Source organism: Tiliqua scincoides, chromosome 4 (assembly GCF_035046505.1).
Source record: "Tiliqua scincoides isolate rTilSci1 chromosome 4, rTilSci1.hap2, whole genome shotgun sequence".
NCBI lineage: Eukaryota > Metazoa > Chordata > Lepidosauria > Squamata > Scincidae > Tiliqua > Tiliqua scincoides.
Window position 1 is genome coordinate 152,942,744 of NC_089824.1, and position 115,989 is coordinate 153,058,732.

At 43.8% G+C, this 115,989-nt stretch overlaps 4 protein-coding genes and 1 long non-coding RNA gene across 7 annotated transcripts; 4 read left to right on the forward strand and 1 right to left on the reverse strand.

The window, feature by feature from the left end:
• The first annotated feature begins 13,367 nt into the window (after positions 1-13,367).
• Positions 13,368-16,378, forward strand: JUN (Jun proto-oncogene, AP-1 transcription factor subunit). Its single transcript, XM_066626360.1, has one exon. The coding sequence runs from the start codon at positions 14,115-14,117 to the stop codon at positions 15,057-15,059; it is 945 nt and encodes a 314-aa protein (XP_066482457.1). The 5' UTR covers positions 13,368-14,114; the 3' UTR covers positions 15,060-16,378.
• A 9,729-nt stretch (positions 16,379-26,107) lies between these two features.
• LOC136649665 (uncharacterized) lies at positions 26,108-56,369 on the reverse strand. Its single transcript, XR_010794419.1, has 3 exons — positions 56,178-56,369; positions 30,223-30,354; positions 26,108-26,279 (listed from the first exon to the last, which is right to left on the reverse strand). It is a non-coding gene; the product is annotated as an uncharacterized lncRNA (long non-coding RNA).
• A 520-nt stretch (positions 56,370-56,889) lies between these two features.
• Positions 56,890-59,157, forward strand: LOC136649711 (CARD- and ANK-domain containing inflammasome adapter protein-like). Its single transcript, XM_066626537.1, is given in 1 exon segment — positions 56,890-59,157. A coding segment is annotated over 1 exon segment (2,268 nt).
• A 4,755-nt stretch (positions 59,158-63,912) lies between these two features.
• MYSM1 (Myb like, SWIRM and MPN domains 1) lies at positions 63,913-90,285 on the forward strand. Of its 3 annotated transcripts, XM_066626243.1 has the most exons (20): positions 63,913-63,989; positions 65,950-66,025; positions 66,719-66,789; positions 68,053-68,130; positions 68,247-68,273; positions 68,680-68,758; positions 69,360-69,458; positions 70,906-71,633; positions 75,211-75,341; positions 75,825-75,928; positions 76,691-76,768; positions 77,987-78,075; positions 78,753-78,807; positions 78,888-78,938; positions 81,441-81,515; positions 82,012-82,200; positions 82,935-83,067; positions 86,734-86,839; positions 86,958-87,015; positions 87,962-90,285. In XM_066626243.1, the coding sequence occupies exons 1-20, from the start codon at positions 63,913-63,915 to the stop codon at positions 88,124-88,126; spliced, it is 2,469 nt and encodes an 822-aa protein (XP_066482340.1). In that variant the 3' UTR covers positions 88,127-90,285. The 3 variants fall into 3 exon arrangements, with proteins under 3 accessions (XP_066482340.1, XP_066482341.1, XP_066482342.1); XM_066626244.1 differs by lacking the exons at positions 66,719-66,789; positions 68,053-68,130 and having other exon boundaries at positions 63,920-63,989; XM_066626245.1 differs by lacking the exons at positions 66,719-66,789; positions 68,053-68,130 and having other exon boundaries at positions 63,929-63,989; positions 65,953-66,025.
• Positions 90,286-105,136: 14,851 nt separating this feature from the next.
• Positions 105,137-106,511, forward strand: TACSTD2 (tumor associated calcium signal transducer 2). Its single transcript, XM_066625643.1, has one exon. It carries the CDS (start codon positions 105,225-105,227, stop codon positions 106,149-106,151), a length of 927 nt encoding a protein of 308 aa, XP_066481740.1. The 5' UTR covers positions 105,137-105,224; the 3' UTR covers positions 106,152-106,511.
• The last annotated feature ends 9,478 nt before the right edge of the window (positions 106,512-115,989 follow it).

Below are 115,989 nucleotides of genomic sequence, written 5' to 3' on the forward strand. Positions count from 1 at the left end.
CTCTGTGATTTGAGGACAGGCAGGTGTTGGACAAGGATTTTTTCTGTGTGGATATTTACCCACCCTTGCCCCCCTGAAAGCACCACCTATGAACTACAGCAATCTTTACCACAGGAAAGTGGCACACAAGACAATTAAGTGCCATTGAGCGCATATTATTGAGGAATAGAAAGCAGGACATTTTTAAATCAAACGTATGTTATAGCCAATGTGAGTGTTGTTATATGTTACAGGTGCAGGAAATACAGAAAGCAGTAACCACTTTTAGGCTGCAATCTTGAACACACTTGGCTGGGAGGAACTCTCAAAGAACTTAGTGAGTCTTACTTCTGAGTAGATATTATTGGTTTGTGCTGTAGTTGTTGCTTGCAATGGATTGTAATTTAATGGATTTAATTTTGAATCCCAAAGCTTAAGAATACAGTGGACAGGAAAGCCCCAACATCCTAAAGGAAAAAGAGGATTTCGGTGAAGTTTGTTCTCTGAGGCATGTGAGGTTCTATACTTGCCATATCAACTATAGATGTGGAGAAATGTTCATACTACTGTCCATGTAACACTAATGTACCACCACAGCTCCCGAGGATTTTTGTATGCTGTACTACGTGCAGTGGCTCAGCTCAGCTGGGCTGTTGCAATCCTGTTGCAATCACTGCTGAGAGGAGAACAGGATGCTGCTGTTAACCCTGGCGTGTTCACTCCCACGTCCTTTTCTCAAGAGTGAGATGTTTTAACCTGTGGCATGCTACCAATACAAGGTGAAATGTTTCTGCTTTATTGACACAGCAATGGAATCTTGAGAAAGGCTTTTGTATGACTGACACTCAGACGGATTTGTGACTCTGCAGCTGTTAACCAAGGCACTGATGAAACCATTAATGGGTAGGGCGGCAGCGGGGAGGGAGAAACGACTGCATGACCTGCTGGATGACATGTTGCATGTCACAATAACTTGAAGGAAGCTGAATCCTCAGGTTGTGTGCAGTTATTTCAGTGGGTCAGTGAGAAAAACCTGCCCCTCACTGCTATAGTGGTACTAGTGGCATTGGTAGATTGCTAACTGTACATATGTAACACAGGAAACAAAAGAGAGTATGCATCATTGCTGCAGGGGGAACAGCCTGTTTGCTCTGTTTTTCCCTACCTTTGGCAGCTTTGCCCAATCACAGACTACTCCATTGACCAGTAGTGAAACTGACTAGACGAAAGCATTTCCCAAGCAGGTTTTCTTCAGTCAGTTTCCTGCCTAACCTTGCAAGGGTTTCCCTAGCTTTCTCCTTAATTAAAATCCAGCTGCATATATTAATAAATAACAGTAATTAAAAAGCACACATGAAAAACTGCATATTAAGGGGGAGTTGGGAGAAGCGTATTACCACTGATGGGAACCATCTCATCAGTGTGATAGTTGTCCCATTCCCCCCCCCTCCCCGCAACAGCAGCATTGCTCACTGGTCAGCCCATCTGAGGCCAATTTCAGATTTGCCATGGTAGAAGCTGAAGCACTACCAAAACCAGAAAAACTGGTTTCACTGGAGATCAGTTCTGTTTTTGGTTGAAACAATCTCACAGCCCCTAGTCAAGGCACAAGATCCTGCAAACTTGCAGCTCCTGACATTGACTTGGTGTAGCTGTTCCTCCCAGCCACAACAGTTCTGCAGCCTTCATCTGGGGGTGGGGTGTCCAGCGGCCTTACCTGTTGTTTCACCAATGCCACCTGTCCTGGCTACAACCATGACATACTCTTGTTCAGATGCTTCTTTGGAATAAGAATGGCAGCTCCAAACAGCCAGCAGTGGTCAAAAAAGTCATCCCCTCAAAGTTGAAACAAGTATGCCAGTTTTACCCTCCCAGCACTGAGGAAGGCCCTTTCAACTCAGGGCCCAATCCTCATGCCCCACTGCGGTGTTGGAACTTGTGTTCCACCTGCACGGGATGCTTTAATACTGTCACAAAAGGTGATATGCCATACAGTGCAGCCTGGCTGCCACTGCAACAGGTGAGTGAACAGGTCTGTGTACCAGTGACCGGCCAATGAGCCCCAGCACCAGTAAGCCAGCGGCGGGGGAGGGGGCAGAAAATGAATGAAACAGGGTGGGGAGAAGACTAGGGCAGGTATGGGGGTGGAACAAGGCCAGGATGGGGGGATTGGCAGCAGTGGCACCAACAATATGCTATCCCCCTTCCTACCTTGTTCCATTGACCCAGGTCCACTCAGACTTGCACCAGCAAAATATCTGCTGCAGGTCTTTGTAGACCCATTGGGACAGCAGAGGCTTGCCCCAGGACACCGGAACACATGTTCCCTTATTTCGAGGAGGCCTCCAGGACCAAAACTCCCTCACAGGATGCAGTGTGTGCCCTGTTGGCGCAATAGTATCTGTGCAAGGGAGTTACATAGGATTGAACTGTCAGCAGTGGTGGACTTACCCCTCCCCATTCCCAGGCAAAGGTCTGCAAAGCCGCCACCCCCCACAGGACACCACCCCCCTCCTACCTGTGAAGCATGATGGAGCCTCATGCGACCATAGGACTGACCAGGAAAGCCTTCTGAGTCTTCCCTGCGGTCTTAAACTGCACTTCCAAAAAACAGCAAGTGCAGTTTCCCACATCAGGAGCCTCAGTGAGGCCTCCTGCGCAGTTCTAGAGGTGCATGGACCCAGCACCCAGGACATTTGCGCTGTTTGCCCAGAGCTTGGTCCGCTGCTGACTGTCAGCCTTTATAAGGGATGATTTTTTTTTTTTTCCACAGGGGAGAAAATGTTCATGGAAATATTTCAGGTCAACATTACTTTAGCAACTGTACCATGAACTGCACCATTGGACTGACCCTGTGTGACTTTCTTTGCCATAGATACCTACTTGGAACACCTGGTAATAGATTGTAAACATCCACACCCTGAACACTTATGCTTGGTTTGCTGGCCAAACTCTTCCCCCTCCCCACCCTGTACTTCATGTTCAGCATTCAGCAAGGGGAAAACATCAACTGAACATGCTTCAAAAGAGAACAACAATACTCCCTGTGATTATCATTTTTCCCACCTATGCATTTACTCTTCTCTGTGGCTTAGCTGCAAATAGCTGCTTTGGGGGCAAACAGAAGCTTCAGGGACGTGATTTTCAGTAGAACAACAACACAAGGAGAAGGTGTTAACCCCCCCCCCTTCCCAACAACACAGCAATATATTTGTGTGAATGTGTGTGATACAAAAAGAAATCGTTGCAATATATTTTTCCTTGGAATAGACTGAATTGCACAAACTTTAGGAATGTTTACACAGAAAGCATAAAAAAAATCAACACAGTGACAAATAACCTAGTTTGGGGCAGTGGATTGTTCATACGCAGTCTCAAAACCCTTGCTGATTGGTTCATTCGAAAGAACTACAGCCCCTGATTCTACATTCATTATCCTTACCACTTTCCAAAATCCCCCACTTTTCCCAAAGTCTCTCCCACTTTACCTATAACTAGGGATTTTTGGGGGAGCGGGGGGAGGTGATTTTTTTCCAAAATTTCTTAATTAAAATAGCAAATTGTGGTGTTGTGTGTTTTTATTCCAAGGGCGCATTTTTATAAATTATAATAATACATTATTACTTTAAAAATGTACCAAGTAGGTGATACAGTGTTTGCAGCCACAGTATTATTTCTAACTGGAAAAATAATCTATTTTAATTTCTGGAAGGCATCTTAAATGTATTGTTTTGTGGTTTTATTTAGATATTTTAAGCATTTTTAACAACAAAAACCCTACCTATAACCCATCACTGAACATTTGGTGACAAAGAAAATCCTTTTCATAATTTTTTTGCCACCTTGAACGAATGACAGGCTCCTTAATAGTTTTAAGACATAGCTATAATCCAGTAATCTTGAATTATATGCCCTGAGAACGTACGCTCCTTCTTGTGCCCGCTTAATGCAGTGAAGATGTAATCATGGGGTATTTTCTGCTGATCAAGATCAGCTCCTGCAGTCTGTGATTATAGCATTGACGATGAGCAAGCCACCTGTTAGTACCACTGATCAATCAAACCACTCTCTGCAGGACCCCCTTCTGCACTTCCAGCTGCACTAAACAATGCCTTTTAAACTATAATCCAGATCTGAATCAGTGCACTAGATGCGAAAAGTTCACAACAGGAATGCTATGAGGAATCCCTCAAGCTGCAAACTACAATGCGCTCTCTGATCTCACCGAGATTCACTTCCTTTCCTGTTTTGGCAGCACACATTTCTTCCTTCCTGGTTGTTAAGAATCCTATTGCTCTGACAGATGCCGCAGCAGTATGAGGTGTCAACTTGGACAGGATGCCAAATCCTGTTCATCTTTTTTTCTTTTTAAGCATTCTGATTTTTCTGGGTCCCTGGTTAACTAATTTGGAATTGAAAGAGTATCTCATTACGGGAGTTCTATTTATTAGTAAACCAAATAAGCCAGATAAATTTCAGCCATAAGAAGTAAAGAAAAAACCCAGTTTTCCATTACGAAGAAAACTTACTACATACATACTTTAAGGAACAGATTACAAAAAGCTTTTAATTTTAGTCCTGTACAGAGAAAGTATAATCAAGGAATGAATGCAATGAGCACTGGGCTGTACTGACCATAAAACAAAGCAAAGTAGACTCCAGGGAGGCAAGTCTGGCCTCAGAGATCAGGATCATCAGGTTGCCACTGAGGCCCCACTGGGAAAGGGGTGGTATACTGCACGCATCACAGGAGTGGGAAGTCTGGGTTTCTGCTCCTGGGATATACACAGGGACTGCCCCTTTCTCTCATGAATGATATGTGACTGTTGGTGAATATAATCAGTGGGCACATTGGCATCAGGGGAGCACCACAGCAAGTGTGACCTTCCTCTCCGTGTTTACTGGATGCAGAGAGGATGCTGTGAGAAGAGAACTAATATTACGACTAATATTCACACAAGACTAGAGATGGCTTCATGCTTCCATATGCTACCGACTCTTTGATTTGCCTAGCCTACTTATATTTGTATTTTGTTCTGTTGCTGCCCAAGGGAAATTCCTATTGAATTTGTGAATTTGTGTATTCATTTTTTTTTAGAGTAGATCTATTCACCTTTAAAGATCCCGAGGCAGGCTTTATCATAATGGAAATGCTGGTCCAAAGGAACTGCCAGATTTGCTCAGTCACTTGAATCAATGTTTTGAACTCTACCTCTTCCACTTGTCCCTGATCTGGCACCCTTTCCTCCATTCCATTTGCTGTTTGGCTCCTTGGTTCTCGACCCCATGTTTCTCTGGACCCTTTCCCAACAATAACACATAGCTTGTGAGCCATGGCTCCCTGGGGAGGTGCAGAAACTAGCCAGGGGAGCCACGGAATTCTTGCAAAATCCCTGCTGCCAAATACAATGTATAGGATTGTAGTCCTAATGGGAAGCTGGTGCCAATGGTCCAGTAGGTCAAGGGAGCTGTCAGTCAAACCACAACTCGAGATCCAGAAGTAAGTGGCAGTAACGTCATCACATCACTGCAATTACTTCCAGGTTCAGGCACTTCGGGGGGGGGGGGGAGTGACATTGAGTGTCACAGCCTCGGGTGCCAGAGGGGCCAGCTATGCCAGAGATCTATCAGCACAAGAGAAAATCTTGCCACCTTCTAAGAGGACAAGCACAGAGACTTGTCTGCATGGTTGAGGAGGCTGAAAAAGTGCCCATCACGAAAGCTTGTGAATACACCATCACTTCCAAAAGTATATTTACCTCACTGCCCATGCAATAATGTGCAATGGTACAATGTATATGGGGGGGGAGGGGGGAACATTACAGCCATTTAATTATTCAAACGTTCTGATGGCCTCAGCTAGGCCTATATTGATTGGTTAGAGAAGTCTGTAAATCAAACTCTCCATTACCATTGGTAGAAAGGATCAGTGAATGCCATCTACAGAAGTATACAGAACTGCCTACCCATAGGCTTACCCAGACATGTAAACACATACTGTCAGCAAAAAGCTGAGTTAATGTTCCATTTCAATAAAAATAATATTTACTTTAGGAGATCAGCAGAAAGAGACCTAAAGTAATAGCTGATTAATAATTTAGATTTTTATGATGCTCTCTAAAACTCTCTAAAATTGAGTTCCATGGCAGTAGGCCATAAGTTCTCTCTCTTTATAACTGCAAGAGCTACTTGCAATGTGCATATTTTTTTCATGGTATCCAGGTGATCAGCTGTGGGTAAAGCTGAAATTTCTAATTCAGGTGGGTCTTCTTTATCCGTAGGTTCAGGACCCAGGAATTTGATCCACCACAGGTTCTGAACCTACAGGGCAGGACCCACAGAACCTCTCAGATGCAACCAGAACCTTGTTCCAGACATGTCTTGGAGCTTTCTGAGACCTGCAAAGGTTGCAAACATCCTCTTCAGGTCTCAGAAAGCCCACCTGGAGCTGTTTAAAGGCCTTTAAACAATTCCAGGAAGGAGCTTAAAGAAAGTGGACTTTAAACAGCTCCAGGGGGGTTTCTGAGGTTGATGGAGGCCATACACGACCCTCTATGGGCCTCAGAACAGCCTGGACGTGACTGGAACAAGATTCAAGTCATTTCTGGAACCCTATGGACTGCAACTCACAGATTTCATTATTTGCGGGTTTCAGTATCCGCAGGGGGGAGGGGGGTCTGAGAACGGATCCCCTGCGAATACCGTGGTTCCACCTGTACTCTCCATAGTGCCGAATGAAGGGAATAGCCTGCTTTATCACTGAATGTTATATAAAAGGCAGGAGCTGCACTGACATATGTGGACATACGCTGGCACATCTTGAGGATAGGATTAGCCCTTGAATCATCTCCAAATGAATATCAATTAGGAAAATAATTAATAGGTGAATTTGTGAATTTGTGAATTTGTGAGGTGAATTTCCTGATTGCTATAGCTAAAGGTCTACATCTTGTCCCCTGAAGAACCTGAATGACCTAGTATGACACACTCATTCCTGTACTTTCACACTGGAGAAAGAAAGGGCATTTAGGCTGATTCTCACTTTACCCAAGAGGCTACAAAAGGAAAAAAGAAAAGAAAAGGTAAATAGTGGATGACACAAGCCAATAAAACCAACATATATCAGCATAACAGCAACATAACATAACATCATATAACAGCAGTTGTGTTCAGTGAGACACAAGAATCCACAATTTTTTTTTGCTGCATGCAAGTACAAGTAGCTGGCTGGATTCTTTAATGCTTTAAGTTTGTATACTGCTGACATTTAAATGTCATATGCTGACATAAGGTTAACTGTGAAGCTGTAAAACATAAAGATTGCAACAAGTTAATGGCAACAAATGTAAAGCTTGCATAAAAACATTATAGGTTGCACAATTATAAAGTACAGAACACACAGGTAGTTCGACGAGCTGAACTTAACCAAATATAGTAGTTCCTTGTTATATGAGCTTAACTTGTTCAGTGAAAATGGTTCACAGGGCAAAAAAACTCATACAGGAAAAACATTTTCCCTATATGTCCCATGTTGTAATTTCTGATTAGTTCCTGAGCCTAAAGATTCACCCCCAAAATACAAAATTAGAACCAACTAAAGCACAAAACAATGTCTATGGATGCCCTTTGGGGAGAAGAACGGGGTGAAAAATCAAAACAAACAAATATGAAAACAATACAATTCCTACTCAACTATTTATGTAATTACCCTAAAGTACTGTAGTTTAACAATGTAACTACTAGATAAACACTCACCAAAGAGTTGATACCTTGGTTGTCTATGAAGGCGTGACAGCCTTTATTGGTTTTCAGTGAGCACCAGATGCAGTGCAAGACTGATATATTGCTAAAGAGTACAGCATGTTTTCCTATGTGCTATGAAGGGAGCATAGGGGGAGCTCATGCTGGTGCCCAAGAAGACTGAGACATGTTTTTTGTGTCTTTTCAAGCACCAGCATGAGTTCCCAGCATGCTTCCCTTGTAGCATGCTGGAACTGCATGTTGTACTGTTTAGCACATGGAAAACTGTGCTTTACGAGATGAAATCTCATATAAGCAAAATTATGCTTATACAGTGAATCTGCAGGTTGGAATTTGTACATCTTGTTATAGCAAAACCTCGTGAAGCAATTGCTCGTATAACGCAGGATTACTGTATGCACCATTGTTAGAATAATTGGGCAATTGACCAAAAGGGCCTTTCCAGAGGCTCACTTTTTTTTTCCAGGTGGACTCCAGACATCATGAAAGTGCAGAAGTGGCATAAATCCAGTAATGGCCTTGATTCGATGTGCGTCTCCATTTCCCATCCTCCACACTGACAAATAAAGAGGCTGAAAAAGTGCAATTCTCACCCTGTCAAGCATGACTGCAGCATGTGCTTTTCTTCTGAGGGAGCAGCACTAGTGCTAAGGCCATCAACATCAACGGATGGTGCCATGACATTATTGTCTCATCCAGGTTAATCCACAATATTTTGAAATGCTTGTAAATCTGAAACGACTGTTCATAATGTTGCTTTTCCTTCAACAATGCTATGTGATTGGCTTCTCCATTAAAAAAAGAAGATTCATCCCATGCAGCAAGGCTAGCTCTCTATCTTCTTCAAGGTCATGATATAATGAAAAAGATTGGTGTGATGGCTGCAGATCAGTCAACTCTTTTGTTAAGTAAGATGACTTTACAGGTGGAGCCTGTTTATCCGCAAATATTATATCTGTGGATCTGGCCCTACGCAAGTCCCCCGGACCCGTATTGTGTCGGACTTAGCCCCACCTGAACCCTCCAAAGGCAACAGGAGCTGTGATGCGGTCTCAAGCATCAGCCAAAAAGGATCGAAAAAACTGGCTTCCCTGGCCCTTCCAATGCCTTATAAGGCATTAAAAACATCACTTCTGGTTTCCCTCCAGAAACTGGAAGTAGCTTTTTTTTTTTTGCCTTTTAGGTCATTCTGAAGCCTGCAGAGGCTGCTGATAGATGCAAGTGGCCTCTGTGGGATTCAGAAAGTCTTCCAGAGGTGACTGGAGAACAGCTCTGGTTACCTTCAGATGTTTTAAAGGGGCCAAAACTGCGAATTTCATTATTGGTATCTGCAGGGTGTCCAAGAACAGACCCCAAGCAGATACTGAGGCCCCACCTGTACACACTGGCATCACGAGGGTTCCCGTCACCCGGTGCAGGATACCAACACATCACACACACACACCCCCCATGCAGTGGGTAGGGCAACACCCCAGATGGTGGGTGTGGAGATGTACCATCACTCCACCCCCACTGGTTTTTTGGCTGTACCATTTGACAGAACAAAGATAGAACACATTCTGTGTGAAATTACGCATTGATTGATATATGATGGTATTATTCTTCCAAATTATGATTTTTGTGATTTTGGTCACTAGTGATGTCACACACACACCAGGGTGTCAACTTACTAACAACTTATTGCAGCAGTTCTAAAACTTTAAGCACTGGGACCCACTTTTTAGAATGACAATCTGTCCAAGACCCACCAGAAGTGATGTCATGGTGGAAGTGACATCATCAGGCAAATCAAAATAAATAAGTATAAATAATTAAAGTAAAACAAATAATTAAATAAGCAGAAGCCAGCCCTGTTCCACCAAGTGAATTTCCTCTGTAGCCTGCCTGCTACAAAAATCATAAGGTTTTCAGCCCTATCCAGTGCCCAGAGCTTCTGTTTAAACCAGATCACAGTCAGGATCTACCTGGCTTTGCAAGTCTCAAAAAGGTTCACCTTATCAGCTGAAGCCTCTGTTTTGATCCTTTTTAGTGGAGGGGGGGAGGCTGCCTTCTGGAGCACTTGTTTAGCTGCAGGTGCATAGGATCAGGACCATTCTGGTAGCCTTGCACTCTCCTTCACCTGATCTTCCAGACCAGCCAAGGCACATTTGCTTACTCACGAGTAAACTCGACTGTGAGGCTTAGTTTCACTTTCCATAGGGCTTAATACATTCATCTGCTTGAAGGGAGGGACTTTCTTCTCAGGTGTTTTTTGGGGCTGCATTCATTGGATCAGGACCATTCTGGTGTCATTGGATTCCACTCAGCCTGCCCTTTCCGACAGACTAATGCAAGTTCACCTACTCATGAGTAAATGCACGATATGGCTCACTTTCACTTTCCATAGGGATCCATGCATTTTTTTGTTCTTCAGTTTTTGGGCCATAACGTTTGATAGAAAGGAGATATTTCACTCTGGTTTTTTGCATTGCCTTCCACTTGAAATTCTGCATCCAATGGTATATAATATGATGGGGTTACTCTGAATCACTGCAATTTTAGCGCATCACCCCCTGGGTGCGTGTCACCCAGTGCGGCCCGTACCCCCCGCACCCTCCTAGTGACGCCACTGCCTGTACAAATGTTTCAATGGCTGGGAAGTATTCAGAGATAGCACTGGAGTGTTCAGGGCCAGCGCCAGTCTATTTTGTGCCTTAGGCAAGGCTAACTGAAATAGAAATTTTTATAAGGTATTTATCTTCAAATATCAAATATAAATTGCCAGTTGCATTTTTTACATGGGCTTAAAAAAAAACTAATCTGGATAAAACTGCCCCTTGAAGGTCAGGCCTGCACCCCTCCAATGTTTGCATCCTAGGCAGCTGCCCAGTTGGCCTAACGATAGCACCAGCCCTGAGTGTTCCAAATAGGGGATGCCACGAGAGCTTGGAAGGGATCACATACTACCAACAGTGAGTTGTGCTCATGGTCAAACAGCTCCTGCAACCCTCCTGTCTGCCACCAAGAAAGGTCTGTCTGAAAGAGAGGACCCTTTAGGACTTGTCTCATGGTTTCAGGAAAAGAAAGTTTTAAAATGTCTTTGTGGTTATGTTGCAAAAATTCAACTCTAAAATAAACCTTAAAGCACTGGTTCCTAACCTTTAGGGTCCCGCAGACCACTGAGGCAAAAATTGGAATCATCATGGACCACATGTGACTGTGGAGAGTGTGGGTGTGGTCTTGTGTGCTCCCTGAGGTACCTGGTGGGCCACTGTGAGGCGGACCTTTGGCCTGATCTAGCAGGGCTCTGCTTATGTTCCTAGTTCTGAGAAAGTAGAATTGTGCTCCCAAGGCCACGACTGGAATCACAGGCATATGTTTACTTGGAACTACTACTAGATCCCACCCTGTTCAACAGAACTTACTCTGTGTGTGTGTGTGTGTGTCTGGGGACTGCAGCCTTGATAGGGCAGAAATTCCAGAGAAATGAGCAGGACTTAACTCTTGAGTAAGAGCCCAATCCTAGCCATGACTACTCAGAAGTAAATCCCACTGTAGCCAATGGGGCATACTCCCAGGAAAGTGTGGCTAGGATTGCAACCTTGCAGCCCAATCCTCTCCACACTTTCTTGGGAGTAAGCCCCATTGCCTCTAATGGGACTTACTTCTGAGTAGGCATGCATAGGATTGGGTTGTAAGGGCAGCCAGGCTCGCGCGCAGACGGGATTGGAGGCGATGGGAGCGACTCGTTGAATTCCACGAGGATGGGATGAGACGCGAGCCTCCCGCCCGCCAGGCGCCTGTCGTCCTCGGAAGCCGGCCGGGCACTCAAAGCGTTAACGCGCTTGGCGGGAGCTGCCCAGGCCGTGACGATTTTCGAATGCAGGAGGAAAAACGCCACGAGCGAGAGCGGCAGCGCTCCCCGGGAAAGGCGCGTTAGAGCCAGTCGGCTGGGAAGGGAGCCTTCGGGGCTGCAGCCTCTTGGACAGCCCCGCTTCCCCCGTCCCCAGACCGGGCAAGTCCTACGGCACCAGCACGCCTACTCAGGATTAAGCCCCACTGTGATCAGTGGGACTTCCTCCCAGGAAAGTGTGCGCAGGATCACAGCCTAGCTGGTCTTGGGAAGTTCAACACCCCATCGCAAGCACTAAAAGCAGGTTGCTGGAGAAAGCAGAGAAGTGGGGACCGGGGCGCCCTCCGAGATCCCACGCAGCTCACGCCTATGCAGGGTGACACAAGAGGGAGACCGAGTGGGTTCAAGGAGCTCTAGAGCCCCAGCCTATGCTTGTCTACTCAGAAGCAAGTCTCACTGTGTCCAATGGGGCTTACTCCCAGGAAAGTGTAGTTAGGATTGTCGCCTGAGAGCCCAAGCCTAAGCATGCCTACTCAGAAGTAAGTCCCTTGACAATCAATGGGGCTTACTCCAGGAAAATAGGAGTGTAGCCTGAGAGCCCAGTCCCCAGAAGTAAGCTCCACTGCAGACAATGGGGCTTACTCCCAAGAAAGTGTATAGGAGTGTAGCCGGAGAGCCCAGGCATGCCTACTCAGAAGTAAGCCCCACTGCAGTCAGTGGGGCTTCCTCCTAGGAAAGTGTGGCTAGGAGTGTCGCCTGAGGCCAATCCTAGGCATGTCTACTCCAAAGTAAGCCCCACTGCGATCAGTGGGGCTTGCTCCCAGGTCAGGGTGGCTAGGATTGCAGCCCCAGTCTCCAGTGACTGTGCGGAGGACGGCAGCCCGTTTGTACACGTGTTTACCGGGAAGGAGGTCTCCGCACTGATTGCAACGGGGCTTACTTCTAAGTAAGCACCCAGAGGATCGGGCTGCCTGCCCCTACCAGCACCCGCGTCCGCCCCCGGAGCCCGCGACTTCACCCCTTTCCTGCCTGCCCAGCGCCAGAACTGCCTGGCGGAGGCGGAGAAGGAAGGAGCATCACGTGAGAGTCAGCCCCTCACCCCTCCTCTGGCTGGATCCATGTGCCATGATACAGCAGCGGCAAGCCCGGATTCCACCTTAAGGACTCCGTGCCAGGACCAGGGAGAGGTGGGAAGGGGAGGGGACTGCTCAGAAAGCCGCCTCCAGAACTGGAGCGCTGGGCAGCCCGATCTGCTGATGGATCAGGTGGCATCAGGCAGGGTCGGGCAGCCACGTCGCGCCCTTGCACCCCAAGGGGGGGCTCAAGCGAAGACCGGCTCCTTCCCATCACCCCTGGCATGAAGTGGCATTCAGCTGCGCCCCAGGCATGAAGCTGGCCCCCTTCATTCGGCACTTGGTACCTCCCATGCAGGACACCTCCTCCTCCTCCCCCCCCAGCCCGGTTCCTCCAACCCCACCAGCCCTCTTCAGCGGGTAACCCGATATTCAAAAACAATACGTCAGCCCACAATGCCCCGCAAGGAGCCCAGGCATTACCTCATCCCACAATGCCTCTCGCCCCCCTCCCAGAAAGGGGGCTGAGAAGCTTCTAGGGGTGGGGTGGCCATGGAGATGGACTGCTTTGCAACAGGCTGCCCGGGCCAGCCTCCTCCCCCTGCCTGAGCCGCGGCCGCAGCCAATGGGAAGGCGCGGGGGTGACATCATGGGCTATTTTGGGTGGCTGACTGTTCGCTGATAAGTGTTGGGCTCCACGCTGGGAAAGGGCTCAGAGTGAGCTTTGAGTTGGGCGGCGGAGGTTGGAGGCGAGCGCGCTGCGTGGGAACCGGGCGGGCGCACCAGGGCGCGCGGCGGCTGTGCGCTTCGCTGCCTTCTGTGCGCGCAGAGAGCGGTAGGCAGGCAGGCAGGCGAGAGTTGGGCGAACTTTCCCTGCGGCCACTCTTGACAGGAGGCAGAAGGCGGGCGAGGACTCCAACAAGTGGCTCTGAGGCTCGCCGCTGAAGCGCTCCGGCCACGCAGGGCACTCCCACGAGCAGGAGGAGGACCCCCTCCGAAGTTGCTGGGCTTCGGAGCTGCCCAATGGGGCGGCAGTAAGAACGCGTCTGCGGGACTTGGCCAACTTCTGCGTAGCTCCAAAGAGAAGGACACCGCTGGAGCCCAAGTCCCTGGCGCCGCTGATGCTGTTGTGGAGCCATCGGAGCCGAGAAGTCCCCGCCTGGCGAAGGGAGCCCTCCTCATCTCTAGCGGGAGGGCGGGGGAAGCCCGACCCATGCCTGGTGGCCCCAAAGGCAGACTCTGATTGATCCGCGCTGCTGCTTTCCCGGAGGCTTTTTCGGGGTCGGAAGTTGTGTGCGTGTTTGGAAGTGCGCCGTCTCACAATCGCAGTCGGCGGCCAACTTTCTTGAGACTGTGTTAGTTGCATCGAATAGCTTCCTTTCCTTGGTTCAGGTGGGGGGGGTCTCTTTTTTGCTTCCCCCTAATTTTTTTTCTTGGGTGTAGGAGAACAAACTTGGGGACTGTGTTCTATGACTGCAAAGATGGAACCTACATTCTACGATGATGCCATCAGCTCGACCTTTGTGCAGCCAGAGAGTGGTACTTACGGATATAATAATCCCAAAGTTCTCAAGCAGAACATGACTCTCAATCTGGCTGACCCTTCCAGTAACCTCAAGCCTCATTTGAGGAACAAGAATGCCGATATCTTGACCTCTCCCGATGTAGGCCTCCTCAAGCTGGCATCTCCTGAACTAGAAAGGCTGATTATCCAGTCGGGCAATGGACTGATCACCACCACTCCGACTCCCACCCAGTTCCTCTGCCCCAAAAATGTCACTGATGAGCAAGAAGGGTTTGCCGAAGGCTTTGTCCGGGCACTTGCTGAGCTCCACAACCAAAACACCATGCCAAGTGTTACCTCTGCTGCTCAACCTGTGAACACTGGCATGGCCCCTGTCTCCTCCATGGCTGGAAACAATGGCTTCAGCGCCAATTTGCACAGCGAGCCTCCAGTCTATGCCAACCTCAGCAATTTCAACCCCAGTGCACTAAGCGCTGCCCCAAACTACAATGCAAACAACCTGGGCTATCCTCCACAGCATCACCTGAACCCCCAGATGCCAGTTCAGCATCCACGCCTCCAAGCTCTGAAAGAAGAGCCTCAGACTGTCCCAGAAATGCCAGGGGAGACCCCTCCCTTGTCCCCTATTGACATGGAATCCCAGGAGAGGATCAAGGCTGAGAGGAAGCGCATGAGAAACCGGATTGCTGCCTCCAAATGCCGGAAAAGGAAGCTGGAACGGATTGCCAGGTTGGAAGAAAAAGTGAAAACTTTGAAAGCCCAGAACTCAGAACTGGCATCCACTGCCAACATGCTGCGTGAGCAGGTTGCACAGCTGAAGCAGAAGGTCATGAATCATGTCAACAGTGGGTGCCAGCTAATGCTTACACAGCAGTTGCAAACTTTTTGAAGAGACTGAAAAGTAACTGTGATAGAGAGGCATTTTGAGCAAAGGAGAGTGAGGTTGGGAGGAGGTGGCATGCTCAGTCAGGGGCGGGAAGCAAAGGCTGAAAAGCATTGATTCCAGAGAGTCCTCCCTCCCAAAAGCATGCGCGGAGAGACTGGCGTGCCTTTTGGTTTGAGGTGGTGGCAAGCCAGTCTACAGTACAGCTCTACAAAGTGCTGTTCATGCTGGGATGAGGCACAAGAGCTTTTTTCTTCTTCTTTTAACATTGACCAAGATCTGCATGGACCTAACACTCAGTATTAAAGGTTAAACTGCAGTAGACACTGTAGATTGCTTTCTCTAGTACTCCTTTAAAGAAAAAAATGGGGAGGGAGTTTGTGGGAGGCTAACAGAAGCTGAACTATACTGCCTGCCTTCGAGTCAAGTTGTGTATGTACATAATTTTTTTTATGAAAGCTGATTAATGTCAATAAAACTACTTCATGACTTTGTAAGTTATTTTTTATGTTCATTGGGTCCTGCCCGGTATTGTCTGTAAATAAGAGATTTTTTTTTTCTTTTAGGGCTCTTGAGTTTTACCATTTGTAATAAAGTAACTTTTTAAAATGTTTTTGTTCTGAACAAAATATGCAGAAAGGATTGATTTTTATTTAAGACAATATCAAAAAGTGCATCACCCACTTTCTCTTGAATAGTACCAAGTCAGGCATATACAGAATTGCGGTAAGATTAAACTAGTGCTGTGAAGGGGGTGGGTGGGCAAGCAGTGCAACAAAACTTCTCTGTAACAGTCAGAGGAGTAGCTATGTTACTATTACAGCAAGCGAACAAAACAAGAATCTTGGGATATCTTCAGAGGCATATGCCTCAAAACTTTTCTTTGTCTGCTATTCCTGGAATACAAAATGACTTATAAATGATCTCCTGTGGTAAAAAAAAAAAAAAAAAAGTAATAGCTTATGCCCTTTCTGGTCAATCTAACTTGTAACAGTCTGCTAGGAATTAGTGATACAGTTTGGGCAGAAGATAAAAGGGAGGCGGGAAAAGAAAGTTGAGGTTTTCTGTTTGTTGTTTTTTTTGCATACTTCCAGCCCCACCCCCTACTATGACTTATCCAGTACAACTGACCATTTCCTGTTCAGATGCTTCATATTTAAGCAAATATTCTTGATAATATGTATGAAGAGTTATCAAAAGGGAACCCACAAAGCGGACTCAGTCACCTTAATGTTCTTGTTTAACTTTTAGATAAAAGATGGTCTCTGTTCATGAGTATTTAACTATGCCTGTTGTCCAATAAAATAATTCTATTACTCTTTCAACAGATCTGAATTGTTTCCCCCTCTTTTGATCTTGTTTTGCTGTAAGCCTATTCCATAAGAAAGCGGGAAAGTGGCACTTAGCTGTGGCTGTGTTTTGAAACTTAGCATATGAAGTACAGGCATTTAGGAAAGACATGATAGTTGCTGTGAGAATACCAGTTTTTGCTAATCAAAAATCTTGCTGTTCTCAATAGCAGGAAAAAAAAAATCTGTACCCTTATCCTAAACTACTTGTAGGTTCTACGGAAATGAATGAAACTTGCTTCCAAGCGAGTGGGGCTAGGATGATAAACCAAGGCTGCAGTTCTATACACAGTTAAGAATAAACCTTGTACCACTCAGCGGGACTTATTTCTCTGTAAACATGCATAGGATTATACTGCACATCTAATTCATTTTCCTGAAAAATACAAATAGCATTCTGATTTTTATCCATGTTTATATGAAAGTCCACTAAAGATAGACCTATATACACTTGCTAAGGTGTCACAGCCTGGTCCCTGTGACACTCCCAATTAACCAGCACCATTTGGGGGCGGGGGGGGGGAGACTATTCCAGAGGCACTACTGCAACTTTTTGTTTGTCCCTACCTGCCTGGTGCATGATATCCCTAAGGAAATCTGAATTACCATTAACTCCTTTCTATGAACAAAGTTGTTTGGAGGAACAATATTACAGCAGAAATGAATAGGATTGTCCTTTGGGGTAACCATGGCCAAGGGGCCAGTCCTATCCAACTTTCCAGCACTGATGCAGCCATGCCAACAGGGCATGTGCTGCATCCTGTGGTGGTTGTGGTGGGCACTCACAAAGGCCTTCTCAAAAGAAGGGAACATTTGTTCCTTTACCTCAAGGCTGCATTGCGACTGTCAGCTTTAAAAAGTTGGATAAAATGGGCTATTAATTTCATTAGTTACCCCTTGCTAACTTTCATTTTGCTACTGCAGCAACACCATTGCTTTTTGCTAGGAGAGTAAATATGCTAGGGGGGAAATGGTCTTTATTTCAAACACCAGCAATGTGAATAAATGGCCCAAAGTGATCTATGTAAAGAAGAAGCATGGCACTGGTGTTTTAACCACAGTGAACTTACTAAAGTCTATACCCATTTATTTGGGAGTAAGTCCCACTGAAATCAATAGAAATCTTATTTCTGAAATCACTCTGAAATCTTATTTCAGAGTTGTGACTATGGAATACAAACATATGCACAAGACACGGTTGGATGCATGTGCTTGTGTTTATGGAACATGTGATGTGTGCTGTGTATTGTGACATGTACTGACAATTACATGTCAGTCAAATACAATTACATTTTCTTGGGGTTTATGTATAAACACCACACAAATTATCTGGAGTAACCAATTAACCCTCCAAACCAATATGTATTTCTTGCCTCCAAATTAGAGTTAAATACATACAGGGTCATAGTCTGATTCTAACCATATTTACTTGAAAATCCTATTGATTATAGTGGGGTATACTCCCAAGTAAGTGTACATAGGATTTTAGCTTTAAGATTGTCATCTTGGATGCAACAGTTCTGTAGAGGGCTAAGTCCTATTGAATCCAGCAGGGTTTAAACTCACAAAACATTGGGCTGAAAGTATATTTACTTGAGTTCTGGACTCTATGGGAGTATAGGGATGCAATCTTATGCCCACTTTTTTAAGAGTAAGCCCCACTGAATGCAGTGAAACTTTATTCTGAGTAAAAATATAGGAGTGTGCTGTAAAATGTGGTGTTGACAAATTACTTACTAATCAGTATTTATATTGCACTATTCAACTCCTCTTTCTACATATTAATGCACATAACTTGTAATTTAATATTCTAAACTTATTTTTGAACCTTATTAGCACTTTAATCCAAAGTAGTTTTTAAAAAGAAGATTTAAGATAGGACTGAGGTGTCAGTCCATTAAAGTAGAATTATGGTAGTATAAATGATTGGAATTTGAGAATACGTTATCCTAATATTTTTGGCTCCAAAGAAAGGAACTTGCCCGTACACCAACTTGTGGAATGGAAGTCAGTGGGCTTCTACTGGTATATTTTAGTGGCCACTGATTGCGGTTTCGTTTTTGAGGTGGGGCGTTTTGGCTAGAAGGATTCCTGAGTCCTTTCCTCATGATAAGCAGATGTTCAACAAGTTTCACTTTTCTTGGCAGTGATGTCAGTGGTTCAGTTTGTTGAATCACAGACACCCTTCCGCCTCCATCAAGTCCCCTGCCACTCACCTCACTGTGACCTTACCTGGTCCAGTGGCACGACAGGGTCTATCAGAGAAGTTGTGATGTTGCCGCCTGCTATAACAGCGTTCACAAAATGAGCACCGACGGAGCGCTATGTGCTCCACTGGCATCCATTTTAAGATAGTGAAAGTCTGCTGTCATAAAGCCCTTCATGTAACAGTCCAATCCTATAGGATTGGTCTGTTAGGCTTAGTTGCAGTAAGGTAGAAAAAGTAGGGGATAGCACCAAAACCTTCACAGAAGCAGGTTTTTTGACAAAAGTACAAAAAGGACATTCGTCAACTGATCAGGAAGTTAGTTTCAGGCATAAGGGACAGCAGGGGAGACAGAGCGGAGCAGAACTAGGGAGCCAGAGACCTGAGGGTGGTGGAGCCAGAGGGGCAAAGATCGTGAGAGCAGAGAGGTAACATGGGGTGAGTTCATGGAGGACACTGAAGATGACTAGGAGCTATCACTGGATTTGGGAGGAGACAGAAAGACCTTGCAGGGATTTAAGGAGGAATGTGACCTAGAAAGATTGACAAGAGAGGTCACGTTTTGGTGGCAAAATGCTGGCTGCAGCTGAGAGGGCTGAGATGAGACAACAGAAGACCGGGGAGAAGGTTGCAATCGTCAAGAGATGAGAGTGGGATGTGTTTTTGCAATATTGAAAAAGAAGTGACATGATTTGGTGACAGACTGGACATGTAGAATGAAGAAGAGAAAGAAATCAAAAAGCCAAAGCATTGAGCCTGAACAACAGGGTGGGTTGTGACACTAATGGAGACAAAGAAAATGCTCCACCCTGTCTGAGTACCTGAAGAAGCCGCATGGGAACCAGCAGGTGGAGGACTTTCAAAAAAGGAGAGGAAAGGGGTGCTCTGCCTCCAACACCTTCTTGTCCTCTCAGGCAAGATAGAGACGGAAAGGTAGGGATCAGAACAGGATCCCTCTACCTGCTGCTTTCCCCAGCATTTCCCCAAAGATTGCTTGTAGTAGTGGTGCTGGGGGAAGAGCAAATGAGAAGATGATTGTCAGCAAGTGAGAAGATGATTGGTCTGCAGGCTGAAGTGGCAGGCAGGCATGGGGGGACAGAACACCCTCTGTCAGTTCATTGCCTCCTCCTGCCCCCTGGAAGCCACTGCCTCAGTCTGCCTCATGGCCGAATAGGTCCTGCTGGAAAGGCAGGTGTCCAATCGCAGCAGAGCCTGGCCAGTTCACCTATTGGGGGGGGGGGAGTCCACTTCTGCACTCCATAGTCTGCTAGCGATGCTCTGAAGTGGAGGCTTGAGCAGAAGATTCCCCACCCTAGACAAAGCCCAGGTGGTGCTGGAAGGAGGTGGAGGAGGAGGTGGCATTGGTTAGGGTCGAATGTCATAAAGTGAAGGAAGTGCTCCCAAAAAGAAAAATTCAAAACAGTTTCCTCATTGAGCTACATCATAATCCACAAGGAAACACACAGTGAACCTAACAAATTACTTAGAAGGAAACTCTGCTGATCTCAATGGTTTTGGCATCAGGAATTATTGTTGGGGTGATTGCCCAAAAATTTTTTCTGGCAGGGCTTCTGTGCCATTAACAAGCAAAAATTTAGCAGAGGAAATGTTTTTTCTAGTTTCATGTATGTTTTACCTGCTGAATTTCTTTTATTCGGGGGGAGGGGAATTGCCACCCTTATTTACTGGTATCCAGACAATTTTTCTCTCAACTCCTTAGTCTGCAGTGTCCATGAGTGACACAAAGAAACTCCTTTAAGGAGGCTGGTATCCTGATCAGATTCCAGATCCAAGCAGCTTCATCTTCCTATAAAATATGTGGATTAAAAGTAGTTGCGAAGTGTTTTAACATTTGTCTCCACTCGTCACACAAGCCAGCAACTACCCTTCTGGGGGATGTATTATGTACTTTGTATTACTTCTGTCAGACGTATGCAGTTGTATCAATAGTTACCAAACAAAGAGCTACAAGCAATCTGCTGGGCGTACCTAGTGCTGATACAAGCAAGCCGGAAGGTGAGTTGGTTTTTGACCATATGTAGGAAACAGCCAGCAGGGGAGTAACACACACAACAGCTGGGTGTGGCTTTACCATGCTCAAACGTGTGTCAACTAGCAACCTAAGCAGGGCGAGGAGCAAAATAAGCAGGGTTATCTGGAAAAGTAAAGCCAGAACACTTGAGCATAGCTGTGTTGAGGCAGAGAGATTTTTGAAGTTCTAAAATGTTTGGGTCATGATGGAACAGACTGCTCTGACCTAATCACAATGTATAGACGTGCATTTCACCTTGCCAGGAATGAGGCATCCTCTGAGCATATACTGCTCCTACAGTGACTTTCAGCCTCTCAACATTTTTGCAATCAGTCAAGTGCTGTTTTCAATCGCATCACCTACATGCAAGCAAACTCCAAGAAGATTTCAGGATATGTTTTAGTGGAGGAATTCCTCAACATTCCAGGGAATGTCTCTGAGCCAAGAAAAATATTATCTGAATGTCCCAAAATGCAAGAAATAACAACCACCTGTGGAGCCACTCCCTGATCATGGCGTGCAAGGATGAACAGACCAAACTGGTCCTGCCACCTTTGTTTCGGAAGAGGCTCCTGTGGCTTGAACAGCTGTACGAGAGAAATTCAACGGATCAAGCTTTTCCCAGTAGGCAGATGCAGTAATTGCAAAACACTGTGGGCTGAATTTCTGGCTGTGTGGCTCCTGCCAGACTCCTGCCAGCAGCGGAAACTCAAGACCAAATGCAAAGTAGAACTGCCTCCCCCCTTTTAATGAGCAGAGGTTCTGTGGCTTTAACGGGTGCATAACAAATTGGATTGGAGGTGACGCTTTCTCCCTTAAGTACATTCCCTTAGAGGGAAAAGATTCACCTTTCTTTTTGCAGTTCTCAAATCCCTGCTCAGCGTTGAGGCTTCCTGGTTGACCTTGGACCAGTTACTATTGCTCAGCCTCACCTACCTCACAGGGTTGTCATGAGTACAAAAGGTGGGAAAGACCCATGTACACCACCCTGAGCTCCTTGCAGGAAGGCCAGTATAAAAATGTGATAAATAAACAAACATGCAGAGTTTCTGCCTATAGAAAGTGGCAAGCCTAAGGAAAGGAGGAAACAACTCTACATAGGCCCATGGTTCACAAAAATGTTATGTGGTTCGCAAATGAAAGTTAATGAAAAGTGTGGGGCGCCCGAATTGGTAAGATTAGAGGAAGACTTATACAACCCATACAGAATATACAAACTTCCAATGGGTATATATAGATTATGGCAGAGTTATCTGTAATGTAGTCTGAAAACATGAACCATGTGTGTTTCATTTGCTGAGACAGGGGCCTCAAACTCTGAGGACTGTTTCCTGAAGGGAGCTTCTTCGGTCATCTCCCACAGCAAAGGGAACCTTCTAGAAAGATTCTTTGTGCCCTGAGGGGAACTTCTATCAAAGAGAAATAAATCCTCTCATTTTAACACTACATTCCAGGAAACTGACTTCTCCCTGACGCACCAAGTCGCATGCACTTGAACAGGTAGGAAAGTATTCTGCAGTCCACACTGTTGCCTCCTCACATGTGATGTTCTGCAGGAGGGAAAGCACACCTACTCTTCTCTGGGATGCTTCCTACGTTTCCAGAATAGGCAGAGACCATAATTTAGGAGTGAGAAGCTTGCTTGTCATGTAAACGTTCCTAATGTTCAGGCTTTGACAGTTCAGCTGTAATTCCTTTCAGGTGGGAGGACCAGTTTTGTATCCAGTTCTTCCTTTGAGGTGCTCAGGCATCCCAAATCTCCTGTTTTATTCTCACAACTACCATTGAGGCACATTTGGTGAATGGACATCCATTGAGTTTGATTTGAACCCAGGACTCCCTGGCCTGGGTCCAAGAACACTACCCCGCACTGCCTGAGACAGCTGCTGCCAGTAAACGTGGGTAGAAAGAGCCCTGGGTTTGGTTCAGTATAAAACAACTCCTTATTTTGTTTTTAATTTTTATTTTAACTAGGAACGTAGGCAGCTGCCATCTGGACATGTGATGAAAGCCAACGCTGAAGCACATGGACTGTTTTTGGGTGTTATGTTTACACTCAGAGTGTATCAGTGGAAATTTTCCCTGGTGGCCCAGTTCCATCAGCCACTGAGACCTAATTAATTTTGTCAGGGCTTGTGATATTCTGGTGGTGGTACTGTGGGGATTTACTACCCAAAATCGGGGTGAGCTAGTGTAATGCAACTGCTGAGACTGAGTTGCAAAGCAGGATTTCTCTATTTCAAACCTTGCCCCTGCCATGAATTCAGTAGGTGATCTTAGGCAAGCCATTCCCTCTCAGCCTCAGCTGCAACATGCGGGATAACAATTACCTTTCTGAGTTGTGGAAAGGACAACATAAAGCTCATTACATTTCATTGCATTAATTCATTCCCTTTTTTAAAAAATGTGATACCTTCTTCTGCAATTCAGGGCAGTTTGCAAAGTAAAATCACAATCTGGAAAAAAAATGAGTATCATTAAAATGCAGCAACGCAACTGAAAACAAAAAATAATAACAGCAACCCCCCAATCCAAGCTAGGGATGGATAGATACATCTGGATGCCTTCTGCATACTGGTTACACCCTACTCCGACCCTGTCTTGATCTCTCTCAGGAGTTTCATGTTGAATAGCACAAGAGCAAAATAAAACCTTATGGGACCCCATAAGTTGTCAAGCAGGGTCAGGTTGTCAAGCAGGGGTCTTCAAGGGGGTCTTCAAGAACCCCATTTTGAGTCCAGCCCTCCAGGAATGATCAGAGCATAGCATTGTCCTATAAGTCCATCCCGGGCAGGTGGCCCAATAGGATGCCATAGTCAATGGTATAAAATGATGCAGAGAGATCCAGCGGAACCTACAAGGGTGCCCACCCCTTCTCAGTTCCCAGCTTCAGATGTAGGGTGTTTATCTCCCCAAAGTGGGCCAGAATCCAAACTGAATCCCTGCAGGAATCCAGGAATCCCTGCAGCTGGGACACCACTAGATGCTAGAGGAGGGGTGTCAAACTTGTTTCATACATAGGGCCAAACCTGCTGAGGGCCAGAAGTGATGTCATTAAGTGGATTGTGACCAGAAATTACAACTTTGTCTTACTTAGGAACATGGTTGCAAATGACAGAAGAGAAACTACGCAAATCTTGATCATATTTTTAAGATATGGAAGAGTTCAATTATTGTGTGGGCTGCCCTTTCAGCAGTGACAGCTCAGCATAGCTCAGCGGCTGAGAGCAGCTGATGGTGGTGTTGGGAGAGCCTGAGGGCTGGATCAAGAGCTTCATGGGGAGGCATCCAGCCCCCAGGTCTTAGGTTTGACACCCCTGTGCTAGAGCATCATGTGAAATGCTTTGCATACTCCACCAATGCTGTAAAGCTGTAAAGTACTATTATTAAGAACGGAAAGCAAAAGCATGAAACCGGTTTGAAAACAACAACAAAGGTGTATACCTGGACAGCTGGTGAAGCTCTTGGACATACTTTGCTAGGCTTAGCCACTGCCAGGGTGTTGTAGTAGGAGTGACGTGCCTATCCTCAGTAGTCTGCTTGTTGCCATACGTCTGATGTGACCCTGAAAATCTCCAGAAGGAGGTCATGGCTGCCTAGGCAAGGTTTTTGTGCCTCTTCCCATCATCGGCTTGTTTGTGTTCTACCTCACATCCTTTCTGTTTAGATTCAGTCACTCACATAATTAGATTAAACAATCAGACATCTGCAGAGGTAGTCAACAATCAACAGCGGGAAGTAGAATGAATAGGTCATGCATTTATTCAGTAAAATGTACGAATTTTATACCTGCCTGGTGCACTTAGCAATGCAGTATTACTGGGCACATCTCTGCCTTTTCCGAATGTTTTGGAAAGGAACTTCTTTTAGTTGTTGTTGTTTTAAGTAGTTGTTGCTCCAGCTGACCGCAAGGGAATGTTTTGCAAATAAGCACATTGTGTATATGTATTTTGGTTGGCTACAAGCGTAGTCAGCAGTTTCAGGAAGTGGAATCAGAAGAAAACAGGAGTTTGAACAGGTGACGCAGAATCGTCGGGGGGGGGGGGTGAGCATTACAGACGGCTCCAGGACTGCTTAGAGTTCTGGACCTAGCTTTGTGTTTAAGTGGGAGCAGTACAGCTACTCCAGCCCCTGTACTACCAGATGCCCAATTGTGGTTTCTGAATGAGCTAATGTTCATCCAGCCTGAGGTCTGATCTCTTCTTCAGCATGCGCAGTTGCCTAAGGAATGAATAACATTGCTGCTGATCAACTATTTGGCCGATAGAGAGATTTGCTGGAAAACAGTTGCTTACTGCCAGACAACAGTGGCAAAAGCAGTCATGTTCTCCCAGTGGCATAGCAAGTGAAGGACGGGGGGAGCAGTTCGCCTGGGTGCCAGGTCAGAAGATGGGTGTCATGAAGTGTGAGTTGTGGCAATGTCAGAAAGAAAAAAGCAAAGTGGTCACTCTGAGTGGAGGCTCACAAGTCAGAAGTAATTGGGGGTGACATGATGATTATTTCCATGTCTCTACACTCAGGTGACACCATGTGTCACCACCCAGGTAGAAGAAAAGGTAGAAACATTGCTGTATCATCCACACATGCATGCACGCACACTCCCATAAGGTATACATTATAACATCAGGCACAAGTTTAGTACAAACTTAGCACTTGGTTCTAGGGTGTGAGTTCGTCTCCCCCACAGACACACACATAAAGCAAAACACACTTACACCCTGGTTTCCTCATCTCTACTTGCATATTTTCCCGTCCACCATTACTCTTCCAGGTGGGCGGTGGGAATATCCCAATAGGCCGGTGGAAAGAAGAGGAAGGAGGAAGTGTAAGCATGAATTTTGCATGCATGCTTGCTTCCTCCTTCCTCTTTAGTCTGCCAGCCAACAGAGTCAGGATACTTTTCCTAAGCAGCAGCAGGACTACCGCATAGGAGAAACACCCCCACCCCACTGGCCAGCAAGAAAAGAGGAAGTGATTTTCTTTCCTCCTCCCTCTCTTCCCTGCCGGCCAATGGGATGGGGTGATGTTTTTTCCTGCCAGCAGCCCTGTTGTTGGCTAGGAAACATGTCTCCACTGACTGACAGGAAGGAGTAGTCTTTTCCTTCCACATCAGCCAGTCGGGTGGAGCTGCCTTGCAGTAAGGTCTTTCAGGATCATGGGTCCTTGTTAGGCCTGAAGCTGGTGCTCATCCTGATTGGGAGTAATAATAGTACAACAACATTTATATAATGCATTAGGGCAGGGGCATCAAACTCATTTCATGGTGCCTGCTGAGAGATGGAAGTGACATCATTAAGCAGAAAGTGACATCATTAAGCAGATGATGGCCAGAAATAAGCACTTTGTTTTCACACAGAAACTCTTTCCATTCCACTTTTAGCCAAAAGGCAACATAGTGGCTTACAACAAACAAAATACTTTTAAACATATCATATAAATACATTTTAAATGGAGAACCAAAGCAGCATCAATTGAAATACAAGAAAAACAAAGCTTACTTCATAAAGCCAAAAGCCTTTGGGATGAAATGTTCTTAACTTGTTTCCTAAAACTTGCTAAAGAGGGAGCGAGCCTCATCTTCCTTGGGAGGGAATTCCACACATAGGGCATCACCACCAGAAAGGTCCTGTCTCTGATACCTGCCAAGCAAATTTCAGTCAATGGCAGCACAGACAGCAGGTCCTAAGAGATAAATCTCAAGCCTGGGCAGGTGTATATAGGATCTTAAGGTAATCAGATTCCAGATCATTCAAAGCTTTAAGGATAAAACCAGTTACAACCAGTTAAAGCCATTCGGCATGGAATCAAATGGTAACCTGCGCAGCTGGGCTAAGAGAAGTGTCAAGTATTCTAGTCAGCCTACCCCCATGAGCACTCTGACAGGCACATTTTGTATCAATGAATGCTTCTAAACTGTCTTCAGGGGCAGTCCCCAAAAGAATGCATAACAGTAGTCTAGTCTGCTGTCACCACTGCAGGGGGCAGGTCTACATTCTCCAAATAAGGCCACAGTTTTCATACCAATTGAAATGGATAAAACACACTCCTGGCACAGCAATCATGTGGACATCCAGGGACCATGCTGGGTCAAACGGCACCCTGAAACTTATTCTCTCAGAGGGAGTAAAAACCCATCAAAGACAGGCAAGAGACTGGGATTGACTGAGCTATCCCATAGTTGCAAGGAGGGTGACTGCCCATTGTTCTGAGAACTGAAACAGAAAACGTTAATAAATAATTTGCCTATAGAATCAAATGTGTCACCACCCCAGGTATCCAATGTTTGGGAAACATGCTAAGTTTCTGGCACCCATGTGTTTTAATAGTGTCTCTCCTACACAAAGAATACAGTCATATCTCCATTCACATAGGGAATAAGGTCCCCAAAAGTTGAGTACTGTGCAAAGTGCTATAGGAGATATTGCTGTGCTGCTACCCAGAACACACTTTTACCACTGGTCACAATGGCTATCAATCACAGCCTGAATGAAGGGCAGTGTAATGAATCAGGACCAAAGGAAGCAGCATATTGTGGTAGAGAGACTAAATTTCAATGATGCAAGTTTGGGTGATAATCCTTTGGAACCAGCCTGTGGGTCTGATTCCTCCTTCCACATTCTGACCCATATCTTGGAGCTGTACTTCCAGTTCACTGTGAAGTCAGATTTCATTGCTGCAGCTCCCTCTGTTGGCTTAGCTAGCTTAACACCATGGAAGCCACAGTGTGGGGTCAAAACACAAAGTGCATGTTGCATTGCATGTAGACAGTCCCAGGCTTAATTCTAGGGGCATTTTCAGTTAAAGAATTACAGGTACCTGGGCTGGAGAGCCCTCTGCCTGTGGCATAGCTAAGGGATTTGGCACCCGGGTGCAGAAATGTTTTTAACACCCTCCTAGGGGCCAGATGCCCAGAACGCTCCTGGGAGCACCCAGGAGGTGGTCTGAAGAACGGAAAGGCCTCCCTGGGTCTTAGAAGGTCTGCTGGAGGCCTTAGAATGGCACTTCCAGTTTTTACTAAAACCGGAATTGCTTTTCTAAGGACTTCCAAGGCTTGGGAAGGCCATGTGCAGCCTCCCTAAGACTCATGCCTTCAAAAAACACCACCCTGACACTCTCCAAGTCATGGAACCTAGGGCATTTGACCCCCCCTTAGCTATGCTACTGCTTGAAACTCTGCAGAGCCACCACCCGTCTGACTAGACAGTATTGGGTAGCTAGACCAAGGGTCAGACAGTATAGGCTCTTTGCGTATGTGGGGGAACCCAAATGAAGTTCTGGATGAAAACACTCTTGCATTTAGCCTGAAGGATCTCTTTTGCAGTCTGCTTCTTGTATTCCTCAGGCCCTCTCTGGCTTTCAGCCTAGCCTCCTTATTGGCTGGAAGCTGCATATAAACTTTCCTCCCTTGCAGAAACACTCAGTTCCTTCTCTCTACCCACAAGTGGAATCTGAGGACTTCAAGTTCAGCACCTTAAAAGGTGGCATTGTTTTGAAGGCAGCTCAGCCACTATAATGAGGCTACATTAATGTTGCGGTTGACTTGAGGCACACCTTCATTTCAAAGCCACCTGTAAAAAAACAATGGCTGCTACCTATAAAAATAACCCAGCTGTTTTGGCACAGATGCCTGTTAAATATGTTTTTCAAAGTATGCTAGCACACCCTTAATTGCTCTCAAGAACTCTGTTTGGCACCTTTTGTTTTCGAGGGCCTTTTCATTCCTCCCTGTAGCAAGGCAAAGCTCTTAAGTTCAGACCACTCCCTCGACTCTTTGTGCTTTCTTGAATCTGATAAAATGTGTGCAAGAATCATTGCTAGACCCTAGATGACACTGATGTGCATGCAGGGATATTTCAATACAGCATGCATTTGACCTTACTTTAAAATGGCAATACAGTGAAACCACCTATGTACCTTCAAACAAAAGTCAAGTGAACTCTGCTCTCCTTTTCACTACCTTCATTTCTGTAACAACACACATGGACCAAATCTGAATTGCACTCCTATTTGCCATTCTCTCAATGTGGCAGGTAGACTGTCCACTTGGTTTTAAGGCAGTTTTTTTTTTCTTTTTCCTCTTCAAGTTCCTTATATATGTCTCTGTGACTAGTCAATTGATTGCAACTTTTAATTTGGAGCCCAATCCTATGCATGTCTACTAAGCCCCGTTGATTTCACTGGGGCTTATACACAGGGAAGTTTGTATAGGATTGCAGTTTAGGTCTTGGTTTTTTGTGTTTTTTTTAAACACGGTTTTATGCACTGTGTTGAGAGGGTGGAAGAAATTGGCTTTGTGGCTGACACAAGGATCATCAGCCAGTCCTTGCAAAGAAGTGCATAGCTTTTAGAAGTGCAAAGAAGTTACTCTAACTTACTCTTTCTGCTTATGAGTACAGAAGCAGATATACTCAAACTGTTCTCCAGCACCTCTCGGAAAACAGCTTTGAACTGTTGCTGGATATTCATGCTGCAATTTCACATCAAACTCCCGCTGGTGAGTTACCAGCTCTACAACGGTAAAAGCACGTCTAGCTAGAATTCAAGTAGTCAACTGTCGTGAATGACTCTAGTATTAACCTCTCAGGGCTTCTCAAAAGGAGCTTTTCAGGCCTCTCTTGGGCTGAGTATGTTGCTAGGAAAGGCTGCTGCTTGAATGCAACCCACTGTGGTGCCCAGTATATTCTGCATACTGGGCTGGGACTTACACAGCTTTTGGTTTCATGCATTATTATCATAGGTAGGCTGGAAGAATTCGCAGCTTGCATCTTTGGTGTCTGTGTGTGGAGGAGAGGGACTGAGCACCTCCTTCTACTCTCTGGATTGGAAGAGGAAGAGGGAAATTGGACAGAAGGGGAAGTGTGGGGGAGAAAAGAGTGGTGTACCTCAGATATCATAGTCCCAGTTGTGTAGTCAGAGGGGGTGGCCCCTCCCACTCGCTGTCAGAGCCATTGTGGCAGCTTCTGGTTCATGCCAGCAACAGGAAGGTCCTCCAGTTGAGACTCTCCAGCCTCTGGCCCGGCATCTGCAGATACCTAACTCTGCTAATGCTGATAAGGAGGGTTGACTTACACCACACAGTGTTGTGAACTGCCCCTTTAAGAGGCAAGCCTTTTATAGGGCCCTATTCAGGATTAAAAGGTCATATGAGAGAATTGGGTGTGTGTGTGAGTTATAGTCTTGGCTTGGGGGATCTATATGAACTCAGGAGCTGCAGTGGTCCTATACCAAGATTACTAGACAGTCTGCAAATAAGTTGTGCTTGGGTCTCTCCCCCGCCCCCCCATCTAAGTTTTACATCCTGTATCTTTTAAATGAGTTGATAGCAATAAACAGTTATTAAAAGAGGTCATCTGTATGCTGCTATTTACTAGAAAGCAGCAGGGTTCAGTGTAAAGGAAAATGCACACAGGTTCATAGGGTACTACTCCTGCCTGTGGACAAGTGAGAAACAGATAAACATTCCAGTTGTTCAACAAATCTTTCGGTTCCTGCATGCTGTTCATCATGCAGTAAGGAAGAAATGGGCACTGGGAAGCAATAACTGTCAGAGGTGATGACCTTCAGATGAGACATTAAACTGACCTCTCCTCTGTTGCCGATCCAGGTGGAGATTAAAAATTCCATTACACTGTTCAGGGAATAGCATCCTGTTCCAAATCTTCCCCTAATACAGGTTTGGATTTCAAAAGTCAAGTCTGGTCTCACAGGCCAGCCCTGGGAATGGGAACAGTGATACAGTGGTTGAAGAATTATTCTAAATAAACTATAACAGCTAATATTATAATGCTGTTGTACAAATCGATGGTAAGGCCACACCTGGAGTATTGTGTCCAGTTCTGGTTGCTGCCTCTCAAAAAGGATATAGTGGAAATGGAAAAGGTACAAAAGAGAGCGACTAAGATGATTACTGGGCTGGGGCACCTTCCTTATGAGGAAAGGCTACGGTGTTTGGCCTCTTCAGCTTAGAAAAGAGATGCCTGAGGGGGGACATGATTGAGACATACAAAATTATGCAGGGGATGGACAGAGTGGATAGGGAGATGCTCTTTACACTCTCACATAATACCAGAACCAGGGGACATCCACTAACATTGAGTGTTGGGAAGGTTAGGACAGGCAAAAGAAAATATTTCTTTACTCAGCGTGTGGTTGGTCTGGTTGGTGTGGTCCTCCTTGCCACAGGATGTGGTGACGGCATCTGGCCTGGATGCTTTTAAAAGGGGATTGGACAAATGCCTAGAGGAAAAATTCATTATGGGTTACAAGCCATGATGTGTATGTCAGATGCAAGGGAGATGTATGTCAGATGCAAGGTTGCATGATGTGCAACCTCCTGATTTTAGAAATGGGGTATGTCAGATACAAGGGAGGGCACCAGGATGCAGGTCTCTTGTTATCAGGTGTGCTCCTTGGGGGATTTTGTGGGGCCGCTGTGAGATACAGGAAGCTGGACTAGATGGGCCTATGGCCTGATCCAGTGGGGCTGTTCTTATGTTCTTATGTTCTTACTATTACAACCACAATTAACTCGTTTTAGATTTCCAGGATATGTAAAGGATGAGTGTAAGAGCAGATGGCCAGGCTGCCCCCATTGCTTTTAATGAGAATCTGCCCTGTCATGCTTCTTAACCTGGTAAGATTTCAGAGAGGCAGGAGTCCTCCATGGTAACAGAGGTGAAAACCTTTGTAGAGATACAGATGCTGCCACGTTGGCATCCTTTAATCTCTGAAGACTCTGGTATCGCGCTCTGAATGGTGGTTCTGGAACAGTGTCCTCTCCAGTGCGCGAAGCCTGGGTAAAGTAGGTATGGAGGATAGGCTGTTACCCATGCAGCAAATCCCCCCTCTCCACGTCACTGAAATGGTCCAATGGAAAGGCAGAAGCCAATACGGTTGGTTCCAGCGGCGTCGCAGGAGTTGCCAGAATGGGACTGTGTTCAGCCATGAACTGCCTCAGGGACTCCGGCTCCTGATTTTGCCTCGAGGTTGACTCCTGAAGCCTTTTCCTTAACTGGATGTAGCCAAAAGGCAGTGGAGGTTTGGGATCAGAGTTTTCCTTCTCTCAGATGAGCTGCCGGGGGTACAGATGCTACAGACTATGAAAAGGAATCCGTACTTATACTAAGAAATTTAAGTCTACCCCAGATCATTAGAATCCATAGCCAGATTTCTAAGCAGGAATTCAGATGATGTTTTTAAAGTCTTGAAAATGGCATGGCTCTCTGGATATAATGTGTAGTCTGCATTTAATGTCTCCCTGTGCCAATTTCATGACTGGCATACGACAATAACAATGGATTTCTAAGTTTTCATCATGGTAAGGGGCATACTTGTAAAAAGTCAGAAAATGTTTCATAGACTTTTTATATGGTGATGTAGACTCTTCCTGTATAAATAGTATTCTGCATTGTATGCCCCATTCATGATCCCAATCTATAGCCCCCTTCTTTCCATTTTTTTTGTCAGCTTCCTGTAATCATGCAAACACTACAGTCATGCTATGCTGTGTCTGTTTGTCACCTGTGAACCAGCAGTGCCAAAGACATGCAGAGTGCACACCATCACCGAGAACCTTTTCCCTGAAATGTTTTGATTCAGTTCAAAGCTCTTGGAAAGGTACGCAAAAGGAGAAAGTCAAAACGAGTCATCTGGTGGGGCAATAAGGCTTTGATAATGACCAGCTTTAAGAAAGGTTACAAGACTTGCGACCATACAATAGAAGGAACAACCTGCATCTATCTTTTCTGTAACGGGCTGCACAAACAAGATAATGCCACAGAAATGTTCAATGCTTGTCAGCTGCATGCCTTGTGCTAAACTAGAAGGCGGTTTCAGCTGAACATATGGCTTGCTATTACAGTTGTTTAACATGAAGGTTGAAACTGACTTCATCACAGGGGGGCCAACAGCAAATGCTCACTGCACATAGGATTTCAGCACAACCCCACGTATGCCCCATGGCAGCTTACTGAAAGGTCAGTGTCAGAGCTCTGTGCACATTTCTTGACCTTGTAAGTTTGCAGGCCCCAATGTCACATTGTACAGAACATGTTTTAGATGGTTAGGGAATAATAAATAAATATTATTTTCATTACACAGTGACAATCACAAGTGCGCCTCAGCATGTCAATATTTCACAGGTGCACTTCCAAGCACTACACAGCTTCATGTGCAGACTCTTTTTTGTCACTGCGCTGAACGCTTTGACAATTTCACCCCAACCCTAAACATCTGAAAAATGGCCAGGGCCTCATGTATTCCTAACCATATGGCGGTGATGTATATCTTACATTAAAATAAATGAATTCAGCCCATTTAGTTTAGCTTGACAGCTTCAAGTGAGTAGGACAACTGCCTAAGTGCCTGATTTGTGCCAGGTTTTTTTTTTTTTCTTAAAACAACTGTTCAAGTTTGGATCGGAAGCACAGGAAGCTTGTACAGGAAGGCCACTTCCTCTCTAATTTATGAAAGCTTTTGTTGGACAGAATGCCATGCTGGGCAAAAACATCACGTTGGCATCCATAATATAGGCAGCACTGAACGATGCATAAAGAATTCTTATTAAGCCTATTTCACAAACACATGCACACACAAAACGAGAGTTAAGGTCAGTGGGCAGGAGCCAAATTCAAACCAAGGGATACAATACTCTGAAAACAATAAGTTGTTATACATAATTTTGAACTAAACAAGTACAGAAAGCAGTGTATGTGGACCTGAATTAAGCATTATGAAGACAGTATCTATCAAACTTTCCTGGACAATAGTCCAGAGTCCCTGTCATTCTCGTGCTTGCACTGCAAAACCACAAGTTATTCCCACCTGAACAATATTGTAAAAGGCATTTTCCCCCTCCTCTTCCCAACATAAGAGGATAGATGACAAGTAGGATATATAAGCAAGAACCCACCCCTTCTTGAAATAAGCACAGGGGTGCTATTTCTTGAAATAAAGAAAAATAGTGCCTGGCAGAGAGAGCTGAGCTTCTGAATCAGTGGGAAAAAAACCAACAGCAAGTCTGGGGTAGAGGTGATGGGCAGAACCTACTAGTCTTGAATGGTTGGTAAGTGTACAACCTGGTGTGAAAGCTATTCATCTGTGGCTGTGCTACACAGTTACACATGTGCTTAACTACACAACTAGTCCCAACCAATGCCTGGATTTATTTATAAATAGAAAGTTAGGGAGCGCTGCAAAATGAGGCAAAACACTATGGGGAATGGGGGAATTGGTAGTATGCAATTGGGATTTTAAAAAATGGCAGGGCAAACTTTTCAAGCATCCCAACAACCCTGCTGTGGTTTTCACCCCCACTCTCTCTCTCTCTCTCTCTCTCTCTCTCTCTCTCTCACACACACACACACACACACACACTATTTATAAATAAACCAAAACTCCAATTGGGACTAATTGCAATATTAAGCACATGTCTGATTAGACCCTAATACACCACTCCCCTGGGAAGGCAAATTTTTTTCTCCTGACCAATTGGCAACCATAGAGGGGGCATGATTTCATCCTGAGGGGAGGTCTCTTAAATCAGGGGTCTCCAAGCCCTGGCCTGTGGGCCGTATCTGGCCCTCCAAATGTTTTTATCCTGCCTGTGAGTTCCCCAGCCTGTTGGGGCTAAAAATAGCCCAAAAGATGCACTTCTGGGTATATACAGCATTCAACCACTAGAGGTGCTGAATGTAATGCAATCTAATGGAAAACAATTCTCCATTGCATTACCTTCAGCACCTCTGGTGCCTGAATGAGATATATACTGAGCTGGGAGACCAGGAATATAAAGATCACCAGTGGATCTCCTTGGACCTGCTCCAGCTCTTTAGCTGGCACAAGTCTGAGGAGAAAAAGAGGCCTGTCAGCTGCTACCAGAGGGGATGTCATTCGGGGCAAATTGCCCATGCTGGGCATCACCTCATTCCTGGCCCTGTCATACCTTGCATCTTCCTCCCATTCCGCCCTCCCTGCCAACGCACCTTCATTGGCAGGTGCTCTCTGCCATCATGTGCTGGGCTTCTGCAGCCTTTCTGGGGGCAGTCCTGAAACATATGGTTGCACACAGTTTTGGGGTTCCATTTACAATTGTCGTAAAGCATCTACCACTGCCAGTATGCTGGCTCAGGCAGCAGTAGAGCTCAGTAGGATTGAGCTGAGAAAAAGAGTTGTAGAGCTATTTTTTTCCACAAATAACACACACAGACAAGCACCAAAGCCCAAAAACAAATGTGAAGTGTGTTTCACATAACTACAAACAATCTGAAGTTACACTCCTTGTATAATGCTCAATGTTGCATATGCACAATGGGGACCAAATGCGTAATCCTGTGGGCTGAGCAAAAATGGGTTTTAAAAATTACCTTTTTGGCTTATAATTTGACTGAAGGTTTAAGGGAAGGAAATAGCTAAATGAATAAGAAATATTAAGACCTTTGGGCCATCCAGTTCAATATTGTTGATGCTGGCTGAAGATGACTCTCCATGGCTTCAGGGAGGAATTTTTCTCTGCTCTACCTGAAGATGCCAGGGATTGAACCTGGTACCCCTGGGGCAGGAGGTCTGGTCTAGAGGGTAGAGCCTCCATTTGCCTGAAGATTAACATCCACAAGGTCGCCAGTTCGAGGCCACCGGCACTGTGCGACCTTGAAGCAGCTGGCAAGCTGCAGCTGAGCTGTTCCATCTGCTCGGAGCGTGGGAGGATGGAGGCCAGAATGTTAAACCAGATCGGAGTGTAACACCTTGAATATGTAGTGGTTCTTGAAAGAAAGAACCTTCTTTCAATTTGTAAAAATCCCTGCGTGGATTTAATAAGCCTGCCTATGTAAACCGCCTTGAATAAAGTCTTGAATAAAGACCAAGAAAGGCGGTATATAAATACTGTATATATTATTATGTATATTATTAACATTAAAGCAGTTGCTCTTCCACTCAGCTTCAGCCCCTCCCTTCAATGACAACAGGGGTTGAAAAAACTGAGGATCTCCCCCCCCCCCCCACACACACACCCAGTTTCTTATAAGAGGGCTCTGTGGCTTGTTCAGAAGCTTCCAGAAGCCTCCTACAATTCACCTCAATAGGTGCAGCAAAACTGGCTGCTTCTACACTTTGAAAATTCGTCAAGTTGCCTTGAACCCAGCACCTGCCAACCAACTTTTAGTGAAGTCTGCATTGGAAACCGAGCATTATGATAATTGTTAATGTGGTTCCAGGAAAAGGCTAGACTGGTTGCAATTATCATCCTGCCCAAGGGGAAACAAACAATACCTAGATTTCCCCTTAACAGGAAGCACACCACATATTAGCAGAAAGTGCTTTCCTTTCTGGTCAAGGCTTTCACAACACCTAAGTGAAAGAGAATCTGAAAGACATCTGTGACTTCATGACATGAAGGAAAACTGAGGAAAGAAAGGTTGGAACGAGTTATCAAATGTGAGAGAAAGGTGTGAGAAGGTTCTGAGGCAGACTGTGGAGTGAGGCATTTCTGAAGTTTAAGCGCTTGTTTCAATGATAAGCTTTTCATATAATTTACTAAGGGCGCAATCCTAACCCCTTATGTCAGTGTTTTCCAGCACTGACATAAGGGCAATGCAGCTCTGAGGTAAGGGGACAAACATTCCCTGACTTTGAGGAGGCCTCCATGAGAGATACCCAACTGCAGGATGCAGCACATGTCCCATTGGCACCACTATGCCAGTGCTGGAAAGCACTGACATAAGGGGTTAGGATTGCGCCCTAAATAAGAAACCTGTGCAGTCCACTCCGTAGTGTATTTTGTGCATCCTTGTGACTTTCATTCAACAGCAGAAGCTAATTGGATTGGCTAATTGGTTACTTCCTGTTCTGTATCTGCACAACCACCCCCCCTCTCCCGCTACCTCATCAAGGTCCTTCTTTTGGAGCAAGAAAAGGAAATGCATCTTATTTATTGGGCTGTGCATGTCCAACTGCACCAATCCAAGCATTTCACAAACATAAAAGTGATGAGCCTGTCATTCACAAAGTGCTATAAAGGAAATGCGGAAAAGTTAAGTACTATGATAGTAAGGGACAAGAGATATGAAAATAAATGTGACAAGAGGCCTGGGTTGATGCACCCTAAGAAGTGGAGCCAAATGGAAGAGGAGGGGCATGCCTTTTCTTGCTTAATGAATAACCAGTTCACACTGCTAAGTGTGAAGATGGGATTACAAGAGGACAGAAGTGGAAAGTGTCTTGAATGCATCACAGATCACAATTTTCTACACAGATATCACCTCTGTGTAGGTTTACTGCATGTAAACTGTCCCATGCAATGAGTGCTGGTGGGCTTATTTTGTCACCTGCTCATGATACACATACGCACAGAAACTGCAGTTAGTTGTGGAAACCATTTGCCCTCATCACTGCATCCCGTGCTGCATGTATGGTCTTCCTGTAGGGCAGGATATCTGCGCAGGAATGAGCTGTGTGATGCGGCTCACAAATGCAGGTGAAGTCACATTTTTAAGACCGAACTGCAGGAACTAGACCTTCCAGTTGGGTCATGTGAATTATCAGAGTTAATTCTCATTGTGTGAAAGAGGAACAGAGGACTCACAAATGCTCCTATGCAAACCATGCCAAGCTATTATAAATATTCTTAGGTAGCAATTCTCACCGCACTTACTAGGGAGTAAACCCCATGGAACTCAATGAGATGTTTAAATACTGTTAATAAATTAATAATAATAATGTTAAGCTTGCGTATACATGCACAGACATGCACAGGATTTGATCAAGGATGCTGTTTTAATCAGTGAACTGGACATTCACCAAATGAGCTGCCTCCATATAGCAATAACTTCACTCCTACTTCGGGGAAGCTCCTGTTACATTCCAAGATCTCCAATTTCTATGTCTCATAATAGAACTAGGAAAATCATTATGTTGGCAATTTTTCTCTTCTCTTTTCCCCAATTCAGTACATTGTTTTTCTGATGCACTCTGGGGACAATGAGTGAGGCTGTTTTTTGAGATTTATTTTTTACACTGTGGACAAAATGTTAAAACAGCTGCCTTAAACTTTCTGTCTTATCTATAGCTATATCTATAATCTATATCTATAGATGTGTGTGTATGAGTGTACACACGAACACACCCCACTTGTATCCTACTATAAAGAGATCAGGACAAAAGACATCCCACATTATCCTCATGACAACCATGTTATGTAGGATAAGGCTGAGAGAAAGCAACTAATCCAAGATCTTCCAGTGAGCTTTATGTATCTGCAAGGAAATTTTATTCCAGGTATCCCACTACAAGTCCAACGCTCTTCCACTACATCATTGGCTCCAAACTACTTAAAGGCCAAATCCTATCCAACTTTGCAGTGCCAAAGCAGCCACAAATGCAGCTTTCACATAAAAAAACAAATGTTCCCTTACCTTGAGGAGGCCTCCGTGACTCCCCCACACCACAGGATGCAGTGGATGCCCTGTCGGTGCAGCTGCATCAGCACTGGAAAGCTGGATAGGATTGGGCCCTAACTTATATTTTCACTTCAGAATGTAACTAAAACAAACAAAAATACTAAATCCAAAAATAATGGGCCACAGCTGGAGTGGCAGTGCAGTGTATATATGTTGGCACAAACCTTTTCTGCTTACTGTCACAAAAGCCCAAACCATCCCAATCTGGGACCAAAATCATGCTTTTTTTTCACAGAACACACAGCAAATATATTAATAGTGTGACTGACTAGTGACAAATGTTGGGAAAATTTACCCATTGAAGTAAAGTGCCATTAGCTTCTATCAGCAAGACTGTTTGCAGCATTAGATGTTATTACAGCATGATTGACAAATACATATGCTATGAAATCAATCTTTTGTTGGTCTGAAAACTTTTTTAAAGCAAAGTCCAGCACTTGTTCAATGGAAGACTTGCCATTGTTTTCAATGGACTCGCAACTGAACCTATCTGTGCAAAATCTTTTCTTACCAATGAGACACAAAACGTACACATCACCTCATTTTTGTCAGCATTAAATCTCCACTCTTATATTGTTTTAATCAATTGGCTGAACACTGAAAAACCTTTCTATTTTTTCTTATATATTACCACCCTACACCGATTACACTATTCTTGGTTTTATTAAATTAGAAACATCTCCTCTCCTTTTTAATAAAGGAAAACGATTAGGTTGCATCCAAAGTTGTCTTGCATGAGCACATACACCCTCACCCCTCAGTTTATTTTAATTCCTCTTTCCAGCTATTGACCCCCTCCCCATGCCTCATCCTCCACTGTTCTGGAGGATTCCCTGGCCCTCAAGAACACATCTTTCAAGGGGCACAGCAGGCTTCAATGGAAAGGAAAGTATGAGAAAACTCCATTGCACAAGTGGGGTTCTGCTCATGCTATTGGATTACCTGCATCCAAGCAGCTCATTTTCCTGATCATGTTCATTTAACATTTTGTTATTGCAGTGGGCAATAGACATCCCAGCCATGAGTATTTCAGTGCTTTGCACTGCTTGGGAGGGTGTGTGGATTATGTTCAGGGGTGAACTTCAGAGTTGGAAAGCCTTAGAGCAGTGTTTCTCAAACTGTGGGTTGGGACCCGTGGGTCCCCATTCATTTCAATATTTTATTTTTAATATATTAGACTTGATGGGTAGACTCACATGGGTATGTGACTGCATTTGGGGAGATCTGTACTTTCCACAGGCTACAATGTATATGCAATTGTATTTGCAATAAAAGTAAATGGGACTAACTCCTGGGTAAGTGTGGGTAGGATTTCAGCCTACAATTGTTAAAAATGTTCCTGCTTGATGATGTCACTTCCAATCATGATATCATTTCCAGTGGGTCCTGACAGATTCTCATTCTAAAAAGTGAGTTCCAGTGCTAAAAGTTTGAGAACCACTGCCTTAGAGGTTATCTAGTCCAACCCCCTCCTCAGTGCAGGCAACTATGTAACATGACCTCTCCTTCCCTAGAAAGTCTCTTCCGTTATTCTCTCGTGTTCATGCATTTTCTATGCAATCCCAAGTTGTTGCAGTGCAGTTGATACTCTTGTGGATGACAGTGTCTGAACTTGTTCTGAGGCAGAAGTATTATGGGTTCTGAGAAGGCAATTGTTGTTTATCTAGCCTTCCTACTATGTTGTTGGCCTCCACTGTTCATTGTTTTGTGCAAAGTGCTCCCTTTTGGCAAAGTTTCCATCACCAAGCTCTCGTTTGTGCTCTTTTACCAGCAGTATATTCCAAAATATATGTAACATGAGTGCCCAAGAAGGAAACAAGCCCAAGTGCAGCAACCCTGGGTAGTGACCAATGGTGCAGCTGTATAACAGTCCAATTCTGAAGCTGGCACTGAGCCTCAGTGCCAGTTCTGGGAGTTGCAAACATTCCGTAAAGTATGTCTGCAGTGCCCTGCAAAGACTGAGTGCCAGTGCTGGGCCAGCGCTAGTCGGCACTGAGCCTCAGCGCCACGAAGAGGATGCCGCACCACCAGAGGTAAGCAAGACCGGCAGCATGGTTTTTCGTGGTGGTGGGAGGGCAGAACAGGTTGGGTGCAAGGGAGGACTGGGCCAGCGGGGGGGGGGGGTGGAGTCGGTGGCTGCATCTGTCACCGCATCCTGAAGCCCCTGACACAAACCTTCTCAACTCTGCTCCCATTAAAACACAGGCTCAGAGCTGAGGAGACCCATTGCTGCTGGTTGCTGTCTGCCTGGAGGATGGCAAGGGGTGAGAGACAGTCCATGGAAGCACTTCACCCATTTGCAGTGTGGGAGTTAAATCAAGGGAATGTGTCTTGGAAAGGAAGGGAGAGGCAGCTGTTGGATCTCTGGCAAGAAGGTACAAGGACAGAAAAGATACACACCACACAGAACTCAGAAGTAGAGAAGAAAAGCAGCAAATACTAAGTGTGCAGTCAATGTGACTTCACATAAGACAAAACAAGGAAAGTAGTGGTGGAAGCCTTTGGTGAGGATGCTATTGAGAGAAGTGTTCCACAAGTTTAGTTGACCAGCCTATGCTGGTTGGAATGAGGATGCCCTGATTCAGCACCAGTGGGACTAGGAACCAAAGAAAGCATGGTAAGGTACAGGAAGAATGGTAGAATGGGCAACGAATGAGGAAAGGCATAAGCAACAAGAGATTCTAAAACCAAGGGATTTAATAAGTCTTTGCCCCATAAAATCCTATGGAATTCTAGGTGGGGTTGACTCCATTGTTAGTTGAACCTACTGGGTTCTCCCTTTGTTTTCCGAAGCAGCTGAAGGTACAGTGACTAGTTGGAAGTCTGTTGGCTTATTCTTAGATTTAACTTAATCATGGGGTTGGTGAGAACCATTTATGGTATGGCACCTTTCCTGCTTTACAAAAGTTGTTTTTCTCCAACTCAGGAGTCCTTAGGAGGTGGCTGTGATCACAAAACATTAAATCTGCTGACCCAGCAGGATTTGGAGCTGGAGGGATTCATCTGAATTGCAGAGGTGTGAAAATGCCATTTGAAGCTAAGGAGTAAGCAAGTCATATTTGACTCCATAGATCCACTGGGAGGGCTGATTACACGATTCACTGAAATGTACTGGTATTTCTTCTGGCCTGCTAGCAGTAAAGGGAATTAGTAGTGATCCTTTCTCATTCAGCAGGCAAGAGTAACTTGAACATAACTTGGTTGTGTTACAGTCCAACAATACCTTTGCGTTCATTTTTCAACATGAGAATGACTTGTAAGTATAATATCATATTTTTAATGTGCATTACAGAAAGAGTTGCTCAGAGTTCTAAGATAGCACAGCCTTCAAGTGAACGTTAGAACAAGTTGAGCAGAGGTGTAAACTAGAACAAATTTCCCAAATATCTTGTTTGCTTTTATACACCATCTACCCTTTCACTTGTCAAATTAATACCATGAGTAATATATGAAATAAATATCTGAATTGTCTAAGTAATATGCCAGAACTCAAGAGTGAAGAAAAAATGCATTTAGATTGATAGAAAGGTAAATTCAAAAGGGCACATTATCATTAAACTGCAATTATGTATTATTTGTTACAGCTGTCTAAAAATGTAGCAGGACTTGGAGCAGAGAAAATTGACAGAAATTGCAAGCAGAACGAAAGAAAAGAAAAAAGAAAAAAATATTTTTTTTGTTACAAGAGGCTCTGCAGGAGCATAGCAGCAAGCATTGTGATAATTAAAGCAGAACTGTGGATATTAACTCTTCTAGTTACCCCTTTCCCCTTGGGACTGGGGATAAGAATAGGCCCTCAGTTTGGCTGTACTTGTCATGACTGAACAGCCACCGGGTAGATAGGACTCGTTAGCCTGGGAAGGCAGCTCATCTGAGAGAAGGAAAACTCTGATCCCAATCTTCCACTGCCTTGTGGCTACATCCAGTTATGGAAAAGGCTTCAGGAGTCAACCTCGAGGCAAATTCCGGAACCGGAGTCGCGGAGGCAGTTCATGGCTGAACACGGTCACGTTCTGGCAACTCCTGTGACGCCGCTGGAACCAACCGTATTGGCCTCTGCCTTTCCATTGGACCATTTCAGCGACGTGGAGGGAGGGATTTGCTGCATGGGAAACAGCCTATCCTCCATATCTACTTTACCCAGGCTTTGCGCACTGGAGAGGACACTCTGTTCCAGAACCACCATTCAGAGCGTGATACCATAGTCTTCAGAGACTGAAGGATGCCAACATGGAGATACCCCTGAAGTCCATTAACAGGAGTACAGTCCAATCCTAACTTGTGCTGGAGCAGGAGCCCAGCGTGCCTGCGCTGTATCCTGTGCATGTTTCAGGCAGGCAGAGGCTCAGCCAGGGGCAAGGGGAAACTTCCCCTTACCCTGGGGAGAGCCACTGCAGTCCCAATGGGGCTACTTGGATCCACGCCACCTCTGGAGGTGGTACAAATCCGAGCAGCCCAGGACTGCCCTGGGCCACCAGGGGTCAGGATCTGGCATAACTGCCAGGTCCTGGCCCTGCTTCCTGCTCCCCATTCACCCACCCTGGGAAGCCAGCTGTCCACCCACCCTCCCCTGCCCTGAAGTACCTCCCTCTTGCCTCCTCCCTGCCCTCCCCATGTACCCCTCCAAAACCCTGCATTGGCCAAGCTCAGCCGGTGCAAACGTACACTGCCCCAGGGCCCGCATTGGGGTCGGTGCCCACCCCAAGTCCTCCCCCCCGGCCACTGCAAGCCAGTGAGTGGACTGGCAGCATTGCCACAGCCTCCCCTCTGAGGCTGCTGCGGAACTTGAGCTCTCCCTGCCGAAGAAAATGGCCTCCTGTCATGGGGGGGCATATCCTGAGCTTTCCTCACATGTGCGCAGGGCTTGCCTCAGACTGACAACAGTAGGGGTTGAGTGCTGGGGGAAGGTGCTGGTGTTTGGGGACGTGGCAGATTTTTTATTTCTCACTTTTTTAAAAAAGTGCATATGAAATCAAAACCTGGAATTGATGTCACTTCTGGGGCATCATTTTGAGCTCCACACCAGGCAACAGGATCATTAGCTATGCCACTGCCTGGACATAAGAGCCATCAGATGGACAGTCACAACTGGACAGCAAGGCAACAAAGCCCCCAAAAAACCAGAAGTGCCTTTCTAATGCTTTCCAGAGGCCATTCTGAGGCTTGTGGAGGCTGCATGTGGCCTCCATGGGCCTCAGAAGAGCCTCTGGAGGCAAACAGAGCAGAGCTCTGGTCAGTAGCGTGGCTAGGGGGGTGCAGGGGGTAGCAGGTGCACCAGGCTACAGGGTGGGTGGGGGCAACAATGTGACTGAGGGGGCAACAACTTGCAGGCAACAGCACCTGTGCACAACAATTGGGCTGCTGCCGGCAGCCCTGCCAGTGCCAGGCACTCTGGAGGGAGGAGAGGCAACAGTCACGGAGAGAGGTGAAACTGCATGTTGCCCCTCCCTGCAGCTGAGATAGAAGGTAGTCCAGCTTGTCGCTTCTGGCAGAGCTCAAGAAGCGCAGGTCGCAGCAGGCACAAGGAGCTGGCCCTCTCCCCCTCCCGCAGCTGAGATGCTGGCAATGGGCACAGACCTGCTCGGGGGTCTTCCTTTCATGCACCTGCCAGCCCTCTTTCCCTCTGTGATTTCCTCCACCTGTCCTGCTCAACATGCTGCCCCCTGAAGCCCTATTTGGCTTAAATGGCAAGAGAGGTGCATGGGGAGCAGAGCAGAGCGCATCAGTGCTTGTTTGGGTTTAGAGAGGGAGGAAGAAGTGTGTTGTGGGGGGGCTGTTGGATGCTGATCAGGTCACTGGGTGTGTGTGTGAGTGTGTGAAAGAGATGGAGCCCCTGATAGACAGGCATAGCCCCCAGAGACCCTTGTGGAGCCCAGCCTGGACTGAGGAGGGGGTTCCCCTTGTGCAGCGGGACCAGTTGCTCACCACTCCCCCGCCCTACGCCACCTACTCTCCTCTGCTCATCACAGTCCTCTCTCTACTTGCCTGCCCCCTATTCTTCTCTCGCCTCCTGGCAAGGCTGCAGCAGCCCAATTGTCTCCACAATCTAAGCCAGTAGGGCTTGCTCCTGAGTAGACATGCAGGAGATTGAGCTCCAAGGCTGCAATCCTCTCCCCACTTTCCTGGGAGTAAGCCCCATTGACTAGACTGGGTTTGTTTCCAAGTAGACATGCAGAGGATTGGGCTCCGAGTTGGCTAACTGTGATAGGTTACCTGCGCATGTGCAGGAACCTGAAGAGGGTCGCAAGCAAGGCACAGCAACCTGGGAGGCAAATTGCAGCAGGAGCACTGAGCAGCAGGTAGTTTGGCCTCATCATTTATTCACATAATTCCTCAGTTCCACTTCCTAAAGATCAGCTGCTGGCTCTTATGATTGTCTCCAGTCCCCTCCTGCACATCTCAAACTGTGTAAGGCTGCAATCCTACTTTACTTCACTTACCAGGGAGTAAGCCCCATTGAACACAATGTGACTTACTTTTGAGTAGACATGAATAGATTGCGCTGTAAAAGTGCAATAAGTACTTTCAACGAATGTTTGCTATTTTAAAATATTAGCTAACATTTCTCATTCACTTTATCAAATAAAAAGACCCAATGTAATTAATTAAATTTGATGTAATTGCCGGGAGGGGGGCTACAGAATTTTTTTTGCACCAGGCAGCAACTTGGTTAGCTATGCCACTGGCTCCGGCAGCTCATGTGGGGCCAAGTCTGGCTCCATGTGGGTCCAGGGGATGGAATTTGTGGATCCGGGGAAGGAAATTTCACAGATAAACAGGCTCCACCTGTACTTATTTCTGGTCCTCACATGCTTAATGACATTGCTTCCTGCTTAATGACATCTTCTAGCTCTCATCAGGTGCCATGAATGCAATTTGGTCCACTATATAAAACAAATTTGACATTCCAGCCATACTTTCTTTGTGAGTTGCTCCTTACAACAGTGCCAGCAGAGCAACCCAATTCAATGTAATTACCCGGGCTCCAATGCAGCCACGTCAATGAGTGTGTGTGTGGGGGGGCTGAGTCTCAGAAGTCTCAAGGTAAGGCAACATTTGTCCCAAGGCAAGCTGCCATTGCCTTGACAGGTCTGCTTTGAACTGCAATGGCAATTTCTGAGTGGACCCAGGTAGGTGGATAGAGGCCTGGAATGGGACTAGGACTGCAGTTTTCAAATTCGCAGGGAGTTTGAATCCCACAGTAAGTCTTTGTGGGGATGGGGGAGGCAGCAGCACGATCCCCAGGATCGCACCACTCAGGGGGCCTGTAGGGGCTTGGGTGCACTTGCCCAGGCGCAAGTGCCTGCAGGTCTCCTCAGGTCAGGGAAAGTGAGAGTGGGGCGATCGTGCTCCGCCTCCGCAAAACGGGAAGCAGAGCGCGATCGCCCCACTCTCACTTTCCCTGACCTGAGGAGCTCTGCAGGCGCTCGTGCCCGGCTCCCCGTAGCCAGGGATGGCTGCTGCAGGGACTGGAGGGTGCACCCCTGTCTCTGCAGCCCGGTCGAAAGGGGAAGTGGGGCAATCGCACACCGCTTCCGGTTTAGCGGAGTGGGGCGCGATCGCTCCGCTGTCACCTTCCCTGACTGGGGGAGCCCTGTCGAAGGTTGCGGTTTAGCACACCCCATCCCCACACCCTGCCCTGTTCCTCCCCCTCCTTGCTCCATTCCACCCACCACCTGCTCTCCTGCATCAGTTTACTGGCACTGGGCACCCATGATGGCTGCTAACCATCTGTGGTAGCAGCTCAGCTGCACTCAATTACACATAACAGTTGTAAAGCACACCGTGCTGCCAGGACGTGTGTTCCAGCAACGTAGCAACCCAATAGGATTAGGCTGTTCAGCTGATTTGAGCTCTTTTCAAATTAAGAGCCCAATCCTAGGCTCGACGTGCCAGCTTACTGCCTACGTGCACTGTCGCAAACGAGGCCCAATGCCAGGCCAGCACCTGTGCTATCCCAGTGTTGGTTGGCACTGGGCTAGCGTTGGGCAGTCACCTGGCCTCCGCCACTCAGCAGTCGCACCGACTGCTGAGCCGCGGAGAGGAAAGTAGGGGTGGGGAAGAGGCGAGGAGGAGACGTTCTAGGGAGGAGGGAGATGGAGGGAAGGTGGGGATAGGGTGGGGATGAGGCGTGACAGGGAGGCGGGAGGCCAGGAAAGGGCAGGGGACGGTGTGCAAGGGGGAGAGAGTGGGGTGGGAGGGAGGTAGGACCTCCACCGGATACTGAGCATTCAAGTGGGGCTCGCTGCCCAACACAAACACTCTTCCCTTGCTTAGCCCCATTGCAGGGCTACTTCCCTTATCCAGAGGAAGAGGACAAAAGTCCCCTTCTCCTGAGGTGCTGCCCGCAGCTGCCCGAAGCATGCAGGATGTGGCGGTAACCGTTTTCAGTGCCACGGCAGTCATGCACCCCGGGAGCTCAGGATTGGGCTGCATGTGAGCAAAACTAGCGCTAGCCTTAGTCCTAGTTTAACTTAGTTGTAGATCTTTATATGTTTGGGAAACAAATCTAAAATCTGATTTGCTTCCACCACAGTCAAAGGTTCACTGAGAGTTTTTTTGTTTTGTTCTATTTAACAGACTAATAAAGAAACCTTATTTCTTACTGGAATAACTAATGATGTTGCAGTTTACATTTTTCAATGGCAACTGGGCTTCTTCAGCTAGTGGGAAGGAAAGTCCAGCTGGGGCTCTTTTAAACCTGCTCTCAGATTTCTCTGACATAATAAATAAGGCTCATACACAATTTACTGGAAATGGACTTCCTGAACAAGAGAGAGGCTAAAGATATGGGGGAGGAGTTAGGGGGGTAGGCAACCTTGATGTGGTTATGCTTTCTTACCAGGATCTCTTGGAGGCAGATGTCTGCTCTGTGTACCAAGAGTCGACATCTAAGAGCAGTAACTTAATATGCCAGAGCAATTTAAACTAGTTTATGAGGTAGTATACATTTCTTTTCTTTGGTCAGGGTTTATGAAAATAGTTACTGGCCAAATTTTGTTATCATGTGGGTCTTATTCACATGTTCAGTGACCACAAGGTGAAAACAGATGGGGAAAAGAGCCCTTGAACATCACAGGGTACTTTCCTCCTTTTTGTCTTGTAATAAGATATTTCTACCCACCGCATGTCCTGATGGCTCTCAGGGGCAGCTTAGAAAAATTGCTATTAAATAACAGCAAGCCACTCAGAATGCCAAATCAAAACTTAAAACAACTCAGGGCCCAATCCTATCCAACTTCTCAGCACCAGTGCAGCCACGGCGCAGGCCTAAGGTAAGGGAAGGAATGTTCCCATACCTTGAGGAGGCCTCTGTGACTGCCTCCCCACCACAGGAAGCAGTGCATGCCCCACTAGTACAGCTGCACAGGCACTGGAAAATTGGATAGAATTAGGCTGTCAGTCATTACAGTAATACCGTATTTTTCGCTCCATAAGACGCACCTGACCATAAGATGCACCTAGTTTTTAGAGGAGGAAAACGGGGAAAAAATATTCTGAACCAAATAGTGTAATAAAATATTTAATAAACTATAACAGAATAACATTTGAACCATGTAAAGTGAACAGCAGTCAACAGTGGCATTAAGAACCATTATCACTGTCATTAACAAATGGAGAGACTTAAAGGTTTGAGTACTCTAGTTTTCTGGAAACCCCAAGAACTCATCATCGCTAGAGTCAGAATTTATGAAGCTCACAAAAGCAGGTACACACAAATAGGGGATCACATTATCTTTCTGCTACAATGATGTTCTGCCAAATCCCAATCCACTGGGCCTTGTGCCCGCTTAAGGCTGATCAGTCCCCCTTGTGCAACTCACCAGTGCAGCAAGCAAAAGTGAGTCCAGTTCCAGTCCACAGATGCCAAGTAAATCAGTCCCATCAATCAGAGTTGCCAAATCAGAGTCCAGAACCAATAAGCCAAATTACAGTCCAAGGTCAAATCCATCAGGGTATCCAAGGCCAGTCACAATCCACAGTCAGATTCCAAATTCAATAAACCCAGTCAGTCTCCTCTCCTACCTCCAACCTGCACTCCTTCAAAACCTTTTCTGCCTCAGGTATTCCTTATATCCCTGAGGGCCCTATTGCCTTCCAGTGGCTGCAGCTGTGCAACCCACACTCTGCTGAATGCCCAGGCCTTACCCTTAAAGGGGCCACTGCTGACACCACATCTACCTCCTCGCCAGATCTTCCGTGATTCCAATACAAATGAACAAGTGGAAAGTCCAACCACAACTTGAATTCTCAAGACACAACAAACCTCTGGATTTATGGTGAGAACCGAGCCTTACCTGGGGCTTGTGCAATAAGCAAACACTGGCATTCTGACCAAGGAGACAGTTTTTTCTTTGTGATGGGGGGGGCTTACATTCAGATGCTGGATGAGGTGAGTGAAAGCGCCCCTCCCCTGCTGTGTGAGTGTGTGGGGGGGGCAGAGCATCTGTGTGTGTGAGAGAGGGGGGAAAGTGTTTGTGTTGCAGAGAAGTTGTGATGCTCCAGGCTTGGGGGGGGGGGGAAGAGAGGCTGTGATGCTCCAGGCTTGGGGGGGAGAGAGAGGCTTTCCTGGGAGTAAGCCCCCCTGACTCTAATGGGACTTACTTCAGAGTAGGCATGCACAGGATTGGGCAGTGAGACTGCCACCCCACCCACGCTTTCATGGGAGTGAGCCCCAGTGACTCTGAGACTTACTTCTGAGTAGCCTCTGACTGCCAGGGGAAGCAGAGCAGAGCGAGGGGGCGGGGCCAGGGCCAGGGCTGGGGCGGAGTTTTTTTGGGTTTTTTTTTGCAGTATTCGCTCCATAAGACGCACACACTTTTCCCCCCACTTTTTTGGGGGGAAAAAGTGTGTCTTATGGAGCGAAAAATACGGTAATTAAGACCCACTTAAAAACATGTAACAATAACCCAGCAGTGGATAAGATACTCTGGTGAAAACAGCAGTCTATCTTACTCTTTGAATGTCTGACCCATCTTAGGAAATGAGGGCAGAACTGGCTTGGTGAGGCTCTTCATGGAGAGCACTGTCAGGGTCAGGCTAAGACTCAAGCGCAGAGAGTCCATCTAAAAAGGGCGAGGTGAGGTGGTAAGGAAGTCTGCCTGTATACCCTGACTAGTTGGGCAGGCTATTGAGCTAGCTCAAAAGCAATGGGTAGAAAATGGCTTAATATTTTCTGTGGGTTTGGGCGTTTTCCAAAGTTAGAAAACAGTATTATGTGTTTTTATTTATAATTATTTATTATATTTATTTATTACAATTTGAATTATTATTCAAAATTTACATTGTAATTATAAATTATAATTACTTTAAAATTATGTTAGGTAGGTGAAAATAGATGGTATAGTGTCAGCAGATGCAGCCACAGTCAATACCCATGCACTTTTGCCCATAATAAATAAAAACCAAATAAAACAGTTTTTTCCCTGCAAATTTAAGGTCTTTCTTTTTTTCTTTCTCGAAGAAGTGCAGAAAGTGGTGTTATGTGTCTTTATTTCACTATCACAGTGTTCTCTCATCACTAGCAATGGGTTTTCAAAGATGGAGGGGACAGCATCAGCTGATCCAGGCTGGATCAGCTGACTTGCACCCAATCTAGCAGTGCCCTCACTGTCTTCAGGCAATGTGGCTGAAAGGCTGTGCTTACTGAAGGGCCAGTGCATGAATGGTGCAGGAGAGAAAATGCTGAAGATTGGCTGCAGGAAGGAAGATCCAACCTGAGATGCCTGCCACCCCCCCCCCCCATCACCCTACAATCTGGGTCTATGAGGGGTTAAAACAGGAAACACATTTCTTTTTTACAAAAATTCACTGACAACATGCATAATCCTGGCTAGAAACCACAAGAGGCTATTTGTTTAAAAATGGAGAGGGGAGGAATTCTGACCGTTTTGTCAGAAGTGGTACAAGCTGTCTAATTTTGCTGATTCTCAAAGCTGTCTCAGCATTTAGTAACCTAATATTTGCATCACTTAAACATTATACCAATGAAAGGCTTTTGTGCAACTGCTTTACATTAAGAATTACCCAAGGAAAAGTATGGGTTTGGTTTCCCCGCCCCCCTAAAGACAGATGGCAATTGTTATTTGTGAACAAGCCTCCATCTCAGTCCAACCATCTTCCAATAGAAACTGCTCCTCTGAGCAGGGCAATGTGCACAGACAGGAGCCAAAGGGAAGGTGTCAAAGTGCCCCAAGCTGCTTGTGACTGTTTTTCCTCTCTTTGACAAATATGTTGTGAAGACCTTAAACCATACCACCTCTCATAATGCAGAGGATCTATTCTGGATACTTGAAAGTTTGGTGAAACAGTGCTAGAACACATCAATAAAAAAGGAAACCAACGCTGAATGGTCCCGTGCTTCCTAGAAAGCACTGCTCTCATTGGCTAGAGTAGCTTTCAGTCATGCTAGAACAAAGCATACTACAGTACAGCACAGTTTTAGGCTGCCATCCCAGTAGACTTAGGGCCCAATCCTATCCACGTTTCCAGCCGCAATGCAGCCCCAAGGTATGAGAACAAATGTTCCTTTACCTTGAGGAGGCCTCTGTAACTGCCTTCCCACCAAAGGATACAGCACAGGCCCCATTGGCACAGTTGTACCACTGGAAAATTGGACAGGATTGGACCCTCTCTTGGGAGAAAGTTCTTTTAATGTCAGGACAGTTTTCCACATGAATGTTTTCAATCTTGACACAAGTCTTAAAGTTGATGATGTAGACGCAAGTCCTCTTGGTTCTAAAGGGGCTTTCTTCCAAATAAGTAAACTAAGAAAGAGGATGAAGGTTACTGTAACATTATGAGGGACATATAAAACATTTGAATAATCAGATGAGAGGGCTAAATTTACACAAGGTTACTTTGACACAGAGCTGCATGGTCAGGAAGCAAAGTGATAAATAACAAAGAATGCAGCCCAACTGTAATCACAGATCCAAATGCCAGGAAGAAGCTGAATGGAGACAAGTTTAATCCTTAAGTGTAAATGGGGTTTTGATGCCTCCAAAATGCAGATGAAGCCTTCCAGCTCTAAGTCCAGCTGGAACAGCAAACTGGGTGTCTTGCGATCAGTGCCAACTTCCTGGACTCCTGAATCTGGGAAAAACAGTGAAGGAAAAGTTTCACACCTTCAGCGGTCCTCGCCATATGCAAGATTAAGCACCAATCTAGGTGTAATCCAATGACCATCAAACAAGCTATTACACCCTCAACTAGGTGAAAGATCACCCTAGAACTCAAGCGGGTCTAAGTGGTGCTGCAGGACAATAGAGGACCTCCTGATTGAGACACCACACTGAAGAATCCCATTGGATTCTGAGGGATGAAAACCTGTACAATCCCTGGGCTTTAGAGGCTTGTGTTCTTTGTTTTCCCATTGCTACCTCCCCACTATCCTGCCTGCCTGTTGGGATTCTGGAGCATTCACAGCAGCACATGAAGCAGCCCATTTCATATGGTTTCATGACAGGGCTGGTTTGGGGAGAAGGTCTTTTCAGTTGTGGCATCCTGTCTGTGGAATGCCCTCCTAAGCTAGCTTGCTTGAGTCCTACACTGTCACCTTTTCTCTGCCATGCAATGGCCTTCTTATTCATCAATGCTTCAAAAATTCTATTAAGTCTTTTAGAGCCCAGTCCTATCCTCCACACACACACACACACACACACCCCTCTGGTGCAGCTGCACCAAAAAGAAGCATGCTGTATCCAGTGGGGGGTGTGTGGATTGGGAGGCTTTGGAAGGGGAATTATTTCCTCTTACTCCTCTGCAAGCCTCCGGATCCACAATGGCTCTGTAGCTGGCGCTAGTCCTAGAAGACAAAGAGGGTAGGGAGGCTGTGAAAAGAGGGGACCGTATCCAACATGTGCCACTGCCACTGGATCCACACTCTCCTCAGCCTCCCTGCCCCCATTCTTTCCCCTCCCCATCCTGTTTCACCCCCTTCCCATCACTGCCTTACTTGCTCTGGCAGGTGTAGCGGGTTCTGGCGACAGCCAGGGAGTGCTGCCACAACTTTCAGCAGGGCTCCCAAGGGAGCTCTTAAGGTTCTTCCTCTATTGTGATGCCCTGCCCTGGACAGCCCAATCCAGAATAGGACAGGGATGCTGTACTACTTTGGGTATGTCTCCAGCTGCATTTAATTCGATTTTGTGTTTTTCCTGTGTTACACTGTTTTTAACAAGGGCCGAGCTATTTTATATGGAGTTTCTAAGTGTGATTGTTTACAGTATCTATGACTGCAAGAGGCTTTGTATCTTTTTAAATAGAAATGTGGCTTAGAAATATTTGAAATTTTAAAAAACCAATATATTTAAACCCAGGATAATAAAATGTGACTTGTTAAAGCTGGAATGCCAAGGTACTATAAAAGTGTTTGCCTGGCACTGGAAAGACAGCAGATTTAGCTCCACTCAACCCATCCTAGGAAGGACATTTCATGTTTGGGATACCACAACAGAGAAGGCCTTTTCTTCAGCAGGAGAGGGGAATCAGAGAAGGGCATTCCCTGATTATTATAAAGTTTGAACAGGCTCACAGTGATGGTCATGTGGAGTTAGACACATACTCCATGTGTCTAATTCCTGTGTTACTATCTGGGGCTTGGAGAATGGTTTGTAGCATGCCATCATATCTAGCATAGCAGTGATTCACCTAGTTCAGCACAGTAGAACAGGACTGTGCTGAAGGATCCACTGCCTCTCCGCATTGGGAGGGAGCAAAATCATGGTTAAAGGGCAGTTTAATGATCGTAATGCATTCCTAACCATGGGGTAGAGGTGACTGCTTTTCTTTAGCCATCCAAACTCTGGTGACAGCCTTTGCTCACCAAAAGAAAGTCACGCTTCTTAGATTGACAACTCCATATGACATTTTTACATGGTCTGGGTTCGTAACATCTAGTCATGAAAGCAAGACATGTATCTACAATGCCACCAAATAAAATGAAAGCATCCAGTATGTTTGTTCCAGACTAGGTCACTGCCTAGCCTATAACAAAGATGTTGAATGTTTTCAATAAAGAGCTGGTTGCATTGTAGATAAGTGCTGTGCTTCAACGGCTGAATCTGAAATTAAACTGCATGCTGGGAAACATTAATAACACAACTTCACTCACTACTGATATATTTATGTTCATTTCTTCCAGCTGTTATGTCAAGCCAAGCACCCTAGAGAATGTAAAGAAGGCATTGGAAATCATTCAGTTACACAGCGTGCCTTTTTTTTAACAGGTTCCAGGACCCTCAATTATTTTTAAAGTGTACTGCCAACCGTGGCATTTGAGAAGGCTCAAAAGAGAAACAGTGACCTCTGCTGGGTTCCCTGAAGAACTTAAGCCATATCTGGCAACAGCCTGAAGTACGATTACTCTAAAAGAAGGAGGAATGGTGTGTTCTCTTCCAGGCGAAAAGAATGAAAATAAGGCAAGCTAAACATACTTTATGTTGTCATAGTATGTTCATTTTGGAAATAAGCTCTTGTATCAATTAAGAAAAGCCTTCATCTTGGAAAAGGAAGAAAACCATAAAGCTTCAAAGCACCCAGAGCTTCAAAGCCAGATACAAAGACTAAACAATTAGCTGAAAAACACTCATCTCCCTTTTCAAGTGGTGATGAACTTAACTGACTGTCCCAAGTTATTGGGCCAACATGACTGGATTTAACAAACAAAAGGACTTGACTGGGCTTAGTGTTGACATTTAATCCTAACAGAGTGGTTGGTTCATCACTGAAACACTAAGTGCCCATATGAGCACCACCATATAACTGAACAACAACAAAAAAGCTTCTGTGTGCTGGTACTTGAGAGGGCACACACAGAAGTTGTCAAAGAGTTAGGGCAAGCCATTCACAGAACGGCTCCACTGCAGCATGGCCCTGCCCAGATGACTGCTGAAGTTGGAGTGGAAGCATTTTGCATGATTCGCCCCAGTCGCATGAAAAGTTTACAAATGTCCAAGTGTTGTCTGACAACCATTTCCACTTGGCTGCAGCAAAGGGACCTTGTTAAGCCATTTCTGCCCAACATTGCATACATGCAACATGGACCAAATGTGTACACCTGTGGGCTGGGCAGAAATGGGTTAAATGACCTGGCAAAGGCCAAATGCCATTTGGCTCCTGCCCTCAAAGGACTGTGCCTTTGATACTGTCACTGAGCCTGAGCATATGTACATCAGATAACATCATATTTTCTACTCTGCTTTCCCCTTTCACTATGGTCTTGCTTGTCCCTCTTTTTAGAATGTGAGCTCCCATGGGACCAGGAATGGCCTTCTCAATCTGAGTAAAACGCCATGCACACAGATGTGCATGTACAAATGCAAAGTTATGGTTTCCTTGTGGATCGGTAGCATTTACAGGGAGGCATTAACGTTTGAACTGTCCCTTCACATTGTGGGTTTGCACAATTCCTAGAGTTCACCCAGTTTTAAATTATCAGCTTTCCCCATAGAAGGAAGCGAAGGCTTCTGTGAAGGTTTGTCGGGGCTGCTGCCCTATGCACTTCCTAAGTACTAGGATGTAGGCTGAATGCCCTCTAGTTATAGCAAGGTCACTTGCCTGTGGCTGCGATTCTTTTCAGGACCAAAGTCCCAAACTGGCTACACTGGCAATTCCATGAAAGAGGAGAAAAAAATTGCTGACAATGCTGTGTTTCTTTTTAATAGCATCCTTGGACCCAGTTGGCAGCTAGTGAGAATTATGGGGTAGTCGACTGCAAGAGCTTAAATGAAAAATACTGTACTGCAATGTTCTTTGCAAAACAACTCCAGATGGTTCAAACAAGAAAATTGTAGTAAAATACTCAAACCCTCCATAATTAGGTAACCTGAACAGAGTGGGGGTTGGCATTTGGGTGTTGGAATGGTGCTGGAGTTCAGAATGAAAAAGGTTAATTGGACTCTGAGCATGAAAACAAGATCCATTTGTAGAGCTTCCTCCCTCTACCCACATTATTTAGCTGATTTTTAAGCATTTGACTGATGACCCAGTCCATCTCCAGTTGGCCCATAGTCAGTATCTCAGAGAAAGGGAAAATCCCTCAGACTCCATTCCCAACAGGCTGCTAAGTCAGTCTTTAGAAAGTGTAATCTGTTCTTGTATGTTACATGAAAAACATACCTAGAATGCTGTTGTCCACTTTCAGTCCTGCTTTGGCACTATTCACAAGTCACACATTTCAAGGCATTCCTAGCACCAAATGTGAAGCATTTGGCACCATTTTCCCTTACCAAATGCACAGCACATTTGTATTCATGTCTACTCAGAAGAAAGTCCCATTGTGTTCAATGAGGCTTACTCCCAGGAAAGTGTGTATAGGATTGCAGCCTCAGGGTGCAATCCTAACCAACTTTCCAGCACCGAAGTAAAGGCAATGCAGCTCCAAGGTAAGGGAACAAACTTTCCCTTACCTTGAGGAGGCCTCCATGACTGCCCCCCCCCCAAATGCAAGATGCAGCACATTCCCCATTGGCACAGCTATGTCAGAGCTGAAAAGTTGGTTAGGATTTGGGCCTCATTTGTTCAACAAAACAAAACACTGTGATCTCATGCTCTGTAATAGTTTTAGAAAAAGCCACCTCAGTTATTCAGTTTCATAAGCATTAGAAACTTTCATTACAGCTTTCCAATATTGCTCTAATGAATCCTGATTCCTTAAATATTAAAATGTTCCACCTAAAGTCAGACACACTCTCAGTCAGTGTTATCAACACACAGGGATCTCTCTGTATTGATAAAATAATTACTCTACAAAAAGCAGTCTTCTCTCATGATCTTCTTACAAGTTCCTTGAATTAATATGAATATGGGCGTAATCCTAACCCACTTTCCACACCGACATAAGGGCAACACAGCTCCTAGGTAAGGAAACAAACATTCCCTTACTTTGAGGAGGCCTCCATGAGTGCCCCTCATCTGCAGGATGCAGCACATGTCCCATTGACACAGCTATGCCACTGCTGCAAAGTGGGTTAGGATTTGGGCCTATATGACAGCAATAAGGCTTTGGCCCCAATCCTAACCCACTTTCCAGCACTGACATAAGGGCAATGCAACTTCGAGGAAAGGGAACAAACATTGCCTTACCTTGAGGAGGCCTCCGTGATTGCCCCCCTACTGCAGGATGCAGCACATGCCCCACTGCCACAGCCATGCCAGTGCTGGAAAGTTGGTTAGGACTGCGCCCTTTGTGCCATTCTGTTTCAGGTCTAAAATGTTTTTTTAAAACACATTTTTGGTTAGAACTAAAGGGCCTGCTTTTATTTAGTAATGCAGCACTGGGACTCTTGAACAGTGTGTACGATACGCCTCTATGTAACTAACAAGGGGTATACAATTTTATCTCAACATTACACAAAAGCTAATTACATAGCAACAGTTACTAGCCTGCTGGTTTTCTTCTGACATGTTTGACAGATGGGTCACAAGGCAAAGAAAAAAAAGTTCCTACCCCATCAATAGCTTAGCTACCAACTTTGAAAACAGTTTTCCATCCCAATTTTATCTATAAACTCTTGTAATCTGCAAGCTCTTGCGGCCATATGTACTGGAATACTTTTACTGAGCTCTTGTTTTGTTTTCTTTGCCTGTTGTTAGGCAAAAGAATTAGAAGGTAGCATTGCACAAGAGGTGAAGAGTTTAGGCATTTTTGGTGGTGTTCCTGAGAGTTTTAATTGACTTGCCACAATATTGATTTGCAAACATAGGAGCAAAAGTACACAATGATCTTCGATTCCGTATGGTAAACTCTGAACTTCGAAGGAATGTTAATTTTTGTGTGGATGAATAGCCTAAAAACATGATGTGCTCAGCTGGCATGTTCACAAATCCGTATGCCATAGAAGTATTGAGGATTAAAAAGAATGAACTTGTGGAAGCCATAAGCAACCCTGATCATCTTCTGCACTGGCTGATAGACAATAATGTCCTTGCACCAGAGAAGAAAATGGTTTTATCCCACTATCGAACACGAACAGCAAAGAACTCCCGGATTTTGGATCTCCTGGTTTCTCAAGGTGAGCGAGCTTGCAGGCTGTTTTTCTATCCATGTCTGAAACAGGTTGATCCAAATCTATATAAAAGCATGAGAAATTATGTCAGTGATGTGAATGGGAGAATTGGAGATGCCAGAAGGCAGCTAATAGGGTACCTACTCGAGAAGGATAAAGGATGGGTTCAAGAGGTTCACCACCAAGAGAAGAAAGATAGCCCAAGGCAGATTTTGGTTAAGCAAGAAAAACGGACTCGTGTCAAACGTGAAGAAAAGCCAGTTCTAGCTGCAGTAAAATCAAAAGACAATGATTTTAGTTCTTTTTCTATCTTTGATTCAGTTGCTATAGGCAATATTTCTGATCTAAAAAAAGTTTTAAAGGAGAGTGATGTTAATGCAGTGAACTCCTCAAATGAGAGCCTCCTACACATAGCAGCTGCTCATGGACACACTGAAATAATTGACTATTTAATCAGCAAAGGTGCCAAGCTAGATGTGAAGGATAAAAAGGGAAGAACCCCACTACACAGAGCGGCAGAGAGGGGTCATGTCAACGCTGTGAAAGCACTACTCCAAGCTGGGGCAAACATGTACAGCTTGGATCAAGAAGGGAAAACCCCACTTCATTTGGCCAGCCAAAACCAGCACATTGATGTTCTGAAGAGCATTTTGAAAGAAGAGGCGAGGCAACACAAAAACCGGCACAATTTCCTGCACATGGCCACTCTCAAAGATGATAGTGACCTAGTACAAATGCTCATAAAGAATGGTGCTTTGATGGATGCCAAGGATGAGAAAGGATAGACTGCTTTAGGGTATGCCGTGTCTCTGGGATTTGAGAAGACTGCTAAGGTGCTGCTAGAAGCTGGAGCCAACATTGACTCCCACATCATTGATGTAGCCTTTAATACCAACAACCAATCCCTCTTCAAGCTATTGCTGGAATATTCCAAAGGATTGTCACCAGATACTATGGTGTCTGCTCTCTTTAAAGCCATACAGAAAGACCTGCAGGGCATTGTAGCAGCTTTAATTGAAAGAGGTACAGATATCAATGCTCTCAATGAAATGCAATACACACCTTTGCTTGTGGCATGTGAAAAGGCAAAATCAGCATCAGCAAAAGTTCTGCTTGAAAAAGGGGCCAACTTGAAGGACAAGACCCCGAACTCAAGCAGTGCTTTACATCTGGCAGTTCAAGGTGGGGCCTCTACCATTGTAAAGATGCTCCTACGCCAAGGAATAGATCCTAACATTGCAGGCCAGGGAAATCAAACGCCCCTTCATGTTGCTGCATTTCACAATAAGAGGGAGCTAGTTGACATGTTGATTGATGCAGGTGCTAAAGTTAATGCAGCCACGAAGGAGCTACTCACTCCGTTGCACGCTGCAAGTCAAAAGGGTCATGCTGATGTTGCTCAAAAGCTGTTGCAGCACAAGGCCGATGTCAATCTTAAGAATAAATGGTCAAGGACACCTCTGCACCTTGTTGCTGAAACAGGAAATACTGCTATGGTGGAACTGCTTCTCAGCTATCATGCTGATTCCAATATAACAGATAAACAGAAGAAGACCCCACTTCACCTGGCAGCCCTAGGAGGCCATCTTAACACAGTGAAATTGCTGCTAGCTAAGAAGTCTCGATCTGGAGCCAAAGATATGGATGGCTGCACACCAATGCACTATTCAGCCATAGGTGGGCATACAGAGATAGTGAAAGCTCTTTTGATGGCAAGGAAGAACAAAAATATTGATGACAAAAATATCTGGAGAAAGACCCCACTGCATCTTGCAGCAGAACATGGCCACAGCGACTTAATACATGTCTTCTTGAGCAACGGCTCAGCTATTAATGCTTTGGACAATAACAAAGACACACCACTGCATTGCGCTTGCAGAGCTGGTCACCTTAACTGTGTGAGTACACTGGTCAACTGGGCTGTGGGGGAGAAAGCAAACCTACAGGCCACAAACAGTCTGAAGAAAACTCCACTGCAAATAGCTGAAAGTAGCTCAACTGAAAACCAAGCTCAGATTGTTACTTTCTTGAAGCAGAAAATGTTGTTAATAAAATAAATTTACAATGAGGGGCATGTAATAACCACTAATATTACTGTCTATGGCCTAACACAGTGATTCCCAAACTTTTTTGACTAGTGGCTCCTTTAACCTACTGGGCAATTGGCCGTGGCTCTCCATTAGGACTGCAACTCTATACATTGTATAGGCTGGCAGGTTTTTTGTGAGGGTTCCATGGCTCCCCTGACTAGTTTCAGTGGCTTCCTGGGGAGCCATGGCTCACAGTTTGGGAACCACCGGCCTAACACATCCCCATGTAATAAACTTGTGCCTGGGCTGGACCATTTCCAGACCAAAATGGATATGATGAACCTCTCAACTTAAAAAAACAACAACTTGTAACCACAGGGGCTTTGATATTGGTGCTGGGAAGTGTGCTAAGAAGGGGAGCTTAACCATTTTTCTCATGTCATTTTCCCAGTAAAGCTGCTATTTGCCTAGTAGGGAAAAAATACAATAAGACAGGTACATGCATTTTCCCCAGTGAGGATAGCAACAACTTCAGGAGGCAATTTAAATTGAAAAAATGAAATGGGAAATATGACATTCAGAGTTAATATGGCAATCCTTTGATGTTTTATGCAAGTTTTGATGCTATCTTCCAAGTATTTTGATATTGTAAGCCGCTTTGATCTTCTTAGGAAAAGAAGGGTATTAATCTTTTAAATAAATAAGGGCACAATCCTAACCACTTAGAAGTAACTTACAATCCTAACTTACTTAGAAGTAAGTCCTATTTTGTTCAATGGGGCTTACTATCAGGAAAGTGTGGTTAGGATTGCAGCCTAAATGTTCAGATGTGAAGGTGTTTACAAAATGCAACCTGCTTCATTCTGAGTCATTCTAGAGAAGTGAGGAAATCTATGTGAAAAATTTCTACGTGATATGATTTCATATGTGCTATGTTAGAGGAAATCTATGTGAAAGATTTCATAGCTGCTGTGGACTAGATACCGTATTACATGATGGGAGAAAAGTAGTTATTCCTTAATAATTCTTGTTATATTCTGAGTTCAGAACATACTACAGAAACGCAGGGGAACTTACGGAGAGACTGCTAGAATATCCACCTTATCGCAATCATTGTATGCTTTTGGATTTCATGACTATTTGGTTTGGCAATAAAAGACAGCCAACAGTTGTAGACCACAGGCAACATAAAAGCAAGTCTGGGGTCAAAGCTAAGTTACAGGCAGCCCAATCCTGAGTTACCCATTGCGCCGGGACTGCTGCATCTCCAAAATGTCTGTTGCGGCATCCTATGCACAACAGGGCAGCCGCTGGCAGCTCTTTGGGAGAAGGGAACTTTTGCTCCCTTCCCCCGGGTAAGGCAAGCAGCCCCATAATGGGGCTACTCAATTTTGTGGCAGCACTTGTGCTGCTGTAGAATCAATAGCCTCTCTGTAAGGCCAGCAGCCCAACATGGAGGCTCTGGATGCAGAATGGAGCTCCTCTGGTCCTACCTCCCTCCTCCCCACCCTCTCCCTGCCATGGAATGTCTCCTCCCCGCCTCCCTCCATGCCCCACCTACCTCTCCACCACCCAGTGGTTTGGGCGACTGCAGAGTGGTGGAGTAGTGGTGGTCCACCAGCACTGAGCTTGCACTGGTGCTGGACAGGTGCTGAGGGCTGCAGACATGCCTTACAGCACATTTGCAACACACAGCGCCGGTGGTGGACCAGCGCTAAGAGCTCTGGATTGGGCTCTAAGTTACTATGTTATTGCACTAAACTAGATCAATACCAATTTGTTTAGTTCCACAGGAACCATAATGGAATGCACCATGATTTAAAAGCACCAAGTATTTCCATGAGTTTTTATTTAATAGAAAAATTAGACTGAAGGCTGTCCTGCAACTTGTTATTAATAAAGCCAAATTGTATTTGACTGTGCCTCTTACTTCTGCTATCTTATTATTTATTCATACACTTATGTCCAACTCCTCCTCCAAGAAACCTGGAGCAGGTGATGGCAGGTTCTTCCCAGACAGACTCCCACACTGGTGCTGCATGAGACTGAAGCATCTTTACAGCAAAATCTGATAAATGTTTATTCAGACATAAGTTACATTATGTTCAATGGGGCTGATTCCAGATACGTGTGCATAGGAGTGCTCACACTGTTAAAAATGGTAAAGGAGAGCAGCCACAGGGAGGGAGCAATGAGGGCTGGTTTTAGGACAGGGACCCTCAGAATAGTTATCCATAGGTTCCCTGAAAGACCTGTTCTGCTGCTACCATTGCCAGCACCACATGAAAGGTGGAGTATGGAGGTGGTGTCAGGGATCAGCAATGAGCCTTTCTAAGAGACCTTGGCCCTTATAGCTGCCCAAAGGCTAACTCCTGATGGCTCTGTTTACTGCCCTCCACCATGATAACCATTTTACTCTTAGCCTCAACTAATAGGGTTGAACTATGTGAACCATGTCCCAAACTGGAGAAAGAAGTGGTGCTTTCAAGTGATGTTCCTCATGTAACTAGTAAGGGGAGAGCAACTATTGCTACTCACCCCACAACAGTGTCTTTTCTAATGACTGTTGCTGGCGTTTTGAACCTTTTAAGACTGAGAGCCCTTTAGAGACAAGGAGCCATTTAGAGCCCAATCCTATCCAATTCTCCAGTGCCAGTGCAGCTGTGCCAATGGGGCATGCACTGCATCCTGTGTTGGTGGGGCAGTCACAGAGGCCTCCTCAAGGTATGGAAACATTTGTTCTCTTTACCTCAAGGCTGTGTTGCAGCTGCACCAGTGCTAGAAAGTTGGATAGGATTGGGCCCTAAGTTACTTGATTTTCTTTGCAAATTTGTTAACTTTTTTGTTGAAAATGTTTAACAGCAAAAAGTTGTTTAAAGCATCTGAGTGGATATTTGCCCTCTGTGCCTGTGAAATACTGTTGTTGCTTGACTGCCTCCCTGGACTTATTTCTTCCCCTTTGACCCAATGATTTTTGTTAGATTTTGCTCTGTTTTAATTTACGATTCACTATGTAATGTTAAGAACAATATTTTAATGCCTTGTTTGATGTTTTTACCTGTTATGATACTTTGCACTTGATTATAAAGCTTTGTAAGCTGCCTTTGGCATTTGATTCAGCATGGATATAAATTTCATAAATAATTATGATACCAACTACAGAAAGCAGCCTTACTTGGAGCAGCACACATAGTACAAAAATATATGGGAATACCCAGGTCTTTGGGAAGGACTGGAGATTCAACAGTCCAAATCCAGCCATCAACATCTGGAAGGGGCTGTGTATAAGAACCATAACAACAACCACAACCACGTTGCACAGAAGTCTGAGGTGCTGTACAGGACTTGGCAGTGGGTGACACAGTTTCTGCCCAAGAACACAAAAAAGGTAGGCCCATGAGGGCAGTGGTTCTCAGACTTTTAGCACTGGGACCCACTTTTTAGATTGAGAATCTGTCGGGACCCACCAAAGTGATGTCATTAACATGGAAGTGACGTCATGACCTGGAGCAACATCATCAAGCAGGACAATTTTTCACAATCCTAGGCTGCAATCCTACCCACACTTAGGGCACAATCCTAACCAGGTCTACTCAGAAGTAAAGCTTATTTTGTTCAATGGGGCTTACTCTCAGGAAAGTGTGGTTAGGATTCCAGCCTTACCCAGGAGTAAGTCCCATTGACTTTTTTTTGTATTGGCAACCTTCAGTCTCGAAAGACTCTGGTATCGCGCTCTGAAAGGTGGTTCTGGCACAGCGTCTAGTGTGGCTGAAAAGGCCAATCCGGGAGTGACAATCCCTTCCACACCGGGAGCAAGTGCAGTCTGTCCCTGGTCTGTCTCCCTGGCTATGGGCCTTCCTTCTTTGCCTCTTTGCCTCAGACTGTTGGCAAAGTGTCCCATTGACTATCATTATTAAAAGCATATACAGAGTAGCCTGTTGTGTCCTATTTCCCCAAATGTAGTCACACACCATGGCAGCATCAAGTCTAATAGATTAAACATAAAATACACATTGAAATGAATGGGGACACACCTGCAATTGGCTCACAACCCACCTACTGGGTCCCAACCCACCCACTGAAAAACTTGGGGGGGAGAACAACAAAGAGTAAGATCTCCACTGGGAACACCAATGACAGGAGGACAGTTTGTCCTCCTGTGGCTTCACTGCAGCCTGCCCCGCCTTTGCCTCCCATCCTTCCCTCCAGTCCAGCTCCTGCTCTTTCCACTGAGCTCTCCCCTTAGACACGCCTCCCTCTTGCCGCCCATCATAGGTCTGCCTCCACACCTTAGCCGCGCCCACTCCCCTCCCTCTCCCGTTTCCTAGCGACGCAAACATCCATAGAAGGGACGGCAAGCGGTAACGTTGCCGATTTGGCGCATGCGAACCGCGACCTCGCGCCCCCACTCGTTTCCTAGCGACGCAAACAGCAGTAGAGGGGAGGGTGAATTGGAACGTCACCGATTTGGCGCATGCGCACCACGACCTCGCGCCCCTCCCGTTTCCTAGCGACGCAAACAACCGTAGAGGGGAGGGGAAGTTGGAACGTCAAGGCTGTAGCGCATGCGCACCGCGATCTCGCGCCCCCTCCCGTTTCCTAGCGACGCAAATGTCCACAGAGGGGAGGGCAAACGAAGGCTCAGAGGGAACGTCACCGCTGCGGCGCATGCGCACATCTCTATGCCGGGCCTGAAGCGGAAGAACTCCCGCGATGACCCTTGACCCCTTCCCCGTTTCCTGTTATGCCCCCACCACCGGGAGATCCGGTGGCGGCGCCAGTATGGAGGCTGTGGAGGAGCTGGATGTGGACGTCGAGGGGGACGCAGCGGCGGGGGCGGTTGGAGACGCTCGGCCGGGGTGAGCGGCTCTGGGCTTCTTCCCCGGGGGGGGGGGAGAAGCCTGTAGCGGCGAGGGAGCGGGTACTCGGGCGGAGCCTGCTCTGGCTGCCCCGGCTCAGGGCCTCAGCAGGGAGGAGGGCCCATGGCCTCCAGCGGCGCTTGCTTCTGAGAAGGCTCTCGCCCACTGGGGCCTCAGCCTTCCCGCTGCCAGAGCGCCTAAGCGAAGGCGAGGACGGGGCGGAGACTGACAGCCCAGCCCTGCGCTTGTCTACTCGGAAGCAAGTCCCAGTGTGTTCAGTGAAATTCCTCCCAAGGAAGTGTGGATGGGACTGCAGCCCTGCCAGTGGGGTAGGGGGCAGACACGGAGGCCTCCTCCAGGTAAGGGAGGATTTGTCCCCTTCCTTTGGGGCTGTGTTGGTGCCACAGGTATCTTGCCTGGGTGCCTTAGGCATGTGACCAGCCTGTGGAACCCCTTGCCACAGGAAGCAGTGATGGCATATTGCCTGGATGCCTTTCAGAGGAGATTGGACACATTTCTGGAGGAAAATTTCATCATGGGTTACAAGTCATAGAAGGTATGTGCAAGGTAGAGGTAGGCCGCCTCTGATGGCCAGATGCAGGGGGGGGGGGCAGCAGGTAGCAGATTGTTGTCTAGTGTGTTCCCTGAAGCATTTGGTGGGCCACTGTGAGATACAGGAAGCTGGACTAGATCCAGTGGGGCTGCTCTTATGTACAAGATACCTGCAACAAAAACCTGTAGCAGTGTTTCTCAACCAGTAGCATGGGTACCACTGGTGATGCTTGAGGTAGTTCCTGGTGGTACTTGCGGGACCCCTGGACACCTGCTGCCCAACAGAAAGACCAGAAATGCAACAGCCTTTTATTACATGTCTTTGAACTAATCTCCTGAAACAATTCCTTCCTAGTTTGCAGCAGTGTCCAAATTTTTCAGTGGATCTCCTACTCACCTCCCCCAGCTGAGATAGATCAAACTGTAAGATTATATGGTGCTATAGTAACATCTGTGAGTTTCTGACCTTGGGTTTCTAAACTGTGTTTAGGTATATGACTTGGCAAACAGGTAAAAGGGTACTTACTTGGAGGTTATATAAATCTAAAAGAAAGCAACTTGCCATTTTCAAATGCTGACTCTTATTTAATTTTTAAAAATTAGAATATTTTTATGTTTTGAGACATCAAGCTAGAAATCTTTTGAAAACCTAGTATTTTTCAGATTTTTTTCTCAGTCATTTGTAAGATGCATTAATAGCTATTTATAAGAACATAAAAAAAGCTGGTGCTGGTCAGAGGCCTGTCTAGTCCATCCAGTTTCCCACAGTAGCCCACAATTGCATCTGGGAATTCCACAAGTAGAAGAGAAGACATACTCTCTGGCATATGTCTCTCCAACCATTTCTCTTCTGCAACTAGCATTCTAAGGCATACTGCTGTTGAAACCGGAAGTAGTACATAGTTCATAACTAGTTGCATTGATAGACCCGTCCTTCATCCAAGCTAGTGGCCTTCGCCAAATATTGTGGCAGTAAATTCCACAGATTGATTATGCAGTGTGTGAAGTATCTTCATTTGACCACCCTACATTTCCCACTATTCAGTTTCATTGGATGACCTCTGAGTCTAGTTTTGTGGCAGGGGGAAAAATACTCTCTACTAAGTCCTAGTCATTTAATATATTTGACGTGGACTGCTTATGTTAGTTGTAGTTTCCATAAACTCAAGATTTATTTCCTAATGGCAACATGAGGTGAGATGTTGTTAAAGTAATTCCGTGCTTGTAAGCTTTGCAGCTTGAACATTTCCTGAATAAGCAAAAAAGTGGATAGGTGTGCAGTGCTTTGAGTCAATGTGGCATTGTATGACATTCAATCCCACATTATAGTGCCAATACAAATGCAGCATTTGAGGAAGTATTTGTGTGTCTCTGAAGGGAGTATTTTTATTTCTTTTTTTTGTTTCAGAAGCTATGAAAATCCATCATCCAGCTTACTTCAAGATCACTACCTTGACTCAACTTGGAGAACTGATGCAGGTCTTGTAAGTCAGCCATGAAATAAGCTATTAACTCTGAAAAATTCTCTGACTTTTTGGAGACATCTTCTGATGCTTTTTTCTGCCATTACTATTTCAACAAATATATTGATTGAGATTCAAAGACTATGTGAAGGAATATCATTTGTACAGTTACATTACATGCACAGATGTTCAGGCAACTTTGTGAAATAGACTTAATACGTGCCTCTTTGCAGATGTTGACTTTTCCATGCGTAGTCTTTGTGCGAGGAGCCTGCACAGGACATTGCTGCTTTGGGTCTCTAGATCTTAGCCATGAAAGATATATTCTTATGCATGTTCCATTACTTCAGTTTTTAGGAATTTAATGGGTTTTCTGAGGCATGTTATGCACCTTAGGGCACAATCCTAACCCACTTTCCAGCATTGACATAAGGGCAACGCAGCTCCTAGGTGTAAGGAAACATTCCCTTACTTTGAGGAGGCTTCCGTGAATGCCCCCCAATTGCAGGATGCAGCACCTGTCCCATTGGCATCAGTATGCTAGTGCTAGAAAGTAGGTTAGGATTTGGGCCTTATTCACTGATTCATGTTAATCTGAGCTCAACTACATCTGAAAAGTTCTGAAAAATCTCCTACTTCCCCACTTATGGAGAAATAAGCTGGTCTAAAGGTTTGTGTTCCAAAAGAAATGTATATCTGATTTTTTTCTCCTAGCCATGGAGTCTTGATAGTACCATTAGTGAGGAGAACAAGGCTGCCATTGAAAAGATGTTGTTGGAAGAAGAGTATCCTTTTATTTATTTACTTATTAATTAAGATGAAAAATTACAGTGAACCAAAAGCTACTATGCAAGTGTGATCTTTCACAATTTTAAAAAAGATTTTATTTGCAGATATTGCAGGATTTTTCAAACTTTTGGGGGAAGCAACTTGTCTATTATTGTAGTTAATTTGTCAGGCAGTGGACCATATAAGAATTGCTAATTACAGGTTGGACCTTGTCATTCAGATTTGACTCAATGCAGGTCCCCTAACCAGTGTTGAGGTCCGACCCATACCCTCTGAATGCGACCAGACTGCGCACAGCCTCTCTGGGCCTCAGAAGACCATATAAGGCCTTCCAGAGGCCATAGAAGGCCTGCTGATGTGGCCATGCGCAACCTCCCAACTCCCCCCTAATGGGACCGGAGCACAGCTCCTGACGCATTTGGAGGTCTGGGCGCCCTGACCTGATAATTTGTTTATCAGCAGGTTTTGGCATCCATGGGGGTTCTGGGAACAGATCTCATGCAGATGCTGAAGTCTGACTTTATGCTAAAAAGCTTAATACTATAAAACAGGTTTTGCAGCCCTGCAAACTAAAGGAAAATAGCTCATTAAATCAGTGACTTCAGATTTTGTGGCAGGCAGTTATAACAGTAACGCAAGTAAATACTTCCTTGATTCTGCATTGAAGGAGGTCACTGGGCTGAAAAGAAAAATTACACCATTGCTCAAGATGAATAGAGTGGAGAGACTTGGGAAAATTTGTATGCATGCTGTTGGAAACATGTATAGCAATATATTTAGATATATTTCTACTGTTTCTCAGCTATATTTACCTCCCAAAGCACTTGCAATGATAGTTCACAAAAAGTGTAGTGTACGTGAAGGTGTTTATGATATGGTTTGTGTTTATTGCTAGTTCCAGCTGATGACATGGTCCAGGTTTTTCCCACCAGAGAGCAGGGACAGAAGAACTGCAGATAGACTCAGGCTTTGGCTGATTGATAAGAAACAGCCCCTCTGATGTGCAAAGTTTTCTTGCAGATTTGATTGAGTGGTATCTGTTTATGTATTTAATCTTTTTTTTCTTTGTATAAAACAGACTTTTGCAAGCCTTTTTGTTGACCTATAGCTAATTCATGTGCTGTGCCATTTTCACACACAAGTGGTATTCACTGGATTCTAGTGAGTTTAAGTACACAGCATTATCAATTATGAAAACAATAAATAGTGTGTAAAAGTCCTATTTTCTAATGCTTCAAATAATCCTTAATAAATTATAGATATTATTTGTCTAGCAAATCAGTTCCAGAAAAATTTTGGCATGAACTAAAGGAAACTGATAAAAAGTGCATAAAAAGGTAAAATTCATTGAGAGGAGCCTGTGGCTTGATTGTGATGTATTCTTAGATGTTTCAGAGAGAAGAAATGTATTTTAACAAACATCACAATATTATTTGTTTTTTGTTTTTTGCAGTCCTCACAAGAAAGAGGGAAAAGTCACGTAAGTGTTTGTAAAACTTCGTTTAGTTGTATTTAATTGTCAAATATCTCTTCTGAGTGCTTTTAGACGTCATGTTGACACTTCTGAAACCCTTTGCAATTTTTAAATTTCTGACATATGTTTCCTGTTTCATCTCCTTATCTTTTGAAATAAACCACCACCTTACTAAAAGTAGCAATTTGTGAATAATATGTAGTATGTATTTGATATACAGAGATGACAAATTAATTTAAGCCTTTATTACTTTAAGGCAAACGAATAAATGGTAGCTGTTTTACATTGTTTTCAAGAGTATTTATCTATATACATGTTATATTAACAAATATATAAGAATTAAGCCCTGCTGCTGTTTGTTTGAACAATTGCATTTAATAGAAGGGTATTTGGCTTGCTTTTTTCCTGTTAGGATACGCTCACCTGCAAAAGTGGTCAGTGGATCATTAAAATGGACATTGGAAGAAAAAGAGCTATTTGAACAAGGACTGGTAAATTATAATATTGTCTGTGGTTAAAATTTATTTTAAAAGTATTACTTTTTAGGAAGAAATTTCACAGCATGCCATATTTTGTTCAGAATGTAGCATAGTTATCATGTTATGTTATAGTTATAAGTATATAATTATACTTATTATTCTTATTAATAATAATATATGCTTTTCAACAAATAGTTTGCAAAGTTGTTTACATAGTTAAATAAATAAATAAATGGTTCCCTATCCCCAAAGGGCTTGCAGTATAAAGTTAATAAGGTTTAGTTGAGATTGCTCTATGCTAGGTGAGACTCCTCTGCAAGCCAAAAAAGTGATGAATTTCTAGAGAGGAAGTGAATTGTAAATAAAAGTAGGTATTGACTCTAGTCTTACCTACACTACAGGATTTTTTAAGGGCTTGAGATACTTTGTCTTTTTCACTCTCCCAGAGCTTTTTGCCCAATATCTTTGCACACTTTTCCTAATAAAAAACTGTTGTGGGTTGCGAAATACTGATGTTTTGGGAAGCAAATGGCTTTTGCTGCTGTGTAGTTAATGATGTCTTGTATCAACAGTTAAAGCTTAGATACAAAGAGCTGATTTTTCTTTCTAATAGACTAAATTTGGCAGAAGATGGACAAAAATTGCCATGATGATTGGAAGTCGCAATGTTCTTCAAGTAAAGAGCTTTGCCAGACAATACTTTAAAAATAAGGTAAAATAACTCTGAATTTACAGAATGTTGCATTGACAGTGAATCAGTCTGAAAGGGAGTGGCTTTAGTAGAACCTCCCCAATAAATCCTATAAAGCAAATTATTTCAGCTTTAATTCCTTGTTTCCAATCACTCTTTTTTGTGTGTCTTGTAAGATCCCTCTTCTCTGTACCCTAACATGGTCACACATGGCCTTTTTTTTTCCTTGTCTGCTTTCTATCACAAGGCCTTTGTATCTTAAACCTCATCCTAGATCCCTTGTCAATAGCTAATTTTTATCAAGGGTCTTTTTTAAAAGGAAGGACCTACAACACTGACTCTGCCAACTGGCTCGTTCCAATGCAAATCAAGACACAAGGAGCCCTTTTAACCACCTACTTCCTGCTGTGGACAAAGACCTTCAAAGTTCTCTCCTTGTGCACCACAGCTGTTCATTTCCATTTGCCTTGTCTTGATTAACAGTCAACTGAATATGTAAGGGAAGAACTCTTGAAGGAGGTTTTTGCTCTTCGTATAGGGGAAACAGTATTTACCTGTGTGTTAGCTCGAGATAAAAAATTATATTCATTCTTATTACAGCTAATCTTTGTTGACCTCTAGTTTTAAGTTTGACTCTGACAAAATACTATTTTGTCTGGATTTTAATTTGTGGGTCTTCTACAGTTTGTATAGGATAAGGAGTCTGGAAGTACAGGTTAAACCAGGTGTCAATACTGGTTTAATTTTTGATTTTCTGCTTTATTAGATTATTTTGGATATGCATCCACACTATTATAGTTTTGAAAGCTTTGAATACCTGCCAATGTAATATTGTTTTCGGCTTGCTGCATGCCATGAGTAACTCTATATGAAACCTGAATGCCAGATTCAGTATTATTATATTGTATGATCTACCATACAAGCTTTCATATATGAAATTTGTAGAGTACTGTGATAATCTTTAAGAGTCAAATCCTGTGCATGTTTACTCAGAAGTCTTTCTAAATTCAGTGGTGCTTACTCCAAAGTGTGTATGGGATTGCAGCTTAAGTAGTCTATTGGCTTTCTGAAGTCTGTAGAGAAAAACATGTGTTCTCTTTCTGCATAATCAAAAAGAACTGAGCAAAACTTTTGCCATATACTTGGCATATACCAAATTCTGATGTATAATGCTGTATATTCGGTAACTCAACAAGCAGTCTGCGAATCCTATTGATTTTTAAAATGTGCATACTGCAGTGAACAGAGCAGTTGAAGGGAGATTCTTCAAAGCAGTCATCAAAGGTTTCTTGAAGGAGGAATCTCCTTCAGAGCTGTATATTAAAAAGCAAATCTCGGTCTCTTTATTGGTAGATACTAATTATTAGATATTCTATATTGGTTATGCCATTGTCTTAAGTAGTATTTTTGTATCTGAACATAGTTATTTGGTCGTGCTTAACTCTTCTTAATGTGTATATCTCTTAAGACAAAAATGGATGACTCAGAAAAAGTGGAACAGCATCAGTATCTCAGTGTTCCTGTTCCCAGTAGCAATGAAGATGAAGAAGGCAAGGTGGTGTCATGGGCACCTACACACCTTAGAGGTCGAGCAGACCCTAACCTGAATGCTGTGAAAATTGAAAAATTGTCAGATGATGAGGAAGTAGATATTACAGATGAAATGGATGAGCTACTTTCTCATGAACTTCAGCCAGAACCTGGAAAGTCTGAGTTATTGAATATTCCAAAGAGTCCAACTGAACACAGTTGGACAGAGCCCATTTTGGATCCTGCTGGACATCTATCTACAGTTCTCCTAACTGAAAGATATATTCCAGATCAAAGCACAGTTGAGAGTCCAGAGACTGCAATGTTGTGCTCTGATAAACATGGTAACGGACCTATGAAATCAGAAAATCAGGTGTGTGACAGAAAAAGAATTTCTGATGGCACTGATTGGTTTTCTAGCCCTGAGCTTTGTGGAGACCATACAGATCTTGCTGATAGCAGCATTCTTTTCCATCCTTCTGACCAACTGGAAGAAGAGAATCAAATGGATGCAGAGGAACTCAAGCCACCTGATCAAGAAGTGGAAATAGATAGAAATACCATACTAGAAGAAGAAAAGCAAGCAATACCAGAATTTTTTGTGGGACGTCAGGCCAAAACACCTGAGCGCTACTTGAAAATCAGAAACTATATCTTAGATCAGTGGTAAGCAACATATTCTTCTTGGGATGGAGGAAATACACTTAAGGAATATATGCAAAGTATGTGTGTGGGTGTTTGGTACATTAACTTTACACATAATCAGTCTTCTCTAGACCAGTGGTCCCAAACTTTTTTGACTGGAGGCTCCCTTGACCTACTGGGCCATTGAATGTGACTCCCTATTAGGCTACAATCCTATACATTTTATATGAAGGTGGGTTTCCCACCAGGATTATGTGGCTCCCTGGCTGGTTTCCACAGCTCCCTCAGGAGCCATGGCTCACAGTTTGGGATTCACTGTTTTTCAGACCAATGATGGCCAATTTCATTGAATCAAGCTGTTTGATGTCATTGCCCTGGAGTAACTTGACAGGGGTGGGGCAGTAGCTGGCTTGGAATGGTCTCTTGTACCCTACTGTGAGCTTAGTCGCAGCTTCTGACCTACGTGCCTGGGAAGTAGTGGATTCACTGTTGGGAGTTGGATATAGCATCCTAGTTTAACTGTTTCCGTTACAGAGTACCACTAGCAAGTTGGAAGTATGGAAGCAGAATTTCTGGAGTTGTGAACTGGTAGCTGAATACTAGATTTGTGGGAATTATTTGTGCCATCACTCAGTCATTTAATCCCTGCACAATAGACAAGCAAGGATGGACATTATACACAAACTCAGTTTAAAAAAAACATTGTAACGCCCCACCTGATGTCGAAGAAACCAAAGTGCCTTCAGCATAGTAGATGCTCATCTTCTCTCCAGTCTGAGGTACATGAACAGTGAATTAACAGTGTAATTTCTTGTTCACTGATGAGTTCAGCTCAGCTCATTACAGGAGCTGACAAGTGCCTGGTGCTTATTCTTTTTACACTTGTGCACCATTTGCAATAAGTACTTGTGTATCTTGTTGGCTTCAGTTCTTACACAGGTATCAAAAGTCACTGGTGCTTCCTCCTGCTTCTGTGTAATGTTCAGATCTGGAGAAAGGGGCTTCTTTTTTCTTTAGTAAACAGGAACTCTTGTAAGTTGCCAAAGCAGAGAGGGGCAGGAGATGAGGAACATATGTTGGGAACTTGACATAAACCTTCATCTGCCTTCTCTATAGGATATGGCTTTCAAACTGAGCACACGCTGATGAGTTTAGAGTTGAATAGCCAAAGGTTGCTCTTGATCTTACAGACAGCTTTCATTAATTGCATTCAGTGACGTCAGTTTGTCAGGGTAAGGCAACGTTAAATCATTCACAGTGTGGGGAGCAGGAGGGAGGAATTAAGGGAAAGAATCTCTGCCAACCCTCTGTTCAGAACCAGTTTTCCAAGATACTTTTAGCAACAAACAACAAATGTTGAAACTGCTGTTTTTGTGGATGGGTTTATATTGGGTCTGACTATTAGTACATACTCCCTGACTTACAGATGGCTGCATTGGTACTTTAGCGTAGTTGTAGTACATCCTTTGCTTGTGCTTCTGTGCAGGGACGATAGCGCTGGGTCAGCAAAAACTAGCTGTTCGACCTGCATAGCTTTCAAGTTATGTATGGCCCTCCAGAACCTGACCTCTCCATAAGAAGGGGTCTAAAAGCCAATTCTGAGTTTGGTGCATGCCGGCGCACACCATTGCAAATGTGCCATAAAGCATGTTTGTGAGAGGTAGCACCAGCTGAGCACCGGAGCTGACCCAGTGGGAGGCCAGTGGTCTGCCGCATGGCGTTTGCCCAGACCGCCGGGCAGTAGAGAGGTGAGTGGGGGTTTGGGAGGAGACTAAAAGGAGACAGGGAAGAGGCGTTCCGTGGTGGGGGAGGGAGCGGGACGGGTGGGACTGGCAGAGCTCAGCTGCACTGGATCCTGAGCCCTGTGTCAGGCCGCATGGCCTGATACAAAACTCTTTTATTCTGCGCCAGCTACAAAGCTGCCGCAGAATCGAGTAACCTCATTGTGAGGCTATTTTCCTTACTTGGGGGAAGGGGATTAAAGTCTCCTTCTCCTGAGGAGGTGGTGGCAGCTGCCCAGGCACACTAGATACCATGGCTGCTTTTTTGGCACTGCTCAGGATTGGACCGTTAGTATCTTGTTTATGTGATGTCTTAGGTGCAAGAAACTGCACAGAACTCTTGATATTCTTTTTAGATTGTTAGTCCTTTGGGAACAAGGAACAACTCATCCACACACCACAGGTACTCGCCTATAAGTTGATCTCACAGATAAGCCAAGGGCAGGTTTTGAACCAAAAATCATGGGATTTTCTATAATCCTTGGATAAGTCGGGGAATAAAACTTCGGGGTGTGTGAAATTCTTTGAAATAGCTTGCCATGAATTGTTTTGAGGCAGCAGCAAAATGCCAAGAAGGAGCCATTTACTTTCTTTTCCAAACAGGAAAGGAGATGAAAGTGCTTATGGGAGTTGTAGGCTTTGTGAGGTGTACAGTACTGCACTTGGATAGGAGCAGTCCTCATACAGATTCCAATTCCCATAAGCACCTTCACTTACCTTTCTGTTTGGAGGAGAAGCTAAAATGGCTATCCTTCATTTGTCTTCTGTTGCTGCCTCAAACAATTACAGGTAAGTAAAATTGCACCCTTTTTTCCCCATCCCCTGTGTCCTGCTTCCCAACCCAATCCCACCCCCACTTCACCAAGCAGCTGCTCCTTGAAGCTTTATTTACCATGTTGACCCATGTTTTCAGTGCCAATTTTAAGGCATAAATTATCTGACTTATACACAAGTATATATAGGGAGCTGATTTTTGGACTAGTTTTTGGTGGAAGGTGGTATATAAATATTAAATTCTTCACAAATGACTTAAACTGGCATCTTTAGACATGAATTTATCCAATTATTGTTAATGGAACTAAGATAGCTTATGTGATGTGTAGTTAACTTGAAAATATACCCTAACTAATCATATATTTTGGCTGCAGTATACAGTACATACTGCTGAAGGTGGTGTGTATTGGTTAGTCTGACTGTATAGCATATAATTGTTAGATTTATTACTTTAAAACACTATATGTCATGTAAAAAGGCTGAATATGAATATTGCCTCTACTGCTACATATAATTAATCCACTAAACAGTTCTTTTCAGTGTTTTTAAAATTAACTTTCTCAGAAGTTCTTTGTTGGAACTCTTCCAACAAACTTCCAAAGTCTTCTTTGTTGGAACTCTTCTTGTTGGGAAGATTGACAAAGAAATTCTGACAAGCTTCCAGAACTAATTTGATCAAGTAAGCAAATTCATATGAGTGATTTATCTGAGTTAAAAGAATAGTTAAATGTAAACATATTGAATGTTAATGAGCTTTCATAATTCGTTCTTACTACTGTTATCAGAAGGTTTACTGCCTATGGGCTGTATTCATGGATTACCTTCTGTTCTGAAAATACTCCACACCACCACATTTTCCACCATCCCCAAGGGTATCCCTGCTTTCAAGAGTGATGGGAGGTGGCTTCAGGAGATGTCCTAGGAGGGAAGGGAATGGGGGGGGATACCTTGTGTTTGTGTTGCATTGTTGCAAGCAGTACTTACAATACAACCCTTAATTGCCATGGTACGGCATCTACTTATATTTTGGTTTTTTATTGCAGGGAAAGAATTAAACCAAAATACCTGAACAAGACTTCAGTACGCCCCGGACTAAAAAACTGTGGTGATGTCAACTGTATAGGACGGATACACACATATCTGGAATTAATAGGAGCAATTAACTTCGGCTGTGGTAAAAGAAAACTGTGATAAGTTTATATGGGGACTTAGTCAAAAGCAGGACGCAAAGCTGCACAAATCAATAGTAAAATACAGTGATCACATTTAATGCCTCAAGGTAAACTAAAACAAGATTTTAGAAACTGAAACAAGATGCTTAGGAGAATGGGGTCAACTTCATAAAGTTGAAAAACTGTATTTTAGTATCTGAACTTTAGTTCAGACAAATATGACAATTGGTAGATGATGAGTCAGTCCAGCTGACTTAGGAGAAGGTTATGTGCTGATATAATTCTTTCACTTATACATTTTATCCTAAGTTTGTCTTTTTCTGCCACTGTGTAGCCTATGTGCACATAGTTACGTGTATCAAATGTAAAAAAACATTGATGCAAGAGTAAAGCTGCCATTTGCTTGGGACTAAGAGGCAGCTAACTTTTTGATTATGGGAGTGAGTTATGCACTGAATTGTCACTTCTCTTATGCATGTCTATAGAGCAGGCTGTATATAATAGACCACAGTCAACTGACAAAATGCGACCCAAAGAAGGAAAGGATACTATAGAAGCATATCATCTTGTGCAACGGCTGCAGTCTATGGTAAGATGAAAATCAATGTGACGCTAAAATCTCATTTTTCTTTTTGAGTAAAACATATTTTTCTTGGTAGTTTTCTTTCTGATCCTGAATTGCATTCTGTTAGTGTGTATAGTTTATTTTAGCATCAGTATATTGATAAGGTAAATTAGAGTTCATTTTCTACCTTTGCTTAGTGATCTTGCTGGACTAAATCAATTAGATTTTGGAGTTTCACAAATAGCATATTTTTGCATGGGGCATAATAACGTCATTCTAGAAAGAACCATTTCTAGAAAGAGCCATGTTTTTTAGTGTGTTTTAGCACATACAGTTATGACTCATTAATTACCATTTTCCAGCTTTACTGCATGTCTTAAAAAGAAACCTTGAAAATGCCACTTAGTGAATACACACAAATGAGTGGATTCTGTGTTTTTCAGTGTAAGTTGTAGTGCTGGTTTCTTGTAAGGCAAGTGGATATGTTGATTTTGTGACTGATTTGGGCTGATCTGCATCCTTTTGATGTATAGTGTTGGTGGCTTACCAAAGACACTGGTGGCTGGTGAGCATCCTTGACACAAGTGCAAAAAGTGGGTCAGGCAATTGTCTGTGTTCAAGAGCTTACAATGAGCACAACAGTTCGGATTCTGATTCAGTTTTTGTGAATTGTAATTCAGAGACTGTTACTGTGTTGATTTCTTTGAATAGCTATAAACCATATTCAGGTAATATCTTTAGTAGGACCAATCAAAATACATGTGAATCTGTTTCTGCTTGCTACAGCGTACAAGGAGAAGACGCGTCAGAGACCCTTGGGGAAACTGGTGCGATGCCAGAGATTTGGAAGGGCAGACATTTGAGGTAATGTCACTTTAAATGACATGCTATTATTCTAAGACATTCTCTTCTGCTTGAGAACAGTTAATACTGGATTAATTGCTATTCAATGTATTTTAGAGGAAAAAAATCACATTTTGTGTCAAACTTAATTTCTGTGACTAGAATAAATACAAGCTTTACATAATTTATTCAAGAGACTAAACTTAATACGAGTTGAATTAAAATGTATGTGCTTTATAGCCCTTATGCCTTGAAACCATTTGCCTTTGAGAAAGAACCACCATATCAGTAGGGCACATGCCTTTACTATAGAAGTTCTAGGTTCAATCCCTAGCATCTTCAGGAAAGGCTGGGAAAGATCCCTGCCTGAAACCCTGGAAATCCTCTGCCAGTTAGTGTTGACAGTATTGAATTGGATGAACCAATGGTGTGACTCCAGAAAAGTCAGCTTCATATGTTCACATACTCAAAATAGAATTGCAAGAAAAGCCATAGATAATGACTTTTGGATAGGCAAGGCTTTAGTTTTGCATTAAACTGCTCTTAGTAATATATATTTAGGTGTTCTCAGTTCGTTGAAGCTTAACTGGGTTCTGCACATCAAACATCTAAAAACTCAAGGTGTCTGTGTCAGAACGGTGACTAATATGGTGCCAATATCTGTATCATAATTTTTAGTCCTGAAGTAGACAGTTGAACATCCATTGATACAATGAGTTTAAGCATGTCTTACAATCTCTTGGGCTGCAGCTTCTGCATCAGTTGTTCAACGGATCAGTTTGTCTAACCAAGATGTTTTATTTTAACCAAGATATTTTATTTTAGTTAGTGTTGACAGTATTGAATTGGATGAACCAATGGTGTGACTCCAGAAAAGTCAGCTTCATATGTTCACATACTCAAAATAGAATTGCAAGAAAAGCCATAGATAATGACTTTTGGATAGGCAAGGCTTTAGTTTTGCATTAAACTGCTCTTAGTAATATATATTTAGGTGTTCTCAGTTCGTTGAAGCTTAACTGGGTTCTGCACATCAAACATCTAAAAACTCAAGGTGTCTGTGTCAGAACGGTGACTAATATGGTGCCAATATCTGTATCATAATTTTTAGTCCTGAAGTAGACAGTTGAACATCCATTGATACAATGAGTTTAAGCATGTCTTACAATCTCTTGGGCTGCAGCTTCTGCATCAGTTGTTCAACGGATCAGTTTGTCTAACCAAGATGTTTTATTTTAGCACCTCTCTGCTGAAGAGCTAGCTAAGCGGAGAGAAGATGAGAAAAACAAACCACTAAAAGCATCTAAAGGACAAAGGCCCAACAAAAGGTTTAATATTTTAATGTCTACAGTCTCTTTTGGAAAAAATTGCATGTATGACTTCAAATATGACTGCTTATCAGCATTGGGTATGCAGTAAAGTTTAATTGTCTAAACCTCAGTGTATAAACTCAATTTGCATGTTGAACAACAAAGTATATTTCTGACTATTTTAACCTAATTCTCTAGAGCAGTGGTTCTCAAACGTTTAGCACCGGAACCCACTTTTTAGAATAAAAACCTGTCAGGTCCCACTGGAAGTGATGTCATGACCAGAAGTGACATCATCAAGCAGGAAAAATTTTTAACAATCCTAGGCTGTAATCCTCCCCACTCATACCCAGGAGTAAGCCCCACTGACTATCACTGTTACAGGCATATACAGAGTAGCCTGTTGAAAGTGCAGATCTGTAATATTTCCCCAAATCCAGTCACATAGCACGGTAGCATCAAGTCTAAAATGTTAAAAATAAAATATTGAAATGAATGGGGACCCACCTGAAATTAGTTCACAACCCACCTAGTGGGTCCCGACCCACAGTTTGAGAAATACTGCACTAGAGTGAGTATTTAGAGTTTTGGGTACATAGAAATTAAGATTAAAATAGATAAGAAATTGTGTGATTGTTAAAATATGTTTTTTCCTAATTCTGTATTTTTAGATAAATTTTCTTTCATTTTTATAGTTCATTTGATCCCTTTCAGCTGATTCCTTGCTGTTCCTTCACAAAAGAAAAACCAGTAAGTATGGCAGTGAATGAACAAGGGCACACCTTTTGTTTACTTAAGCAATCTGTCCTTATCATTTTTATCTTTTTCAGGAGCCCTTCCAAGTAACAGTAGCTCCAGAACCACTTCTGATTATGGATTTGGTAAGAATTTTACAATTCTTTCCCTTGATTTCGCAGTCATGGTAAAACAAAATTTTTAATGCTGCTGTTCGAGGTTTTGTTGCATCATCTACACTTTATCAGCCAGTAGTGCTCATTGAAATTACAGGTGGGGCCTGCATATTTGCGGATTATCCATCCGCGGATCTGGCTCAACGTAGGTCCCCCTGCTTTGGGCCAGATTTGGCCCCACCTGAGCCCTCTGGAGGCAACCGTCTGCAGGCTCTTTGAAGGCAAAAATGCTACTTCTGGTTTCCCTCATTTTTATGCCATAAAAGGCATTCTGAGACCCGGGGAAGCCCTTAGAGGACTTCCCTGGGCCTCAGAATGCCTTACATGACATAGAAACATCACTTCTGGTTTCCCTTAGGAAACTGCAAGTAGCGTTTTTTTGACTGAAAAGGCCATTCTGAAGCCCACAGAGGCCATGGGCAGACGCATGCATCCTTTGCAAGCTTCAGAAAGCCCTCTAGAGGGGACTGGAGCACAGAGGTTTTACTGCTGAAAGGGAAGCCCACTTGAAATTTGAGCTCTCCCATATCTTGAATATGATCAAGATATGTATATTTTCTCTTCTGTCATTTGCAGCTAATGACTTCCCAAGTGAGAAAAAGTGCTTATTTTTGGTTATGACCTGTTTAATGACATCACTTCCTGCCTAGTGTCATCACTTCCGGCCCTCGGCAGGCATCATAAATGCTATCCAGCCCTCTGTATGAAATGAGTTTGACACCCCTGGCTTAGAATGTCTTCTTTCTGTAGATCTCAAGGATAACTTTGTGATGCGACACTCAGAAAATCTGTAAATCCATAATTGTATAAACATGTTCTCACCAACATGTTTATACAGTGCTGGCTACCAGTTAACTGGCACAAAGGTCTCCATTCCTCCCCTCATGGCATCCCTCACTTGTACCCTCATGGCACAGTGAATGCTACCACTTGCAAGCAATTCAGAGGTTGGCCTGTTTAGCTGAGCGCTTGGGTGGACCTGGATCCTCAACCAGCGTACAACCAGACGGACCTCTGATGCCACCTGTGCGTGTTGTATTACAGTAAAATGTGTCTCATGGGAGGTTCAGCCATGCCAGAAGAGAAGCTCAGCATATCTACACTATTGACCAAAATTGTGGAAACCTTTTGAAAATTTCATGTTTCACAACTTTGCGGTCTTATAGGAAATGTTACATTTCACTAAATGCAAATGTTTATATATCAGTTGAAAGATAAGTTAATGCTGAATTCAATACAGAAAACAGAATTTAAATATCTGCAGTACAAAAAGTTGTGCTGTGAATACCACAACCATGATAAACCTACACTACTATCGGTATTTAGTAGGGTAGCTTTTATTGTTTAAAATAGCAGCACAGTGCCATCTCATTGAAGTTCTACCTGCACTGTTACTTGGTGGAACCCACAGAGGATCAATACAGTGAGTTCTGAATCCAAGGATGACCCACTGTCTGCAAAGTGGTTCACAATGAAGGGCATTCCATTGTTGACCTGACTAGGAAACAACCCTGACCTGAACCAACAGAAAATGTGTGGCACTATTTGAAAAACCTTGTACAAATGAAGTGTCCATCAACTAAAATGCAGTTAATTGAGGCTATGATTACTTCCTGGCACCATGTAATAGTGAAGCTGCTGGTTTAAAATCAACATAACTTTGGGTGCAGTCCTAACCCCTTATGTCAGTGCTTTCCAGCACTGACATAAGAGCAATGCAGCTTTGAGGTAAGGGAACAAACATTCCCTTACTTTGAGGAGACCTCTGTGAGTGCCACCCAACTGCAGGATGCAGCACACGTCCCATTGGCACTGCTGTGTCAGTGCTGGGAAGTACTGACATAAGGGGTTAGGATTACGCCCTTTGTCCTTATGATTTTGGAAAGTGTAACCTGCAGACTCTTATAACGAAGCTTAAACCTCAGTTTATGGTAAAGGTGTATGAATGAAGCAATAAGTTCTTAAAGTCAGATATTATCCTTTGATCCCCCTAATAAAACTATTGTAATTGTCCTTGAATGAACTTATGTTGTATATAACAACTTTATTCTAAGAAAGTTGATACCAATACAGGAGGGACAGGAGTTGAGGGAAATGGAATAGTTTGGTGATAAAGCCAGTAGTGGTGTCAATTCCTGGCCATACAGTTAAAGGTGTCCATCTATCTTTAGAGTATCAGATGGGGGCAGCAAAAATGCTGTGTAGGGCTGTAATTCTATATTGGTAATCTTCTCTGGTTTGATTTTGCTGTTAGGTTTTGGTGTACTGACTTTTAAATTGTGGTAACTTGCGTACACTTTCAGCCATGCATATTTTTTAGTTGGAGACTGCAGACTGACTTTTTGTTTTTGTGTAATTTGCTCAAGCTCCACACTGTTTATCTGATCTGTTCCTGTACTAGGGTGGAAAGGGATTGTCAGACAGTGTTCCACAAATCCAAGAATCATACTTAAATAATGTTCTTGTCTTTAGCATGCTCATGTTTCAATGGCAGAAGTAATAGGTCTGCTGGGTGGAAGATATTCTGAGTCTGATGGAATTGTTGAAGTAAGTATCATACATGTTGTATATTAACAATGGCCTCAGTCCAATTACATTGTGAGCAAATGTAGAATGGGCACCCTTTATGTCTGTTGTTGCCTGGCATACTGAGTACCTTTGTGCATGTCTGCGAATGGAGTGGAGGGAAAAAGGGATCTGGTATGCCTTATGTGGATCCATGTACTAGAGCATATGCTGTTCTTATGGTGAACTGGATCAAGTCCAGAATATTCTAACATCCCTGTGTGAGCATTGGAGAATACTTGCAGCATAAGCTAAGCAGGTCTGCTTAGAAGTAAGTGTCGTTGAGCTAGTGCATAGCATTGCTACCATATTCTAGTCAATTTGAGATTCAAGAAGCTGTTAATTTTGGACAATTAATGTATTGTCCTTGAGAATCTAACACAAAATGTACAGTTTGTAACTGGACAGGTGTGGTAGAAATTCTTTCGATGGGGAGTTGTAATGCTTCTATTTACCCCTCTTTATCTGCTTGTTACAGATTTGTGCAGCAGAACCATGCAATAGCCTCAGTACAGGATTGCAGTGCGAGATGGACCCAGTATCTCAGACTCAGGCATCAGAAACACTTGCTGCTAGAGGTTACAGTATTATTGGGTGGTATCATTCCCACCCTGCATTTGATCCCAATCCTTCAATAAGAGATATTGACACTCAGGCTAAATACCAGGTAATGTCTGTATGTGTTTAAAAAGAAAATCCCATTGAAACAGGTCATCTGTATTTATACATTCTGTCTTCTACAGTGACACCTCCAGCTTTTGGAGGCCTTGAGGCAAAAGATTAGTGGGGAGCCCCCACTGGCATGCTACCTGGTGCTCTTTGGTGCTTTTCAGCACTGTCCCAGGTTCTCCATGCAGCATAGAGAGGCAGGACAACTGGTAATAATAACATGGCGCTGGTAAGAGTATGATCCACTGCTGCCACTGCTCCCTCACAGTTGCTTGATAAGAGTCCCTGTATGGGTTTCATCTTACCAGGCAGTGATGAGAAGCAGTGGCAGCAGCAGACCCTTGTTGTCTCATAGGTTCACTGAATATAGGGTGGGCTCTTGTGTCAGTGCACATGCCTCACAAGGCCCCCCTGTGAAAGCTGCCCCAGTCCTGTTTCTATTATGACCTATGACTGATAAATTGAACTGGCAAACAAAACCAGTCAAAATACAAAAGACATAAAGGCATTTTGACATTTAATTTTATGACATTGCAAGCAAAAATGGATATGTTGTAGTCATTCAAAACATTATACGGTTCTTTTCTTTTCATGAAATGTTAACTTCAGTGTGCTGTTTTGACTGTAATTAAAAAGACTATACTGTATTGTAGTCTTGTTCATTTACACACAGTCCTCTCTAGAAAGATACAACTATTTTAAAAGGTATTTCCTCTCCCCCCTTTTATGCAGAGTTATTTCTCCAGAGGTGGGTCCATGTTCGTTGGAGTGATCATAAGTCCTTATAATCAAAATAATCCTCTTCCGTATTCCCAGATCACTTTTCTGGTAATCGGTGATGAGACTAGTTCTGATGGCACCTACCGTAAGCACTTTTACAAATTATTCTTAATCCCTCTTCATATCTTTGTCATTTAAAATATATTTTGAAAGAAGGCCTTGAAAAACTGAATTTGCTCTGATTGGAAAAACAAATGAAAGGTCATATATCTAGTTTCTGGTTACAGTTCACTTTTGAACATTTCTAGGAGAAACATTTTTTAGTTTTTCTAATATATTTTCTATATATGCAATAAACTTACTCTCTGGGTTACTTCACAAGGCATCTTAGGCCCTGAGCAATCTGGCTTCTGTCAGGGCAAATCAACTTTGGATAATTGCCTGATCCTGTCTCATTTGGCCTACAAGCAGGTTAGGCTATGTTAGGCTCGCCTTTATGTAGCCTTCCTTGATTTGAAAGGTGCCTTTGATTCTGTGGATAGGGAGCTTCTTTGGGCCAAGTTGGAAGACATGGGGATTGATAAAAGATTACTGCTGTTGATTAGGTCCCTCCATTTAAATACCTCATGCAGGGTTAGATGCTTCTGGAGGGGGAATCTAACTCACTCCATCACTCACTCCATCATCACTAACAAAGGGGTCAAACAGGGCTGTGTCTTGGCCCCCATGCTTTTCAATCTATTTCTAAATGATCTTGCCTCTTCCCTGAAGGAAGTAGATGGCCATTGTCCAAAGCTTGGCGCAAGCCAAGTGCCGCTACTTCTGTACGCGGATGATGCAGTACTGATATCTCGTACTAGGATTGGCCTGAAACGTCTGCTCAGTCACACCACAGAGTACTTTTTGTCCAACAAATTGCAGATCAATTATGCTAAATCGAAGATAATGATATTTGCTAACAGATGGAAAGCTTTTAAGTGGTCTTGTAATGGCAACAAAATGGAACAGGTTAAGCATTTCAAGTACCTGGGTATCAACTTCCATTACAGGCTCACTTGGGCTTTTCATCGTAAGGCAGTGCAGACGCATCCAAACTAACTTCCTCAGCTGTTTCCCGTTTCTTTTTCACCTGCGGCAATGGCTATGTTCCGGCTGCTCTGGAGGCGTTTAAGGGGAAATTTATTTCCCAGGTTCTTTATGGCTCTCCTGTCTGGTATAAGGTTATTAACCGACCACTAGAACACATCTAAGCCTCCTATTTACGGAAGATTTTGGGCTTACCCAGGTGCATTCCCTACTCGGTTCTGTGTCTCGAGGTGGGGTTAATTCGATTAAGGACTACTGCATGGTTAAGACTACTGAAATTTTGGTTTAGGATTTTATTTAACTCTACCTCCTCTGGTCTAATGCACCAATTATTAACGGATCCAGTCCTGCCTTTAGAGATCACTGATCTTCTAACTAAAATTAAGTCAATAGGGCTGGACACTGCAGAGTTAGGTATGATTGGCTGTGATGCAGCTTACAGAATAGTCAAAGAAAGAATTCTTGATATCGAACAACAAGAGCTGTTTAGTGCCGCCAGAACCACATGCTCTCCACTCCATCTCCATATTCCAGTCAGTTTTGGGAAACCGGCCTCCTTTTACCACCTGGTGTGCCCGCAGGCTCGGAGAGCTTTCACATTTGCAAGATGTAACGCTCTTCCATCAGCCTTGTTAATGGGCAGGTTCAGTGGTATTCCCTACTCAGAGAGGAAATGCAAGTGTGCTAGGGATTGCATTGAGACTCTAATGCATACCTTTTTCCACTGCCCGCTACATGATGCATCATGCAAGAAATATCTAGGCCCATTGTTAGCTAAGATGCAGGGCTGGGAGGATTCAATCATGCTTCAGTCTCTCCTTTCCACACCTGATTCTGAGACCCTGGATAATGTCGCTTCCTTTTTATCTGGGGTAATAGCCAGGCAGCGCCCTGGGACTCTGGGCAGTGTGTGAGGAGAAGACTGATGTTTATGTTGTGTTGTCTTTGTATATTTTTGTTTTGTTCTTTCTCTGTATTTTATGCCAATAAAGGTCTTACTGAACTGAACTGAATATATTTTCTAATCAGTTTTCTAGGGCAGTTCTAAGGCTGCAAAATCCCCCCCCCCATATAATACAATGCAAATACTTTTATCTAAATAAAAATATAAGGTATTTGCAATGTAAATATAGGGAAGATTGTTAGTTGTAAAACTTCCCTAGAAAAATGATCCCATGGAATATGATCCTAAAAATGATACAATGGGTCTTAATAATGAATATTTTAACATTATCCTAGTGCTTTTCTTAGTGCACAGAGATCCAGAGTATAGTTGGAGCAAATAGAATGTTAGCTAGCTGTGACTATGTGGGGAAAAAAGAGGAGGAAAAGTATTATGAATTTAGATAACACAGGCCTACAGAATTGAGGGTCAGAAAAGTTTTTCCCAAACTTTATGGTGGTTTGATATGAATTTGGGTTGCTGATTCAAAAAATGGCATCCATTTTGCCCTATCACGTCTAGTTTTGGAGATATAATATAGTCTCATTAGTGAATGGTTCAAGCAGCTTCCTCATGAGGAAGCTGCTTGAACCATTCACTATACTATAACTCCAAAACTAGACATGATAAGGCAAAATGGATGCCATTTTTTGAATCAGCATCCCAAATATACCCAGGAATTGGTGTAACGTTTAAGGAAGCAATCTGCATGTTGACCTGTGTAATCAAAGGGTTGGATAGCAAGATACTGTGCATTTTGAAAGTTTCTAAGCATGTTCAAAATGCTTTCTGATTTGCATTGTTCATCGTACCATACATTTCCTGATTTTAGTTAAGATGTGGAAAAGCACAGCTGAATAATTGGACACAGATTTGAATTTTGCATCTATAGCAGCAGGTGGCTGATTCTTTAGCATTTGTTAAAACATTTTTTCACCTTTAGACTCTTAGCCCCATGTGATTCTTTGTCGTTTCACTTGGATGGGATATTGTTAGCAAAATTTGAAGTGTGAGGTAATCCAAGTTCATTCTTCTACAAAACATTTATGCCAGGATTCAGTAAGCTTCTTTAGTGAGTCCAAAGGCTTGTGTGCACTTCGTAGTTTTTTACCTTGTCTTTAAACTGCTGGTGCTCAGGCAATGTCAATAATAATAATAATAATAAAACTTTATTTTTATCCCGCCCTTCTCCCTAACGGGACCCAATGTCAAAAGCCGGTTGTGAAAGTTCCCCGTGTTTCAAAAGCTGTTTCCCACATGATGAATATATGAAACTGTCTTCTTTCTGCTGAATCATTCGTCCATCCAGCTTAATGCTGTCTACACTGACTCTCAGTAGCTGTTCTGGTTTTCCAATAGGCCCCTTTCCCAGCCTTGCCTGAAAATGCCAGGGATTGCCCTTGGCACCTTCTTCAGGCAAAGCAGGTACTTTATAACTTGAACCCTCCTGGGTCCTTGTGGGTTGCACAGTTGTTTAGATCCCAGCCTTAGTTTGCATTCTTGATTTAAGAACCAGTAAAATCTAAACAAGTGTTTCCATTCACAAAATAGTATTATCCATGGGCTTTTTTGTCTAGTTTTTAACCTAAGTTTAGAACAAAAGCTACTTCAGGCAATATCTGAGCTAGATGGACCAATAGTTCAACAGTAAAAGGCAGCTATGTTCATATACTGTATTTGCTGTTGTGATCACAAACGGAAGGAGGTATGAGAAACCTTGTTTATCTAAAGAGAAGTAGTAGCAAGTACCATTCATAGTGTGTGTGTTTTAATGGAATACAGGGCTGCCATACAAGTTTGAAGTACAACAGTTACTGGAAGAACCTCAGTGGGAATTAGTATTGGAAAAAGCAAGATGGATAATTGAAAAATACAGGATGTCTCACAGGTATATGACTGCTTGTATTTTGGAACTTTTTTACAAGCCAGTTTCAAACTTACATTTTAACAGAGAACAGGCTCTTCTGCATTGTCTGACATAATGTTACTGTAATTTCTTCCAATAGTTGTGTGCCCATGGACAAAATCTTCCATAGAGATTCAGATCTCACCTGTCTGCAGAAGGTAATAATTATGGATTCTTCCTTTCTTACCTACAGTTTCCCAAGAATTCTAATCTTGTCTAGTTGCAATAGAAAAACGTGACAGAAACTGAACTGAAAGCAAAAGGCATAAATACACTGAGTCCCCTACCTATATATTGGTTAGGTGACAGGAGTCTGCCAGTACCGTAGAACATATGAAGGTTGAACACATCCAGTTCTTGCTTGCCCAGTGCTGTCATGCCTGTACAAAACACCACTGAAAGACATAGTGTATCTTTGTGAATGCGCTGGCGCAGATGTCCATAATGCAGGGAGCCAGTGTAGAGGCACCAAGAGCAATCAAGTGGTGTCCTGCTGTTTCATGAGTTTGTTTACAAACGTCCTGGGCCTCATACTGATTTTGGTAGAATGGATTTTTTGATTTAATTGTGTATCTTGACAAAAGGATCACTTAAAACCTGTATTTCCTAGTGACTGAATTAAAACTTGGCATAGATCACAAAAAAGCAGCCATATACACCATTGCAGTATGAAAAGATTTTCTTGGACTGCAGAAAGATGTGTTTATGGATTACAGGGGCTATTGGTTTGGTCATTCTTACATGTGTGTTTATTATTTCCATTCCCATTGAAATTTGTGAGGAGATAATTGTGATTCTTTATATTAGAACCTTGCATCTCTGTAATGTTTGACATTGTATTACGTGCTGTGGTAGAATTTGAATTTCAAACATGTTGGGAACACTCAACGTGGGGACACTTGAACACTCCTGGCTCTAACTATTTAGTGCTGCTAACCGGTGAATATATATTAATGTTTGTGAAAGTATTCATACGATCTGAAGTATAACACATAAACAGGTTCTTTAAGGGTTCTGGGCACCAAGTCACATTAGATTTCTGTTTGCTTTTCTATCTAAATGTCCTTTAAGCAGTGTTTGGTTTTGTCCCTCAACTTTATATAGTTATTGGAGTGTATGAGGAAGACTCTGGACAATGTGGCAAACAGCTTCATTGCTGAAGAATTCTTGGCTCAGCTAGAAAACCTATTCCTCTCAAGCTACAGTAATGGGAAATGGAATGATACCGCTGAAGAAAATAGCATGTGTCCAAATGATCTGCAAACCTAATGCTATTGAAAAGAGTAATTGCTCACGGTTAAAAGTGGCTGTTCTCAAGAGTGACACAATCCAGCCTGTTTCAAGAAAATGACTGTTACTGAAAGGCAATGTGAAACAATCATGAAAATCACTTGATCTGACAACTTCTAATCTTTTGAAATTATGGTTGCATTGCATGAGATGAGTGAACTGCTTAGCAGCCTACAACTTGGATTAGGCAGTTACACCATATTGGTTGCACAAGTAGCTAAAATGATGGTGATCTGGTTGGACCAAGAACTGCGAGCAAGTTGATTTACAAATATTGTCTGGCTTAGCTTGCGTGTACCAACTGGGGACCACCACTGTATACTATCTTTCAATGTCTAATGTAAACCCTCTGTATCAGCAAACATGTATGTCCAACTCATGAATTAAGCTGTGGTGGTGTTTGCTAAGAGCAGGAAAAAAGAGAAAATCTTTTTTTTTTTTTTAAAAGAACAGTGGCAGGATTCCTTATAGTAAATCTGACTTGATTTTGTCACATGTAATGCATGCCCAACTTATCAAATTGCCTTATAGCTCACAGTGCAATCCAAACATTTCCATGAGCCAGTGCAGCCATCCCTGTGTCAGCTGGGAGTTTCATAAACATGCCATAAAGCACATTTGCGACTACTCATGAGCTAGCAGTGCCAGCAGGTAGGCAAGGGTGTGGGAAGGGGTTGTTCTAGGGCAGGGAGAGGGCAGAATTAGGACAGAGCCCTCCATCATATCCTAACCCCCTTCCCAGCCCTCCTGGTGTTAATACTGGGCTTCCTGGATTTGTGCCAGCTAAATATCTGGTGTCGATCAGAGAAGTCTCATTGGGCAGGCTGGGGCATTACTTGGGGTAAGAGGATATTTTTCCTTACCCCAAGGAAACCTCCAGCTGTTTTCTAACCTGTGCTGGATGCAGTGCAGGCTGAGTGGCCTGGCCATGCTGACACAGGTTCAGATTGATCTGCTCAAGTGATACTAGCTAAGTAAAATCAGATGAACTTCCCCATACGGTGTGTGTGTTATGCATACCTTGTCCTTCAATGTCAAACATTTTCAGGGTGACTTACAAGAGAAGATTCAAAATCAACTAAAAAAAAGATAAAAGCAGTGCATTATTAAAACAATGCCATCAACTGTAAAAACCTGAGAACTAAGTTTTTGCCTAGTGCTATAAAGGCATTAGAGTAGTTTGCCAAGCAAGCCTCCTTGGGGAGAGAATTCCACAAGTGGAGTGCCACAGCTAAGGACATTTTCTCTGCAGTCACTGCCATCCTTACTTCAGATAGGAGTACTCGGAGGCAAACCCAAGTTACACATTCTTAGGGAAGAAAGAGCATTCATGACCTGTTTCAAGTGGTGATCCATATGAAATGTTTTGCAATGTATTTTTTGAATGGGGACAATTCATACATTTAAACTTTCTACCAAATTTGGGTACTTGTCTTATCCCAGATTGTTTTGTTTTTTAATACAACAGTATGTGAAATTTGTCTGTGGAATCTGTGGTTTAATGTTAATGTGCAATATGTTTCACTTAAACTACCATTTTATAACAAAGAAAACAGCAAGATGAGGTTGGCTATGGTGTTGTGATGCTGTCATGCAAGTTGTACATCTAATTTCTGTCTTGAAGTATAAGAAGATCTTTTTTCTCAAAGGAAGCCAGAATGTGTTTGGTTGAATAATATTCATCTGCATGCAAAGGCCCTAGATTCTAGTTAACTAGATATAGTTGCATTCATTTTGAAATGTGATCTACAAATTGATGCAGTTTTGGACATTCTGTCCAGTTCAATCCATTGAATTGTATGTGATGTAGCCCCATCCATCATCAGTCCTAATGATGCTGAATAATATCATTGGTTACAAAGGTCCCAAGCCATGCTTTGTTCTGGAGATATGTCATAATTGTGTTGCAGCTTCAGATTTTTTTTACTGAATAATGTATACATTGTATTGTAAATGTGCATAACAATGTTGTAAATATTGTGCATTTGTACAGAAAAGAATTACCAGGCTACTTGACCTTCATGTAAAAGCACAATACAGATATATTTGCCCATAGTATGACTTTATCAGTAACCTGGAGAGTTTCATCCCTAAAATAATGAAAAACTCTTCCTGGTAACATTACCCCTTTAATAAACTGTGTGAAACTATCTCAGATGTTGTGTTTAGGTTATTTTTTTCATACATTAAAAGGGGAGTTCTTTCAAGATGAAGTGGTGCTTAGTCTTGTAGATGTGCATTTAGGACTCTTGTCTTTTAAGAACATGTTAGTATCAAGAAACCTGGGCTGCAATTAGACCAGATAGAAGATCCATTTTAAACTTACTCTGCTTATGGCTGGATACTCTCTAACTGTAGATGTTTCAGACTTTGGGTCAAAAGCCAGGGTGACCCATGCACTGACTCTAGATATGTAAATAGTGCTTTGTTAAAATGTTTACCACTTTAAAGACATGGGGAATGAAGGGACTGTCTGGCAATGTCATACTGCAGTTACAGGCAAGCTGCTTGGGGTGCTTTTTCATGGGAACTCTACAACTTGCAGGAAAACACAATGAAGCAAAATAAACAAGACTTTAATGTCTTTAGTTACAACAGCAGAAAAATTCAGCTGACATAACTATATACACACTGACATCACAAAGCACACACTGTTTTTCTTCAGATCATCTCGTGGTCCTGATGATTTGATTCTTCAGAAAGCATTTTGTACAGATGTGTCCGAAACAGCCTATACGCCTAAAGACTAAAATTTGCTGCAGTTCAATTTTGGATGGAGCCAGCAGAGGGAGCTGTGAAACAGCTAATTTAACTTAAAGTAAACTCCTTAACTACAGTAAACTCCTAGTTCTCCTAAAGGCTTTGTGACTGTAGCCTTTTCAATAACTAGGAGTTAGTATGTCTGTTGATATCATTTCTTTCAAATTGTGGAGCAGGGAAGGAGCTGACTTTGAGGAACGTTACCACAAAAATTCTTACAACTGCAATTCTTGTTGCCTGTGAAGTCAAAAGCTTCACAGATAGTCACTCAAGGAAGTGACTTTCACAGCCTTTGTTCACAGGCTATGTTCACATGGGTGATTGTCATTTTGGAGCACTAGACAAATGCTCTGTTTTGGAGCGCTAGTAACAAACGTTAACAGTGTTGGCAATGCTTGCTACAGCAGCACTGTATAGTGATTAACATCATTTCTGCGATGACAACAACTGGATTTGATCTCATTGGATGTCAAAGTGATGTGGTAAAGTCCAAGAGTTCTTTCCTAAATGCTCATGTTCTGAACCTCTGAGGGAGATGGCTGAGCTCTCAGACATTTGCAATAAAATTATCTTTAGATAGGTGAGTTGTCCTTTAAATAAACTGAGCTATATAGCCCCCTCCCAAAGTTATTGCCCAAGCACCTCCTGACTTTTTTTGCTAAGCCAGAAATTCTTCTCCATCTTGAATTTAAAATCCAAGATTTAAAACCCAAGAAGAAATCAGGTACTCACAATGCTTAGCTCTTTTGTGAAAATGTAGTAGCCTTGTAGGTATGATAGTGATTTGATTAAGAGACATTTGAAAGTACCTGATAACTAAATCAATAAAATTGGCCTCTCTTGTATGCTTTCTCAAGGCATCCAAAACTTGTTCTTGTTACGCATATTAGAAGTATCTGCTGCTCAGTAAAATCCAGATATCCATCAGTCACAAGGTGCTAGGATGTAGTTGAAATAACCTGATAGTTTTTGGTCAGTTACACTGCCATTTTTTAAAAGGGAGTAGCACTGCTATTTCCACTTCTTCTTTTGAGCAGTACCCATCCCATGTTGTTTATGTTGCAAATCATGTAACATCAAGTAATGTTACTATTAAGTGACTCATCCTATAGCTTCTACTGGATCAACAGACAGTGATTGCTCCAGCACCCTTATTACTTATACTCAGCCAATTGCTGTAGCGCCATTGCTGAACAAGAGCTTTGAACTCGGTCCTGCAATGGTTAAGCCTAATCTACAATTGGAAACTAGTTGGTGCAGAATGTGGTGGCATGTGTGGTTACTGTAACTCAATGGTCCAATTCTGTTGGGCTGTGGCTCTGATGCCTACACTGGCTTTCCTTTTTGTTTCTGGGCCAAATTCAAGTGCTGGTGTTGAACTTTAATGCCTTCAATGGGATAAGTTTATCTTGGGGACCACCTGCTTCCATATAATCTGAACCATCCCTTAAGATCACCTGAGGGGGCCTTGCTTTGGGTACCACCTCTGATGGAGGTGTGGCTAGAGACAGAGCATTCTTGGTGGTGGCATTACTCCTCTGGAACTTCTCCTTATGCGCTTAGGACATCTTCCATGTTAATGAGATTTTGGTGGGGGTTAAAATCCATTTTTATTTCAGTTAGCTTTTTAGTTGGTGAAATATTGCTATAAATGGATAGGCTGGCATGATAAATTGTATGATTCAATTTATGCTGTATTTTGTGTGTTAATTGTTCTGATTTTATGTAAAATGTTAAAATTCTTGTTTGCTGCCTTGTTAATAACACTAAAATTTACTTTTAAAATGAATAAATAGTTCATCCAAAAAATTATAAACGCCCACAGTACAGCCCATCAGAAAAACATAACCCATTCATGAGCCTACAGTAGTATAAAGTTTCTTAATTGCAAGCAGCAGTGTAAAACACTAACATGGATAAAAGCTGACAGCAGCGGTGAAAACATACAAAACAGTAAGAGTAAACAAGGAAAAAGACTGAAAAAAGTAGCTTACCCACTTCATCCACACTTAAAATGCTCATCTAAATTTTTTTTTAAAAAGTCTTCAACCCCTACTGGTATGTTTCTAAACAAAGGGTAGTTCTTTAGTAAGTTTCCGTAACTGCATTGCCACCACAGAAAAGGCCCTGTACACCCCAAAAATTATGCTGTTCCCAGGTACATAATGGCTGTATCTCAATATACACTGCTGCGTGAATGGCTGTACCTAAGTTCATTTTATAGGTCAAAGATTCACATATGCTGTACACAGATTGAATGGAACTTTTGTACCCAGGTACAATTTAACAAATATTTGCACACAGGCACAGCTTATTGGAAGCAAGCAAATACCTAAAAAACAGGCAGAAAAACTATTGATCAGGTATAATAGTTCCAGAGAAGCACAGTTTCAGCCAGCTCTGATACAGTGCTTCAGTCTTAGAGAACTCCAGCCAAAATTCTCCATTGTACATTTCTTCTGCAAAATTCAGAATGCAAAACCACCCTCAATCTGTTTCACTGTCCTTTCCTTTATGGAGTGTTCCGGGCTGAAGATGGGAGAAGAGATTATATTTGTGTCCCTGGCCCCTCAGGTTGCCTGCTGGTAAGCCCCATTCACAGGAATTAAGTAGACCAAACTCAATCCAACCTTCTTCCTGCCCTTTCTTCACAAAATAAAGCTTTGTAGTACCCCATTTTATTAACACTCCTGTGTAAATCAGACTCCTATAAACTTGGTATCAATGCGTCAAAGATAAGGAGTCTTGGAACACTCATAGTTAAGGGTAAAATGCCATGACTCACCTTGAACATTCTGACCTAATGTAGGTGAGAAATAGGAAGGCAGTGAGGAGGTAGGCAAAGTTGTTCAGTGGGAATTTTTAGACAGGCAGCAGAAGATTAGGTGGTGATGTAAGCAGAAATGAGGTAATGATCAGCTAGACCTGGCTAATTGGAGGCCTGTAAAATGACATCTGATTGTATCAGAAGAATCACCAAAGAAGTAGGTTTGGAGAAGAGGGATTGCAGATGTGGGATACACTAAGTTGGTTTCTAGTGTCAGTCTGGCAGCCTCGGTACTGCTGTTGTACTTACCAGGAAACAGAACTCTCTACTCTTCCCTGCGCTGGTATTGCCAGAGAATTTATTCTGATGTGGAAGGAATCAAGCCAATGTGGACTCCTCCCAGAAGACGTAGGGTTTCTCCAACCTTGTGATTTGGCTCTATCAGCTGCCATTTAGATCATGCATGCAAGAGCCAGAAGAAGAGCCTTGCTGGATCAAGCCAAGAACCCATCTAGTTCAGCTTCCTGTATCTCACAGTGGCCTACCTGATGCCTCAGGGAGCACGTGAAACAAGATACCTGTATCCTATTGCCACTCTGTTGTATCTGGCATTCAGACATAGGCTACCTTTAAAACCTGGAGGCTGCATATAGTCATCCTGGCTTCTAACTTGTGATGGACTTTACCTCCATAAATCTGTCCAATTCCCTTTTAAAAGCATCTAGGCGAGGTGCTATCACATCATTCTGTAGCAAGGAGTTGAACAGATTAATGGGTAAAGGAAAACAGATGTAAATTTAAACTGCAATCCTATTCACACTTACCTGGGAGCATGTCATATTGAAGTGAAGCTTTCTTCAAAGTAAGTGAGAATGCATGTGTTTCATCTCTGCAGTTAAAAACTATTGCCAATCATTTCTTCCACAGGCCAGTAAGAATATTCCATTAACACATAGGTCCACCTAAAGGGCTCCATTTTGACTCTGTACTCAGCCCTAATAGGCAGCAGGAAATAGTTGCAGCCAAACCAAGAATCATGCGAGCAACTTCAGTTTCAGCCCCAATTCATGAGCACCACCACATGTTGCTGAGGCTTTTTTCCCTTGAAAGAAAGGCAGTTCAACAAAAGTGAGTCACCAAAAGGCCCTCTGAACCTGCAAAGTGTTCAGGTCTCAACACAAACTGGCAAACCGAACCCCCCCCCCCAATTCCAGGCCACCTTTAAAGATAAAGCACCCCTACGCAAGTAATGGGAAGCTTCTTTTTGGAATATATCAGAATCAACATTGCCTTCAGTGCTAACTGGGGCTACTCCTTGCCTCCACCCTCAAGAATACTTAAGGTCTCCTGCTTAAGTAGAGGGAACCCCCCCATCTGCATCCCCATATCTCCCAGTTAATGTGCCTAACATAATGCATAGTTTGACACATAGTTTTTTGAGTGCCTGTGATGAGTGCGGCTTCTTTGCTTTCCTCTTCTTTCCCATCTATTCCCCCCCCCTCCCGAGCAATGCCGTGGGATAAGGTTCAACAGAGAAGGGGCTTGGCAGAGAAACTCTGACTCATCACCATTACAGGAAGACTGTAGCCAGACAGACAATGCATTTTTGGTTAGTCATCTTTAGCATCTGGATGCAAGAGAACAGTAGGCCCTTAGCTTATACCCACTGATCTACCTGGTTCGGTTAGTGCAGGGGTGCCTAAACTCCGGCCCTGGGGCCACTTGCGGCCCTCGAGGCCTCTCAATGTGGCCCTCAGGGAGCCCCCAGTCTCCAATGAGCCTCTGGCCCTCTGGAGATTTGTTGGAGCCCACACTGGCCCGAGGCAACTGCTCTCAGCGGGAGGGTGACTCTTTGACCCCTTGCATAAGCTGTAGGATGAGGGCTCCCTCCACTGCTTGTTGTTTCACGTCTGTGATGCAGTAGTGGCAGCAAAGGAAAGGCCAGCCTTGCTTTGTGCAAGGCCTTTTATAGGCCTTGAGCTATTGCAAAACCTTCATTCATTCATATAAGTTCATCTTTAATATATTCATTTATGTAAACTTATGTAAATTTATTCAAATTTTAAATGTAAATTAATTCTTTTTTCTCCCGGCCCCCGACATAGTGTCAGATAGACGATGTGACCCTCCTGCTAAAAACTTTGGACACCCCTGGGTTAGTAGTGGGTGGGATGGGATGCCCCAATGGTCCTAAAACATCCAATTGGATATAGCAGTGACCTCACTTAGTAGAGGGGATTTTGGTCAACCCCAGGTTATTTGAAATGTTTTGAAGAGTCACCTGTCTATAATCAGATACACCCACTACCTGGACATTTGGAGAGGTGTGATAGATCTGGAAGACCACACCTAAAGTGAGTGCAGTCAGGAATTAGTGAGCTGGATGTGCAAGAGAATTATTTTGATTTAGGTATTTTCGCATAATTGCCTGATATGCTTATTGTGAAGTTCTGCACCTGGATACTTTCAACGCCCAAGAAGTTATGTAAGCCTGCTTGTTTTTCTTTCCTCCTTGCATTACCTTTCCCCTGTGCTCTTTGTCTGTTTTAACTCTTCAACTGCCTGTTAGTACAACTCAGCCAAAACTTTTGTCTTAATCCTCCTGGGATTTTGGTATTCCATTGTATAGGCATTTGGGAAGACCCTTGGGGGATTTGGGGTCCTTCATGCAACTGACTTTTGAAGACAGTCTGTCTCTTGTCTTCTTTGTGGTGGCATAAACATCTGGTTTTAGACCTGGGAAAAGATCCTCGGGAGAGGGGGATAACTCACCAGAGCAAGGTTACCTCCCCTCCACAGTTCCCTATCAGAAAGACAACAGAATTAAAATAAACAAAAAAAAACACACCCTTATTTGTAAGTAGAAATTGATATTGTTAACAACAGCATGGACAACAGAACACAAAACAGTGAGGGTGTTTTACAGGACAAAATTCTATTTCAGTACTTCTCCTTTCGAAAGGAAAAATTTGAGTTCATGAATTCCAAGTTTAAAAAAAAATCATCATTAGTATTTGCAAACTGGGAGTTGAGCCAGTGGATTCTAACCCGTGCTTCGAACTAGTATGTTATAATGGCCCTGAACTGGTGTATGTCTTTTATGTGACATTCTTTCATAAGGCACAGAAGGGGAGTTGATAAAAAGCAAAGGGCATTGGCTTGTCCAAACATCCAGGATGCTTGAGATCAAAGAATCTTGTATAAGCCTGGATTCTTGCCAGTCACTGGGAGAAGTACCTTTCAAGGCTATTGCCTTTTCAGTAAAGGGTGCTTCTTTTTATTTGTTGACTGAGGGCCCAATCCTATCCAACTTTCCAGCTCTGATGTAACCACAATGCAGTCCCTTGGTAAGGGAACAAATGTTCCCATATCTTGAGAAGGCCCCAGTGACTGTCCCTCCACCACGGGAGGCAGTACACACCCCACTGGCACAACTGCACCAGAACTGGAAAATTTGATAGGATTGGGCCCTCACTTGTCATAAAGAAGGATCATACCAAGCCACTGAGTTCAGCCCTGAATTCCCCTTCTTCCATAGAAGCATTATAATCCTTCTAGAGAACAAGAGACTTGCTGAACAAGGGCAACTGCATCCATACTTAAGAACATAAGAACAGCCCCACTGGATCAGGACATAGGCCCATCTAGTCCAGCTTCCTGTATCTCACAGCGGCCCACCAAATGCCCCAGGGAGCACACCAGATAACAAGAGACCTGCATCCTGGTGCCCTCCCTTGCATCTGGCATTCTGACATAGCCCATTTCTAAAATCAGGAGTTGCACATACACATCATGGCTTGTAACCCATAATGGCTTTTTCCTCCAGAAACTTGTCCAATCCCCTTTAAAGGCATCCAGGCCAGATGCCGTCACCACATCCTGCAGCAAGGAGTTCCACAGACCAATCACACGCTGAGTAAAGAAATATTTTCTTTTGTCTGCCCATTCTGCCAGTTTGGAGAGATCCTTCTGGAGCTCCTCACAATCACGTCTAGTCTTCACCACTCGGAAAAGTTTGGTGTTGTCCGCAAACTTAGCCACCTCACTGCTCACCCCTGTCTCTAGGTCATTTATGAAGAGGTTGAAAAGCGCCAGTCCCAGGACACATCCTTGGGGCACACCGCTTTCCACCTCTCTCCATTGTGAAAATTGCCCATTGACACCCACTCTCTGTTTCCTGGTCTTCAACCAGGTCTCAGTCCAGGAGAGGACCTGCCCTCTAATTCCCTGACTGTGGAGTTTTTTCAGTAGCCTTTGGTGAGGGACCATGTTGAACGCCTTCTGAAAGTCCAGATATATAATGTCCATGGGTTCTCCCGCATCCACATGCCTGTTGACCTTTTCAAAGAATTCTAAAAGGTTTGTGAGGCAAGACTTACCCTTACAGAAGCCATGCTGATTCTCCCTCAGCAAGGCCTGTTCGTCTATGTGTTTTGAGATTCTATCTTTGATGAGGCATTCTACCATCTTACCTGATATAGATGTTAGGCTGACTGGCCTATAGTTTCCCGGGTCCCCCCTCTTTCCCTTTTTAAAGATCAGCGTGGCATTTGCTATCCTCCAATTCTCTGGCACTGTGGCTGTTTTGAGGGACAAGTTGCGTATTTTAGTCAAGAGATCAGCAACTTCATTCTTCAATTCCTTAATAACTCTTGGGTGGATGCCATCAGGGCCCGGTGACTTGTTGATCTTTAATTTATCAATGAGGTCAGAAACATCTTCTCTTTCAACCTCTATCTGACTTAATTCCTTGGTCAGAAGGGGCCATTCGGGCAGTGGTATTTGCCCAAGGTCTTCTGCCCTGAAGACAGATACAAAGAACTCATTTAATTTTTCTGCCATCTCTAAGTCTCCTTCTATCTCCCTTTTCCCTCCCTCACCATCCAGAGGGCCAACCGCTTCTCTGGCGGGTTTCCTGCTTCTAACATATTTAAAGAAGCTTTTATTATTCCCCTTAATGTTGCTGGCCATGCATTCCTCATGGTCTCACTTGGCCTCCTGTATCACCTTCTTACATTTCTTTTGCCACAGTTTATGTTCCTTTTTGTATTGTATTGGCAACCTTCAGTCTCGAAAGACTATGGTATCGCGCTCTGAAAGGTGGTTCTGGCACAGCGTCTAGTGTGGCTGAAAAGGCCAATCCGGGAGTGACAATCCCTTCCACACCGGGAGCAAGTGCAGTCTGTCCCTGGTCTGTCTCCCTGGCTATGGGGCTTCCTTCTTTGCCTCTTAGCCTCAGACTGTTGGCAAAGTGTCTCTTCAAACTGGGAAAGGCCATGCTGCACAGCCTGCCTCCAAGCGGGCCGCTCAGAGGCCAGGGTTTCCCACTTGTTGAGGTCCATCCCTAAGGCCTTCAGATCCCTCTTGCAGATGTCCTTGTATCGCAGCTGTGGTCTACCTGTAGGGCGCTTTCCTTGCACGAGTTCTCCATAGAGGAGATCCTTTGGGATCCGGCCATCATCCATTCTCACGACATGACCAAGCCAACGCAGGCGTCTCTGTTTCAGCAGTGAATACATGCTAGGGATTCCAGCACGTTCCAGGACTGTGTTGTTTGGAACTTTGTCCTGCCAGGTGATGCCAAGGATGCGTCGGAGGCAGCGCATGTGGAAAGCGCTCAGTTTCCTCTCCTGTTGTGAGCGAAGAGTCCATGACTCGCTGCAGTACAGAAGTGTACTCAGGACGCAAGCTCTGTAGACCTGGATCTTGGTATGTTCCGTCAGCTTCTTGTTGGACCATACTCTCTTTGTGAGTCTGGAAAACGTGGTAGCTGCTTTACCGATGCGCTTGTTTAGCTCGGTATCGAGAGAATGAGTGTCGGAGATCGTTGAGCCAATGTTCCTTTTTATTCTCTTCATTAGGGCAAGACTTCCATTTATGGAAGGAAGCTTCCTTGCCCTTTACGGCCTCTCTAACTTGGCTGGTTAGCCATGCGGGGACCCTCCTGGACTTAATGGAGCCCTTCTTCCTTTGCAGTATACGCTTCCGCTGGGGATCTATTACTGTTGTTTTAAGCAGCCTCCATGCACTTTGAGAGTTGGACTCTTTTTACCTTCCCTTTCAATCTCCTTCTAACCAGCCTCCTCATTTGAGAGAAGTCTGCTCATCGGAAGTCAAGGGTTTTTGTGAGAGATTTGCCTGGTATTCTTCCCCCGACGTGCATGATGAAACGGATCGCAGCATGATCACTGTTCCCCAACGGCTCCGTAACATTGACATCTTTAACCAGGTCCTGAGTACCACACAATATTAAATCCAGAGTCACCTGTCCTCTGGTGGGCTCCATGACTAGCTACTCTAAGGCACAGTCATTTAGCATGTCAAGGAATCCAGTCGCCTTTTCATGACCAGAACACAAATTGACCCAGTCTATATGAGGATAATTGAAGTCCCCCATGATTACAACCCTGTCCCTCCTTGTCACCTCCCTGATCTGTTTCCTCATTTCAAGGTCCCCTTCCGGTTTCTGGTCTGGAGGACAATAGTACGCCCCCAGTATTACATCACTCCTGATGCCTGGTAATTTAACCCACAGAGATTCTATGGTGGAGTCGGACCCACCTTCAATCTCTACTCTGCTGGATTCTATCCCTTCCTTAATGTAAACGGCCACTCCACCTCCAACACGCCCCTCCCTGTCCCTCCTGTAGAGTTTATAGCCTGGGATTGTTGTATCCCACTGATTCTCCACATTCCTTTCCGCATTACTTACTTAATTACCAGCACAGCTGCCTAGATCCAAAAACAGTCTGATCTGGACTCCATTTACAGCAGGACCTCCCCTGGACTGATTACATTATGGGAAACCCCATTATCATGGGTACCATACCATTATCATTACATTATAATGGGAAACCCTAAAGAAAAAGTGTATTCTCACTTTTGTCTTAGAGATACTGGTAATACTTGGCATTCTACATGTTAAATTCATGGAGGAATTAGTGGCTTAAAGCATCTTTTTAATTTATTTAAGACATTCCTAGTTTGTCCTACTGACAATTTTCTCAAGGCAGCAGACAAAATTGAAAAGAATAAATATACAATAAAACTACAGTGGTGCCTCGCAAGATGAAATTAATTCGTTCCGTGAGTCGTTTCATTTTGCGAAATTTTCGTCTTGCGAAGTGCGATTTAAAACAAACAAACAAAAAAAAGGAAAAAAATTCGTCTTGCGAAGCACGGCCATAGAAAAATTCATCTTGCGAGTCACCAAAAAAATCACAAAATGCTTTCGTTTCGCGAGTTTTTCGTTGCGCGAGGCATTCGTCTTGCGAGGCATCACTGTATAGTGGAAGCAAACAGAAACCAAGTCAAATACCACCATTTGTGGAGATTAAAACCAGTTTTCATTCAAAGGCCTGCACAAATATGTCTTTACTGGGCAGCAAGTGCACAGGACAGTTGGCACTGAGTGTCGCTCAGTGAGTGAACTTCTAAATGAAGAGTGTTCTAGAATCAAGGTAGCAGAACAGACTGTGCCTCTTTGTACTAGAGGTGGTAGAGATTACTTTTGAATGTTCCTCTATGTAAAAACAAAAAACTTCTTTCGAAATAGACAACCAAAGGACTGGACTACCATCTTTCTCTACCAGATGTGTTACTTTTCCACACACACACACACACACACACACACACACACACACACACAAGCATTAAAAATGTGATTTCTCACATGCAATTTAAACTACCTGCACCATCACTGATGGAATGCCTGAAGTTTTTTTTTCCCCCAAACACAATGTAATCTTGGAAATTATTGGACGCCCTGTTAAAATTTCCATGATTATTTTCGGTCATCACCTGGGGATTCATGCTGATTCTGGTAGATTCCAGGTCAATCCTGAAGGGCTGGCAATTCTTGATGAACTTGATGCTGCCCATTCTTTCATCTTATTCTGTTGCATGTGTAGCCTAGGCCTATGACTAGAGTTATTGGGATAGCAATATTTCTAATAAAGTTGGAAAGGGTCCCAGTTTTTGACTTTACTCCCTAGGAATGGGCTCAGGAAGCAGGGAATATTTAGAAGGGGAAGGAATCAAAAAGTTTGAGAAACATTACTAAGACCCAACCAGGATGCATCTATAACTTAACAATCATTCTTTCCCCAGGGAACCACGGAAACACTAAATGCATGTGTGTAGGCTACAGATGCCTACAGGTTGGAACTTAAACCTATATCCCGCTATAAAGGAATTACTCAGAGTTTTGATTGCAAAATACTTTCTGACATTGCCAAGATGCGATGATTCATTCTACGTAAGTTTGCAAAGCTGATGTAAAAATTACTGTATATTTTATTGGCTTTGTCTAAACTTGGCATATCTCAAAGGAGCAGGTTGTGATGAGATCTTGTACAATGAAGAAGAAAATGCTTCCAGGAGGGAGGAAGCCATCCATGGAGTGAAATGGCAACTGCCATTTTGATAATTTTATTGGAACAGACTAAAAAGAAATGTTAAACTTACAGAAAATAGGTCAAATAAAATGTGCCCAATTAGACAGTGACACAATGTGGGGGCTACAAAACAGAGGCTTGAAATAGTGCATTTTCGTTACAGAGAACAGAAGATAGTCCTAAGAAATCCAGACACCAATGGAAGAGGAAACTGTAATGGGTGTTCCCTCATTGTGTAGAATGTCTTTCATGCGATAGGACAGGATGACCTTTTTTTTCCAAAACCTTGTTTGCATTAGATGCACTTTCCATGACCAGGAAGTACCTTTCAAAGAGGCACAAGGCCCTGAAGGTGATGAGTTGGCCAAGTCAGGCACTGACAGAGGACCCACCCAGCTGAACCAACCCTGAACCCTCAGTGCTGGTGGCAGTGGTAGCACCCAATATGCCAGTTCAGGGCTTTTCCTTAGGGCCCCAGCGACCTGGCACTGGTACTGCTGGTAGTTAATGCTAAGATCCAGGTCTACAGAGCTTGCGTCCTGAGTACGCTTCTGTACTGCAGCGAGTCATGGACTCTTCGCTCACAACAGGAGAGGAAACTGAACGCTTTCTACATGCGCTGCCTCCGACGCATCCTCGGCATCACCTGGCAGGACAAAGTTCCAAACAACACAGTCCTGGAACGTGCTGGAATCCCTAGCATGTATGCACTGCTGAAACAGAGATGCCTGCGTTGGCTTGGTCATGTTGTGAGAATGGATGATGGCCGGATCCCAAAGGATCTCCTCTATGGAGAACTTGTGCAAGGAAAGCGCCCTACAGGTAGACCACAGCTGCGATACAAGGACATCTGCAAGAGGGATCGGAAGGCCTTAGGGATGGACCTCAACAAGTGGGAAACCCTGGCCTCTGAGTGGCCCGCTTGGAGGCAGGCTGTGCAGCATGGCCTTTCCCAGTTTGAAGAGACACTTGGCCAACAGTCTGAGGCTAAGAGGCAAAGAAGGAAGGCCCATAGCCAGGGAGACAGACCAGGGACAGACTGCACTTGCTCCCAGTGTGGAAGGGATTGTCACTCCCGGATTGGCCTTTTCAGCCACACTAGACGCTGTTCCAGAACCACCATTCAGAGCACAATACCATAGTCTTTTGAGACTGAAGGCTGCCAACTACTAATGCTAAGATGAGCAAATCCCAGCAATTATTTCTAAATACTTCCTGATAGACCATTACATTCTCAGGATGGGCTAGTTCATTTCCTTTGTGCCAAATCTTAGAGAGCTTGCATGAAGAACCTTTTGATATTCCCTGGAGTGTGAAACCAATTAACATATAAAGATGTGACTGAAATGGCAATGGGATTGGCAAGGAAGAGCCAGAGGCTGAAGATTCCCTTTTGTGGTCCAAATAGCCATGTTTGTCCCAAGGACAGGATATTCCCATAACTGTGCCTCTGGCTTGCAGGTGTGATCAGGATGGCAAGGCAAGTGAGGCCACCCTGGAATTTTTCTGTAGCCAGAGAGTTTGCGGGAGGGGATTTCATAAAGTCAGAGGAAAAATTTGCCTTTTATGAGAAGCTTGTGGGTCTGATGTTCTCTTAGCACCAACCCTGATCAAGGGAGACACAAGTCCTAGCCTGGGTCACAACCTCTCAGCATTCATGTATCACATACATGTATCATATACATTCCGGCTAACAATATTGAGGACCACATCACACATGAATCAGAAGCTAACCCCAATTTTGGATTCAATGTATACTTAACAAGGATCTGCAATCACAGCTCCCTGTGTAGAGTACCTATATGCTAACATGTCATTTCCACCTTCACATGTTACATATTCACGTTACATTTTTACATGTGTCCTTAACCATTTGTTCCCCTGAGGGCTGGGGGATAAGAATAGGCCCTCAGTTTGGCTGTACTTGTCGTAAGAGGCGACTAAACAGCCACCGGGTAGATGGGGCTCGTCAGCCTGGGAAGGCAGCTCATCTGAGAGAAGGAAAACTCTGATCCCAAACCTCCACTGCCTTGTGGCTACATCCAGTTATGGAAAAGGCTTCAGGAGTCAACCTCGAGGCAAAATCCGGAGCCGGAGTCCCTGAGGCAGTTCATGGCTGAACACGGTCACGTTCTGGCAACTCCTGCGACGCCACTGGAACCAACCGTATTGGCCTCTGCCTTTCCATTGGACCATTTCAGCGACGTGGAGAGGGGGGATTTGCTGCATGGGTAACAGCCTATCCTCCATACCTACTTTACCCAGGCTTCGCGCACTGGAGAGGACACTCTGTTCCAGAACCACCATTCAGAGCGTGACACCATAGTCTTCCGAGACTGAAGGATGCCAACTAACCATCTGACGTGTACACTTGACATTATAATGGGTGAAGTAGTCCTGACCAGAACATGAGAGGAAGCCCATATTAGAAGGAAGGAAGTTGAATTATTATCGTAACCAGCATGGACATAAATCCGATGTGATTAACTTTCTCACTGTAGTTCTGTGGAATAGGTTCAAAGATGCCTCAGCATTTCTATGAATCACTGAATCACTGAACCCTTGACCCATAATATGTGAAATTCTCAGAACAAAACCCACAGTGCCATTCTTTCTTTCTCAACATTACCTGCCATATATGTTGTCTACTAGAGCAGGTGTTTATCTCCTCTGTATGGTAGGAGTATTAAGTTTTTTCATGTGGCTGGGCATGTGTGGTAGGCAGACCAAAAGAGGGCAGATGGGTTTGGTCTCACATTAGCTACTAACTCAATGCTTGGGCCTCAGCCTATGAGCTGGCATGTTTCTATTTGCAAGAGCTTAATTTGGTATTGGTTTCTGTGTCTCTCCTATGCTGTGCTTTCTCATTCAGTGGGAGGAAAGAAAGGCAGGCGGAGAGTTGCTGCCACTCCCTGAGATTATAATTGGAGAAGGTGCAGCGCTCTGGCTCTTCTATGACATTTCATTGTCACCATGGCCCCGCTTTTGTGAGTCACCAGCTAAACTGGTTGGGCAGGTCTGATGTTCATTTAGAAAGAGAAGGAGCTGCACCCTTTCGAACAGAAACCAGAAGGTTCTTGCTGTGGATGGATCTTGTCTTCAGGCTGCTTTTCCACTTTCTAAAGCTTAGTCCTGCTCATTCTTCCCAAAACCGATGGAGTCTACATTTGGAACCGTACTGATGTTGATGCTAGTGGCTGCATCAGCAGCCCAGAACAGCTGTAACTGTCCAACAAACAGACGGGCAAATTGTGACATGGATTCTGGCAGCTGCATTTGCACATTGCTGAATTCAAACCGGAGAGTAGACTGTTCAACACTGACTTCAAAATGTCTACTGATGAAGGCAGAAGCAACTCGCAAACAGGTCAGGGGCTTCATAAAGCCTGAACACAGCTTTTTGGACAATGATGGGCTTTACAACCCGGAGTGCGAGGACAGTGGCATCTTCAAAGCCAGGCAGTGCAACCAAACTGACACTTGTTGGTGTGTGAACACTGCCGGAGTAAGAAGAACTGACAAGAGTGATACAAATTTGAAGTGCCCTGAGCTTGTCAGAACAAACTGGATTTTCATTGAACTGAAGCACAAAGAGAGAGAAACTGCCTTCTCTAAATCTGAAGTGAGAAACAGTCTCCAACAACTAATTCAGAACCGGTATATGCTCAATCCAGAATTCATCACAGAGATTGAGTATGACTCTCCATTCATCCATATTGACCTGAAGCAGAACAAGTCACAGAAGTCTCAAGGCGATGTTGATATAGCCGATGTTGCTTATTACTTTGAAAAAGACATCAAGGGTGAATCTGTTTTTCCACTGAGTAACCCCTTTAACCCCTCTGTCAATGGAGAACCTCTAGAGATTGAAAATATCCTCATCTACTATGTTGATGAAAAGCCACCAGAGTTCTCTATGAAACGCCTGACTCCCGGTGTGATTGCAGTGGTGGTGGTAGTCATCCTGGCCATTATTATAGGAATTACTGTACTTGTGATTACCAACAAGCGGAGGACTGGCAAGTATGAAAAGGTGGAGATCAAGGAGATGGGAGAAATGCGAAGAACACAGAATTCATAGTTGCCTTCCTTTGAAGGCAGAACTGAGACTCTGGTGTTGAGTTAATGGAAGTTAAATGGCAAGATTACTCCATGTCCTTTGAAGGTGGGGAGGGTATGAATTTTTTCTTTTAAAAAAGTTTAATTGAAGATAAAAGCAATGGCTTTGTAGAAAGTTCTGCAATTGCAGATTGGGACGAGTAATTTGGATATTGTGACATTTTCCTTTAATGTAGCATACTACATGATAAAATTAATTTGAGATGAATATCAAAGTCTCAGAGAGAAAATCCCTCTGCTATACCCATTTCTCAATTTTCCCAGTCCCATAGTTAGTTGTTGTTTTTTTTAAATAAAACATTCTTGTTGTATAGCTACACAGTTAGCTTAATTTGTATTATCTACATCTGTGTGCCTAAATGTTGTGAGTTTTTTGTTTTTTTTGCAGTGCTCTTTACCACACCTTGCTTAATTGTGTGTTCTCCCTGACTCATTCGTGCATCTGATGCTATTAAAGGTGTTTAATACACTGTATTATCAAAGATATTTGATAAAGCGGGGGGGGGGCGTACCTTTACCTACTTTTTAAAGCAGTTTTTACTTTTACCATTTAAATGTGATGATATCTGACTTTAAATGTTTTTTTTTTAATGTTATGTGAACTAACTCCTGCACAGCCTTTCCCATGGAACTGGTGTGTGCATGTGTGTGAGAAATGTAATCTTCCTTGAAATAAATTTTATTAACTTTAAACTACTGCAGAGCTTCATGCTGTGATTCTAAAAAAAAATATTTTTCCCCCAGCAAAGATCAGACTGCCTGTGGTCTTTAATATCCTCTGGCATTTCCTATAGGTGTAAGCTTTGGTGTCCTCTCCTGAATTCCAGGCTTTGTATAGCACACTCCATGGAATACCATAATAGCTGGCATGATATTGTCCACTATCTGAAGTGGATGATCCATTAGGCATTAGTCAGTCACTGCAATTTCTTGGAAATGACCACCAGTTTGCACCTAGTAGTAGAAGTAGTTTGTAATAAGTCTGTGCAGGTTTTAAGAGGCATCACTGTATTAAAACTCCTTCCTAATCAAACTTTACAATTCCTAATCAAACTTCACAATTTAGCTGGATGAAATGTACACTCTTCTGTTTAATGACTCTTGTGTTTAGCAACCAGTGATATAGTGGAAATATTTAAGTCCAGGAGTTTGTCATGACCCCCCCCTCCAATGGCCACACTCAAGCATACAGAAATCAACTTCCAATTTCTTTGTGAGAGAGTTTCCTTCTCCTGTTACTTAGTCTTTGAAACTTATTGTATTTCATTTAAAGACCTAGCTCATTTCATCCCAAACTCTTAACATGGATTGCAATAGTTTTAAAGCAAACTAAAATATATTCCAAATAAATATAACACAGATGTCACAGTGCAATCCTATGCATATTTACTCAGAAGTTTGACCGTGTTTAATGCGGCTTTTAACCATTACCAGGAAAGGATGCATAGAATTGCAGCCTATCCTATATACGCTTTCTTGAAAGTAAGCCTCACTGAATTCAGAGGGATGGGCAGCCCAATCCTAAACTGCCCAGCATGTGGGCCTGCCACGGTACCGAAAACAGCTGCCATGGTATCCTAAGTGCATCAGGCAGTCGCCAGTGGCTCTTCAGGAGAAGGGGACGCTCGTCCTTTTTCCCTGGGTAAGGAAAATAGCCCCACAATGAGACTGCTCGATTCTGCAACAGCCCTTGAGCCCATGGGCCTGACATGGAGCTCAGGAACCAATGGAGCTGAGCTCCACCAGTCCCACCCTCCTTCAGCCCCGCTGCCTCCCCCAATGCGCCTCCTCTCTGCCCTCTCTCCACCTCCCCCCACCCCAGAACACCTCCTCCATATCCCCATCTACCTCTCCGCCATCAGAGTGCCAACCAACCTTTCTGCCAAGCAGCAGAGCCCTGGCTGAGGGTTCACAAACGTGCTTCACAGCATGTTTGAGACAGAGCGGGCTGGCGGTGAGCCTGGTGTGCACTAATTAGGATTGGGCTCTTAATTTTGAGTAGACTTGCATAGGATGACACTGTAAAGCACTGTAAAGCATGCGTCCTAAGGCCCAAATCCTAACCAATTTTCAAGCAATGGCATAGCTGTACCAATGGGATGTGTGCTGCATCCTGCAGTTGGGTAGCACTCATGGAGGCCTTCCCAAAGTAAGGGAATGTTTGTTCCTTTACCCCGAAGCTGCATTCCTCTTATGTCAGTACTAGAAAGTGGGTTAGGATTGCACCCTAAATGTGTCAACTTGGGTCAGATTTAACTTAGAAAACAGAACATGACTTTTACAACAACATCTGCTTTTATTATGCAGTTAGTGTTTATATAACACAAAGCACATGATTTGTAAGGTACTAGCACAGTTCTTGCTTCAATAAAAGCAAGGAGGAAAGAGGGGGGATGGGGAATAATAAATAGGAACTGGTTTCTCACATCTTTTCGCAAAAAAAATATTGGCAGGAATCCCCCTTAACTTCTTTCCTAGACAGTCGAGGGGAATCTTAATTGTGCATTCTCCATTATAGAGATAGGTATACTCTATGCCAGTGGTTCTCACACATTTAGCACCAGGACCCACCAGGACAGAATGAGAATCTATTGGGACCCACCGGAAGTGATGTCATGACAGGAAGTGACATCATCAAGCAGGAGAATTTTTAACTATCTTAGGCTGCAATCCTACCCACCCTTACCCAGGAGTAAGTTTCCTTTACTATCATTGTTAAAAGAATATACATAGTAGTTTGTTAAAAGTACAGGTCTGTAGCATTTCCCCAAATGTAGTCACATATCATGGTAGCACCAAGTCTAATATATTAAAAATAAAATATTGAAATGAATGGGGACCCACCTAAAATTGTCTCACAACCCACCGAGTGGGTCCCAACCCACAGTTTGAGAAACACTGCTCTATGCTGTTGCCGGAAGCACTTCAAATATGCCATGTGTCATTAGAGCGGTGATTTTCAACTGGTGTGCCATGGCACAATGGTTTGCCTTGAATGGTCCACAGGTGTGCCATGGGAGTTTGGGTGAAGGTTAGTTAATAGTCGGGCCTTTGGGCATGTGAGACCACCACTGGCAGCACAGTGTGCCTTGTCAATTGTCAAAAAACTGATGGTGTACTCTGAAAATTTTAGCACCTTGCCAGGGTGCCATGAGATGAAAAAGACTGAAAATCACTGCATTAGAGAGATGTTCAGAATGTAAATGTGTCTTACCTCTTTGCCTGGATGTTTCAATGCTGTAACCATGAGTGCAAAAGCCATACTATTTTATTTTGGCATGGATTTTGTTCCGCTTTTGCTAGTGAAAGTTGATATTCTTAGAACACAGTTTATGCTACCAGATTGTGCACTAGACACCTTGTGCTGATTGAGTTCCCCTTGTTCTCCTTTTTTGTCGCTCATCTGTCTCCCTTAAGGAACGCTTCAGCGTAAGATTCAACAGAAAAGATCCTTGACCTTAAAAAAAACCTAAGGGTTTTAAAGCAGTGCCACTGACCAAGCAGACAGGCTGTTTTGTGCATTCCCAATCTTCTTCTGGAACAACAGCCTCTAACCAGCCCACCTGCTGGGCTTGGCGAGTGCCAAATGGGCATCTGTGCCTACCTAACCAGTCAGACGATAGGTAGGAATACCCAATCAGCTGGCACATTCCAATAATTGAACTTAGGTGAAGCCTAAGGATGCTTGTGTGTGTTCCGGCTTGGCTGCCTCTGTGTGTGGTCAAGTTCCCACCCTCCTCTCTGGGGCTTAGGGAGGTGTAATGGAACCCTCAGGCAGATGCTGGAGTAAATGCCAGGTAGGGAACAATGAGATTTTGATGCATTAGGAAAATTATTTTGCTTTTAAGTTTGTCTGTATTTTTTTGCTAAGATTCACACCTGGACACTGCTGGCACCTGTGTCCTTTTCCAGAACTGTTTGGATGGTACAAGGAGAAAAGAATAAAACTCCCACCCTTGTATTTTTAATAAACACTAACTGTTTGCCTATCTGTGGTTGTTTGAACTTGGTCAGAGTTCTGCCTCACACCTCCGCAACCCTTGGCTATGTGCTCTAGAGCAGGTTATTTGGATAATTTTCCACATAACTAGGAGGGAGGTCTTCAGGATGGTTCTCTCTGCCTGGCTTTGTCAGAGTCTGCCGCTCTGCCCCGGCATAAAGGCAGATCAGGGGGAAAAACACCAGCCGTAATCCTCACACAGCCAGACTCTGCAAAGCCAGAAGAAGTCACAACTGGGCAGATTTCTAAACCCTGAATCAAATACAAAGGAGGGATTTAAACAACTGCAAAAATATGCAAGAAAACAGCAGCTGCTGCACAGGATACAAAAATGCATTCCTCATGCATTTTGAATAAAACACTTTTTAAAGGGAAAACTCTTTCTGATGAACAGCCATAGATCTTGCTCACCCCTTTGCATATACAATATTTTGGGCCTAGACCAAATGTGCAACGATTCCATGGGAAACTACATCTGTGAGTCACATCTGTGGGTTTCAACTCACATGGGATTTACAACCATACGCTCACTGCAATCCAGGGTTTTCTTCATGGCAAAAACCATAGTAGTCCCTCCTCTCATGCTACAGATTACCCTTATGTGTCTGTATGCATCCCGGCAGCACTTGGGGTGAGAGCTTCTTCCTAAAGTTTGCCCTTTTGAGGGCAGTAACTGTTCTTCTGCCGCCAGTAGCAGCATAATTCACATGCACAGAATTTTCTGAGCCAGCATGCAAGGTAGGCATAGGCTTGTGCCCTGAAGCAGGCATTCCTCATGCCCTTACTCAGAAAAGCTGACAAAGAGATCTAAATTCCAGACATGGTTACAGGTGTATATGGGAAGCAAAAGGAGCAAAGCTGCACATGAGTGAACAAATACATTTGAACACCCACAGGTTCATGGTATGTCAAAAACATCAGGGTGGATCAAACAGAAGCTCCAGGTGAGGGAAGAAAGCACATAAATGCACACAGGCACAGGAGGAAGGAGACAGCTATGGGCAAATGAAAAAGGGGACAGGAAAGGTGCTGTCACCTCCTCACTCTCTATGCCTAGGCTGCTATCCTATACACATTTTCCTGGGAGTAAGTCCAACTGAACCCAATGTGACTTACTTCTGAGTAGGCACAGATAAACTCAGGGGCACCTTTCCATGTCCGCGGAGAAAAACGTGCTGTGCAAGAAAAACAAGATTCTTTTCATCTGTGAATCTGGTTGATATCTCTTATGGGAGATGGATGGGGAAGCAAAGCATGTGCATTTAAGCATGCATGCACAGACACAAAGACAGATAGACACACACTACCTGTCTTTAGCCATGTTTTGGAAGACAAGGGAATGGGGGGGGGTGAATTCCTCAGTGGAAGGAAGCTACATGTTTAAGTGCAGGCACTTGTGGGGAAGCGATAGATGGGGCTGCAATCCTATACATATGTTTCCTGGGAATAAATCCTATTGAACATAATAGAACTTGAGTAGGCATACAAGGCTGCAAACACATGGCACAACCTCCCACCAGCAGGAAGAGGATTGAAGTGTTGTTTGCTTCCCTTCATTCACCCCCCCCCCCATCTCAAGCAGATAGAAAAACAGGTCAACCAAAAGCTGTTTTCCCTGCTGTTTCTCCAAGTTACCTCAAACAAAGGGGAGAGACAGATGCCCTTTAAAGCTGAAAACAAGGAGAAGGCATGCCATGGTGGAAGGAGGGCTCTGCTAGAAGCCAGCCTAGGACACCGTCTCACTTCTCAGGACTCAAAACTCACAGGTATTAAAAACTACATACATTTTGCAACCATAGATTCAAAAACCCAAAAGTTCCAAATTCATGGATAAAGAGATGAAAAAGTGTCCAAATATGAAGTTACTGCATTCCGTGGGAAATTCTCATTTCCACATGGGTTTTTCCATGTTTGGTCTGGGCATTAGTCTCCTGTTATCAAGCACTTTTGAGGCACTCTATTAACTTATCTTTACAGAAAAGATAACTTCTTTGGGTACTGAGAAGCGAGCAGTTCTAACTGCTTCATCTCATTTTGTTAAGACTGTTCCCATAAGAGTTTGTTAAGACTGTTCCCATAAAAACTCCAAAAGAGTTTTTACTCAACCCACGTTGTGAATAAAAGATAATGGGCTACATCAGAAAGAGAGTCCTGACTAAGTACCATTTAATTCAATGGAGACAAGTTAGCCATGACTTAATTTATGTCCCATTAATCTGAATGAGGCTTAAGACTCGCTTTCTCTGAATATAACCCTTGCCGAGAGCACTTCTAAGAGAGGGTGAAAGAAAATGGACTTAATGACAAGGACAAGTAATCAAAAATGTGTCACAAAAGAAAATGGCAGGTAAGAAAAATACTGAGCACTGAGGAAATTTTTCTGTGAGAGTCCAATAGAGCTTGGCACTATTACAGTTTTATCAAAGTTGGCATGAATATTTAATTAACCTTACCTGAAAATGGATGGCCTCTGCTTTTTCTATGCATGTCATTGAGAGCCAGCGTTGTCTGCTACTAAGGGACAGAGAAAGCTCAGAGGTCATAAATGGGGAATGATACAGTATATGTCAGCAATTAATCAAAAGAACAGAAAGATTAATTGCAGCAAGGAGCACGTCTCTGGCCATATGTCACTCTAGCTGGAGTGAACACACAGAAAGAATACGACTTGATGAAACTCCACATACTTTCAGAATGAGATTGAAGTAGCAGGAAAGAAAGGCCATCTCAGGCTTTTTTCTTTCTAGCTGCCATATACGAACAGACTAATTCTAACCAAATTTCCAGTGCTGATGCAGCCCCAAGGTAAAGGAACAAAAGTTCCCTTACTTTTAGGAGGCCTCCGTGACTGCCCCTCCATTGCAGGATGCAGTACATGCCCCATGGGGACAGCTGCATCGGTGCTGGAAAGTTAGTTAGGATTGGACTGCTAATCTTATATCTAATTTTAACTAGATGGATGTTCAGGGCTAGGCCATCCATGAGGCTGACTGAGAACTCAGGCAGCTGAATAGAAGAGTGTGTTCACCTCCATGCATCCACTCATTTTCACTGCTCCTGCTCTTCATCCCTCTCCCTGGATTGGACAAGAAAGAGGAGATGGAGTGGAAGAGGAAGTGTGGAGCAAAGGAGAGTGACATGCTAGAGATCCTCTAGCCCACTGCTCTTCTTTAATCTCCCTCTTCTTTATTCAGTCTAGACAGTGGGAGGAGTGGAGGTTGGCCCAGTGCCAGGTAAGGGAAAGGAGAACAGAATTTGACACACTGCCACAGGTGCCAGGATGTCTTAGGCAAGCCTTGCATAAAATTGCTGTCAATGTTTTACCAAAACGGTCCAAAGGGATATCTTAAGTACATTGAAATATTCTGGGAGGAAAAAGGAAATCAGAGAGACAATTCGGATGATGCCATCCAAGCCACCCCTTGCCACAGGATTAAGGGTGGGATCATACAGTATTTGCTTATCTAGACTGCATGGGAGGGGATGGTTCAGATGAACCACCATATGCAATTAGGAGAACAGGAAATATGCAGCAGCCAAAGGAGCAGAATGTGTGTGATCCCCCTCCATTTTGTGGTGGGGAGGGTTGCATAAATACTATCTGAATCAGCCCATAGGCTGTGAACAAAGAACTAATTCAGATTAGCCTTGAGGTGCTGAAAGCCAAGTGACACATGATATGAAATGCTGACCTAATGATATAGTTCTCTGGATCCAACCCCAATACATGTTTTAGTATTTAAATGCCACAAGTCTCTGTGCTTTTAGCACAATCACACTGTATGTAATACAAAGTGATTGTGCTTCACAGGAAATTGATTTATTGTCAACTTTGAAGTAAGCTTAGGAAAAATATATAGCAGATCACAAGTGCTTTATGAAAAGATAGATATCTGTCATTTAGAATGGCACAAGTAATTAAATAATCATGATATAATAGTGATAAAAACACAGTAATTTATACCTTAGATTTTTAACCCTTCCCCAGAGAACGGTTGTAATATTAACAAATTGGTCCTCAATTCCCTGTTCCTTAATTGGGATGGTTAATGCTATTACAGCAATAATCTCTTCCATGCAGGTACTATTACCCTTTTCAAAGCCTTCCCATTGATCTGCCTAAGGATTTTGATAAATTTCTAAGTGCGGCAATTACCTCATTTTAATGCTAAAATTAATCTTGGGATGTTACAATTGCCCATCAGAGCAGGAAGACCTGACTTTCCCAGGTTTAAAACACATTATTGAGCAGCCAGAGCACAATTCCTTTTGCCACCATTTTGCCTCGTTAAAATTTTGCACACGCTGAATAAGCTGACAAGATCCTCATTTCATTTTCATGAAGGTCTTTGCTCCCTGAGGGACACTACACTTAGAATCCCACTCCAGTGCACTTCACAACCCAGGAAACAATTATGGGAAGACACATGGTTGTTATCTAAATGAGAGGCAGAATGAGAATGGATTTGTAATCCCCCTCTGAGGTTTTACAGATGGACCCCAAAAGAACTGGTGACATTTGCTCCCATTATTTCTCAGAAAACTTTTATTTGGAATAAACGTCTGTCCCCACTAAACTCAATGTGAGCATCTTTTTTTGCTGATCTAGTTTCAGCAAAAGAATAATGCAGAACAACTGTATAATAATTGGATCTTTCTAGTAAATGGCCTGTTTGAATGAAGTCTCCAGTGCACCAAAGGCAGAAAATATCCTACTACTAACTGTTTTCAATATTTACACAGACCTTCTTACTGTGTATAAGAATGCTAAAATTGGTTAATGCTTTCATGGGAATAAGACACACACACACACACACACACACACACACACAGAGAGAGAGAGAGAGAGAGAGAGAGAGAGAGAGCACTGTATCTCAGAACATATTTCTAAAAGCAAGAGAAATGTAGAAAAGGGAAGTAAGTAATTCATCCTTATTTTGCTGTAAGTTTTCACACTAAGGAAACTGGCAGTCAGGAGAAATTTGTACTTTAAAATACTGCTCTCATAAGAACATAAGAACAGCCCCACTGGATCAGGCCATAGGCCCATCTAGTCCAGCTTCCTGTATCTCACAGCGGCCCACCAAATGCCCCAGGGAGCACACCAGATAACAAGAGACCTCATCCTGGTGCCCTCCCTTGCATCTGGCATTCTGACATAAAATTATTTCAATTATTAAATGGCCCAATCCCATCTCCACTTGGTCACCACTGGAACTAGCGTTCCAAGAGTGGGATGCGCTTTACAGCCATCATAAATGGCCTGCTGACAGCAAACAGAGCCGTATGTTTCCAGCCCATTGCCAGAGAGGCTGTGGAAGCCCAGCGGACAGCAATGGGGAGTAGTGTGCCTGCCAACTCAGGTAGGTTGGCAGGGGAGGGAGGGTGGAAAGGAAGAGGGCTGGGGGTGCAACAGAGGCAGGAGGGAAGGGCATCTGGCATGAGCAACTTGTGCCAGATGGTATCCCCTTTTCCCAAGCCTCCCAATCTGCCTTCCCCACTGCAGCCCATTTTGGTGCAGCCATGTCCATAGGCCTAATGGTGCCCAGGGTGGGGTGGTACAGTAACATGACATCCCCCACATCATCACATCATCCTCACACCTGCAGCCTACACACCTGTCCTGGAAGGACTCCATTTTGGACCCAAACAAGCCCTTGAGATGGGTCAACCTGTAGGCAACAAGTCCTGTCCCCTGCATGGAAATGCCAGAGTAGCCAGATACAATGGAGGACAGAGTGCCTCTACCTGTAACCATTGTCTAGAAGATGGAATTTTGACATGTGCAACTTTTTAAACC

Coding starts and splice junctions, on each gene's coding strand:
- JUN (XM_066626360.1), top strand. CDS start 14,115: ATGACTGCAAAGATGGAACCTACATTCTACGATGATGCCATCAGCTCG.
- MYSM1 (XM_066626243.1), top strand. CDS start 63,913: ATGGAGGCTGTGGAGGAGCTGGATGTGGACGTCGAGGGGGACGCAGCG. Junction 76,769..77,986: donor TGGAAGGGCAGACATTTGAG/GTAATGTCACTT, acceptor GTTTTATTTTAG/CACCTCTCTGCTGAAGAGCT. Junction 86,840..86,957: donor AAATACAGGATGTCTCACAG/GTATATGACTGC, acceptor TTCTTCCAATAG/TTGTGTGCCCATGGACAAAA.
- TACSTD2 (XM_066625643.1), top strand. CDS start 105,225: ATGGAGTCTACATTTGGAACCGTACTGATGTTGATGCTAGTGGCTGCA.